Source organism: Marmota monax, unplaced genomic scaffold (assembly GCF_021218885.2).
Source record: "Marmota monax isolate L192 unplaced genomic scaffold, Marmota_monax_Labrador192_F-V1.1 WCK01_AAM20220418_F8-fsc00006, whole genome shotgun sequence".
NCBI lineage: Eukaryota > Metazoa > Chordata > Mammalia > Rodentia > Sciuridae > Marmota > Marmota monax.
In genome coordinates this window covers 13,338,611-13,482,789 of record NW_026693712.1, presented here as the reverse complement: position 1 = coordinate 13,482,789, position 144,179 = coordinate 13,338,611, and the positions used below count along the sequence as shown (strand labels likewise).

Sequence of the window (144,179 nt, the reverse complement as noted above, 5' to 3'; positions counted from 1 at the left end):
AGTTGGATATTAGTGTTATTGTAGCCTGCCCCTCCCCGGCCCCACCAACTTACAAATGAGCGAGTTAAACAGGAGGTGAAGAGCCGCTGATTTCTCCATTTGCCTAGTGAATACGAGCCTGAGGGTCAAACAGGCTTAGTCCACTGGCTGTGATTTCTCTGCCCCATGAAGTACGTCTGTTCTGCTATTCTCAACATTAATAAACCTGAGAAACCTTTGCACGTGGTCCAATTTCCATTTCAGTTCATGCAACACAGGACTATTCTAAGGAAAGACTAATTTCAGAGCCATATGATTTTGCCTTAAGATTTCTAAATTCAAGGAGAAAAATGTCAGAAGCTGTCGTTTACACTCGGCCAGACTCCCCAGCACTCCAGCAACCCACTCACCCACCATCACCAGCACAGGAGCTCACAAATTTCTTTTTCTGAAAAAAAAAAAAAAAGAAAAAGAAAACATTGCCCTCAGTTCTTTGGACTCATGGAGATTCCCAGGAACACACTCTGGTGTTCAGTGAAATCTCATTGCCCCTTCTCCCGGTTTCCTGGATCACTGGGTGGCCCACTTCCTGGGGATGCAAACTGGGCTCAGGAAGCTGGATGTAAGTTCTGGCAGCCCCTAAAGCCTCCCAAGCAGAAAGCCATTTTTCTTAGAGCAGGCCTCCACATGGAGAGACACACCCAAGTTCCTACATGGGGATATTTAACTCCTACTTAACAGTGAAAATAGATAGAAAAAAAAAAAAGTTGGAACAGAGTCATATGACCCCTGCAAGTCCTAGCAGCCATTCATTTATCAGAACCAAGAACATCACCAGAATTGTTTTCCTATCATCAGCATCCTCAGCTTTCCCTCTCCTCCGGATAGCAATCTGCAACGAGTCAGGCAAACAGACCTAGATTCAAATCCCAAGTCCTCCACATTCACGGCATGACCTTGGGAAACTGAAGTGATGTGCCCGAGTCTCAGTTTATCAATTACACACACTCAAAAACTGTTTACTTTCCTAAATTTCCACCTTTCTTCACTTTTAATTCCAACATCATGGATCAATATTCTGCTGTTTTTCACCAACAGGGCAGTAGTAATTTTTTTTAAATGTTAAATGTATTTGTAGTTTTAACTGCCTGAAACTCTCCAAAGAACCCTCCTATGGTGCCCCCAGAATCTCTCCATCATCCAGCAATGAAAGCCTTAATAACTGGCATGTGTAGAACCTCTAGAACCCACAGCTGGCATCCTTTCTCATTAGTAAATGCTCAAGACAACCAAAGAATCATGAATTCTCCCCAGGGCTCCCAAGGGCTAGCTATGCTTCATCCATACATTCCTCCTGGCCCTGGGATCCCTCGGCAGACACTGCCAGGATACCCTGACTCTTACACGTGGGAGCAGCCAATCCCCTGTCACTGCCAGATGCCAGTATCTGTCAGACCTGACACAGTATGTCCTAATCTGACAGAAGGAGCGGGGGATGACTTTGACAGCTAATCAAGCCCTCCAGGCCCACCTGGACCTCCAACGCTATGACGGCCCACCTCAGGCCAGCATTCCTTAGAGTCATCCCTGTGTGGCCACTTGTGGAAATTAGAGCCACCATAAGCCAGGTCCTGAGAGAACCAGAGAGAGATGGAGACAGCAGATGTCTCCAAGAGGAGATAGTAGGAGTCATTGCAGGCTCGGAGCAGCACTTTGAGGCTTCAACTCCATGACTGGCACTTCCAAGTACTTCTTTGGAGTCCTATAATTACCATGATTTTCTCTATTTTGCAAATAAAGAAACTGAGGAACAAAAAATATCTTTAATATCCAAGTGACAGAATGCAGACCCAATCCCGGCACTTTGGCAACAGGAGGATGTATATTGAGCCTTCACTCTGCACCACCTCTCATTTGGCCTCAGGTATACCCTTAACTTAATTAAAAATGACATTCCGGTAAATGATTTTCATGGCTTAGTTGATAAGAGAGAATTTGACTATATAAAAGTTTCAGGCAACATTATAAAACCTAGGAAAGAATTTTAATGTAATTGCTTAGTTCAGCAGAAGCTGAGAGAGGGCTCAGGACCATGAATAATATTACTGATTTAAAAAGAAAATCTCTACTTTTTAAAGATTGCAGGTCTCCTAATGACTGTCAACTGAACCAAGAGATTGGCAGAAGAGTTTGATGCAATCCCTAGATCAAGAAGTCACTTAGGTGACAGCCATGCCATCAAAAACGCTCATGATGACAATTCCTTAAAATCAACAAATGATCTGTAAATCATTATAATTTTAATGAACTTTGTGCCCTACAACTTAGATCACTTGGTAAGCACTTTATAAGTTTAGATTAGAGAATAAAAAGGAATGCATGATTAATTTTTTATTTATAACTTGATTCACATATTAACTTATATTCTTATAATGCTTATTAAGTCTTTTTAACACCATCCCTGCATACACTTATAAAAAGGATGTCTACATAAGTGTGTGTGAGAGTAAGCCTGTGGGTTTATGATGCTCTGTGCATAGTACTCCAGCACCTCTAATTTGCACAAAAGAGCCCTCCAAGCCTGGCAATCACGTGAACACTCCTCATCTCATCTGCGACCGAGGGTGGAGCTGTGCGCAGAGAATAAAGATGCTCAGATAAACATAAAGGAACTACAGTAGATGTATTGAGATGTATTTTTCTTTCTTTTATAGCCTCCTTAGGGGAATCAACAATTCCCTACTTCATGTGGTCATGGCAGAATATCAGGACACTTTCAGCGACACAAATTAAGAAAGAAAAGAAGAGAAAAATTCTAACAGTTAAAAATCTCAGGCTGGAGATATAGCTCAGTTGGTAGCTTGCCTCACATGCATAAGGTCCTGGGTTCAACCCCCAGCACTGAAAAAAAAAAGGAAAAAAAAGTTCATGCTTTATGCCATATAACTTGCTATCCAAAAAAATAATTTTAAAAAAACTCACATAATAAGAAACTGGAGGTAAAGCAATTCAAGGTTTCTTAAAGAGCTAAGACGCCTTTCCCTGAGGCACTCTCACTCCCAGCGGATTCTCAGCTCACCTCTGTTGGCCACATATACCCTGTGGATCTACATAAGCACATAGGAAAAGGAATTATCCTGAAAAACACACTCGTGGAGACACTGCCTACCTTCCAGAGCAACTCTGAAGGAACTTCATGAGCTAAAGTCAGAGAAGGTATCACCTGGGCTAGGGTCCCACGTCCACTCAAAAAGTCCTAAAGGTAAACCATAAGGAAGGAAGGAAGTCGTTTAACAGATGGATACATAATTATTTACCTTGCTATCAAAAGACAGCAACTATTGTCAAATAAAGCCCTCACTCACCTCTCAACCCTGACAAAAATGCAAGTCATCATACGAACTTAAAGCTGCTTCAAGGGGCTGGGGTTGTGGCTCATCGGTAAAGCGCTTGTCTAGCATGTGCGAGGCACCGGGTTCGATCCTCAGCATCACATATAAATAAGTAAATAAAGTAAATAAAATAAAGATCCATGAACAACTAATAAAAATATTTTTTTTAAAAAAAAGCTGCTTCAAACTGGAAGCTAAATTCACCATCCCCTGCAGGTCAATCCAGCACCCATTGGCCACCAGGGGACAAGGGGCGTAAGCCTTTGGCAAAAGCTGGTCAAATGTCCAAGCGAACATAATCTATTCAGAGTAATGCTACATGTGCAGTGGGAATTTACGTGCGAATTGTTTAAAACTCAGATCAGATGGCGTAAGCAATTGATTTAGAGGTGCAGTGAGCTCTAATGATGCTTGTTGAGCAGCATTCAGACACCAGGGATCCTGGGTGTCTCATCTTCTTTCTGTTTCTTGGCCCTACCTGCCATGGGGCCAGCTTCCTCATCACACTCCCCTCTGGTGGATATACCCCAAACTCTCCCTCGAGGTGGACTCTTGCAACAATAAAATATCTGCTTCCACTTAGAGTCTCAAATTATTATCCTAAATGATCTAGATACAAGAAAATGTCAACCCTGGGCTTGGGATCTCTTCCATTGTTGTTCATCTGACTAAACCCAGCAAACCTCCAGTTTCCAGAACTATTTGAAAGCTACATTTCACAAAATCACATGGCTGATTTTATGCACTCAACGTAAGAGAAATAGATTCATAAACTCATGGTATATTTTATTCAGCAACTATCCAAGAATCAGAATCCTGCTACCTGGGGCATCCTCCTCTGCTGGCTCAGGAGTGGGTTTTGTGGCTACAATTTCCCCCTCCCCCCATGAAACATCATGTCAAAGCTGGATTCATGCTTACTGAGCTGTAACCATGGCTAATCGAGCTTGGAGATTTAGCTGCTGGCATTAGACACAAGATGTGAGACAAAAGCCTGGCTAACTGATGAGATGCCAGCCCAGATTGGCATGCAGATCATTTTCATTCAATTTCCCTCCACTGGTGGATCAAAGCACTCTGAGCCTAACAGTCAACCAAAATCTACATCTGTCCATCCGTCTCCCAGCTGTGGCCTGGAATCAAAGTCAGAGTACAGAGGGAATTTTCAACTTCCAATGATCTATCAAACAACGGGATGAGAAATGAGCAGAACAGGATCTGCAACCCAAATATGATGTTACTGTTGTAGCACACGAGGACCATGGCAACCAATGAGCAGCAGTCTGGTGTGCTGGTGTGCTCAAAATGCGTGTGGAATTTAAAGTCCATACATTTGTATTTGACAAATTCCTACTCGGACAACTCATTTGGAGTCTTAAGACTCAATCTTCTCTGTAAAATGGGAAAGATGTAATGAAGTAGACACCTTTTGAAGTACCTGCCCAACCCACAATTACTCTAGTTAACTGTCTCCCAATGTATAGAGGAGCCTCTTGGTACATAATTTCCTAGCAACCATTTTCCTTTTTCTTAATTGGTTCTTTTCAGTTATACATTAGGATTATTTGATTAACATTAGGACTGGTTTTGGCATAATTATAAAAATCACAGAATATAACTTGTTCTAATTAAGTCACCAGTACTTCCCTTTTTTCCTCCCCTCCTCCTTCCCCCTGTCCCCTCCCCTCTACACTACTGATCTTCCTGATACTTACATATAGTTCTTTTTGTTTAACCAGTGTCTTGTGTATATACGTAAAGATGAGATTCACTGTGGTATATTCATATATGCACACAGGAAAATTAAGTCAGATTTATTCTGCTGTTCTTCCCTTATTCTGAACCCTCCTCTCACCTCTCAATCCACTTCCTCTACTCCACTGATCTTCTACTTTGATAGAATTTCTTCCTCCCTCACCCTTCCCCGCTTACTTTGGACTAGCTTACACATATCAGAGAAAACAATTAACTTTTGACTTTCTGAGCCTGGCTTATTTCACTTAGCATAGTAGTTTCTAGTTCCATACATTTACCAGAAAACACCATAATTTCATTCTCCTTTATGGCTGAGTAATATTCCATTGTGTATATGTACCATATTTTCTTTATCCATTCATCTGTTGAAGGGAACCAAGGTTGGTTCCATAGCTAGGCTATTATGAATCGAGGTGCTATAAATATTGATGTGGCTGCATCACCATAGTTTGCTGCTTTTGGACCTTTTGGATATATATCAAGGAGTGGAATAGCTGGATGATATGGTGGTTTCATTCCTAATTTTTTGAGGAATCTCCAGAGTGACTGCATTAACTTGCATCCCTACCAATAATGTATGAGTGTTCCCTTTTCTCCTCATCCTCAGCAACACTTATTATTATAATACTTGAGTTCTTGATAATTGCCATTCTGACTAGAGTGAGATGAAATCTCAGTGTAGTTTTGATTTGCCTTTCCCTAATTGCTAGAGATGTTGAACATCTTTTCGTATATTTGTTGGCCATTGGAATTTCTTCTTTTGAGAAATTTCTGTTTAGTTCTTTTGCCCACTTATTAATTGGGCTATTGGGTATGTGTGTGTGTGTGTGTGTGTGCACGTGTGCTGTTTTTCTAGTTCCTTGTATACTCTGGATTCTAATGTCCTGAGGAGCAGATGGCAAAGATCTTCTCCCATTCCATAAGCTCTCTCTTCAAACTCTTAATTCTCCTTTGCTGTACAGAAACTTTTAAATTTGTTGTTATCACCTCTGGATTTTTGTTTTATTTCTTGCTCTTTGGGAGTCTTGTTAAGGAAGTAGGTTCCTGTGCCAACATGTTGGAGTGCTGGACTTACATTTTCTTCTGGCAGTTACAGAGTTTCTGGTCTAATTCCTAGGTCTTTGATTCATTTTGAGTTGACTTCTGTGCAGGGTAAGTAAGAGATGGGGACTGACTTTCGTTCTTCCACAAATGGATATCCAGTTTTCCTAGTACCATTTTTTTTAAAGGCTTCCCTTTCTCCAACATGTTTTTGGCACCTTTGTCTAGTAAAAGATGACTGTATGCATGTTGGTTTGTCCCTGTGTCTTCTATTCTATTCCACTGGTCTTCATGCTGGTTTAGTTAGTATGGCTCTGCAGTGTAATTTGAGGTCCAGTGTTGTGATATCTCCAGCATCACTCTTTTTGCTCAGGATTACTTTAGATATTCTGGGTCTTTTATGCTTTCAAATCAATTTTAGAACTGCTTTTTCTAGTTATGTGAAGAATATCACTGATATTTTGATGAAGATTACATTGAATCTGTATAGTGCTTTTGGTAGTATGGCCATTTTGACAACATTAATTCTGCCTGTCCAAGAACATGAGAGGTCTTTCCATTTTCTAAGATCTTTCTATGATAGCTACAGTTGATTAAACTGAAAGTAAAATCTGACTAAAGCTAGGTCACCTACATTTCTCTCCCTGATAATAACTAGAACTGGGCCTGAAAGGGAAAAATCAATCACCTTCCAAGTGAGGGCACCGGTACAAACAGGACTCGAGCTATTAGCAGACAGATTCACTTGTACTCGTGGGTAGAGGAAGACAATCTCTGCAAAAAAAAAAAAAAAGAACTAAAATGTAGATATATGAAAGAGCTGAGAGGAGGCCCAGAGAGTCTCAACTGCTTTCTAGGCCTGTTCACAAACCCAGCCGAGCCCTACCCAAGGATCCCACATCAAATCCCATATCCTCAAAGTCAACATTTCTTCATACTCTTTCTTTGTTTAAGTCATTTAAGCTGATTTCTGTTACTTGCAAGCAAAGAGCTTTTATGAACACATGATGTCTAACTCATTGGATGACCATGAGAATTAAAAGAGATGACAATGCTTTGTAATGGGAAGCACTATAAAAACTACAGGTGACAGTAGATCCATACAAACATGCTATTTTTTAAATAAAAGACTACAATTATTTTGGAGAAAAATATTTCTTGATGTGGAAAAATTTTTATCATTAAGCAGATGAGCAGATTATCAAAAAGAAATTATCTATACCAAGAATCATCAAACGTTTTCAATAGAGGGCCAGATCGGAAATATTTTAGAGTTTGCATGTCATGTGAGCTTAGTCATAACCACTTAATTGTGTTTTATTGAGGAAGCAGCCACAGATAATATGCAAACAAACAGACCTGCTCATGGACACTGAACTGTGAATTTCATATAAATTTTACATGCCCTAAAATATTTTTATTTTATTTTTTTTCAACTATTAAAAAATGGCTAAAGTATAAAATCCATTCTTGGCCACACACACATTCAGCTTTGAAATTCTCACTTCAAGATGTTAAAATGATTTATCTTAAGGTGGTGAATTTCAGGAATACTACTTTCCTCTTTTTGTTCACCTGCATTTTCTATTTTTCTAGCATAGACATATTTAACTTGTGAATTATTTTCAGCCTAATGGAAAAAAATAAAAAAGCAGAGTCATGAAATGTAGTTCAAAGGCAAAGAAGGAGGCTGGAAAATGGCAGAGGAGGAGGCACAAGGATCCTGGAACTCCCACAAGCGAGGCTAGATCAAAGGCTCTCTGGAAACTGTGGCTGGCCACTGAAACAAGGCAGGGAGCCCTGTGCATACTGAGCTGCTGCACCAACACAGAATGACCTTACGACAGAAGGTACCTCCAGCTATCTGGGCCTCCAGTTCCAGAAGCTGTAATAACAACGCCTTGGCCTAGAATCATAGTATCCTGTAGAAGGAATGAAACAAAAATATGAGCATAAACACTTCTTTTTTGAACCCAGTTGATCAGCACGCAGCCCAACTCTCACCATGGCCTGAATGCTTCTATGCAGCAGCTCCGCTGGGTCCTCAGCCAGCTTCCGCCAATACGAACTTCACAAATTCGGTGCCGTTCATCATCGGTGTCACCTCCTATGTGCCACACAGCATACAAGGTGCCTTCCAAAAAGATGGTCACGTCCCCAATGTCAGCATTGCTATAAAACCTAAGATAAGGATGGCAATGATAATAATGGTACTGAGCTTGTGGTACCCACTATCTCATTTTAAGTGTCCACTTTACCTGGGAAACATAAGTAAACCTACCTGAGAAACTGAGGCTTAGAAAGGCAAAATGTCTCTCCCAAGCTCACCCAGCTGGCAACTGGCAAAGCCAAGACTCCATGATGTAGAACTCTGAAGTGACCTAAGATCTGTGTCCTGGAGCTTGCTTACAAGCTAACAGTGCGAGCCTGTTAGAAATGCTGTCCCAGGCCCCATTCACAGTCCCGCTCATTGGAATCTATATTTTGACACAATTCCCAGGTGACTCGTGTGCCCTTCAGCTTCAAAAGGAAGGAAAATAGGATTTAGTAAGTACCTAAGATCCAGGCACTGTGCCACCTCAACATGATTATGCTCCGTTTCATCACCATGATCATTCTGATTTCATGCCCATCCAATGAACCTAGGAGGAACATGAGGCTCAGAGAAGTTAAACAGAGTGCTCAATGTTCACAGCAGGTGAGTGGCAGGATGGCATTGACCCCAGGGATGGGGTCAGCCCTCTGCCCATCTTGCTTTCACATCCTGGCCTTGTCACCAACTTGGAAAAGCACTCAGCTGATGTTGGAAAGAGGGCAATTTCTATATTACTGCAGTCCTCTCTTCAGTTTCAGTTCCCTATGGTCAACTCTGGTCTGAAAATGCTGAATAGCAAATTCCTGAAATAAACAGTCCATAAATAACTTGTTTTAGTATATTGTTATACTTGTTCTATTTTATTATTAGCTATTGTTGTTATTCTCTTTGCCTCATTTATAAATTAAACCTTATCATAGGTGTGCATGTATGTTCCTGGGAAAACATGGTACATCAAGGGTTTGGTTCTAACCATGACTTTAGGCATCTACTGAGGTCTAGGAATGCATGCTCCATGGTGAGGGTGGACTACCATGTAAACTTTAACTTACAATAAGTGACGTTAGGGGCCACAGGAATAAGATCTTTAATTGTGTCCACGAGGGATAAGACTTTTTCTAATCCTGTTGAGTATATTTATTTTCCTTATGAGGTTTATTTACAAGGTGGTAGAATGGCAGCCCTTGGAATTGGCAAGTTCCTCTTCTTTAATAAAAGTGAAAACAGAAATTAGTTATGGGGCAACTACTAAACCAGCTATAGGGAACTGAAATTCTCCAAATGAACATTGAAAAGGTTGGATGTTTTTAAAACAAAAACAGATGAAAAAATTACTCATATCAGGAAAGGAAAAAAAAAACTTAGCCAGTTTGGAGGTTCCTAGGATGGTTTCCATCGAGTGTTGTTTCTAGTTCAATTTATAAGGAATATCCAAACCTTCAATAGAGGATGCAAAGAGTATCCCTAGGCTATCAGGAGACAGGTGACCCTCACCTCCACCCTACAATACTGCCCCTTCCTTCTGGCTGTATTCTTTACACCTCAAAAGGCACCTGGCATATAGTAAATGCTGGATACACACCTATTGAATAAGTGACCAAATGGTATCGTGCAGTGATTATTAAGTGTATCATACACCATTTGAAGAAATTTGAGGTGTTCTATAGGAGCATTTTGAAACCAATCTTGGGGTGACAGGGTGAGGTAAACAGGCTTGAACTTCCCCCTCTGCACCTGCTTCCATTCAAGTAGAACATGCTTATTTTATGTTGAGTTCTCAGTAATATTTGACTTAAAGAAAAAGTCCCAATGCTGGGGTTGTAGCTCAGTGGTAGAGTGCTTGCCTTGCAAGCATGAGGCACTGGGTTTGATCCTTGGCACCACATAAAAATAAATAAAATAAAGATATTGTGACAATCTATAATATCTTTATTTTATTTATTTTTAATATTTTTAAAAGAAAAAGTCTCATCACTAAAAAGAAAAAAAAATTGAAAACCACCGGTATAAGTAAAAAGATAATTGAGAACAAAAAAGACAAAAATTCTATTATTAGCTGAGTAACCTTGAGCAAGTTGCTTAACTTCTCTCGAACCCAGTCTTACCATTGATAAAAATTTTGTCAAGTTAGATTATTTCTAAGGTCGCTTCCAGCTCTCATGTAATTTTATTTCATCATTTTAATTACCACTCAATTTTATTTATTTATTTTTCCTTTGTATCTTTTCTGATTTATTCTAATTTCTTTACAATGAGCATGTTTTTTTTTTTTTTGGTAGGAAGAAAAGATTTATTTTCAAAGACATATAAATTAAATTAAACAACAATAACAAAAAAGATTCCCTCCCAAGTATTCCCTGCATTTGCATTGCTTTTAACAAAAGCTAGAAGAGATGTTGTTCCACATTCTCGCCTAGGGAGAACAGAATTTAAAGTCATGCTGCAGGGAGAGTTGGAGCCTTCAAAAGCAAGTGATGCTTAATCTGTTCTATTTCTGAAGCACAAAATAAAACCAAACAAAAAAAGAAAAATAAGCCACCGCTTCCCCAGTGCCAAGTTTCCTCATGCATAAACAGAGATCCATCCAGAAAAGCAGCATTCTCAGTCGGGTGGGACAAATCCTCGTGTTCTTTTGTGGAAAATTCCCCCGGCAAGCTGGCCTCAAGCGCTCTGTCGACAGCTGCCTCTGGGTAGGGCCAGAAAACTGCACAAAGGTTGTGAGATGCCCTGAGCTCTGCGAGAAAGCTGCTGCTCCCAACTCCCATGGAGTATAAGTGCGGCTGGTGTCCAGAAGCGGACACCCTCTGGGATCACCGTGAGCAAAACCAGTACCCCTGGGACAAGGTCTGATCCAGACTGCCAGTCTCCACCCTGTGTCTTTTTCTGGTCCGCCAATCAACTCCTGCCCCTATCCCACCCACTGTGAGTCTTACCAATGCTCAGTTCCTTTTTTCCATGGACTTATGATTAATCCTCTCTTCTTTTTCTTCAATACCTCTTTCAGGAAGAGACCTAATTGTTTTAAAGTGTAAATAATTAGATGGCTTCCTGTGATCTCTCTCCCAGGTGGTTACATTTTAGTAGAACCCAAGGGATAATTGTCTACAAAGGGAGCACCGGGTGCAAGGAGAGCTTCAGCCCATCTGAAACCAGGCATAACTGCCTCCGTCCACCAGCGCAAAGCTGGACTTAGTTGATGGCACTGTTTGGTTCAGAGAGGTGGAATGAACACTATGATGGGAATAAGAACAAAAGTTCTAGTTCTGGATCCACATGTTTGAGGATAACAGAAATAAGTATGTATTCATTTGGACCAGAACAAATTTAAATATTTTCATAGTACTAAGATGGAAATGTTAGGATATCAAAAGACAGGAAAAACAATCACCAAGCAGGGGATCTTCACAGTCCCTATTTACTTTCAATTGTGGTGCTCAAAAAGTACATGGATAACACAACACCCCATGTTTAGCCCCCTGATCCAGATGGTCTGGGCTCAGAGATAGCTTGGAGGCCAGAGTAGATGAGACTGGGGAGGAGGGATTTGTGTGTGATCTCACAGTGAAGGCTCTCGAAGGTCAATTTCAGTTTCTTTCCAGTAATAAAGAGCAAGCCTCCAACCCACTTAATTTCTGTCCCTGGAGCAGAAAGAATGACCTAATATTGAAACCCATTTAGAGCTTTCTTTTGCCTTATTTGGGAAGGAAAAGGACAATTTTCACACGGATCTTCTTAGGGATCTACATTTATTACAAGGGCAATGGAAGAATTCTAATGCAAAGGAACTTTTCCAAGTAATTGGTAGATGCTGCTAATTTATCTCCACCAAGTGTTCCAACATGTGCTAAGACTTTTTGTCTGCCTTGTTTAAGGCACAATATTTTAGTTAACTTTTATATACATAGATAGATAGACAGATAGATAGACATACATACATATGTGATACATTTTAAGATATTTATTATCTTTAGTGACATCTCTTTCTGTAAGAAACAGAGGGAAATCGTCTTGCACGGCTGTTGCATGGATCCTGGGCCTCTCTGGAGGACATTCCCAAGTACTGTTGAAATCAAACTGCCATTAATTCAAATTTTCATTAGAAGAGTAAATTAATTTCTCTGAGTCTCAGATTTCTCATTTAAAAAGAAAAATAAAATGGAATTAAATGATTTTAAAGGATTCATCTAGTTCTAAAATTCTAAGACTGACTGCACGATTCTAGTTCATTTATTCTATCAGTTAGTCTTTGGTATAGCTTCATGGGAATGGATCCCCTCCCCCCCCAAACTACAGGTAACACAAACGAAAATTTACTGTTCCCTCCCATGAAAGACATCAGGACGAAAGTAACCCAGACCTGACATAAACAATCAGATTTCAGAATCCTTTCATCTTCCCAGTGAGTGGCATCCTCTCTTAAGGACACAGCATAGTCCGTAATGGCTGCTAAGGCTTATGCCATTTCATCTTCATACAACATTGCAGGAAGGGATAAAAAAGAAGATCCTTTATAGAAATGTTTCCATAAGCTGTCATAAGACATCTCTGCTCATCTCACTGGCCAGAACTGAAGACATGTTGCTAAGCCTATCCATAAGGGAAGTTGGAAAAGAGACTGAATTCTGGTGATCATGAGTCAGGTAAACATTCAGGTTCCTACTGGTGAGGAAGAAGATGGCATTAGAATAGACAATTAGTCATCTCTGCCACGTATACATCAAACCACATACTACAATTTCACTTACCTTTTTCTTACACCCACTTACCCTCAGCGCAAACCATTTAAATCTCCTGAATGAAAGCATTCAAGAGAATCTGTCTACAAGCCTCTACTTATTTTTAGCTGTAATTTTCTAGCTACTGGGGCACAATTTAACACAACTGAAATTCATGCTTAGATTAAAATATAGACAATTTTACTTTCACATGGAGAGTAAAATGTCATGGGAAAGTGTTTTCCCCATCCTGACAACAAGAGCAGACCTACAAAATCACCACATTTTTTAAATTTGTTAATAATCTAGAGTTGCAAAGAAATCTAAAAACACTAAAGTAAAAAAAAAAAAAAATGGTAAGCTCCTTCCAGGAAAGAAGATACCCATGGCTGTTTCCATCCTTGACAGAGCATTAGGATAGGAAGGAGGCTGCTAGTCAGCCCTGTCAAATTGTGAAAGGCCAAGCATGAGCCATCATGACTGCTTAGAATGCCCTAAGATCCCCAGGCACAAATCTGCAGCCACCTGCCACTTTCTCCAGCAGATCTTCACTAGCTGCCTACATGGAAATGTGGAGACATGGCAGAGAGTTGAGAGACCCTCCTGAAGGTACAGATGTTCAGTGTCTGCTGAAGGCTGAGGGCAGAGCAGGACTAAGAAATCCCCTCCAGTGCACCCCAGTCCCTTGGCAGGCTCCACTCATGGCTGGCCAGAGAGCAGGAGGAGCACTGAGAGGAACCCCTCACAACCACTTTGGGCTTCAGTGAACACACTGCCCTGGGCAGAGGCAGGGCAGAGTGAGGGTCGCAGGGCCAGCGGCAGAACAGAAGTGTAACAAGAAGTCTCCAAGTCCCCAACAAGATGGCACCAAGCTGCAAAGCAAAGTGATCTTTCCAAGGATCAGAAAACAGGAAACTGGACTATAAAACACAAACACATCTCCAGAATCTCCCTGGTGTTCAAATCCCAAAACTCACTGAAGGCAAGACCATGATACTGCCCCACAAACCATTTGAATTCAGTAATGAACTGAGTCTAACTAAAACAACAGCAAAGCCCTAATGCAATGAGCTAACAGTGGTGGGCAGGAGCCCTCCCTGCCCACCTGGCTTGCAAGAGGGTGATTGTCATATTTTCAACAATTTAGCACATCTGTTGCAATGCACAGTCACTATTAAATATTAACTTATATAAATGAATTACATTTAAAAGGTAATAAATGCTTTGAACTCCTAAGGATATTAAAAGTTATTATTATATACACTTAAAGTTATTCACATCTATTGCATCTGTATGTTAGAAATATTATATCATGCTATACTGCTGTGCTTTTCCAACTCTGTTCAGTGATCTGTATCAACAGTTCAAAGTTGGCATTAGTAGAAATCAGCAAGTCTATAAAATGGGACTTCTTTTCTTTATATAAACCTGGGTGTTAAACATTTACCAGCACCTCACTGACAGATTATAGTGACTTCCCCCCCCCAGCAATTTTAGCAGCCCACTACTAAATGAAGAAATACTTTTGCAGATAAAATTCATTTAATTCAGCTGATACTGTTCTTTTACATATCATATATAACATACATTTTTTTAGTACAAGATATGTGAATAAACAAGAAAATGAAGCCCATAGTCAAGAAAAAAAAAAAAAAAAACAGTCACTAGGCCAGGCATGGTGGTACACACCAATAATCCCAGCAACTAGAGAGGCTGAAGCAGGTTTGAGGCCAGACAGGGCAATTTAACAAGATCTGTCTCAAAATGAAATTTTAAAAAGGGCTGGGGATGTTGCTTAGTAGTAAAGGCCCCTTAGGTGCAATCCCCAGTACCATTTAAAAATGAAAGAAAATAGTCAATAGAAGGAGATCTAGATATGGCCCATATGTTAAAAGTAAGACAGTAAATTTAAGAGTAAAGGTAAATGGCTATAGTGCTAAAGGTCAACAAGAGTTGTTTATTTCAGCAGATATGAAAGCTATTATTATTATGTATATGAAAATGTTAACAATTACCATAAATATGAAAAGTGAAGGAAAAAAATCAGAGATAAATTTATTTGATAGGCTTATCATAAGACTGAAAACAGTAGAAGAAATAAACAATGACTAAGGATAGATCACTAGAAATTATCTAAATTGAAATACATAGAGGAAAAAGAATTAGTTATGGTACAAATATAGATAATTGGAGTCCCAGACACACAGAAGAGAGACTGCGCTAAAGGGAATATGTGAATTAATAGTGCCTAAGAATCTCCCAAGGGTTGATAACACACCTTCAACCACATATCCAAAAGTTTAGATAATCCTAAACAAGATAAATACAACAAAAACACACCTAGACACACTGTGATTAAACTACCAAAAACTAAAGATACAGAGAAAAATCTTAAAAGCAACTGAAAGCAGCGGTTACATGCAAGAGAACAACCATAAGAATGATATCAGACTGCTGATAAGAAAAAATATAAACCAGAAAACAATAGAATTACATCATTAGAGTGTTGCAAAAAGCCTGGCGTGCATAGTGGTACATGCCTGTCATCCTAGAAGCTCAGGAGGCTAAGGCAGGAGGATTGCAAGTTCAAAGGCAGCCTGAGCAACTTAGCAAGGCCCTAAGCAAGTGAGTGAGATGCTGTCTCTAAATAACAAATAAAGGTCTGGTGATGTTGCTCAGTGGTTAAGCACCCCTGGGTTCATTCCCCAGTACAAAAGAAAAAGAAAGCCAGGTATGGTGGCTCACACCTGTAATGCCAGCTACTGGAGAGGCTGAGACAGGAAAAGCAAAAGTTTGAAACCAGCCTGGGCAACTTAGCAAATGACCCTGCCTCAAAATAAAATTTTAAAAGCTGGAGATGTAGCTCAATGGTAGAGTGCTTGCCTAGCATGCATGAGGCCCTGAGTTCAATCCCTAGTCCCAATTCTGAAAAAAAAAAAAAATACAAAATAAATTTAAAAAAAAAATACTAAAGTGCTTAAAGGGAATATGGAAGCAGAAACTTCTCACCTAGAATTCTATCTGCAATGAAAACATTCTTGAAATAAGCACATTTTCACATAGACAAAAACTGAATTTAAGTAGTCCATAGCAGAAACATACTACAAGAAATTCTTTAGGCTGATGGGAAATGATACTTTGAAGAAAGAAATAAAGTATAATAGAATGGTTACCAGTCTGCTCCTGAGCTTCCACAGTAGTCTCCTAAAAAGTAACTCACCAGAGGAACTCTTGTTTAATGGGTGTTTTAGCCATGACATTAATCACCTTTAGCCTCCATCCACCCTGTTCAGATTAGAACTAAATGATGATGATGGGTTGGTATGAAACTTGGTGACCTGGGATTTAACCAGCATGAATACTCAAGGAACCAAGGCAAGAGCTAAGAAAAGAGCTCCATGGGACCCCATGGGAATAAACTTGCATTCGTACCCTGGGATAGAAGAACCTTTCTGAAGTCTCAACTCTCTGGGTCCAGGGACCCTTTTTCCTGCTGCTGTGGTTTGCCCCCTTTGGAAACTCATGTTGGAATCTAAACTCCACTGTGAAAATTAAGAGGTTGGAAATTTACTCCAACTATGATATTCAGAGATGGGGCTTTTGGGAGGTGATTAGGATTTTAAAAGGTTACTGGCATGGAGCCCCTATGATTGAATAATGGTGGCTTCATGAAAAGAGGGCGGAGACCAGAAGCACACGGGCTCTCTGTCTCTTACCACGAGATGGCCTGTGCTGCCACAAGAAGGCCGTCACCAATTACAGACCCTAAACCTTCAACTACAACAATGAGCCAAAACAAACCTCTTTTCTCTATAAGTTACCTGGTCTGTGGTATTGTGTTACTGGTAACAGAAAACAGACAACTAAAAACAACAGCTTGGGAAACACCAACTGCCGAGGCTTCAAAAACAAAACACTAGAAGCTAGAATCTCCTTCCAAAAATGCTACCTTTCCAGGAAGTGGTATTTATTGAATATCTATTACATGCTAAATAATCTCATATGTTTTATCTTATTCGAATTTTACAACAAAGCTAAGATTGAAGCCCTCTTTTACCTGTCTCCAAAATCTGTGTCTTCATGTTCACAAATCTCCACAAACCTTTCTAGTGCCAAATCCAAAATTTATCTCTCTACTTTACTAGACCTTTCAATGCATTTGACACAGTACATTCACTCTATCATTCTTGAAACACTTTCTTCTCGTTATTTCTGTGCCACGATTCTCTCCTGTTTTTCCTCCCACCTCCTCAGCTGCTCCCCTCAGTTTATTTTCCTGGTTTCTTTTCTTCTTCCCAACCTCTCGGTGTTAGAACTTATTCCTGGGTCTCTCCCAGTTTTATCTCCACACTTTCTCCAGGTATGCCCACCCAATACCATGGCTTTAAATACCACATTGGAAACAACAAGTTCAATAGCTGCCCTGGAAATATGCACTCGTGCAAATATATGTCATTCATATTTAGATACCTAAAGGGAAGCTTTAATAAGATCAAAACAGAACCTTTTTTATTGCCCAGAAATTCTTCAGAATAAATAGTATCACCACTTTCCCAATTACTCAGGCCAAAGCTCTAGAAGTTATCTTGAATTGCTTTATTTCCTGTGTGCCCCACAATCAATTCAAAAACAAATTCAGCTAACTTATCTTTGAAAGAATCCCAACAACGATTTTTCTTTTTCTCTACTTCCACTCTCCTAATCTGAGCCACTGTCATCTCTTGCCCAGACCAATGTATACCTTCTAATTGATCTCCCTGATTCCAGTCTTCCTAAAATGTATTTTTCCACATACAGCCACTGCACACATATGTATGTATGTATCTTTCTCTTTTCTCACAGTGGGAAAGCTGCCATTTATCCCTCAATTTTTTCATTCTATTTTTTCTTGCAGGATTTGTAGTTGTTTTTTTTTTTTTCAGTGTAGTGAGGTGCAGTTTCTTTAATGAGTATCTACTCATCGCTATACTGATGGAAGAGGAATCTCTCAAGTCCAACCCTTATAATCTAACTTGACCCACAAAATAAGGACTCAAAGAGTCCACATCTATACAAAGATATTAAAAGCATAAAATGGAAATTTTAAATTAAAACATTAAATCAATGAAATTCTTCTCACATTATGCCCCCAAACACCTACAAAGCCAAGAAATTATAGCACAATATTCCAAACCAAATCCAGTATTTTCAAATAAGGATATAGGAATATGAAAAATGCCTTAGATCAGAAAATCAAAATCTAAGGAACATAAATGGTCATAAAATAGGAAGAAAAAGTAAGAGCTGATTTCAAAAAAATTAAATTGAAGAAAAAGAAACCATCTCAGAAATGAAAATTTAAATTATGAAGTTGATATATATATATTCAAATAGCTATGTAATAAGAGGAAATGAAGAAAAGCAGAAAAATAGCCAAGATAAAAAAATAATAATATAAAAAGGGTAAAAAGAAAGATTATAGGAAAGATAAGCAAACAAGATCCACTTGTACATAATAAGACTTCAGAAAAGAAAACCAGAACAATGTAATACAATTAGGGTTTTAAAATACAATCCACGAAAATGTTCAGGAAACTATAGAAAAATCTAAATCCACATACTAAATGGTCCCACCAAGTACATGGGAAAATTCACCCAGAATGATCAAGCCTGAGATATATTCTAGCAAAACTACTAGACTTTAAACAAAGAAAACCTCAGGTCTCCAGGAAGTCAAAAAGGACCAAAAATCTTACAATGGCAAGGAAATTTATTTGGCATCAGACTTCTAAAGGACAACCTACAAATCAAAACCAGAAACAAGCAGCATTTGCAAGGAACTCAAAGAGAAAAAAAATGTGAATCAAGGATTTTTAGATTCAGCTAAGCTGTTCTTCAGAATCAAGGCCACACACAATAAATCCCAGTGTTATATATAATTATAATTCACCAATAAAAATTGAATTTTTAAAAAAATATTAAACCTATAAACAAAAAATAAAATAACCACCACTTTTACACATGCAAGAACTTGGAGAATCTTATATTTGTGAGTTCTTTTTGAGAATTTACTAAAGGAAGAGTGTTATTATAAGCCAGGAAACTTAGGAAAAAGGTAATGGTGAAGATTTAATACATTTGATTTTAGATTTAAGACTAAAACAGAAGTAAAGAGAAGACTAGCACAATAATATAAAATGCCATATGCCCTAATAAAATAAAAATAATGTGAATAAAAGCTGTAAAATAAGGGAAAGGGAAAATGGAAAGGAGAATAAATTTATTGATTGCTGTGTAGAAGCAGTTCTCAAACTCTTTGGCCTCTGAAATCTTTAACATTTCTAAAATTGTTGAGGACCTCAGAAAGTTTCTGTTTACACGAGTCATAGCTATCTGTGTTTGTCATATTAGAAATTGAGTTTTCAAAATATTATTTTAAAATAGAAATCATAAACCTATTACATATTAACATAAAAGTTTTATCAAAAATACAGCATGAAGAATCATTTTACATTTCTACAAATAAGTTCTGGCTTAGCAGAGGACCGGGATTTTCCTGGCTGTGTCACCCATTTCACTAGCCAGCACAGAGATGACGTCATTGCACACCACATAGTTCTGGAGAACTTTTATGTGCACAGAGAGAAGATGAGAAGGAGAAGTGATATGCTGACTTAGTATTATTATGAAGAGTTTTGCCCCCATGCACCTGCTGAAAGGGTTTCAAAGACCCCTACTGGAACATGTTTTGAGAACATCTATTACAGAAATGGAAAGGAGGATCCAAAGGATATATAAGAAACTGAGAAACCATATGATGAATGTTAAGGAAGAAACCAGTGATAAGGGCACTTTCTAAAAGCCTAAGTATAAACTTATTCTTAAATATGCAATTCTAATACCAAAAGAAAATTTAAAATTCAAACAGCAAAGCAAACAGAAAATAGGGCAACAGAAAATGGAAAATGATGCAGTAATTACAACTCAAATAACAGTCTACACAAACAAAACAACTATATTAATAATTGTAAATTAACTTAACTCATTTTTTAAAAAAAATAACCAAACTGATTCATGAGAAAATGTCAAATCCAGGAGTCACTTCTAGGAATAAGCCAGGCACAGAATGATATATCACATGATTTCACCCACCTGGGGAAGCTTAAAGTGCTGTCATCCTATAAGGGAGTAGCATAGTGATTTCTAAATGGTGGGAAGGGGAGGGGAGAGAGAAACAACAGATAAGATACAGCCAGAGAGGAGAATAAGCGCTAGGGTTCCATGGCACAGTGAGGTGACTACAGTTTACAATAACTTATGATACATTTATGACAGGAAGAGGAGAGTTCAAAAGCTCTTAACACAAAGAAATGATGTATGTTTAAGGAGATGTGAATGTTAATTACATAGCTTGATCCTACATTTTGTATACAGGTATCACCTATCACATTGTATCTCATAAATGTATACAATAATTATGTTTCAAAACAGAAAATTAGTATTAAGGGGCTGGTGACATGGCTCAGCGGTAGAGTGCTTGCCTAGTATGCACAGGCTCTAGGCTCAATTCATAGCACACACACATTAATTAAGTTAAATTTAAATTTTACAAAAGAGTCACACCAAAAATAGATAATTAAAAAATATACCAAAGGGGATGAGCACAGATATAAGAGGAAAAATGGAATCAATAAGAAAGGTTTGCCATCCTGATGCCAGATGAAGCAGATTATAAGAAGAGAAATTTTAACATGACTAAAGATTTTTTTCTTAAACATTTTTCTTTTAAAGAGAGAGAGAGAGAATTTTTCAATATTTATTTTTTAGTTTTCGGCAAACACAATATCTTTGTTTGTATGTGGTGCTGAGGATCAAACCCGGGCCGCACGCATGCCAGGCGAGCACGCTACCTCTTGAGCCACATCCCCAGCCCTAAAGATTATTTTTAATGCTAAAAGCTGAAATTCAAAATAGAGACATAATATTTAGGAATATCTATGTACCAAATGACATAACAACCATTTTATGAAACAGAAACCACAGGAGAAGCAAATGGAAATATACAGAAACACAATAATAATGGCCATCAGCGTGCTACTTTTAGTAGAATACAGATCAAGTGGATAATAATAATAATAGTACTAATAGGGCTATACAAGATGTAAACAACATTCTTAATACCCTAGTTCTTATGAAAACAAATCAAACATTAAACCCTGATGATAGAAAATTATTTTCTTCTCAAGCATACAAGGAACATTTATAAAATTTATCAAATATTAGGTAATAAATAAAGTATCAATAAGTCACAGTGAGAAGAACTATTACAAACAACACTCTTTGATTATAGTATAATGAAAATGGAATTGATAATAAATTTAAAATAAACATTCTTTGACCTGAAAATTAATTTTTTTCTCCTGAATCTTGAATGAAAGAAAAAAATACAACCCAAAATTTCATAATTTCTAAAATATAGTGATAATGAAACACAACATATCACATTCTATGGAATACATTTAAACAGTCTTCAGAAGAAAATAATTGACTTATACACTTATTTCAATAAAAATGAAATAATAAAAGTAAAATTAATCAAATTACAAAATAAAAATACTTTTTAAAAAGAATAAAGTTAGTCAAACAACATCACAAAGAATAAAGCAATAAATACAAGTGAAAATCATGAGAGAGAAAAGAAATAACAGGAAATCTAATTGATAAAGCAAAACCCTGATTCTTCCAAAGATATTAAGTAGGCAAATCACTAACTTGTATAATTAATAAGGAGTAGTGAACAAATATATAAAATAAGAAATGATAAAGAGGAAACAACCACTGACACACAAGAAAACTTTAAAATCATAAGCTTGCATACCTTTGTGCAAATAAATTTAAAAACCATCAAATGAATAATATTTGTAAAAAATAAAAATTACCAAAGTAGGCTGAAGTAGAGTTAGAAAGTTAAAATTGACCAATTTTAATAGAAAAATTTTTTATAAAAATATATTAAAGCTTTACCTCACAGAAAGCACCAAACCTAGAAGGTTTCAGCACCAGGAAACGTCAGCACAACCAAACTGTGCACCAGATAGCTCTAGTAATACAAAAATTGTTCCAAAGCATAGAAAATGAACTTTTTCTTTCTTTCTTTCTTTCTTTCTTCTCTTTTTTTTTTTTTTTTTTTTTTGGCAATGGGGTGTTAAGTCCATTAAATTTCAGTGTTAAGTCACCCAGATGTGCTTTACCACTGAGCTACATCCCCAGCCCTTTTTTAGTTCCTATTTTGAGACAGAGTCTCACTAAGTTGCTTAGGTCCTCACTAAGTTGCTGAGGCTGGCTTTGAACTTGCCATCCCCCTGCCTCAATCTCCCAAATTGCTAGGATTACAGGTATGAGTCAACACACTCAGCAAAAATGAAGATCAACTTGTGAAGAAGTTCAATACTAATACCTAAATTTGATAGTCTGAATTTTGGATAATAATTAAATTTAAAAAATTTTAGTTACAAGTCTAACATAGTTTATGAAAATGAATGCAAAATTATTATATTTTCAAAAAGAATTCATCACCACACTGTGAAAGTAATACCAAATGACCACAGAGGTTTGTTCCAAGGATGCAAGGTACACTCAGTTTAGTCAATCCATGAGTATAAAACACATATGGGCTGGGATGGTGGCCCAGTGGTAGAGTGCTCGCCTAGCATGCATGAGGCACTGGGTTCGATCCTTGGCGCCACATAAAAACAAACTAATGTATCCACCTAAAACTAACGATAAATAAATATTTTTAAAAAAAACACACATACACACAGTGTTATCCTAAAGCCATGATCTTACTTAATGTAAAAATACTACTGATATTTTCAAGACTTGCACATCTAAAATGGTCCCAATGATCTCCACTTCCATGTATTCACTCTTTTGTGCAGATCCCCACATTGAATAGTCCTGACCTATGTACCCAATAGAATATTGAAGAAATGCTGCTATGTGACATCCAGTGTTAAGTCACGAAAACAATTGTATCTTCTATCTTCCTCTCTCTTGGATCATTTGCCTAGGAAAAACCACCTACCACTCTCTGAGGAGATTCAAGCAATCTTTGGAGAGGACCTCATGGAAGGTCCTCCTGCCACAGGCCAGCACTAACTTGCAGGTATGTGAATGATTCATCTTGGAAACACCAACCAAGCCCCAGTTGTCAGAAACCACAGCCACCATCATTACAAGAGACCCCACTCTCCAAAACAGAACCTACCCAGCTAGGCTTCTCCTGAATTCCTCGCTTACAGAAAGTGTGTGAGATGATAAATGTTTATTGGTCAGGGGTACAGCTCAGTGTTAGAGTACATGCCTAGCATTCATAGCCCTGAGTTTAATCCCCAAAAATCATAACAACAACAAAAGTTCATTGTTTTAAACCACTAGGTTTAGAGTAATTGGTTATACAGCAATAAAAATATGTATGATAATATCTTAACCAGTACTGAAAGACACAGCTATCCTTGTTCTTGTACAAGACAATACAAAAATCACAAAAGGATTGATTCTCCCTACATATAAATTTAAGGCAACAATAATAAAAACAAGGTTTTTAAGAAGTTGGATATGCTGCAACAAAAGTTCATATTGAAAAATAAATATGCACCAATAGTAGGAAAGCATTTTTTTAAAAGGAGAGAGAAAATTAACTATATAAAAATGTTAAAATTTTATGGAAAAATATTACAAAACAAAATAAAAAACTGGGTAAAAATATTTATAAAATGTCTCACAGACAGTAAGCTATTATTCTTAATATATTTGAAAACTTTTAAAATAAAGGGAGTAAATGACCAAAACTTTAGTAGAAAAATGAGTCAATGGCACAAGTAAATAATTCATAAAAACACAAACAATAGTCAAATGAAACTATTTCAATGTTACTCATAATAAGAGAAATGCAAATAAAATCATATGGATATATCACTTCTCTTCTATCAAACTGGCAAAAAAAATTTAAAAATTGGCAAGGCTGTGAGGCATTCTCATTCATTGTTAATGGGAGTATACATGATACAGCTCTTATGTTGGAGAAATTTGGCAATTTAACAAAATACACACACACACACACACACACACACACACATATATATATATACATATATTTCTTTTTGACAAAACAATCTCATTTCTAGAAATTTATGTTCAGATGCACATAACAATAAGAACATTTCATTTGGTTATCCATTGCAACATTATTTATAAATGCAAAATATTAGAAATAACCCAGTATATACACATGGGTATTGGTAGAATAAATTATGATATATCCAAGCAGTGGAGTACTATACATTTGTGATAAAGAATAAGGGAGATTTCTGTTAGCTAATATGAACCAAATTTGATATATATTAATAATGACATATTCAACATGCAAATGTATTTATACTTTGTTATGGTGTGGATATAAGGTGTTCCCCAAAAGCTCCTGTGTTAATGCAGAAATATTCAGAGGTGAAATGACTGGATTATGAGACCTGTAAACTAATCTGTCCATCTTGGATTGAATGGAATAACTGGGTGGTAACTAGGTAGGTGAGGTGGAGCTGAAGGACATGGGCCACTGGGGACATGCCCTGGAACAAGTCTTCCCTGAAGACTTTTCACCTTTTCTTTGCTTCCTGGTCACCATGTCCTTAGCTGATTCTTTCTACCACACTCTTCTACCATGATGCTCTGCCTTACCTCAGGTCTAGAGGTCACAGAGACACTAAGCTGACTAACACAATTTCTAAAGTGTCTCTGTGAAGGTGGTTAATTACAAAGGGAAAATGGTCATTCAGGGAGATTCACCTTAACCACGTAGTCAAAGTTAACATTTTCAGCAACAGTATAAATTGATACCACATGCCCCTGCCATGATAAACTGAGGACACAACATCACCTGTATATTACTATGTCTGCAAAAATATTCATAATCATAAAAAAATCAGACAAACACAAACTTATCAACAATAGGCAAAATAAGATGTTAGGAGCGTGAAAGATAAATAATCCTAAGCAACAGAGAAAAAGGAAACTGAAAAGACTTAATACATACAGTCCTGGATTGAAAGATAAAACAGCTGTAAAACTCTGTATCAAAACAACTGGCAAATTTTAAATATAAACAGGGAGTCAGATAATAACATTGAATCAACATTAGATTTCCTAATTCCATACCTATATTCTGGTTATAACTTGTTCTTAGGGAACACACTGAAATGACAACAAATGCCTGTAACTCATTTGCAAACCTTCAAAATATTTTAAATGTTTGTGTGTATGTGTGTGTGCATGTGTATGTGTGTTTAGAAAGAGAGAGAGAGAGAGATAAGTTAATGAAGCAAAATGTTAAATGAACAAATTTTGGATATATTGATGAATGACATATTCAACATGCAAATATACTTATACTTCCGTTATGGTTTGGAACTCTCACAATATATGAGAGTTCGTATGTACTATTTTTGCAATTTTTCTGCAAGTTTGAAATTCAAAACAAATCATTTTCAAAATGTAAATTTCTGTTCAACAAATAATGTAGACAAAGTTCACCAGTGATTGAAAGCATGAGAGAAATTTGAAATGCCTAAAATGCACAACTCCTTTTTACTGAATGTGAAGGTAATTCTTGCGAAACAACAAAAGAACAACAGCAATTCCAACAGGAAGAAAGACAAGGGTTATGAACAGACAATTTACAAAGGAGGTAACCCCAAAACTCTCAAACATATAATAAAATACTCAGAATCATGGGTAATTTGAGAAATGAAAATTTAAAAAATAATGAGCTATTACTGTATAACCCCTATTAAAAGTACAAACAGGATTCTGAATAATTTCTAGAGTTGGTAGAAATGTTGAAGTGTAGGAACCTTATGCATTCCTAACAGGTGCATATGGGGATATAGACTGCACTGCTGCCACTATGGCTACAGCCTCTGATTCCGCTGCTGCCAGCCTGAAGTCGCCTGGAGGTCTTCTTTCTGAGTGCTGCTGCCACAGAAGAAACGGCTGCCCTGGATGCAGCTGAAGCTGACACTGATGCTGACCCCAGAGATAGCCAGGTGACGCTGCCCCCACAGCTGCAGTTGCAGCTGCCCCTGCAGTCACCACTACTGCTGACCCGCTCGCTGCCTGCCACCAACAACCACTGTCACTACTGCTGCTACCACAGCCTAGAGGACTGCTTCAGGGGAGACTCCAAGTTTGCTTGCACGTGGCTGCACCCATTTTGGAACACCAGCCAGGGCTTGGGGACCAGGTGCCAGCAGGTTTACCACCACAAAAGCCTCTGTCTGGGGACTCCAGCTGGGACCTGCAGGACCAGTGTGGGGGTGACTGCGGGTTTGGAGGAGTCTGGGGTGTTCCTATTGAGAATGTTTGTGGCCCTTGTCTTGCTGCTGAATCTCCGGGTTGCTCCTTTGCATGAGTGTATCCTGGCAGTCTCTCTGCGAGTAGGAGTAGCATTGAGATCTTGGGACTGCAGGGTGACCAAGCCTGAGGTATCTGAAGCTCAGATTGGTGAGATAGAGATTGAGTTTGTGAGAGCTAATCTAGGTTTGATGATCCCGAGAGATGTCAGAGACAGGGCTGAAAAACTATTGAACACTGACAGAGACAGTTCCACTTTCCAGCAAGATTTATTTTATTTTTTGATTCACTAATCTCTACCATATTTGGAACAGGATGTTTTTTATTCATCAGTGTGTGGAGGACAATGATATATGAATGATGTTTTGCATTTTTGTTGTATTCTTATGTGTTTAATTTTTTTCTCTTTGTTCATATTCTTCCTCTCTCTTATCTATTTTCTTGGATTTTCTTTCCAACTGCTCTTCAAACAATAACCAACAGCCAATCTCTGTTGGCTCCTCTTCCACTCTTCCTGTGAATTTTTACTCCTAGCTTCTCTCTTCCTTCCTAGCAAATATTTCATATTACACTACCTTTGTTCTTTTATCCACCATTTGAAATTATAAATCATTTTAGCAAATATTCTGTTTCTACTATAGATAGTTATTGAACTCATCATTTTGATTTAATGTGAGAGATCAATAGACACCTTAGTGGGAGCTATTAGGTTTAAGGCTACATATTGTGTACACAAGGTTGTGGGACGCTGTCGTGCTGTGTGACCAGCATTTTCCTTCCCTGACTGATTGAGGCTGTCTTGGTCACTTCCAAGTGATCTGGCTACATCAAAGTGGCCCTAGATGGCTGCCCCAATCTTGGAAGTTGCAAAATGTGTCTTCATGCATAGGTGTGCCTTCCTGCATCCCCATGGGTCAAGCTACATGCTTCGCTCACCTGTTCCTTTGTGATATTACCTCTTGCCCTGTTTGGGATAGAATGCTCCATGGAAATAACCTTTCTGTGTCCCCTTCTCTTGCTCTGCCTTTGGCCTTCCTAGATATCAGTCAACCTGCTGACAGCAGACAACATGATCTCAGTCCCTTGAAACCTGACCCCTTGCCTCATTTGAATGGCTTCTCCTCAATAAAAGGGGTCAGCATGTGCTCGCTTCCCTCTCTTTTCTGCAGACCTTAAGGTCAGAGGAGCCATCACAAGACCCCTAAAAAAAAGGTATGTCTGTCTCTTGTGTGGTTATTTTGTGCAGCCCAGTTCCCCCGGAGTGGCCCTGAGTGTTTTTGTTGCCAGGAATGTGACACTAGATGCTGTTGATATTGGTCTTACCAGTAAAGGTGAAGTGCTAGGAATTTAGAGGACACTATAGGGCTACAGGGTAAAATTTATCCTGCCTTAGATCCATACATTTAGATGGAAAAACACACTAACAACATGAAAAAAACAAGGGAATAAAGCACCCCAAACAAACCAAGATGCTTCAACAACAGAAGCCACTGATAATTCAGTAGAAGAAAGGCCCAAGAAAGAGTTCAGATTGTACATAGTGAAACTGATATGTGAAGTCAAGGATAGTATAAGGAGTAAAATCAAAGAAAAAATACAGGAAGTGAAAGACAACATTAATAAAGAGAGATTGTGGGGGGGGGGGAGCAGAAATCCTCAAAATGAAGGAATCAGTAAACGAAATTATAAATTCAATAGAAAGCATTATCAACCGACTAGACCACTTGGAAGACAGAACCTCAGACAATGAAGACAAAATATATAATCTTGAAAGTAGAGTTGTGCATGTGGAGAAAGTGGTAAGAAACCATGAACAGAACATCCAAGAATTATGGGATAACATGAAAAGACCAAATTTAAGAATTATTGGAATAGATGAAGGAGTAGAATGCACAATTTTTTCAATGATATAATAGCAGAAAATTTCCTAAACCTTCAGAATGGAATGGAAAATCAAATACAAGAGGCTTACAGGAACCCAAAAGTACAAAATCACAGCAGACCAACACCATTATAATGAGGCCATTATAATGGGAATGACTAACACACAGAATAAAGATAAAAATTTAAAGGCTGTGAGAGAAAAAAAAATCAAATTACATATAGGGGGAAAACAATTCAGATCTCAACTGATTTCTCAATCCAGACCCTCAGAGCTAGGATGTCCTATAATAATATATTTCAAGCTCTGAAAGAAAATGGATGGCAAGCAAAATTTTTATCCAGCAAAATTAAGTTTCAGATTTGAAGATGAAATTAAAACATTCCATGATAAGCAAAATTTTTTAAAATTTGCAACTAGAAAGCCTACACTACAGAGCATTCTCAACAAAATATTCCAAGAGAATGAAGCGGGGGAAAAAAAAATGAAAACCAGCAAAGGGAGCATCTACCCTAAAGGGACATTCAACCAAATGAGAAACTAAGACAAATCAAAAACCAGAAATAAATCAAAATGATAGGGAATACAAATAATATCTCAATAATAACCTTGAATGTTAATGGCCTAAACTCATCAATCAAAAGATAGAGACTGGCAGATTGGATTAAAAAGCAAAACCCAACAATATGCTGTCTTCAAGAGACTCACTTCATGGGCAAAGATATCCCACAGGCTGAAGGTGAAAGGATGGGAAAAGACTTATCACTCATATGGATTGCATAAACAAGCAAAAAAATGGAGATCATACCCTGCATTCTATCAGACCACAATGGAATGAAATTAGGTATCAATGACAAAATAAAAAATAGAAGCTACTGTAACAAATGGAGACTAAGTAATAAACAACTGAATGATGAATCAGTAGTAGAAGAAATAAAGGATGGAATTTTTTTTTAAATTCTTAAATGTAAATGAAAACACTGATACAACATATCGAAATCTTTGGGACACTATGTAGTCATTACTAAGAGGAAAGTTCATTGCATGGAGTTCATTCCTTAAAAGAAGAAAAAGTCAACAAATAAATGACCTAACATTACATCTCAAAGTGCTAGAAAAAGAACAAATCAACAATAAATGTAGTGGAAGACAGGATATAATTAAAATCAGAGATAAAATCAATGAAATTGAAACAAAAGAGACAATTTTAAAAATTTGACAAAATGAAAAAGTTGGTTCTTTGAAAAGATAAATAAAATTGATAAGCCCTTAGCCACGCTAATGAAGAGATGGAAAGAGAAAACTCAAATTACTAAAATTCATGGTGAAAAAGGAAATATCACAACAGACACTACAGAAATACAGAAGATAATTTTAAACTATTTTGAATAGCTGTACTCCAATAAAATAGAAAATATCAAAGACATCAACAAATTTCTAGAGTCATATGATTTACCCAAACTGAACCAGGATAATATACACAGGTTAAACAGATCAATTTCAAGCAATGAAATAGAAGACACCATCAAAAGCCTACCAACCAAGAAAAGCCCAGGACCAGAAGGATTCTCAGTTGAGTTTTACAAGACTTTCAAAATATTCCATGAAATAGAAAAGGAGGGAACCCTTCTAAACTAATTCTATGAGGCTAATATCACCCTGATACCAAAACCAGACAAAGACACATCGAGGAAAGAAAACTACAGACCAATATCCCTAATGAACATAGATGCTAAAATTCTAGCAAATCACATACAAAAACATATGAAAAAGATAGTGCACCAAAATCAAGTGGGGTTCATCCAAGGGATGCAGGGTTGATTCAACATATGGAAATCAATAAACATAATTCATCATATTAATACTTAAAAAACAAAAATCATATGATCATCTCAATACATGCAGAAAAAGCATTTAACAAAATACACACACATTCATGTTCAAAACACTAGAAGAACTAGAAATAGTAGGAATACACCTCAACATAAAAGCTATGTATGCTAAACCTAAGGCTAGCATCATTCTGAATGGAGGAAAATTGAAGCCATTCTCACTAAAAACTGGAACAAGACAAGGATGTTCTCTTTCACCACTTCTAGTCAACATCATTTTTGAAACTCTAACTAGAGCAATTAGACAAAAGAAAGAGATTAAAGGGATACAAATTCAAAAAGAAGAATTCAAAATATCACTTCTTGTTGATGACATGATTCTATATCTAGAAGATACAAAAATTCAACCAGAAAACTCCTAGAACTAAAAAATAAATTCAGGAAAGTAGCAGGATATAAAATCAACACCCATAAATAAATGTGTTCCCATACATCAACGATAAATCCACTGAAATAGAAATTAGGAAAATTACTCCATTCACATAGCCTCAAATAAAATACTTGGGAATCAATCTAACAAAAGAGGTGAAAAACCTCTACAATGAAAACTACAGAACACTAAAGAAAGAAATTGAAGAAAACCTCAAAAGATGGAAAGATTTCCCATGCTCTTGAATAGCCAGAATTAATACTGTCAAAATAACCATACTACGCATTATGCAAATTTAATGCAATTCCTATTAAAAATTCCAATAACATTCTTCATAGAAATATAAAAGACAGTCATGAAATTTATTTGGAAAAAATTAGAGACCCAGAACATCTAACGCAATCCTTAGCAAGAAAAGTGAAGCAGGAGGCATCACAATACAAGACCTTAAACTATACTACAGAGCTATAGTAACAAAAACGGCATGGTATTAGCACCAAAATAGACTTGTACACCAATGGTATATAATAGAGGACACAGAGACAAAGCCACATAGATACAGTTATCTCATACTATACAAGGGTGCCCAAAACATTTATTGGAAAAAAGATAGCCTATTCAACAAATGGTGCTGGCAAAGCTAGAAATCCATAAGTAGCAAAATGAAATTGAACCTCAATCTCTCACCCTGCACAAAAATCAACTCAAAATGAATCAAGGATTTAGGCACTAGACTGAGACCCTGTGCCTAATAGTACAAAAAAATAGGCCTAAATCGTCACCATGTCGGCCTAGGATCTGACTTCCTTAACAAGACTCCTAAAGCTCAAGAAGTAAAATCAAGAATCAATAAATGGGATGGATTCAAATTAGAAAGCTTCTTCTCAGCAAAGGAAACAATCAATAATATGAGGAGAAAGCCTACAGATTGGAAGAAAATCTTTACCGCATGCACCTTCAATGAAGCATTAGTCTCTAGGACATATAAAGAACTCAAAAAACTTAATACCAAAAAAAAAAAAAAAAAAACCCAATCGATAAATGGGCTAAGGAGCTGAACAGACACTTCACAGAAAAAGAAGTACAACTGATCAACAAATATATGAAGAAGCGTTCGACATCTCTACCAATTAGAGAAATGCAAATCAAAACTACTCTAAGATTTCATTTCACTCCTGTCAGAATGGCAATCATCACAAATACAGGCAACAATAAATGTTGGCAAGGATGTGGGGGGAAAGGTATACCCATGCATTGCTGGTGGGACTGCAAATTGGTGCAACCACTATGGAAAGCAGTATGGAGATTCCTCAGAAAACTGGGAATCAAACCACCATTTGACCCAGCTATCCCACTCCTTGGTTTATACCCAAAGGACTTAAAAAAATCAGAATCCTACAGTAATGCAGCCACATCAATGTTTATAGCAGCTGCTCAATTCACAATAGGTAACCTATGAAACCAACCTAGGTGTCCCTCAATAGATGAATGGATAAAGAAAATGTGGTATATATACTCAATGGAATATTACTCAATTTTAAAGAAGAATGAAATTATGGCATTTGCCAATAAATGGTTGGAGTTGGAGAATATCATGCTAAGTGAAATAAGCCAATCCCACAAAACCAAAGCCTAAATGGTTTCTCTAATATGCTGTTGCTAATTCACAATGAGGTGGAGCACTAGGGAAGAATAACATTACCTTGCATTAGGTAGAGGGAAGTGATGGGAGGGGAGGGAAGGGAATGTGGGGATAGGAAAGATAGTAGAATGAAATATACACTATTAATTTATGTAATGTATGTGACTACATGACCAGTATGAGTATGCAACATGTACACTCAGAAAAATGAGAAATTAGATCCCATCTATGTATGATATATCAAAGTATAAATGCCTACTGTCACATATTACTAATTAAAGCAAATAACAAAAAATGCTGACTATTGAAGAAAAACTGCACAGGACACTTTAAGTTTATTTAAATAAGAGAGATTGAACTTTACTGAATCAAAAGGCAGAAGGGTTTATAAATGGTGGGGTGAGTGTTAGAAGACATTAGTGGCAAGAAGGGACAATGTGGTTGTTTCCTAATTATCATTTCTGAAGTTAGGCTCTTATCCTACCACAGATACTGGGCAATATAACATATTACCTCCTCTGATAACTGCATTTCAAAAAGATCATTCATATATTTGTTGATCTATTGTGTATCTTCTTCTGAGAAGTGTCTGTTCAGCTCCTTTGATTGGGTTGTTTGTCTTTTTGACGTTAAGATTTTTAGTTCTTTATATATCCTGTAGATTAGCACTGTATGTGCTAATTAGCACTGATATGTATGTGGTAAAAATTTGTTCCCAAAATGTAGGCTTTCTTTTCACCTCATTAACTGTTTCTTTTGCTGAGAAGCTTTTTAGTTGGAATTCATCCCATTTTGTTCAACATCTTTATTAATTAGAGAAATGAAAATCAAAACTACTCTAAGATTTCATCTCAGGCCAGTCAGAATAGCAGTTATTAAGAATACAAACAGTGGGAGGGGCTGAGGCTGGGGCTCGGTGGTAGCGCATTTGCCTGTGTGAGGCACTGGGTTTGATTCTATGCACCGCATATAAATAAATAAAATAAAGGTCTATTAAGAACACAAACAACAGGGGCTGGGGTTATAGCTCAGTGGTAGATAGCTTGCTTTGTACATGTGAGGCACTGGGTTCAATCCTCAGTGCCATAAATAAATAAATAAATAGTGTCTATTTACAACCAAAAAATACTCAAAAAACCAAGAATACAAACAACAATAAATGTTGGCGTAAATGTGGGGAATAAGGTGTACTTGTACTTTGCTGGTGAGACTTCAAATTGGTACAACCACTCTGGAAAGCAGTATGTAGATTCCTTAGAAAACTTGGAATGGAACCACCATTTGACCCAACTATCCCACTCCTTGGTCTATACCCAAAGAACTTAAAATCAGCATACTATAGTGACACAGTCACATCAATATTTATAGCAGCTCAATTCACAATACCTAAACTATGGAACCAACCTAGATGTCCTTCAATAGATGAATGGATAAAGAAACTGTAGTATATATACACAATGGAATATTACTCAGCATTGAAAGAAATAAAATGATGGCATTTTCAGGTAAATGGATAGAGTTGGAGAATATCATGCTAAGTGAAGTAAGTCAATACAAAAAAAAAAAAGACTGAATGTTCTGATAAGTGGATGCTGATCCATAATGGCAGAGGGGCATGGAAAAAATGGAGGAACTTTGGGCAAAGGGGAGGAAGGAGAGGGGGCATGGGGGCAGGAAAGATGATGGAATGAGACATCATTATCCTAGGTACATGTAAACATATGGTGTGACACTACATCATGTACAACCAGAGAAATGAGAAGTTATGCTACAATTGTGCATAATGAATCAAAATGTATTCTGCTGTCATATATTTCTAATTAGAATAAGTAAATAAAATAATTTTTAAAAAAAGATCATTCAAATGTCCTAAAAGAAAGGAGCTTCTGGGTGGTAGAAGATTTACATCTCAAAGAAAATAATTTAACAATTAGAATTAGAGGGGATGAAAATGGAGCTCAGTAGTCAAAGACTTACCTAGCCTGCAAAAGGCCCTAAGCTCCATCACCAGCACCAAAATAAATAAATAACAATTAAAAACTTTAAATGGAAATAATTTACAATTTCATGTTTTTTAAGTGAATTATCTAAAAAGGAAAAAAAGGGGGAGATTAGGGATCTGAAGTCAAGCTGAAGGGAACATTAAATCAGTCTTGGTCAATACTAACTAGCAGTTCCACTCCTGGAGATGAATGCATGGATAGATGGATAGATGATAGAGACAGACAGATAGACAGGTAAATCTGTACAAGTAGGTCCACTGGAGTACTTCACTGAGTCCAAGGAGACTCCACTGAGAACCAGGAAGTTGGAGTCTACACTCTGGGAGGATGGATGGGCCAATCATGGTGGATAGACACCACAGCTTTAGTAGAAACTGTCCTCACTAGTCCCCTTCACCCAGTTTTGACTTCAGCTATAATTTTTTATACTTAGCTTTCCACTTCAAGTCCATGTCACATTATTACCTTCAGGGTGTCCAATTGGGGTCTGTGTCCTTGATGTCCTGAAGAAAGAATTGAGCAAGACACACTGAAGTAACAGGCAAAGTAGAGATTTATTGAAGGTGAGGGTGGAAGCAGCACTCTGGGACGTAGAGCAGAGAGGACAGAGCAAGAGAAAGAGGCTCAAGGCCCAGTGTCTAAAATTAGTCTTATATGCTGAGTTGTGAGGCCATCTCTTCCCTCTACAGACCTGATTGAAGACTTTACCCCATTTGTTCCCACTGGTTACCTTATAATACCTGATCAGAATAGTGTCCTATTTTCTTAGAAAATTCCATTAGAATACTGCCCACTTTACTCCCATTGGTTGAATGCTAAGCCTGTGGTGGGGGTTACCATGGTAATGGAACTTACCATAAACAGGGACATGATGACTCACCTCCCTGTCTTGTCCTTCAGAAGCATTTTTCTTATACCCTGCCTCTACCATCTTGGAATCCCCAAACTTTTACCTAACATTTCCCCCTGGAGACATTTGATCCCAAAATTATTTTTGAGTGATCAGAGAGCTGGAGAGCTCATCTTCTTATACCTGAAGGCTGACAGTGGACTGTTGACCCTTCCTATTTGGGATTCATGGAACTCTTGCACTAGCTGGTGAAGATCAAAGAGCATAGTGTTGGGGTCCATTTGTGGTATAGGTTTGTAGATCTGCCAGCGTGTAGGCTTGCTGTAGTAACAGCAGATCCTTGTTGGCTTAGTTTTTTATGGTTTTGTATCAGGTGAGGCATGGACAGTTAAGGGCATTAATCATCCAGGGAGTCCAGAGATCCACAGTGGCAACTGGTTGAGGTATACATAGGGCAGGGATCATGCTAGGATAATAACAAACAAGATAGCAAAGCATCATTGTCTGGCAAACAATTAGCACAAAAGCAATTAGTATTATTGGTCAGTTTATGAAAGCCATGAAGATAGCAACTCATTAAAGCTTAAAGTGGAGTCCACCAGGGCATTGGTTTGTGATGGAGGCCATTTAAGGCTTCACAAACATTAGCAGAGTTGTTAGAAACATATACACAACACTTAGTTTTTACAATGTCACAGGTGTCTCCTGGAGCTGCAGTGAAGGTACAGGGATAAATATCAGGGCCAAGAGATCAAAGCAGCAAAATACAAAAACACAGATCAAGCCTGCCTGTGTAGGACATTAAGAAGATATTTAGGAGAATCCAAGATGGCGGCCCAGAGGGAGGCAGCATTCTGTGTCGCTTTGTGACCTGGATCTCACCTAGTGGGAATACTACATCTCTGGACACCCAACTCCCAAAGTTCTAGCCAATGCAGGGCTCATGAGCACCTTAGCAGGATCACCTATCAGCACTGCTGCAGAAATCTCAGATGTTGCTCCACTCCCACACAGGTCACTCAGCTGCTACCTGAAAGGAAAGCAACCACAACACTAGGAGCGACCAAGAGATCTTTATTGTGGCGGTATCTGATTGACCGGAGAAAAAGAGGAGAGAGAAAGAGGGCCAGGAAGGAGAAGGTTTTTGTAGCCTTTTCTGTGCTGCTTAAATCTTAATAGGGTCTCTAGGTCTGCAAGCTGCCTTGCTGGCATCCAGTGATTGGGTCACACAGTAGTTGCTAAGGGTGTCATCTTCTGCCTTCAAGTGAATTGGGCATGGGCTAGGCACGGGTTTCAAATTGAAAAATAACAAGAGGAAGTAAAGGGGAAAAGAGGCCAAATAACCGTCCCAAAATGAAGGGCTAACGAAGGGTGGGGATGGGTACTCAGTTTACCCTGCGTTTATTCAGCCTGTCTTGCAGCTAACACTACCTACCCTCAGCACAATGTCATTACTTGCTCCCCCCACTCCATCGGATACACCAGCGCTGGAAGCAGAGTGCCTTCATCTTAGCTCACCTTCCTTGCCATATTTTGTGGGGGCAGCTCCCAGATTGGATCTTCATCCAACCAGGTATCTGGTTTCCAACACCGCTCTCTCTCCAGTGGCGGTAACTCAGCACAGTAGCCGCCCAAATTCGGTGGGACAGGTGCACAGTGTAATCAGGGCACTGCCCACAGGAGCCCCAAGAGAGAGGTTCCCTCAATTGGGATCTGCTAAGGGAGAGGGAAATGGGGCAAAAGTTTGGAAACTAACAGAAAAACCAGGAAATGGGAAATCTTCAGGCAATCAAGTCATATGAGTGAACCTAAAAAGAGACCCTTGAGGTGCAGTCTCCCTGCAGGGACTGGCGGGTGCCACTCCCCGCTTCCAGGCACCCTGCACCAGAACCAGCCTTCCCACCCTGGTTACCTTCACCATCCTGAGGGCAGAGATACCACCTAACAAGAGACAACCCCACCTATTGTATGAGAAGGAAAGCAGGAAAGATACAGATCTCTAAAACTAGCAACAACCCTGGTTTCTTCCTTCAAGAATTTTTTTTTTATTTTTTCTTCTCTCCCTCTATCCTCCCACCCTCACATCCCCAACAAATGTGAAAACAAGAACTTTGCGTGAATTAGGATTCTGAGGAGTGGGACATCTGAATAAAAATATAATATAGAAGTGTTATATATGCCCTTTTTTTCTTTTCTTTTTCTTTTCCCCTCCAATCTTTACTATTTTAACATTATTTATTTTTCTAAATACATATGTGTGTTTGTCTTAAGTACTCTACTATCTTCCCTGTACTTGTCTACCCAAAACTACTTCTCGTCTATTCTCTTGCTACTAACCCTTTTCATAAGATTTCTTTCACACTTCCAAAGATATATTAACTCTATATCCTCACATTGTACCTCCTCAGCATATCATCCTACACTTCACCTCCAGTTCATTGTCCACCATCAGAAACTGTTAAACCTTTTTACAAATCTATTGATTATATTATAGATAATAATCGAATTCAACATTTCTATATATTGTGAGTAAACTGTAAATGTCTTAATAGCAATAAATTGTTCATAGGTGGTTTAGGGTTGATATTGGGATCTGTTAACATTGTCCTTCCCCACAAAGGAGAGGTTTTGGAACCCAACAGGAGCACTACAAACCCTATAGGGTAAAAACCTTAACACCCCAGACCCAAGTGCTAAAAGGGAAGACACACAAGCAACATGAAAAGACAAGGGAAGAAAGTGCCCCCAAACAAATCAAGACACCACATTATTAGAATCCATGGCAACCACAGCAGAAGAATTACAGAGAAGGAGTTCAGGATGTACATGATTAAAATGTTCTGTGAAGTGAAGGAAAATATAATAGAGCAAATACAGGCAGCAAAAAAACATTTCTACAAGGAGCTACATAAACAAATACAAAAAGCAAAAGATCACTTCAACAGGGAGATAGAGGTTCTATAAAAAAAAAAACAGAAATCCTTGAAATGAAAGAAACAAATAAAAAAAATTAAAAGTTCAATTGAAAGCATCACCAACAAATAACCCAATCAATAAATGGGCCAAGGACCTGAACAGATACTTCTCAGAAGAGGATATACAATCAATCAACAAATATATGAAAAAGTTCATCATCTCTAGCAGTTAGAGAAATGCAAATCAAAACTACTCTAAGATTTCATCTCACTCCTGTCAGAATGGCAGCTATTATGAAGACAAATAATAAGTGTTGGCGAGGAAGTGGGGGAAAAGGTACACTCATACATTGCTAGTAGGACTGCAAATTAGTGCAGCCAATCTGGAAAGCAGTATGGAGATTCCTTGGAAAACTTTGAATGAAACCACCATTTGACCCAGTTATCCCTTTCCTCGGTTTATACACAAAGGACTTAAAAGCAGCATACTACAAGGACACAGCCATATCAATGTTTATAGCAGCACAATTCACAATAGCTAATCTATGGAACCAACCTAGATACTCTTCAGTAGATGAATGGATTAAAAAGTGTGGCATTTATACACAATGGAATATTACTCAGCAATAAAAGAGAATAAAATCATGGCATTTGCAGGTAGATGGAGTTGGAGAAGATAATGCTAAGTGAAGTAAGCCAATCCCAAAAAACCAAATGCCGAATGTTTTCTTTGATATAAGGAATCTGATTCATAGTGGGGTAGGGACAGGGAGCATGGGAGGAATAGATGAACTCTAGATAGGGGAGAGGGTTGGAAGAGGAAGGGAAAGGAAGGGAGAGAGCAAGGATTAGAAATGATAATGGGATGTAATGAACATCATTATCCAAAGTACATGTATGAAGATATAAATTGATGTGAATATACTTTATATACAACCATGGATATTAAAAATGTGCTCTATATGTGTAATATGAATTGTAATGCAAAAAAATCAATAAAAAATTTGGTAGCAAAAAAAAATTTTAAAAAGGAAGATATTTAGGTCTCAAATTGACTCAGAAAAAGCTTATGATGGACAGTCTTTTGTTATAGTTAACAGGTACTCTTGTCTGAGAACCCTTCCTTTATAGATTCCGGCTTTACTTACTTTTGGCAGGACTGAGCCTAGTATACATCTTAAATTACATTAAAAGAACCATTGTCTTTCGTTTTAAATGCCCATGTATGACTGTGCTTTGGTATACTCTCCTGCCAGGTGTTTAAGACCAAGTTGGTAAAAATTGACCTTATTCCTATCTACTGTTAAGAGTCAGTTGTGATTCCTCAGGTGTCACTCTGTGAAATCATGGAAAGACTCTTGGCTCCTTTAACTATGTCTCTAACTTTTACCCAAACTTTGAGAGATTGCTATGCTCACATACATTGTACACTGGCTCTTAAGGCTTCTGTCTGGAAGTGACTCTGTGTCCCTTCCAGGACCATTTCACTGACCAAAGTAATCCTCATAATCATGCCCAATTCCAAAGAAGGGAAGATAAGTGTAATTCTACCTTCTCCCCAAAAAGTAGAGAGCAGGGAATATTTAACAATCAGCACTAAAGACTAACTAGCACTCTGAAAATGCCAAACTGAGGAACACAGCCACATCAATATTTATAGCAGCACAATTCACAATAGCTAAACTGGGGAGCCAACCTAGATGCCCTTCAGTGGATGAATGGATTAAAAAATGTGACATATATACACAATGGAATTTTGCTCAGCATTCAAAGAGAATAAAATCATGGCATTTGCAGGTAAATGGATGGCGTTGGAGAAGATAATGCTAAGTGAAGTTAGCCAATCCCAAAAAAACAAATGCTGAAAGTTTTCTCTGATATAAGGAGGCTGACTCATAGTAGGGTAGGGAGGGGGAGCATGGGAGGATTAGATGAATTCTAGATAGGGCAGAAGGGTGGGAGGGAAAGGGAGGGGGCAGGGGATTAGTAAGGATGGTGGAATGTGATGGACATCATTATCCAAAGTACATGTATGAAGACTCAAATTGGGTGTCAACATACTCTATATATAAACAGAGAAATGAAAGATTGTGGTATATATGTGTAATAAGAATTATAATGCAAAAATTAAAAAGTACATGTATAAAGGCATGAATTGGTGTGAACATACTCTATATACAGATATGAGGAATTGTACTCTATATGTGTAATAAGATCTGTAATGCATTCTGCTGTCGTGTATTTAAAAAATAAATAAATAAATAAATAAAACTAAAAAAAAAGAAGGTCTGGGGATGTGGCTTAGTGGTTAAGCACTCGTGGGTTTGATCCCCAATACCAAAACAAATTTTTTAAAGTATAATTGCAATGGATAATTTAAAGGGAATTTAATAACTTCCACAAAGATGTATTTCTATACATATTCTGAAATACACCTAGGAAGTCAAAATGGAGCTTTTTCCCCTCAGGGACAGATGAGAAACAATAAATAGAGACCCATAGACATCTGACTTTGATGTGTCTATCATTACTCAACATTACCATGCAATTATATTTACAGTATAATAAAGGTATAGCCATGCGATGACTCCATTCAGCCACTTACTGGCTATGTGCTCCTGGACAAGTCTTTTCCCCTTGGTGAGTCTTTGATTTCTCATCTTTAAACCACCTGTTACATTTCACAAGGCTACTTTCAGAGATTAAATGAGATGGTGGCTATAAAGTGTTTAATAAGCTTACACATTATCCTGGGGAATTACCAAGTATGTGTGAAATAAGTGAAATGGATGATCAGCATGACCAATGGCATCATGAGACTAAAACAGTCTTACTCAGGCTCCCTCAGCAGTAAGAAGTTTAGCTCTTCAGAGAAATGCTGGGTTTTGTTTAAAACCTTGTTGATATCACAGGCCTGTTACCCAGGACCTCTCATCGCTGCTTCTGGGAAACACAAATTGAATATCATTTTAAAATAAAACAAGATGACAAGTTAAAGCCCAGACAGGTTCCTTTGCAATTACAACCTAACACTACAACTGGCTCTTACAAAATATTTTCATTAAATCCAACTGTTTGATTCCCCTTTGCAATACAGAGTATTTTATAGTTAGTTCCACACATTTGATATAAAAATAAAGTGCCAAAAGTCACAAGCACTTTGGCCCATATTTTCTTTTAAATTTATCCATATTCTTTAAGTTTAATTTGTCATCTTATTTTGTTTTTTCCTCACCGTCATCTTGACTCCCAGAGTGGAAATCACTAGTTCAAGAGCACAGCCCTATCAGATTCAGTTTAAATTCAGATGTTAATTACTTAAGATGATAAACAATTAGTGAGGATAAGTAGGCTCCCCAGACCAGCTCTTCAAGGAAGACCTTTTCTTTTGGATGGATGAACCTGTAAAGCAGAATGCACGCGCAGTGAAATGCAAAGAGGAGTGTTTTCATGTTATATCTCCCATATTCTTGAACAAAATATTGGTTAAAGAAACACTATAAGGAGGAGGGGAGGTAGCTGGCAGATGAGCAACCATGTGGAGAGGTAATTCATAAAAGATATGGAAATGATCAATAAATCCATCAACAGAAACAACTTTATAAGCTACATGAGAAAAAAGGACTTTGTTTTGTGAACCAACCGTTCTTATCCTATAGCCTCCCACAGAGCTTGGGACATAAAAGATACTCAACAGTTATGCATTTGATGAATGAATTTTCTTTGTATTCAAATAATACAAGTAGAGAAAGATATAATGGCACCCAGAGGCTTGGGAGGCTGAAGCAAGAGACTCACAAGTTCAAAGCCAGCCTCAGCAACTTAGTGAGGCTCTAAGCAACTTATTGAGATCTTGTCTCTAAATGAAACATGAAAAAGGGTTATGGATGTCACTCTGTGGTTGATTGCCCCTGGATTTAATCCCTGGTACAAAATAATAAAAAATAAATAAATGAATATATGTATGTATACACACACACATAATGGTAATTAGATGTCATTTTTAATCTTACAGATAACACATTTTCAATTCTGTTTTTCATGATAAAACCTAATGTTTATAGGGAATAGAAAATTTCAGGTATTTGGGGAATTATTTGGGTAAGTAGAGAGAGAGAAAAGAGAACAAAGAGAAAATGAGGGGGGTGGGATAAAGAGAGAGAAAGCCAAAAAAAAAAGGGGGGGAGGGAGAGTCTTTTATTTCATCAACTCCAATTCTTTCATTTTACACACAGTCTGTCACCCACTCAAGACAGGATCAGTGTCTGAGCAACATTACACAGGAGATGTGCAGGGCTCTACGGGGGGTGGAGAGGGGGGGACCTGCAGGGGACTCAGCCTGTTGTGCAGGCTCAGAGAGAGCTTCCAGAAGAAGCAAAGCTGAGGCTGGGAACTGAAGAAAAGTGGAGCTTACGTAAAGAAGGGGCCAGATACTTAGGACTTGAAACAGTCAGTGGCAGTACAACTAAAACCCATGAGCATTGTATGAAGAAGACTATGAAAAGTGAATAGCTAAAAGGAAACCGAGCTGGCTCTTTGAAAAGATCAATAAAATTGACAAATACCTCACAAGACTGACAAAAGGGAAAGAGAGAAGGAAGACACAAATTAGCAATATCAGGAATAAAATGGGATATCACTAAAGACCAGACAGACAGGAAACGAAAAATAAAGGAAAAACTATGAGCAAAAATTGACAATTTAGATGATAGGGACCAATTTATCTTAAAAAACACAAATTACCACAATTCACTCAATATGACAGAACTTTTTTTTTTTTTTTTTTTATTTTAATTTTTTATTGTGGGTTGTTCAAAACATTACAAATTTCTTGACATATCATATTCCACACTTTGATTCTAGTGGGTTATGAACTCCCACCTTCACCCCATACACAGATTGCAGATTCACATCAGTTACACATCCATTGATTTACAAATTGCCATACTAGTGTCTGTTGTGCTCCGCTGCCTTTCCCATCATCCACCCTCCCCCCTCCCCACCTCTCCCCTCCCCTCCCCTCCTCTCTCTCTACCCCCTCCACTGTATAACCCTGAGGGTCTCCTTCCATTACCGTGCAATTTACCTTCTCTCTCCCTTTCCCTCCCACCTCTCATCCCTGTTAAATGTTAATCTTCTTCTCCTGTTCTTCGTCCCTACTCTGTTCTTAGTTACTTTCCTTATATCAAAGAAGACATTTGGCATTTGTTTTTTAGGGATTGGCTAGCTTCACTTAGCATAATCTGCTCTAATGCCATCCATTTCCCTGTAAATTCTATGATTTTGTCATTTTTTAATGCAGAGTAATACTCCATTGTGTATAAATGCCACATTTTTTTTATCCATTCGTCTATTGAAGGGCATCTAGGTTGGTTCCACAGTCTTGCTATTGTGAACTGTGCTGCTATGAACATCGATGTAGCAGTGTCCCTGTAGCATGCTCTTTTTAGGTCTTTAGGGAATAGACCAAGAAGGGGAATAGCTGGGTCAAATGGTGGCTCCATTCCCAGCTTTCCAAGAAATCTCCATACTGCTTTCCAAATTGGCTGCACCAATCTGCAGTCCCACCAGCAATGTACAAGTGTACCCTTTTCCCCACATCCTCGCCAGCACTTGTTGTTGTTTGACTTCCTAATGGCTGCCAATCTTACTGGAGTGAGATGGTATCTTAGGGTGGTTTTGATTTGCATTTCTCTGACAGCTAGAGATGTTGAGCATTTTTTCATGTACTTGTTGATTGACTGTATGTCCTCCTCTGTGAAGTGTCTGTTCAGGTCCTTGGCCCATTTGTTGATTGGGTTGTTTGTTCTCTTATTGTCTAATTTTTTGAGTTCTTTGTATACTCTGGATATTAGGGCTCTATCTGAAGTGTGAGGAGTAAAGATTTGTTCCCAGGATGTAGGCTCCCTATTTACCTCTCTTATTGTTTCTTTTGCTGAGAAAAAACTTCTTAGTTTGAGTAAGTCCCATTTGTTGATTCTAGTTATTAACTTTTGTGCTATGGGTGTCCTATTGAGGAATTTGGAGCCCGACCCCACAGTACGTAGATCGTAGCCAACTTTTTCTTCTATCAGACGGCGCGTCTCTGATTTGATATCAAGTTCCTTGATCCATTTTGAATTCACTTTTGTGCATGGCGAGAGAAAGGGATTCAGTTTCATTTTGTTGCATATGGATTTCCAGTTTTCCCAGCACCATTTGTTGAAGATGCTATCCTTCCTCCATTGCATGCTTTTAGCCCCTTTATCAAATATAAGATAGTTGTAGTTTTGTGGATTGGTTTCTGTGTCCTCTATTCTGTACCATTGGTCCACACGCCTGTTTTGGTACCAGTACCATGCTGTTTTTGTTACTATTGCTCTGTAGTATAGTTTGAAGTCTGGTATCGCTATACCGCCTGATTCACACTTCTTGCTTAGCATTGTTTTTGCTATTCTGGGTCTTTTATTTTTCCATATGAATTTCATGATTGCTTTCTCTATTTCTACAAGAAATGCCATTGGGATTTTGATTGGCATTGCATTAAACCTATAGAGAACTTTTGGTAATATCGCCATTTTGATGATGTTAGTTCTGCCTATCCATGAACAGGGTATATTTTTCCATCTTCTAAGATCTTCTTCTATTTCTCTCTTTAGGGTTCTGTAGTTTTCATTGTATAAGTCTTTCACCTCTTTTGTTAGGTTGATTCCCAAGTATTTTATTTTTTTTGAAGATATTTTGAATGGAGTGGTTGTCCTCATTTCCATTTCAGAGGATTTGTCGCTGATATACAGGAATGCCTTTGATTTATGCGTGTTGATTTTAAATCCTGCCACTTTGCTGAATTCATTTATTAGCTCTAGTAGTTTCTTTGTAGAGCCTTTTGGGTCTGCTAGATATAGAATCATATCATCTGCAAATAGTGATAATTTAATTTCTTCTTTTCCTATTTTTATGCCTTTAATTTCTTTCGTCTGTCTAATTGCTCTGGCCAGTGTTTCGAGAACTATGTTGAAGAGAAGTGGAGAGAGAGGGCATCCCTGTCTTGTTCCAGATTTTAGAGGGAATGCCTTCAGTTTTTCTCCATTCAGAATAATGCTAGCCTGAGGCTTAGCATAGATTGCTTTTACAATATTGAGGTATGTTCCTGTTATCCCTAGTTTTTCTAGAGTTTTGAACATAAAGGGATGCTGTACTTTGTCAAATGCTTTTTCCGCATCTATTGAGATGATCATATGGTTCTTATTTTTAAGTCTATTGATGTGGTGAATAACATTTATTGATTTCCGTATATTGAACCAGCCTTGCATCCCAGGGATGAATCCTACTTGATCATGGTGTACAATTTTTTTTATATGTTTTTGTATCCGATTCGCCAGAATTTTATTGAGGATTTTTGCATCTAGGTTCATTAGAGATATTGGTCTGTAGTTTTCTTTCTTTGAAGTGTCTTTGTCTGGTTTAGGTATCAGGGTGATGTTGGCCTCATAGAATGAATTTGGAAGTTCTCCCTCCTTTTCTATTTCCTGAAGTAGCTTGAAAAGTATTGGTATTAGTTCTTCTTTAAAGGTTTTGTAAAATTCTGCTGTATACCCATCGGGACCTGGGCTTTTCTTAGTTGGTAGTCTTTTTATGGTTTCTTCTATCTCCTCAATTGATATTGGTCTGTTTAGGTTGTCTATATCCTCCTGACTCAATCTGGGCAGATCATATGACTTAAGAAATTTATCTATGCCTTCACTATCTTCTAATTTATTGGAGTATAAGGATTCAAAATAGTTTTTGATTATCTTCTGTATTTCTGAAGTGTCTGTTGTGATATTGCCTTTTTCATCCCGTATGCTAGTAATTTGAGTTCTCTCTCTTCTTCTCTTCACTAGCATGGCTAAGGGTCTGTCGATTTTGTTTATTTTTTCAAAGAACCAACTTTTAGTTTTGTCAATTTTTTCAATTGTTTCTTTTGTTTCGATTTCATTAATTTCAGCTCTGATTTTAATTATTTCTTGCCTTCTACTTCTTTTGCTGTTGTTTTGCTCTTCTTTTTCAAGGATTTTGAGATGAAGTATGAGATCATTTATTTGTTGGTTTTTTCTTTTTTTAAGGAATGAACTCCAAGCAATGAATTTTCCTCTTAGAACTGCTTTCAATGTGTCCCATAGATTCCGATATGTTGTGTCAGTGTTTTCATTAATCTCTAAGAATTTTTTAATTTCCTCCTTGATGTCTTCTATAACCCATTGATCATTCAGTAACCTATTGTTCATTCTCCAATTGATGTATGCTTTTTCCTTCCTTCTTTTATCATTGATTTTCAGTTTCATTCCATTATGATCAGATAAGATGCATGGTATTATCTCTACTCCTTTATATTGTCTAAGAGTTTCCCTGTGACATAATATATGATCTATTTTTGAGAAGGATCCATGTGCTGCTGAGAAAAAAGTGTAACTGCTTGATGTTGGGTGGTATACTCTATATATGTCAATTAGGTCTAGGTTATTAATAGTGTTATTGAGTTCTATAGTTTCCTTATTCAACTTTTGTTTGGAAGATCTGTCCAGTGGCGAGAGAGGTGTGTTGAAGTCTCCCATGATTATGGTGTGGTGGTCTATTAGACTCTTGAACTTGAGAAGAGTTTGTTTGACGAACATAGCTGCACCATTGTTTGGGGCATAAATATTTATGATTGTTATGTCTTGTTGGTGTATGGTTCCCTTAAGCAGTATGTAGTGTCCCTCTTTATCTCTTTTGATTAACTTTGGCTTGAAATCTATTTTATTTGATATGAGTATGGACACGCCTGCTTGTTTCCGAAGTCCATATGAGTGATATGATTTTTCCCAACCTTTCACCTTCAGCCTATGTATGTCTTTTCCTATCAAATGCGTCTCCTGTAGGCAGCATATTGTTGGGTCTTGTTTTGTGATCCATTCTACTAGCCTGTGTCTCTTAATTGGTGAGTTTAAGCCATTAACATTTAGGGTTATTATTGAGATATGGGTTGTTCTTGCAGCCATATTTGTTTATTTCTGTTACTAAACATTGTTTGTTTTCCTCTTTGATTGTTTCCCCCCCCCTTTACTGTCCTACCTCCCACTGTTGGTTTTCATTGTTATTTTCCATTTCCTCTTCCTGTAATACTTTGGCTAGGATGTTTTGAAGAGATGGTTTTCTAGCTGCGAATTCTTTAAACTTTTGTTTATCGTGGAAGGTTTTAATTTCATTCTCCATCCTGAAGCTTAATTTCGCTGGATACACAATTCTTGGTTGGAACCCATTATCTTTCAGTGTTTGAAATATGTTATTCCAGGATCTTCTAGCTTTCAGAGTCTGTGTTGAAAGATCAGCTGTTATCCTGATTGGCTTGCCCCTAAATGTAATCTGCTTCCTTTCTCTTGTAGCTTTTAAAATTCTCTCCTTATTCTGTATGTTGGGCATCTTCATTATAATGTGTCTAGGTGTAGATCTCTTATGATTTTGCACATTCGGCGTCCTGTAGGCTTCTAGGATTTGGGATTCTGTCTCATTCTTCAAGTCTGGGAAGTTTTCTTGTATTATTTCATTGAATAGACTGCTCATTCCTTTGGTTTGGAGCTCTGTACCTTCCTGTATCCCAATGACTCTTAAGTTTGGTCTCTTAATGTTATCCCATATTTCTTGGATGTTCTGCTCATGGTTTCTTAACAGTCTTGCTGAGCTGTCTATGTTCTTTTCCAGTTGAAATACTTTGTCTTCATTGTCTGATGTTCTGTCTTCTAAGTGTTCTACTCTGTTGGTAGTATTCTCCATTGAGTTTTTAAGTTGGTTTATTGCTTCCTGCATTTCTAGGATTTCTGATTGCTTGTTTTTTATAACCTCTATCTCCCTGTATAGTTGATCCTTTGCTTCCTGGATTTGTTTGCGTAATTCGTTGTCGAAGTGATCTTTCATTGTCTGATTTTGCTGTTTAATGTCTTCCTTGATACTCCAGATCATCTGAAGCATGTATATCCTGAATTCTTTATCTGACATTCCATCTGCTGCAGCTGTTACCTCTTCTAAAGTTGCGTTGACCTGCATTGCTTGTGGTCCTTTCTTTCCTTGTCTTTTCATACTGCTTGCGTATCTTTCCTGCAGGTGCGGGCTGCGGCTCTGCTCTCTCCTTATTCCAATTGGGGTGTCGTGGCTACCACGCCGGCAGGTCACTGGGCCTGTTCTGGGAGCTGGTGGCGGCTCTGTTCTGCCCCTACTCCAATTGGGGTGACGTGTCTGTCGTACCAGCAGGCCACTGGGCCTGTCCCGCTGGTCGGTCGCAGATCTGCCCACCTTTCGGGCACGGGTGGAGGCTCTGCTTTGCCCCTACTCCAATTGGGGTGTCGTGACTACCCCGCCTGCAGGATGCTGGGTCTGTTCCTGGCAAGGGAGGCGACTCTGCTCTGTCACTACTCCAATTAGGGTGGTGTTTGTACCCCGCCGGCAGGCTCCTGGGCCTGATCCGCCGGTCTGTTGTAGGTCTGCCTACCTTGAAGGCGCGGGCGGCGGATCTGCCCTGCCCCTCCTACCACGCATGCGGACCCCTGGGCCTGATCTGCAGGTTGATCACTGGTCTGCTCACCCTGCGGGCACGGGTGGCGGTTCCGCTCCACCCCCACTCCAATTGGGGTCACGTGACCACCACACCGGCAGGGCCTGATCCGGGCGTGGGATAAGGATCTGCTCTGCCCCTACTCGAGTTGGGGTGACGTGTGTACCACACTGGCAGGCCACTGGGCCTGACCCGCCAGGCTGTCACAGGTCTGTTTACCTTGCAAGCGCGAAGGGCGTCTCTGCCCTGCCCCTCCTACCACGCCCATGTACTACTGGGTCGTGGGTCTGCCCACCTGGCGGGTGTGGGTGGCGGCTCCGCTCCGCCCCCTCTCCAATTGGGGTCACGCGGTCACCACGCTGGCGAGCCGCTGGGCCTGCTCCGGGGGCTGGCGGCGGCCCGGCTCCTTCCCTCTGGCTCGAGGACAAATTGAGGAGACTCGGGTGACTGAGCCTCACCCCCCTTACCAGGAGACCAACTGCTTATGTCACCGCTGGTATTGATGAAGATCTCTCCTCCACCGCTTTCTGCTGACATCAGATCTCTGCCATGTTGGTATCCTATGCGAATGGCAGCATTTCGTTCCCCTTGCCGGGCAACCCAAGCAATGTGTGAGTCCTGACCTGCCCTCAGCAGGACCCGGACCGAGACACAGTTTCCGCGGGCTCCTAGCCCCGGTCCAGGGAAGTTCCGGGAGCCGGAACTCGGCCGCTCCGTGCTCGGTGTAAGCTCCTATAAGTGTAAGCTCCAAGAAGCAGCCCCCGCGGGCTCAGTTCCGGGAGCCGGAATTCGGCCGCTTAGTGCTTGGTGTATGCTCTGATAGTAGCAGGGTCCAAGAAGCAGCCTCCGCGGGCTCCGCAGCCCTGAGCCAAGGCGGTTCCGGGACGGTTCCGGGAGCCGGAACTCGGCCGCTCTGTGCTCGGTGTAAGCTCCTATAAGTGTAAGCTCCAAGAAGCAGTCCCCGCGGGCTCAGTTCCGGGAGCTGGAATTCGGCTTCTTGGTGCTTCGTGTTTGCTCTGATATTAGCAGGGTCCAAGAAGCAGCCTCCGCAGGCTCCGCAGCCCGGAGCCAGGGCGGTTCCGGGACGGTTCCGGGAGCCGGAACTCGGCCGCCCCGCGCTCCGTGTTCACTCCGATAAGATCAGATTTTAAGAAGCCCCCAGGCGCTGAACCCTAGCAATCTGTCTGCAAGCCGCAGGCGAATTGCAGCCTGAAATTACCTGTTCTATGGCTGAATGAGCTGCGGTCAGTCAAAAACAGGTGTGGTGACGTCAGTTTACCAACATGGTGGCTGCTGGCCTCCTCTGTGGTCTGACCGGTGTGGAGAACCGAGATGGACCGCTTCCTTCCCCCGTCTCGAACCCAGAATTCAGCCCTGAGTGCGGTGCTTGCGCGTCTGGCAGAAACTCATGACAGAACTTTTGAAGAGCCCTAAGAGTATTAGGGAAATTTAATTTTAAAAATTTAAAATGCCTCCAAAAAAGAAATTTCAAAGTCTAAATGTTTTCCCTGGAGAACCATCCTCAGTGTTTAAGGACTTTATACCAACTCTATATACAATAGCTTCTGGAGATGGCGGAGAGTTCACTATGTGCCAGACACGCATTGCTCCAGCTCTTTCTTCATGTCTTAACCCATTAAATCCTTTCAATAACTCAGTAAAGGCAGCACTGTTATTATTCCCTCTCATGGAGGAAATGAAACCCAGAGGGCAGCAGGAGCACAGCTGGTCTCTGCTCTGCCAGGACTTCATGTGGGTTCTAATCTTCATGTGGGTTCTGACTCTCACCTAGGAAACCTTTAGAGCTAGGTCCATGGTCGTTGCTCAATGGATAATTGAATCAAATCCGATTTTGAGATTTCTTGTCTGCTATAAAATTTACTTTCTTTTGGGGGGAATGGGGTGAACCAGGGATTGAACTCAGGGGCGCTCAACTACTGAGCCACATCCCCAGTCCTATTTTCTATTTTATTTAGAGACAGGGTCTCACTGAGTTGCTTAGTGCCTCGCTTTTGCTGAGGCTAACTTTGAACTCTGGATCGTCCTGCCCCCTCAGCCTCCCCAGTTGCTGGGATTACAGGTATGCGCCACATTTACTTTCAAACTTCACTTTGTGAAAGGAAATTTAGATCTGACTGGAACAAACTATCTGAACAAAGAAAGTAGGAACTACCATCCTTGCCATCTTTATTTGAAATGTATGCCATTTTAAAACAAAAAGCATGATTATTCCTGCTGGTAACTGCCATGTAATTTCCATCCCAATGACAGTTAAAATAGGTCTGAGAGAATAAACCAGAAAATGGCTTGTTATTGGGAAGGGTAAGCTTCAGTAAAGCTGAGCAAGCCTCACCTCTGTAATTACCAGAATCAAGAATCAAAACACTACTTCATTAATTTTTCCCTTGTGTTTGTCATTTTACCCCTTAACACTAATTATACTTCTTCCCATGATTTTAGCAAGTATCCTGAATTAAACACTGCAGACTGACGGGTTAGAGAAAATCGTGGCATACAGGTGTATCTGAATTGCCTCCCATTTGGAAGCAGCAGGGCACTATCAGTGTTATATGGACAAAAATATTTCCCTGAGAAGGAAAACAAAACTGCCAACACACACACACACACACACGGCACGCGCACAAGAAAAAATAACGTATAATTTAATGTTCAATAAATGTTCTTCATACTTACATATGTCCTTCTCCAAGGAGCTTCTACATCTAAAGACTCTATGTTAACTCAGTATTCAACATAATCTGTGCTGCATCTGCTGACAAGATTGGCCTGTGTTTACTAGATATTTGTCCATTAAGTTCATTAAGCATGTCCCCTAAGTTCAACCTACTATGACACTTGCTATGTGCTAGGAAGCATTACAAGCATTTCCAAATTTTCCCCATGTGTGGAAAATTTAAAACTTTTTTTTTAATCAAGAAAAAATCTCAGGGCTAGAGCTGTGGCTCCGTGGTAGAGCACTTACCAAGCATGTGTGAGGCCCTGGATTCAATCTTCAGCACCATATGAAAATAAATAAAAGTATTATGTCCACCTACCACTAAAAAATATTTTTTTAAAAAAAAAGAATATATTCCAACTTTACATTCTGCAAAGTTTTTTCCTTGTTTTTAATATAAAAAATGTTTTCCCCACAAAGCTTTGGGAAAAATAAATGCTCCAAGAAGCTTTTCACACCTTCACACAATTGACTATAGATCCCAGGGGAAAAAGTACCCTGCTCTGCAAATCACAGGCAATGCCTCTCAGGAAGAGGTTTCAGGGAAAAATAAAAGTCTATCTGACTCTTTGCTCTTCCCTAATTCATCTCTACAAAACTCTTCCCTTTAATAGACCCAAAAACATTGCCAGCGTTTATTTCCTCCAGGAAGAAATGGTTCTCATGGCACTTGACAGAACAATTAACACCTAAGGAAAAAAGTTAAATGCTGGCTTCTGACTTCACACATACAAAAAGACTACCTTCCCTGCTGGAATGGCTCCAATTGCAATCGGATGCATAGTGTTTAATCCAATTTCAACTGTAATTAAAAAATTGCAGCCATCTAGTGCCTCCCATGTGATTTTGAGTTGTCCAAAGGCTTTACGTCCACTCACCAGGAAACCAGCAAGAAAACTGCACTCAATTTTTTTCTGCTAAGTCTAATGATACATTTAGGAAAAAAGAAGACCAAGGAAGAAAGATAAAAATTGGGCACTCTAAACCTATATGCTCCAGTCTCAAACTATTTTTTAAAATATGTTTTTGGTTATAGTTGGGCACAATACCTTTATTTGTTTATTTTTATATGGTACTGAGGATTGAACCTAGTTCCTCGCATGTGCTAGGCGAGCGCTCTACAGGTGAGCCACAACCCCAGCCCCCAGTCTCAAACTATTTGAATGTCATTTGTAAAAGAAAACCTCAGCCAGGAAGTTTTCCTTCCAGCTGCCCTAATTTAATCAGTGACACGTACAGCTGTGATAGGTTTTTCTTATTCTTTTCTCCTCTGCCCCCATATCGTATTTTCATTGCAGAAACTATACTCTGGAATCACCCATTCATTACATTCTTTTTCTCTCTGTTTCATTGTATGGGCTTTTAATCTTGGTAGGAAAATAGCAATTCAGAAGCATTTGTTGGGAAGTAAAGGAGACTTAGTTCAATTTGTAACTTTGCAAATGACCCTAAATGGTGAGTGTAATAATTTCATATTTTATATTTCTAACTACTTTTTTTTTTGTAAGGCTCCTATCCTAGTGACAAGGAGGGTTTGGTTTTTTGCCTGATTGACAAGATCAACTAATGACCATGTTCTTAAACAAACACAAATGACAGAGGGGACTTCAGTCCAGAAAATGATTTCCCTAAACCTCTAAAGTGGCAATGTGGCAGTTTCAAAGATGGAGCAATCTATGAATTTTTGAATTTAGGGAGACACCTAAATTCCAAATGGGAAAACAAAAACAGTCGAAGAGTTAGCATATTCTCCTTTGCCATCAGATCTAAAAGTTCATCCTGGCACTGACACGAAGGAGGGATGATTCCATCAGCCGCCTAACAGATGGCAGGCACGAAATCGCTCTAACCTTCTCTGAGAATGCTGCAGAATAGCTCTGTGGAGTTTAATTTAACAGGATGGTGGCTGCTATTTTCTCTCTGCTGCCTCTTACACAGCACGCCTGTCCATAGCTCAAAGAACTACATCTTAAGGTCCAGCCATACAGTTACTCAGGTTAACCCTTTGAGATTATCACAGATCTGGAGTTTTATGAGACCCTTTATCTACATGGGATACCCTTCCAACAAATTTTGCAACTCAAATTTCTAATCCTAATGACGGATTGCCCATGGTGGAGTATTTTTAGAATCTTTTTTCTTCCATTAGTGGAGCTTATTTTTCTGATGAGTAGAGGCAGAACACAATAAAGGAGAAATCTCCTATCTCCAACTGCTTCTCCTGGCTAGTTTCTTAGGGGTTACCACTGATGGAAGAAACTTACCTCTGAAGTTGATGGGAATTACTCTTCATGCTTTAAGAAGCATCAAGGAAGCTTTTTGCAATGCTGATTAAAAAGGGCTGGAAGCCACACCAGTAAACCAGAAGGAATCTCTGAAGGTGGCACCCAGGCATTAGTATTTTTTTAAAACCTTCTCAGAGGGTTCCTGAAGGACAGCTACGGTTTGTAAGGAATACTGCATTTTAGATTTCTATTTGGTAAGTTTCCCTGTTAACTTCTATTCCGGATCCTCAACATGCTGGGTCTGCCTGTCTTTCTTAGGATTCCCTCTCTCCATCTGCCTCATTCTCTCCAAAGTTTGTGTTAAGGCTCTGGATTGTAGGATTAGCTTGCAATAGTTAGCATGCCATCCTGCCTCCCTCAGAGACACCAGTGAAGTACTGTGCTGATTCTACAGCCCTGAATTCAGGCATGTCCTTAGACCAGGCGGTAATATAAGGGTCTGAAAGTAAAGGAGGTTGTGCCTGGTGTCTTGTACCCTGTAGTCACTGCACACTCTGAAGTTCCTTCCTGACTTGGCTGGTCTGATCTCATGTGGGCCTGCTCCACCCATCTATGGGGCTGGGCCTAGAAAAAAAAAAAAAAAAAAAACTGACAACTTCCAAAATGTTGTGGCATACCCCACACTAACTCAGACGTTCTATCTACAAGTGTGCACCTGCTGTTGATTTGGGGAACGAGGAGGTATCACAGATTCAACTCAGGGGCACTCGACCACTGAGCCACATCCCCAGCCCTATTTAAAGACAGGATCTCACTGAGTTGCTTAGCACCTCACTTTTGCTAAGGCTGGCTTTGAACTCAGGTCCTCCTGCCTCAGCCTCCCACGCCGCTGGAATTACAGGCGTGCACCACCGTGCCCGGCCAATTCACATTTTCATGTGCATCTCTCCACTGTGCATCCTATACTGACTTTCTCTCCTACATCCTTTAAGTAAATCGTGACCATTTGCTTTACTCCCCACAAGGGTGGCTGTATCTGGTCTGACCAGCCATCAGCAATGAAGCGCAAGCTTTCTAGTTATCCACTGGATAAAGTCAAAAGAGAAGACAAACCCTGTCTTTCTGTTGTGTACAGCTGGTTCTCAATAGATACTGATCAAACAAGGACTGTACTCCTAAAAGTAAGGTCATCACCACACCCTAACTAGAGGAAAGGAAGAGCATTAATAGGGCTTGGATGAGGCATTTTAGTAACAAGGCACAAAAACCCAACCAAATAACCCAAGTCTAAAGGGGTCAAATAAAAGGACAAAAGTGTATCTCACAAAAACCAAGTACAAAAAGTATAGCTGAGCCACAAGGGTCAACGAGAAGCTACTCTGTCCCTTCCTCTCTAGGACCACTTAGCTTTGTGCTGCTGCTCATTCCCAATGTGCTTCCTCTCTTCTCCCTCCGTGGACCCAGGTCCTTAGTTTCATTAGCACATGACCCTCCCAGATCACCAAACAATGGTGGCCTCTGCTTATTTCTGGGACTACTGACTCACCTTCAGGTAACTAACACCATGCAGTAGCTACATCACCCTCATCAGGGCAGCTGGACAGGGATCCTTACTAGAAAGAATCAACACAGGGGCTGGGGATGTGGCTCAAGCGGTAGCACGCTCGCCTGGCATGCGTGTGGCCCGGGTTCGATCCTCCGCACCACATACAAACAAAGATGTTGTGTCCGCCGAAAACTAAAAAAATAAATATATATAAAAAAAAGAATCAACACAAACTACGCTAAAAGACGTGATGCCCCCAAGAAATTAGAATTCACACATAAATATTGGTTGTAACACCTTTATTTCAGAAAGACTGCAGGACAGAATTTCTTAAGCACGCAACTGATTTATAGATCTAAATCACAGTAATACTGAATATAAAATATTTTATCCTATATAAAAACCGGGCCTGAGAAATTTTCATTTGAATTTTAATCCACTACATTTCACATGATAGGACGATATATAGAAAAAATTAACACAATTGAGAAAAGCAATGGTTCATCCATCAGGAGAAATGATTTCTACCAACGTCTTGCTTATCTTGAGGTCGCAGATCTGACAACCGCAGTTGAAGATCAGAAAATAAGTTGGAAGGAGGGAGCCGAGCCACGAATAATGTCACAAGTCAATGTAGCAAAGTTCACCCATTTTAACGTTCAAAAAGCCTCATTCAGCTGCTGTTCACGTCATGAGGTAGAGGATGCAGTTACATGATTTCCCAACCCCATAGCAAATAGTGGAAGCTTCCAGAGGCAGACACCAAAATAGCAGAGAGAAATGACAGCTAACAGTGAGGGGAAAGAAAAACTCTTAAAACCACCATGGAACTCAAAGAGCAAATACATCTGGGGCTATTCAGTGTAGGACTCTAATAAACCTAGACAGAGCATGTCATAATTAAAAACACAAATGAGGACCTGAAAACATTTCATTCTCTTCAATGCTTCTGTTTTTCAAAGCAGGGAACGTATACTAGATTAAGAAACAATTCCATGGAAATGGTCGAAACAGCAAAAAAAAGAGTCCAACTTAAAAAAATAACCTTGAGTTGTCTATACTGTGTGCCCTACGAAATCTAATAAATGGGATTGTTAATACATAAACGCTGCTTATAAAAAACACAGAGTAGAGCTGGGGGTGCAACTCAGTGGTAGAGAATGTGCTTAGCATGCACAGGGCCCTGAGTTCCATCCCCAGTACCACAAAAAAGAAAAAAAAAAAAAAAGCCACAAAGCAATTCATATAAAAATAATGCAGCACCTTTTTCATTTATATATAATTTAAATCCTAACAGCCTTCCTGGGAAAAGTACCTCAATCACTGTAGGGATAGCTTGAGTCAGCCTCTTTCTGCACAGGAACTTCATACTGAGTTCTGAGTGATCAACTACATTGATCAGGGGGCCAAACTGACTGTAAAACTGTCGTAAATGAAGGAGTCATTGAGGCCAAAAATACCTCTCCCAAATGAGTGCTTCTCAAAATGTGGTCTGTGGAACAGCACAACCAAATCTCCTGGAGAACTTGTGTCAAAATGCAGATCCTGAGTTCCAATTGAAAGTGCATGAGTCAGAATCTCTGGAGGAAGGACCAGCGGGCCTGCAGGTCAATACACCCCTCCAGGGGTGTCTGGTACATCCTCTCTTTGAAGGGCAGGCTCACTGGCCCCGTCAGGAGGAGACCAGCCAGGTCTGTGAATTTACCCTTCCCACTCTTGTTCCTAGTGTGTCCATCAAAGCAGCAATCCTAGCTTTGACATTTCTTACACTACATATCAGATGACAAAGTAAAAGATGGGATTCTATAATATGCATATAAGTTAAATGAATCTAAAAAACCTTAATTAATTCTGAAAACTCCGTAAGTTTTTGAAAACCATGTATATGAAGCTTGAAGTAAAAGATGCCTGTAGGGGAAAAATACTGAGTGAGGAAAAGTGTTTGATGCAGGTCCAGAGGATTACTGTGGAACGAGGAAGAAAAATGCATCCAAAAGCAATCTTGGAGGAAAGGCAGGATGCATTTTATGTCCAGAATACAAACATGCAAATCTATTAAAAATTGGCTGGGATGTGCAGGCCAATCCTTAACACCCTACAAACACAGGCTGAAAAGTACTGGCTGGCAAACCTATTTGGCTAGAAGAGACTTTAAGCAATTCTGAAATTTTTGCAACATGAAAATTAAGAGATCTCTTTTTATTTTTTTTCCTTTTCCTGGAAAATTGAAAATAAAATAGAAAAAACAGCCACACTGCTACACTATGCTGGTGCTGGACAGCAGCTGCTTACTCTCAACCAGACATGCGCTCCCTGGACCTCGACAGCAGCTACCTGCTTCACTCTTCAGACCAGCTGCCAGGTCGCTGCTCACATTGGCACTGGCCACCCCAGCTACAGGGAACCAAGGCACCAATTCAGCCTCTCTCTGCTACACTCTGCTTCTAGTAAAAGTCCCTGTTACAGAGATCCTTTCCTACCTCTGACACATTATGAAAGAAATCAGATAAATGTCTAAAATTAGATGCCCACTGGAATCACATGGGGAACTTCTGAAAACACTGATGCCTGGGTTCCACCTCCAGAGGTCCTGATTTCTTGATCTAGGTGCAGCCCAGGTCATCAGGACGGCATTGCCTTCCCCAAGTGACCCGAATGGACAGCCAAGGCTGAGAACTCTGGCCTGCAGAGGATGCACATTGTTCAGTAGGAAAGGTTAAGCTTATACCCAACATCAATCTCCAAATAAAAATTTTTGCCTTTCACCTTCAACAATTTATATCACCTCCTACTTTTGGAAAGGGGCTATTATTCCAAAACCCTACTAAATGGAAGAGAAGGTCAAAATGTGTTCTGGTTTCTACCATTCATTTTCCCTCCAACAGAACTGAATAAAACACTGAGGAGATGGAAGAGAAATTATCCCAGGAGACAAGACTCAAGCAGCACAAACAGCTCAAGTACAGGAGAGGAGGCTCACCGTGGCAGGCTTGTATGAGAAAGTAGAATTGCTCTGAAATTCATCAAGGCACTAAGTGGAAATCTTTCAAATATTAAAAAAAGAACAATCTCCCCAAGAATTTCCAGTAATGGCCCAATTTTTATCTTAAGATGAATTCCAAATCATTGCCTCTCTTCAAGCTCTCTGTTAGGTAGCATACTTTCATATTTCGGCTTCTCATCATGAGAAAGGCAAGCTACTGTCATCTAATTTTCAAACAAATACTCCCTGACATTACAGTTGAAAACTATATGTTCAAATGGTTTTACATAATAATGGCTTCTATTTACTGGGTTTCCGGGCATCAAGCCACATGATGAGCATTTTATATTCGTGATCTCAAAGCAGTTCAAAAACCTCAGAGTTCATCTCATCACCTCATTTTATAAATCGTGAAAAAATGAGCTTCAGGAAGATTTTTATGAATGTGATCAATGAACTAGTAGACGGGTTTGTGTTCAAATCCATGTCTATCTATCTGACTCCCAAATTTGTGTTCTTCAAATTAAACTATCTTGTTAGTCATCACAACCCAGAGGCAAAAGACCTGTGCCTGATTGTCCCCACTCTTCCAGTAAAAAAAAAGAAAAAAGCAGAGCTGAATGACTTGCTCCATATCACAGGATGAGTTACTGGGAGTCATGACCAGAACCTGCCTTCCACCATCCATTCCATGTTCTTCTAGAGCACCAAGCACAGTCAGTTCATGCTACATTATGAAAGCTATGCTAACAGTGCTTATGCATCAAAAGTCTTTGATTTCTGAAAATCTTAAACATTGGTATACATATGGCTTAGCTTCAGCACAGGTCTGGCACATGCCTGTTTCAAGCCCCCTAGAACAGGTAATCGAGTCAACGACTTTATATGTTCCAGAATCCACTCATGAATCCCATGAACAATCATGCTGTTAAAATATGGGTACAAGCACCACCGCCCCAGGCCTTTGACTGCCCTGGTGCCATCACAAACAAGTAGCAGGACATCCTGAGGAAGAGTGGATGTCATCTCACATGGATCTTTTTCTTTATTTATAAAATCATAAAGAGACTGTTCATAAAAATCCAGCTAGATGGTCTCATCTCCATGAGTCCCACTATTTGAAGCAGGCTCCAAGGGGAGGGTATCGTTTTATGTCCTGGCAAGGATGTCTCCTCTTCTTTATTCTGCCAATACTGTATCCTCAAACCTGTATTCCAGGAACTGTGCCTACGATGCGTTGTGGCCAAGAAGTTATTATTGGAAAGAAGCCCACTTGGACACGGCTCCCCTGCAAGAGAAAACAAACAGGCTTTATCACCTAATAAACATGTCTACTGATCGATACTTATTTGCCCTCTTTTCTGAAGCAACTCCTCAGAGTCACTTGAATTCATCATTACGGATAATTCTTGAAGAAATCGCATTCCTACCTCCTAATGATCTTCGAACAAAGCCAGCACCTCATTTTATTAAGTCCAACTAGCTAGAGGAGCTGGTTCAGAGAGGAGTTTAAGATATAGCTAAAATTGAGGTCTTAATCATCACGATGTAACAGAATGCTGCTGTGTTATCAAACCTCACAAGTCCAGTCTCCCAACTGCCAGTGGCAAGAACAAACAGATGTCAGGGCTATTTGTTTTATTCAAAAATGACAGGAAATCAAAAATCTATCAAATGATGTGTCAGCAGCAACGCCACAAGCATACTGGCGACTGAGATTTATATGCCTCCGTTTTGGCTCATGACAAAATCACCTTCTAAGTTTTCTAATTTTCAAACATACGTTTGGATATACAGGTCAGAGAATTTGAGGAAGTTATCTTTAATTGTGAGAACCATATAAAATGTAGTCACATTCTATGTGTATTTAAGTTATGCAAACGTGAAATACAGTGTGATATAAAATATTAAGTAATCTCTCCTTATGCACATTTTTACAAATCCAGCAAAATATCTTTTAAGAATTGAGAGCAGCAAAATTCCACAGTCTAGAATACTGTGTAAATTATAAACAGCACCTCTACTACCGTCACACCACAGTGCCACTTTATTTGCTAACAAAATGCCTGTATTTCTACTCCACTGGGTATGTGTGTTGAGAACTTTATGAGCAATTTTAATGACCACTGTGGCTGGTATTTTAAGTTCACTGTTATCATTTTAGTACTTTTTATGTATCCTGAAAATACCATCATCCAAATCACAAAAGTGATAATCCTAGACTCAATGCAGGGGAAATAAACTGCCAAACTATAAACTTTGGAACATAGGTAAGATATCATGAATACTGTTTGTTTGTTTGTTTATCTATCTATCTATCTATCTATCTATCTATCTATCTATCTATCTATCTATCTATAATGAGGATTGAACCCAGGGGTACTTAACCACTGAGCCACATCCCCAGCCTTTTTTTAACTTTTTAATTTGAGACAAGGTCTCGCTAAGTTGCTCAGAGTCTCACTAAGTTGCTGAGGCTGGCTTTGAATTTGCGAACCTCCTGCCTTAGCCTCCCAAGCTGCTCGGATTACAGGTGTGCCCCACTGTGTTTGGTTGATTTTGAGAGTCTTAATTCTTCAACGTGCCTGGCTAAATACTGAATTTTTTTTAAAAGAAAAAAGGTCAACACCAATAAAAAATACATAAATGAACTGAAATGAAAAGTAAAAAAGGTTGTGAATGTAGGTCAATGACAAGAGTGCTTATGTAGCATGCAAAGGGTCCTGGGTTTGATACCCAGCATCACACACACACACAAAAAGGCAATCACAACACTCCTTGACATTAATTTGGACTAATTTAGGATGCTAACTCAGGAAGCAATAATTCTTTCCTTAAAAGGCCAGATAAGAAATATGTTAGGCTTTGCAGACTATAAGGTCTCTACTATCACAAGTATTCAGCTCTGCTGTTTTAAGTCTGAACATAGTCAAGTACATAGCTGTGTCCCAATAAAACTTTATTTATAAAAGTAGACAGCAGACTTGATTTAGCTTATTGGACTATCATATTCTCATCCCTACTGTCTAAGTATGGTGTACCATTTCTTTTAACATAGCTTTACACTACTCAAAAACAAGTAATCCTTTGACACACCTAAAACCATCCCCACATTTTCCTTAGAGCTATTTTAAAGAAAATAAAAAGTTTCATTAAAACAGAAACATCTCAAAATTGAAAAGCTTTGTAAAAATAGTCAAGAAATTTGTGTGGGAGGGGATAAGTTGGTAACATCAAAGCCTCAAAATTTTCTGTACCATATTTGTGGCAATGCTTATATGACTCATTTTTCAAAACTCAACAAACTGTACTCTTAAAATTAGTTCATTTATGGTAGAGAGTGTGCCTCTCGTGCACAAGGCCCTGGGTTCAATCCCCAGCACCACATACACACAAACACACAAATTATATATATATTTAATTGTATATAAGTGATATCTCACTGAAGCTAATTTTGAGAAAAACTTAAAGCCTTAGCAACAGCCTTTAGTTTACAGTAATTGTAGATTTATTAGTGAGAGTTAATGGGTATGTGCTCACTTTACATTTTCTCCTCTGAGAAAAACTGGTTATGAACTTTGAGTTTGAACTATGTAAATCCTTCATGAATTCTATTATATTGACTGCGAAAAACGCAACTATCCTATACTAACCTCCTGGCTATATGCAGACTTAAACACCACCACTCCACTTGAAAGAGAGGAGAATGAATTGGTTTTCTTTCTTTTTTTTTTTTTTTTGCAAACAATGCAAAGCCCTGAATTCATGGCTTAGGCCTCAATCACAGTAAACACACACACACACACACACACACACACAAAAAAAAAAAAAAGATAATAGGTAATCAAAAGGAAATGCTACTAAATTATTTAATTTGCTCATCTTTACTAACAACACTTTAAATCCAAGCTGCTCCAAAGCACAAGATGACCTGAGTCTCAGCTCTTTTACCAATTGTGTCCACTTCAGCCTAGGGCTTGTCAACATTCAAATCACCAAAAAAAGGCAAGCAAGACTGAGATGCTAAAATCAGAGAAAAGGCATACAAAGAAAACCATTCTTCCAATTAATCTAAAGTTGACCAAATTCGGGCAACAATTTCAAAACCCCAGCTGTAAGCCCCCCTAGTGCCTAAGCACTGAATCTGTCTCCATCCAAAAATGGGAACTCATTTAAAGCAGTCACTCTCAAAATGTGGTCCTGGGTCCACCATCACCATCACCTGGAACGTGTTCTAGAAACACAAACGCTCAGGAGACCACCCAACTTACTGAATCACCATTCTGTGCTTAACAAGTCTTCCAGATGATTCTGATGTCTGCTAAAGTTTTAATGACACTAATTTGAAGTTTGAAAAACGATAGGTATATGTAATCGGAGGCCCCTCATGCCTTTATGGAACCAGAACCTGACTTTAGATCCCACCAGCCAGGGTAAAATGTGTGCCCAAATACAAGCAATGCTCAGTGAGCCTCGGGTGACGTGGCCACATTCTTCTCTACAATTTCTTAAGGAATGGGGAGTAAAACATTTAAGTTCTGACATTTTATGAGCACCTGCCGTGTGTGCTATGTAAAACGATCTTGTTTAGCCTTTCCAGTAATAATGAAATCTATTAATATGTGTCAAGTATGGAAGCTTAATCAGAATGGAGTCCAATCTGCAAAAAACAGAAACACTTTACAGTTTCCAACTGATGTTCATTCACAAGCCTGGCCAGCATGCTTTGAATACCAAGGCATTTGTATACAAGTGTTCCTTTTGCTTATTCTTTCATAAATTGCTCTCAGAGTTCATTGTGCATTACAATTAGAACACGAGGTCACTTATACAAAACCATATACTGTGTTTTTAAGCCAACATAAGGTAATTCTGAAATACCCAAAGCACTGTTTGCTTTACTCGGAGGTTTACCTTCTCTCTAATGTTAAAAATCTACCTTTAAATTCAGCAAGATGTTATTCATTTATTTTGGTTTTATTCTCTATTAAATAGCTTTGTCCCATCCTTTCCACTATGAAAAACTTTCTCCTTGATGTAGACAATAGAAATTACCAGGGGAGGGAAAGTGAATAGTTCTGTGATTCCCCAGTATCTGTTGTTAACCCTTCACCATTTGCCATACACAAGAGCTGTCTTGTTTGCTGCCTGTGACCATAGCATACATTACAAATCACTCAAGGTTCCCTTACCCATAGCCTTAGCACTATTTTCAAGCTTTAGAATCTTTCAGAATAGCATTTCAGGCAGACACCTTCAATCAGTGGGTTGAGTATCCTTTATATAATGCTTAGGACCAGAAGTATGTTGGATTGGGAACATACATATTTTCAGATTTGGGAATATTTGCATCTACGTAATGAAATATCCTGGAAATGGGACCCAAACATGAAATTCAGTTTTGTTTCATATACTCCTCATACTCATAGCCTAAGGGTAAGTTTAGGAAATATTTTTAGTACACCTGGACTGCCATCATCATGTAAGGTCAGGTATAAAATCTTCCGCTTGTGACATCATGTCAGCACTCAAAGTTTCAGACTTTGGAGAATTTCTTATTTTGGGTTTCCAGATTAGGAATGCTCAACCTGTATGACTAATAAGATAACATTTGTTTCACTGGCCAATCAACATTTTCCCTTCTTGTTATCCTTCCTGCTCCAATAACAGTTTTAAATCTGCTTTTGTTGTTCTCTGAACAATAATATTAAGCTTCAGTTAATCCTGAGCTGCAGTCTTTACAAATCTATGCCACCTTGAGGGTCTCAATCAGGGTAGATTATACTGAACAGTTTTAACAATTTGAATGCAGTTGTGACCCAGCACGTAGTACAAAACTGCTCTGAAAATCAAAGAACCAAGCAAATAAAGGTACTGAATAGATAACAAAACACCTGTGAAATAGCATTCTGCAGACATAGCTGGGAAATATACAGCATGAATAGCCCAGGGAGACTGATACATAATGCCAAGCTCATAATCATGAACACATGGCTTGAGTAAATGATTCTGATTTTGCTTTTGGTACTCACTGATGATTCCTTATTCAGCTAAGGGGGCACCACACTGTTCCTTTAGCAGCATCTCCATTATTCTAATTCCCTATAAAGAGAGAGAAAGAAAAAATCAAAATGCCATATTTCACAGACAAGCACTTTTACATTTATCACATCCTTGTCCCTTCAAGGAATCCAGATCACAGCTAGATATTCATTTCAATAAAGTAGGCTCAGAGTCATCTCATGCATTTTCATAATATTTTACTCACAAATTTCACCTACACTATATTTCCACATGTGCTCAGACCCTTTTAGGGAGACAGGCAAAGCAGAGTTTGGGATCTCCATGGTAAACACAAGGATAGCCCAAGAGAAGTTGGGCAACTTCTTGAAAGTGCCCAGCTACCGATCGGCATTGCCAGAGCTAGAATAGCAATGAGCTAATATTTGTTAACATTGACAAGTGTGCTCACTTCACTACCAAGACATCCTGTGTGCTACCAGTGCAGTGGGTGCGGGAGTGCCCAGTGAGTTACCCTCCAGGTCACAAGCACTCCTGTCCCCAATGACCAGGACTGTAAGCTGCTTGGGCACACAGCCACCCTCAACCAAAGGGAGCTGAGGCCATGCCTGCCTCCAGGCACAGCCACATCCAACAGCTGCTGGATATTAGGATAAAAATTCAGGACAATTTTGAAGGGCACCTCACCCTGTTGTTCTCCACAGCAGGAGCTGAGACCTTTGCTGCAACTTCACCCTGGTCAACGTCACCTTCTCCTAATCCTGCTTCCCTCATTCTATCATGGAGTTCCTCCTGTAAGTTATCTCCAATACACTCTGCATGCAAACCTCCATCTCTGAGCCTGTGTACCCAGAGCCCAACTGTAACCCCTTGTCTGATACACACAAAACCCTCAAGCAAGTAGTATTCTTATCCACAGTTTACTAATGAGGAAACAAACTCAAAAGGTTTTAAGCAATTTGCCCAAAGTCATACAGCTTTCAAGAGACAGGACAGGGAAGGCACATAGGCCCTCTGCTCCGGTTCTAGAGATACCTCTTAACCTTCCAGCACCACTCAATCCACAACTGTCCAGCCAACCTCCTACACCCCTGCCCTGTGCAGTAAAATTCTACCTTGGAGGAAAGTAGATAGATCTATCTTTTCTTCCTTCACGGACAAGTTCTTTGGCAGGCAAGATGGAATTATATGTAAATTTGAAGGAGGGTCTTAAGGGCCTCAAAGCTGAGTCTAGGGACTCACTATTCTCAGAGACAGAGGCTGGAAAAGCATTTGAAGAGAATAAAAATTATGAACCGAGGGGGGCTCAGTGGGGTGGGGCCCAGTGGGGCTGCGGCCTTGCAAAGGTTCCAGAGGCTCCAACATGCGTAGGGCGGCTGCAGTCTGGCTCAGGGTCTCTGTGCACGCGGGCTGCGCCTGCTAGTTCTATGCGGGTCTACATGCTCGTTGCAGCGTTTCCTGACTCAGGTGGATGGCTGCAGCGCGAGCCTGCGGCCTGATCCAGCCAGACCACGGCTTCAGCTCTGGACGAGCTGCAGAAAGATCTAGAAGAAGTAAAGGTGTTGCTGGAAAAGACCACTGGAAAAAGAGTACATGATGCTCTTACAGCAGGGGGAAAAAACAGATACAGAAATAAAGGACAAGATGCAACAGAAATTACAGAAGAAACCAGAACTTCTTGAGGAGGAAAAGCCAGCTGCTGTGGTTGCTCCCATTACAACAGGATATACCCTGAAAATCAGTAATTATGGATGGAATCAATCCGATAAATTCGTGAAAATCTACATCACTTTAACGGGAGTTCATCAAATTCCCGCTGAGAATGTGCAGGTTCATTTCACAGAGAGGGTCGTTTGATTTTTGGTAAAGACTCTAAATGGGAAGAGTTACTCCATGATTCTGAACAATCTCTTGAAACCCTTCTCTGAGGAAAGCAGTTCAAAAACAGTTAAGACTGACACAGTTCTCATCATACGTAGAAAGAAAGCAGAAAACACAACAGTGAGAGTACTTGACTCAGGTTGAAAAAAGAATGCAAAGAGAAAGAAAAGCCTTCATATGACACTGAAACAGATCCTAGTGAGGGATTAGTGAATGTTCTAAAGAAAATTTATGAAGATGGAGATGATGATATGAAGTGAACCATTAATAAAGCCTGGGTGGTATCAAGAGAAAAACAAGCCAAAGGAGATACAGTATTTTGAGACATTTAAGTCTTTCTGGGAACTGTGATGTGGAAACATGGATGTTTCCAATAAGGGGAATGTTGGAGAGCTGCACATGTAAATTTGACATATCTATGTACACAGTGAAGGCAGTAAATTCTCCATTTATTTACTGGAGGATTTATTTAAATAAAATGTGCTTATTAAATACTTACTCCAAAAAAAATTAGGAGTAGAATGTAAAATACAGTCCCCTGCTGGGCATGGTGGCACACACCTATAATCCCAGTGACTCAGGAGACTGAAGTAGGAGGATCACAAGTTTGAAGCCAGCCTCAGTAATTTAGTGAGAGCCTGTCTCAAAATAAAACTAAATTAAAATTAAATAAAAATAAAAAAAGGACTAGGGACATAGCTTGGTAGCAAAGTGTCCCTGGTTTCAATCCCCAGCACCAAAATAATAATAATAGTAATAATAATAATAATAATATACAGTTTCCAACCCCTCTCAGGAAGATTCTGCTGTAACAGGACTCAAGCAGGTCCCGGGTCCCTACACCCAGAATGAGCTCTCATATGATTCTCTTATGATCAAGCAGGGCTGGAAAACATTGAATGGCTTACAGAACAAAGGCAAGGACTTCCTACTCCTTCTGAGCCAAAGATGGAGATGGAGGTAATCAAAGGCATCACTAGAGAAAACAACAGAATATATTAACACCAAAGTAGAATTAATGAGTTCTGATCCAGAAGGTTCTTCAGATTCTGCCAGGGCCATCACCCCAAACACAGCCATCATCTTGGAAGAAAAATTGAGACATATCCAGTGCCATGGAGCATCAGCCAAAGCACAGCAGTAAACTACCCAAGATGCTGTCATCCGAGCCAGGAGACCTGAGTCCTAGTCACTGCTCCACCGGCCATTCTGCTGGGTACCTTAGGCTGCTCACTTTACTAAGGAGTGCCTCAGACCACAGAGGTCAGGGGTCTGCAAGGCAAATTGGATTAGTGTCTTCTACACCCTCTGCACACCAGAATTTCTACAGCAATCCACAAAAGCAAATAAACTTTCAAATAGACTCCCTACCAGTGACTCCATCAGAAATCCCAGGACTGAGGCCTGGAATCTGTGCATTTATAACATGCTCCATGTGATTCTGAAACACAAGTTCACATACTGGAATTTGTAAGTAGCAGCTTCATACTACCTCTGAGATCCCTTTCAAACTCTACCAGTCTGGGAACTGATGAAGTAGGGTCTCCTTAATCACTTCTGAAGATGCAATATGTACTGTACTCTTTGGAGTTATTCTCCTTTAAATAATTGGGAGAAAGAAGCAGAGGCAGGGGATGAAACAATCAGAGGAACAAAAATTAACTGAACTCTTTTTTTTTTAATGCAAATCTGTTTTTCTTTCTTTTCTCCATTATTATTATTTTCCATATTTTATTGGTGCATTATATTTGTACATAATAGTGGGATTTATTGTTACATATTTGTACATGCACAAAATATAACAATATAATCTGGCCAATATCATTCCCCACTATTTCCCCCTTCCCTCTCCTCCTCCCTCCCCATCCCTTTACTCTACCCATCTCCCTTTGATTTTCATGAGACACATCGTCCCCCACCTTTATTTTCCTTTTTCCTCTCTAGCTTCCACATGTGAGAAGAAAACATGCAACACTTGACCTAAGTTTGGCTTATTTTGCTTAACATAATGGTCGCTAGTTCCATCCATTTTCCTGCAAATAACATAATTTGATTTTTTTATGACAATAAAATTCCATCATGTAATATGCCACATTTTCTTTAGCCATTCATCGATTGATGGCCTTTTTTTTTTTTTAGTTTTTTATTGGTTCTTTTTAGTTATACATGAACATAGAATCCATTCTGACATAATATATATAAGTATGTCAAATTCTTAACGTAAGACTTGGATTGTACTCATTTCTGTCCTCATGTATTCAAAACCCAATCCAATTAATATATTTATTATGCACCTACTGTGTGCATTAGAGATTAAATGGCAAAAAACAAGACAGGCCCCACCATCATAGAGCTGTAACAGACCTGTGAATTCTAGGCAATTTTTATTTTTCTGTTCTTATTTTGTTTTGTTTTTGTTGTTGTTTTGTTTTGTTTTAACAAACCCCTGGACAGTAATTAAATGTCCTCATTCTACTTTTAGGAATACTAAAAACTCCCACTTAAATTCCTTTTCAAACTTCTTTTTTGCAGAGCAGGTGCATAAATCCAGCTAGTATGTCTTTAAAAGAAGAAAAGCACATTCCTTCCTTGAGAGGTGGGAGTCTGTGAACTCTCCCATCTGTCTAAATGAAGACCGCCACCACTTATTGAGCTGAGCACTAATTGACATCAGTGAGGACTCTGAGGTTTGCCCTGGGAATTGAAAGACGTTATTTATTGAATCAATTATGTTCACAATGTGACAGTTGATTTTTCTTTCTCTCTTTTCCTCTCTCTAATACCATGTTAGTCTTTTTAAGAACAGTTAGGAGGCAGAGAATGGGCTGGGGTGGGGAGGAGAAGCCTATAAAGTGAACCTTAAAAAATAAAAAAATAAAAACAGGGAAGCCAGCCATTATTTAGTAACTCTCTTTGGTAAGGAAGTACCAAATCAAAGCCCAATCAATAGAGTCCTTTCAAATACAGTTCGTTCCAACACTTAAATCTCAACCCCTAGGAGATCAGACTTAAAGGGGCTAAATTTATACCACTTATCACACAATGATGCCTGAAATGCAGAACAAACATTAAGTAAAAAACACCTTTATAGATACAGCTTAAAAGCTTTTTGGACTGACAAACCATAAACCAGCTTGATTTTATTATTTCTTTCCCCTTAGAGAATATTTTTTTCTCTATTGCGAGGCTATCCTTCTCCATTTGTCAATGTACAGATGAGGAAGTTGTCTCTGTCTCATTTCCCTAATACCACAGCTATGCTGCCCAAAGGAGTCACTGAGCCTTTCGGATTCAGAAAACTTCACAAATTCCCCATTCTGTTTCTGAGAAATAGCTGGCTATTACTCGGGAGGTGGGGAGGAGCTTAAGAGAAACAAGAATAAGATGGAACCACAGATGGCTAAATCCAGATGGCATGTTTATTTGATCAAACTGGGGCTTCCTGAAGAGGTTCTGATTTACCCAGGAAGCTCCAAGGAGACTCACATTAGACCTGACAAAAATCACAAACTTTTAAAGCAGTTCTCAAAAGGCACATCCATGCGGGGCTCTTAACAAAAGAAAGGCTCCCTTAATGATCACAGTGATACAAGACGGGTATCAAAGACCCCACTGGAAATGATGCTGCAGGTCACGGCTTTGGAGCAAGCACAATGAACTGAGCACCCACCCTGTGGCACAGGGATGCGCAGGGGACATAAAGCCTCGATTCAAGGGTTCACTGATCTCTGGAGCGGAAATAGAGGAATGAAAACTACCTGAAAGGCAACAGAGTCTCTGAGAAGTACTACAACTTAGAAAAAATGTGATAGAAGAAAGTAAGCAGACACTATTCTTGGAGGAAGGCAGGACTTGCAGAAGCCATGGAAAGAGGAGAGATGTAAGACACAAAGTGTGGTCTGGAGTGTGACATTCTGAGATGAAGGGGAAGACAAAGCAGAGGGAGACAAAGAAAAGGCATGAGGGCCGGCCACCAGGCTCCTACCTGTAATCCCAGAGACTTGGGAGGCTAAGGCAGGAAAATTGCAAGTTCGAGGCCAGCCTGGATAATTTAACAATACTAAATTATCTGAAAATAAAAGAACTCTGGGGGCAAAGCTCAGTGGTTGTGCATGCCCTGTTTCAATCCCAGGACTGGGGGAAAAAAAGAAGGAGGAGGAGGAAGAGAAAGAAAGAAAAGATATGAGGGTGGGAACTGCAGAGAGCACTCTCACAGTTAAGCCACATTGAAGGGTGAGTAATGGGACTGAATGTAGCAGGTGACAAGACTATTACACATCCCACCCTTCCAACCCTCGTAACACAGTTCCTTCCCACCTTAGCTCTACACTTCCCTGGAAAACACAATAGCACATAAAACCTCTGCATTTAACCACGAGTAGCACTGTAATTGTGCAATGACTCTGTTAGAGAGATTTAAGGTCACATCTAAACTAGCTATAAGATCTTGTGCAAGATCTTAAATTCTGTAATTTTCAACTGCCTCATCTTTATTGAATATAGACAGCAACACAGCTTGTCCTAAGAATCAGTTAAAATAATGCCTAATAATCCCTGTATTTAGTGCTATAATACTAGTTTCTGGTAAATACTTAGTCAATAATAGCTAAATCTCTTCAGTAATCATCTAATCCCACTAAAACATAAACCTCATGAAGCTGCAAGCTTTCTCTGTCTTGTTCAAGATGTACCCTGTAGAACAAGGCTGTGGGACAGAGAAGGCCTGCAGTAAATGTCTACTTAGAGAATGAATGAATCCATCATCCAGCCAATCAGTCTCCAGTTTACATGTTTACCATATTAGACGGAAAGGCATTCAGAGTCAGGGGACAGAATTCACGTCATTTGCATCTTATTATCTAGTGCAGAATTTGACACACCAGTAGGCACTCCATGTCAGTGCACTATAAACCTAACCGACTGCTTACTCCTGAGTGCCAGGCTGATGAGTCTGGAATTCCAGTGCCATCTGCCTAGTATTCAGTGCCCTTGAGGTGTGGCTGGAAGGGTAAGAATAAGGAGGACCTCCATGGGAGATCAAAGGTCAAAATAGGAAAGAACAAAGGATGAAAGAAAGAAGGAAGGAGGCAATGATGCAGAAAGAATGGCAGGACTCATGTGGGTCCTGAGGAACCTGCATTAGCAACAGGTGTTCAGAAAGTGGGATAACAAGGCTTCCAGCCCCTTCTCCAACCACAGCTCCTCCATTCTCCCCTCACCATCTACCAGCACCCAGGCCTGCTTCCTATTCAGGGAACATGCTCAGTTCCTTCTTTCTTATTCACTGCTCTGAGGAACAGCCCCAGATCTGAAGTGGCCAGTTAGTGGCCAGCTAGCTCCTTGCAGAACTCAGATCCCAACTACTCATCCCAGCACTTCCTCAGAAGTCACCTGCTCCCTTATTCCCCTGGCTCAAACTGCCCGGACGCAACCCAGATCACATCTGCCTGTCCTGCTCTCTTTACAGCATTCATACCTGTGAGAAAATCCTTTGCTTGTAAAATATTTCACACTGTCTTCCACCACACTAGAAGGTAAGCTCTGGGAGAAGGAGGAGAGATCTGGCCAGTGTTCACTGATGAATCCTTAGAGCCCCCACTGGAATGCACCACAGGTAGGCAGCATTTGAGAAGGAAGAAAGGAAGAGATGCCAGGAGCTAGGGACAGAGGGAGGGAAGAACATGCATCCAATTTTCTCATCAAAAGGTAAGAGAAACATGACTCAAAGCTCTCCAGGAAGAGGTCTTTCACCACAACAAAGCATCTTTTAATCTGAGGCTATCCCATCCTTTTAAATTCTTTTCTTTTAATGTTTTCTCATCTATAAAACTAAAATAACACTAAATAATAATAATACAGTTAAAATGTATTGTCACATGGCATGTGCCAAGCACTGGGTGGACTTCTATCCCTGCCTTAGCCTACTCGACCCTTTCATCTGCCTTAGGGGATTCCTTTCCTATCCCCCCATCCCCCGCCCCAGAGATCAAAGCTCAGAGAAGTTAAACAACTAAAAGTCCTGTCCAAAACTCACACAGTAACTACATGGCCTTGATTCCACTCAAAGCAACCAGGAAGGAGGACTCAGAATCCAGATCTGACAACATGAGAGGACTGGAAAGTTTAAGTGAGAATATGAATGTGCAAACACTGTTTATAACGCCAGGTTCACAGCAAGAGTCTTCTTCCTTCTCTAGTGCCAACACTCAAAAATCCTGGTTAAAGAAATCAGATATTTCAGTCCTGCTCCCAAACAAAACACCACGAATCTTAATATACGAATCAATATCTAATCACATCCACAAATTATGTTAAATACCATGCTTCTCAAATAAGAATAGCCTGACAGAATATACAGCTTCAGTACATTTTCCCATAGTAGTGAATGGGCTCTTGAGTAAGATTCATTTTTATTTTCATCAAGTAACCCCCAATCTTTAGGTGTAACTGCAGAACATTAAACTCATACAATCCTTCAGATATCTCTACTTCACATTATGAATCTTTTCTTTCTCTTTAAGAAGAATATTTTTCACAACTTGTAAAGAATATGTTCAAAGAAAAAAAAAAAGAACTAAAAGTTAGAAAGGACCTTGTATTATCTAGTCCAGATAGGAAACTCTCACCCAAGGAATGAAAGTACCCATCTGATTTAGAGAGGTACCCTGTGATCAAATATTAGAATGAAGGAACAAAGTCATTTCCACATTGCCAGTTTCCAAATCAACCCTGTCCAGATGTGAACATTGAAGGCACATGGTGTTCTCTAGTTCATACAGTTACTTCCCCCACCCTCTGATGTGACTCAGTCCACTTTCATTTTGAACTTTAAAACATGTAACCTGTGCATAGTTTGACCTTTCCTGACTCAGACTTCATATAAAATATGGCTTGTTCTCACCAGTAATTAAAGCCAATTTCTCACCCCAGGCCACACACCATCCATGACACTTCTGGCAACTGACCACCTTTATCTGCTTAGTAGCCCCCATTCAGGAGAAGTTTACTCTCCTCATTCAACCCATGTCAGTCCTACTTATAAGACACCTCTCCCTCGTGCACAAACAGAACCACCCTGGTGCCTGGCATCAGTGGGCCCCAATATCAACTCTTGGCTGTGACACACTAAAAAAAAAAAAAAAAAGAACAAGGTTCCTATCAATTCTCCTTTATCAACCATTTCTTCACTATTCATCAGAGTTAAACTCACACATAATTTCTCCTTTTTTCTTCCCTATTCTGAAAGATGAAATGGTGAGCAGCATGCTTATATGTTTTGCCAGTGAATTGTCTAACAGAATAAATAAATCCCATTGATGCCCAGATAATAAATAAATCTAACAGATGCCCAGATAATTCTCCTTTTATGTTTTATTTCTACCCTTCTCCTTCCCCCCAGGTTCATGTATTTCTATAAGTCAGTGATCTTTATATGCAGGACCAGACTCCTGTATCTTCCGATCAAATGTTCCCTTTGAACAAAACATAATTTTTGAAGCCATTCTTCAATCAAACATCTCACCAAATCTGAACAATACTGAGGTTAATGAAAATTTATTACGGGTTCTCGACATGCCAGGAATTTATGATCTCATTTAATCCTCTGAACTTTTACTCTCACCATTTCCAGGTAAGGAAACAGCCTCAGAAAGGAAAACAACTTGCTGAAGGTCACAAAGCCGTTACCAGGCGTCAGGCCTAAGATTTAAACTGGGTTTCTCCAGCTCCTTTCTGCAATGAGTATTTACCACACTTGAATTTATTTCTATGCCTGAAAAATGGGTGGGAAGAAGCAAAGAAACATACTTCCTTGCAGGATTACTTTTAAGGATTAAAGGAGACAACATATAAAGCCACTGCACACAACAGACTTGTATTAACCATGACCTTCCATTCTCCCTGTGACTTAAAAAGTGGCCACTGATTTCTTTATGGACTAGATCTGAGTAGGAGCCCCTCACAACTGGGCTTTCACTGCAAGGCACCCCCTGATTTAGTCGGTGGTCTGTGGCATACAGGAAATGTCAGCAAAGGCTTATTTGTATTTCACAAATATTTCACTTGCTCTTCACCTCACCTGTAAGAGACACTGATGCTTTTACAATGCTGAAATACCAGTGAGGTAAACCAGCTTTCCTAAGGACACAGTGGTCCTCTGCAACAGAAAGATAGAACTAGAATCCAGGTCATTGAAAGAAATGATCAGTTGGCAGGCTAAGGCGACCCTCGGCTGTGCTAAACACATTACACGCCAGGTCTTGTCTCACCCCCACGCCCAAACAATGAGTCAAGTCACCTGAGGAAAACGAAACTCACAAAGGTCAAGAAACCAATGGCCTAACTAGCAAGCAGAGAACACAGGCTTGCCCCCAGATTTCTGTCACTCTGAGCCCTCAGGACACGACCTCCTTTAAAAAGTGTGTTTATAGGGTTCTCTTCTCAAATTTCAAAAAAAGGGCATGTCACTTCGCACAGTCCTCCCTGCCATCTTGAAATTATTTCCATCTAAATCTAGGTGGTTTTATTAATTTACAGGAGGCAGGGTGAGAACAAACCATAAGTAGTTCTTGAAATCACCCTAGGAACAAGGACCCCCGCCACATCTCCACCTGTACCTTGTCTCCTGTTTCTACTAGGTGAAGCTCACTCCTGCACTCTGGAGAAGCCAAAGGACAAGCACAAAGCGTCCACAGAAGCTTTTCCGTTCCAATCCTGTACCTGCCAATTAGAACTTCTTGGTCCATGCCTAACCCCAACCAGGAAGTCCCTTGACTTCCCACTGATGCTAAACATGATTATCATTTCTTAGGGACAAAACTCACAGTTGGTGAGCCAAGTCTCAGGTTACAACTTGGAGCTAGAGTGCTGTCACTAACCACAGCACCACAAACACAAAGGCTGGCCTTTGTTCTGCATCCTTCACGTCATCTGTGGGGTGGCAGAACAGTAAGTTTGTGGCAAGTCCAAGAAGGAATGCTTTTTTAAAAATTTGAAGTATTTAACATTACAAATTAACTAGCATAATTAGAATAGAAACTACATATAGGGAAGCTACTAAGTAACTCAAAAAAACCATATAGAGATATGTAGGTAATAGAATAAACCCTGCTGCAATTTTTAAGTCAACTTCCTGCAAAGAAAAAAAAAAAGCCTTCTAGTGCTTATTGCAACTCCCAAACCCTATAATAGAAAGGAGAGACTGAAGAAATGGACATAATGACGGCATGGCTCATACTTTTTAGAAGTCACTTTACCAGGTCAATTACCAACTAAATAGGAAACATTATTGGTTAATCCCTAGGATCATATCACTTGTAATGTTCAGTCTCAGATACAGTCCTTCATGGATTAATAACTCCCACATGGATGAAGTTCTAAAGCCACCAGCTGTCTTTCGTGTTAACATAATGGATTCTTTCCTTCAGTCAAAAAAATCTAAGGCTTATAAAAATATATATTCCAACATGCTTCACTTGGTGAACTGGGTTTTTTTAAACCAAGCCCTGCAAGCAGTTCGAGCTTTTGTTTGGAAACGAATGCAAAATTCTCAGTAACTCTGATCAACACCTTGTTTGTAATTTGGTCAATTAGTCCAGGTTCTCTGGAAAATAATTTGTTAACTTGTTACACTGGCTGAAGTAAAGGGATGGGCAGTAGGAAAAGTAAAATGAGGGAGAATTTTCAGCATCTTAAAGCAATGCCACCTAATCTACCAGTGCCCAGACTAAGAGTCCAACTGCCAAGTTTGGATCTGGGTATTACCAACTCACCACCCTTGTGATCCTGGGCAAGTACTCAGGATGATGCCTGAGACGTATATAGTGCACCATAACTATTACCTGTGCTCAGTAAGCATCCTTACCTTCCCTAGTAGTACTATGATTGACAAGAAGTTCCTTTATTTTTAAGACTTATTAAAATAGAATGGAAACATAAGGAAGTCTTAACCACTTGTAGAAAATAATGTCGACTAAACAACTTAAAATAAAGGACTACATAGCTTAGCTATTATGAATTTTGCTGCTCTAAACATTGATATGCCTGCATCACTGTTGTATGCTGATTTTAAATCCTTTGGATATATACCCAGGAGTGGGATAACTGGGTCATATGGTGGTTCCATTCCTAGTTTTTTGAAGAATATTCATACTACTTTCCAGAGTGGTTACACCAATTTGCAGTCCCACCAGCAATGTAGGAGCGTACCTGTGCCCTTACATCCCAGCCAACATTTATTGTTACTTATATTCTTGACAACTGTCATTCTCACTGGAATAAGATGGAATTTCAGTGTAGTTTTAATTTGCATTTCTTTAATTGCTAGAGATCATGAACATTTTTCACATATTTATTGACCATTCGTATTTATTCATATTTATTGAGAAGTATTCATCAAGTTCCTTTGCCCATTTATTGATTAAGTTTGATTTTTGTTTTGTTTTATGTTAGATTTTTTTGAGTTCTTTGCATATCCCAGAAATTAACATCCTATGAGATGCAGGTAGCAAAGATTTTCTCCCATTCTATAGGCTCTCTCTTTACACTCTTGATTGTTTCCTCTACTGTGAAGAAGCTTTTTAGTTTGATGCCATCCCATTTATTGATTTTTTTATTTTACTTCTTGCACTTTATAGGAGTCATGTTGAGGAAGTCAGTTCCTGAACCAACATGTTTAAGTTTTGGCCCTACATTTTCTTCTAGCAAGTCTAAAGCCTAGGTCTATGATCCACTTTGAATTGAGTTTTGTGCAGGGTGAGAGACAAAGGTTAAATTTCATTCTACTACATATGTATTTCCAGTTTTTCCGGCACAATTTCTTGAAGAGACTTTTTTTTCCCTCCAGTGTATGTTTTTGGCGCCTTTGTCCAGTATGAGGTAACTGTATTTATGGGGTTTATCTCTGTGACTTGTATTCCATTGGTCTTCATGCCTATTTTGGTGTCAGTACCATGCTGTTTTTGTTACTATAGATCAGTAGCATAAGGTCTGGAATTGTGATGCCTCCTTGCATGACTTTTCTCACTAAGGATTGCTTTGGCTATTCTGAGCCTCTTATTTTTCCAAATGAATTTCATGACAGCTTTTTATATTTTTATGAAGAATGACATTCGAATTTTAATAAATCTGTCATTGCACTTTTGGTAGTATGGCCATTTTGAAAAAAAAATAAAGGGCTAATCATTTAGGGAAAAAATAATACAATAATATGTTCATTTTTTTCATTAATTCAATAAATATCTATTGAAACTGACAATGTGCTAGGTACTGAGGATAAAGTGGTGAGTCCCACATAGAATTTGCAGGGAAATGGATGGCATTAGAGCAGATTATGCTAAGTGAAGCTAGCCAATCCCTAAAAAACAAATGCCAAATGTCTTCTTTGATATAAGGAGAGTGACTAAGAACAGAGTAGGGACGAAGAGCATGAGAAGAAGATTAACATTAAACAAGGATGAGAGGTGGGAGGGAAAGGGAGAGAGAAGGGAAATTGCATGGAAATGGAAGGAGACCCTCAGGGTTATACAAAATTACATACAAGAGGAAGTGAGGGGAAAGGGAAAAAAATACAAGGGGGAGAAATGAATTACAGTAGAGGGGGTAGAGAGAGAAGAGGGGAGAGGAGGGGAGGGGAGGGGGGATAGTAGAGGATAGGAAAGGCAGCAGAATACAACAGACACTAGTATGGCAATATGTAAATCAATGGATGTGTAACTGATGTGATTCTGCAATCTGTATACGGGGTAAAAATGGGAGTTCATAACCCACTTGAATCAAAGTGTGAAATATGATATATCAAGAACTACGTAATGTTTTGAACAACCAACAATAAAAATTTAAAAAAAAGAAGTCACTCAGTAAGGGAGACCAAGAATAATAAAATGAATCATAAAAACAGTCATATTTGGATAAGGGTACTTTGGGAAATCTTTTCTAAGGTACTGGTACAAAATGTAAAGTTTCTACATCTAAAGATGTTTCACATTGTATCATTTATATAGGGTGTAGGCTGGAAATAACTTCAACACTCAATAAGAAAGAGGGTGAAATAAATTATTATATAGCTACTTAATGAAATATTAAGCAGTCATTAAAATGATGAGTTTGAAGTTTCTGTAGTTATCATGAAAGGCAATTGTGATATAATGGTATTTTAAAAAAATTAAGCAGGACCCCCAGCCACGGGTTCCTGTGTGGATCCCCATCTACCAACTTTGGCTCCCCTGGTTGCCTCCATTTTGGGACACTGCAACTGCTACCATAGTCCCCTACATGTGGTAACCTGCACCTAGAGACACTGAACAGGGTCTGGAGACAACCACCCACCATAGCAAAGCATGACACTGAGCTGCATCTCCAAACATGCCACCCAATGCTACCGCCAGGGCCACCCAAATGCCCCATCTTTAAAAGCAGCAACCTCCATCCTGGGACACCTCTTTGTCACCATCTTGGGTTATCCTTGCTACTGCCATCACCACTTAGGACAACTCCCATCTTGGGACAACGCTTGGGGCCTAGAAGCAATATCAAGGTACTTATAGTCCCCCAACCCACCACTTCCCTGCAGCCACTAACCCAGCACAGTGCTCACAGCTACGTGACCAGTCCTTGCTCACAAAGCCTGGCCCTGATCTGCCCGATACAAAACAGCACAGCCCTCAAGAACTCCACAGAAAGAGGTTCCTGATTAGGAAGTAGAAAGAGAGGAGGTGAGTGAGATACAGTTCAGAGACTAAATTGAAGACAAGGAACTGTGAGGTTTACAGGCGATATAAGGAGATAAGACCAGGCACCCGCAACACACAAGCGGGTCCCAAAGGAGATCCTTGGGGGACGGTCTTCCAACTGGGTCAGGCAAGGGCTATGCCCCACCTCAAGGTGTTCTGCCCCTAAGACCAACCCTCCCACCCTAATAACCTTTACCATCCTGAGGGTGAAAACAGCCAACAACAGAAAACGTCACCTAATGGATGGGAAGGGAAGCAGGAAGGATACTGAACTCCAACAGAAACAATCCCTTAATTTTCCTTCAAGATTACTTTTTCTTTTCTTTCCTTTTTTTTCTCCCTCTCTCTCTCTTTTTTTTCCTTTTCCCTCTCTCTCTTTCCCACCCTTAAATTCCCAACATTTGTGAAACCAAGTATTTTTCATGCATTAGGCTACTGCGGATTGGAATATATGAATAGTATATTACAGTTTGTATATTTTTTTATTTTTCCATTTTTCTTTTTTTTACTTTTTATGTTTGTCTTTTGTACTTTCTCTATTGTCTTCCCACTTACTTCTCTCGCCATTTCTTTCTTTTCTCCTGCCAGTAGCCAACTTCTTTTGATTCCTCTTTCATACTTCCTAAGATCTAATAACTCTATATCCTCACCTCCTACCTACTTAACATCTCATCCTACACCCCACTCTGTTCTCTCCTTCTCCACCATTAGAAACTGTAGACCTTTTTACAAACCTATATTGTATATATTGTAGATAGTAATTAAACTCATCATTTCTGTCTATTGTGACAGAACCATAAATGTCTTAATTTGGCTTAAGGCTAATTGAGATCTGTTAATGATCTCCCTCTGAACCCTGCAGAGACACTATAAGTCTACAGGGTAAAAACTGAAACACCTCAGATCTGCACTGCTACAAGGGAAGACGCACGAACAACGTGAAAAAACAAGGGAAGAAAATGCCCCAAACAAACCAAGACACTACATTATTAGAATCTATGGTCAGCATAGCAGAAAAAATGCCAGAAAAGGAGTTCAGGGTATATATAATTAAATGTTCTGCGAATTAAAGGATGATATAAGAGAGCAAACATGGACAGCAAAAGATCATTTCAATAAAGAAATATATAAGCAAATACAGTAAGCAAAAGATTACTTCAATAAGGAGATAGAGATTCTGTGGGGAAAAAAAACAGAAATCCTTGAAATGAAGGAAACAACAAGCCAAATTAAAAACTCAATAGAAAGCATCACCAACAGATTAGAGCACTTAGAAGACAGAACCTCAGACAATGAAGACAGAATATATACTCATGAAAATAAAGTTGACCACACAGTGAAGATGGTAAGAAACCATGAGCAGAATATCCAAGAATTACAAAATAACATCAAAAGAACAAATTTAAGAATTATTGGGATAAAGAAAAGCATAGAGTTCCAAACCAAAGGTACGAATAATCTGTTCAATGAAATAATATCAGAAAATTTTCCAAACCTGAAGAATGAATTGGAACCTCTAGATAGGGAATAGGGTGGTAGGGAAAGCGAGGGAGAAGGGGAATAGCATGGATGGTAAAAGGAGACCCTCATCATTATACAAAATACATGTATGAAAGTGTGAATTTGGTGTCAACATACCTTATATATAATCAGAGGTTGATAAATTATTGTATAATGGTGTACTAAGAATTGTAATGCAAAAATAAATAAATAAAAAGAAAAAAGAATGAATTGGAAAAAATCAAATACAAGAGGTTTATACATTTTTATACATTTATACAAAATGTACAAAATCACAACAGATCTACATGAAAGTACATTATAATGAAAAGGCCTCGCATACAGAATAAGGAGAGAATTTTAAAAGCCATGAGAGAAAGGAATCAGATTACACATATGGGAAAACCAATTAGGATCCCTTCAGATTTCTCAACCCAGACCCTCAAAGCTAAAAGATCCTGGAACAACATATACCAAGCTCTAAAAGAAAATGGATGCCAACCAAAAATCTTATATCCAGCAAAATTAAGCTTTAGATTTGAGTACAAAATAAAAACCTTCCATGATAAAAAAAAAAAAAACTTAAAAGAATTTACAACAAGAAAATCTGCACTACAGAATATCCTTGGAAAAATATTCTATGAGGAGGACAAATTAAAACCAGCAAAGGGAAGTATGGCACTAAAGAAAAAAACAATCAAAGGAGAAACCAAGTCAAGTTAAAAACTAAAAATGAACAAAAATGACCATAAATACAAACCACGTCTCAATAATAGCCCTGAATGTTAATGGCCTAAACTCATAAATCAAAAGACTTAGATGGGCAGATCAGATTGTTTTTTAAAAAAAGACCCAACAATATTCTATCTCCAAGAGACTCATCTCAAAGGAAAAGACATCTACAGACGGAAGGTAAAAGGTTGGGGAAAAAAATACCACTCACATGGACTGCATAAACAAGCAGAGGTTTTCATTCTCATATCAGATAAAGTAGACTTCAAACCAAAGTTAGTCAAAAGGGATAAAGGAAGTCATGTCATACTGCTCAAGGGAACCATACACCAAAAAGATATAACAATTATAAATATGTATGCCCCAAACAATGGAGTATCTACATTCATCAAACAAGTTCTTCTCATCCATATGCAACAAAATGAAATTAAACCCCTATCTCTCACCATGCACAAAATCTAACTCAAAACGGACCACGGACTTAGGAAAGACCCTGAGTCTAAAAGAAGAAAAAGTAGGCCCTAATCTCCATCATGTGGGATTAGGATCCTTAATAAGATTCCTGTGGCACAAGAATTAAAATCAAGAATCATAAATGGGATGGACTCAAACTAAAAAGTTTCTTCTCAGCAAAAGAAACAATCTGTGAGGTAAATAGAGAGCCTACAGAATGGGAGCAAATCTTTACTCTTCACACATCAGATAGAGCTCTAATCTCTAGGGTATATAAAGAATCCAAAAAACTAGACACAAAAAAACAAATAACCTAATCAATAAATGAGCCAAGGACTTGAACAGACATTTCTCAGAAGGTGATATACAATCAATCAACAAATATGTAAAAAATGTTCATCATCACTAGCAATTAGAGAAATGCAAATCAAAACCACTCTAAGATACCTCTCCAATCAGAATGGCAGCAATGAAGACAAACAACAATAAGTGTTGGCAAGGATGTGGGGGGAAAGGCACACTCAGACACTGCTGGTGGGACTGCAAATTGGTGCAGCCAATATGGAAAGCAGTATGGAGATTTCTTGGAAAATTGGGAATGGAACCACCATTTGACCCAGCTATCCCTCTCCTCAGTCTATACCCAAAGGATTTAAAAATAGCATATTACAGTGACGCAGCCACATCAATGTTCAGAGCAGCTCAATTCACAATAGCTAAATTGTGGAACCAACCTAGATCCCCTTCATCCATTCATCAATAGATGAATGGATAAAGAAGCTGTGAGATACACACACACACACACACACACATACACAATGGAATATTACTCAGCATTAAAAGAGAATAAAATCATAGATTTTGCAGGTAAATGGATGGAGCTGAAGAATATCATGCTAAATGAAATAAGCCAATCCCATAAAACCAAGGAAAATGTTCTCTCTGATAAGTGGATGCTGATCCATTAGGTGGGACAAGGGTGTAGCATGGGAGGAATGGAGGAACTTCGGATAGGGCAAATAGGTGGGAGGGTAAGGGAGGAGACATGGGGGTAGAAAAGATGGTGGAATGAGATGGACATCATTACCCTAGTTATATGTATGAAGATATGAATGGAGTGACTCTACTTTGCGGACAACCAGGGAAATGAAAAACAGTGCTCCATTTGTGCACTATATAACGAAATGCATTCTGCTGTCACCTACAACAAATTAGAACTTAATTAATTAATTAATTAAAAAAATATATATTTAAATTGAAAAAAAATTAAAAGACATGAAATCGTACAAACATTCTAGTGATTTTTAAAATCTATATATAAAAGACTAAAAGGAAATATGCCAATCTGGAGGGTTTTTTTAATTTATTGGTTTCTTTTAGTTATACATGACAGTACAATCCATTTTGATAATACACAAGAATGAAATATATCTTATTTTAATTAGAATACTATTTTTATGGATGTTCATGATGGTGAGATCCACTGGGTTGTCTTCATATATATATATATATATATATATATATGGAAAAGTTTTGTCAGATTCATTCCACTGTCTTTCCTTTTCCTATCACCCTCCCTTCCCTCCACTCCCGCTGTCTAATCCACTGCACTTCTATTCTTCCCTCTCCCTATTCCCTTGTTGTGGGTTAGCTTCCACATATCAGAGAAAGCATTCAACCTTTGGTTTTTGGGGACTGGCTTATTTCACTTGGCATGATAGTCTCCAGATCCATCCAATTTCTGGAAAATGTCACAAAGTCATTCTTTGTTCAAAGCAGTTCCATTCATAATAGCTAAGCTATGGAACCAACTTAGGTGCCCTTCAGCAAATGAATGGATAAAGAAACTGTGGGACATATACACACAATGGAATATTTCTCAGCTGATTTGGATTTTCATGGAAGATGACAATAATCATTTATGGAGTATTTATTGTGTGCCAAGGCATTTTTTTTAATGTGGTGCCAGGGATTGAACCCAGTGCCTCACACATGCTAGGCAAGCACTCTACCACTGAGCTACAACCCCAGCCCGTGCCAAGGCATTTTAAGCACTTCTTTACATAGATCCTTTAATTCATACTCCTAAGGTAGATGATACAGTTCACATTTCTCCCAGAGGCTGCATTTGTACAGACCTATGAGAGAAGGTACTGCAATTTAAATCCAGGTCAGGTTGACTCCAAACACAATCTCATCATAGCCACTGAATGTCTCTCTATGACGTCATAGTGGGAAAAGCACACTTGTGTTTTTAACTTCCTTGCATTTTGCTTTTTAAGTAATAATAACACAACAATAGTTGATAGTTTTGCAATGTGCCAAGCACCATCTTGGGCATTATACGTACGTGGCTCATTTATTCCTCAGAGTACTCTATGAGGTAGGCTCCATTACTGTCCTCATTTCATAGATGAATAAAATGCGCCATAGAAAATTAAATGGCTTATCCAAGGTCTCACAGCTGGTCGGGACAGGGTATTCTACAGGCGTCAAAGGGAGCTGAGGCAAAAGAACACAAGTGGCTCTACTAGAAATGCAATTTTAAAATGCATATGCAGGTAGTGTCTGAAAAAAAAAAAGCATTTTAAACAAGAACTGAAAGACTTAGAGTCTTTAGAGGAGGGTAATAACTTCTTTAAATCTGAACCATTTTGAACATATCAAGATTAGAGAATAATAGAAAAAACAGTAGGTTTTAACAAATGTTAATATTTTAAAAATAACAAAAGCTATACCTCACGAAAGGCCACTGATCAAGAAAGTATTTAATTATAGCCTTTAAATTCTACTAATACTGAGAATCAATATGAAAGGAGTTAATTAACTCTGCAAAAGCCATCATTTTTCTTCACTAAGGAAATTCAGAGAAAAATAGAAAAACAGATTAGTTAGAAGTAGCAAGGGAGATATCGAGCCAGGAAATGGGGGATCAAATCCCAGACCACTTATGGTATTCCAGAAAAATCTAGAAATGTCAAAGACATATCACTCCAACAAACCTGGGACCACTAGACGCAATTCTTTTCTCCCTAACAGGCATGTACTGCTGCCTCTGCCCTACCACCTTCCTGGGCTCTGCCCATGACCCAAGTCTCACAAAGGGTAGTCACAACCAAAGAGCTCCAGCAGCAAAAGATGAAATCCTACCACAGTGGGCAGTCAGCATAAGAAACCACCCTAGACAATTATCAAGAATACAAGCAACAGTAAATGTTGGTGGGGATGTGGGGAAAAGGCACACTCTTGGATTGCTAATGAGACTGCAAATTGGTGCAACCACTCCCACTCCGGAAAGCAGTATGGAGATTCCTCAGAAAACCTGGAATGGAACCACTATCCCACTCCTAGGCATAGACCCAAAGGACTTAAAATCAGCATACTACAGTAACACAGTCACATCTATGTTTATAGCAGCTCAATTCACAATAACAAAGCTATGGAACCAGCCTACATGCACTTCAACAGATAAATGGATAAAGTAAATGTGGTATATATATATATACACAATGTAATATTACTCAACCAAAAAAAAAGAAGAATGAAATTATACCATTTGCAAGTAAATGGATGGAACTGGAGAATATCATGCCAAATGAAATAAACCAATCCCAAAAAAACAAAGCCCAAATGTTCTCTCTGATATGTGGATGCTAACACACAATAAGCAGGTTGGGGGAGAATAGAAGTTCATTGGATTAGACAAAGGGGAATGAAGGGAAGGGAGGAGGGATGAGAATAAGAAAGACAACAGAATGACGAATACACAATCAGTGTAACTCCACATCATGTACAACCACAAGAATGGAATCCTAGTTAAAATAAGTTATACTCCATGTATATTTAATAGGTCACAATGCACTCTATTGTCATATATGGCTAAAAAGAACAAATTTTTTTAAAAAAAAGAAATCACCATAAATAAAGAGAGGCAAGGTGACCAAGAGGAACGGCTGGATGCCTCAGAAAACCCAAGGAGCTTTTAATTGGCATGCTGCATGGCTCAAGGACACACTGCAGTTTAACCACTGGGCATGCCATTAAGAAATGAAATTACCTTTCCAATTCAATGTAGCTCTACCCAGAGTTCTGTATTTACCCTGCGCAGAGATGACTGAATGACACTTTCCCAGTCTTTTTGATCAGACTAAGAGACTTAATTTAGCACAAAGAGCCTGGCTGAATGCAAGCCCAATCCTACAAGTAATATTTTTGATCCAAGACAGATTTGTATCTCAAATGCACTTAGACCACACAATGCTCAGACATAGCCCTATCTTTTTTTTTTTCTTTTCTTTTCTGTTTCAGAATTTCAATGCAGCCTGGCCAGAAGTGTTCCAGCTTTCAATTTGGTGCCGCCTCAGGTTTACACGAGGTAGGTGAAGATTTATGGTGGCCACAAATTCCTATTTTTTTCATTGTCTTTGTCTGTCTTTGAATTTAGCACAACAATGAGAGAACAGGCTCAGAAAACTAATATACAGGCTGGAAATGCATCCTGAACAGCAGAGAGAGAACACAGCTCCTAAACCTCCAGATACCTGGTTGGGTATGAGAGCAGAGGAGCACAGGACAGCAAGGGTCACAGTAAGTATACTGAAGACAAGATGTTCCTCGGTCCAAGTGTCTCCTTCAAGGTCAGAGTACACCTACTGCTGGTGGAGATGGGCCATGCATTGGTCAGTCTCCACACCTAAGCTCTCCGAGGGAAGGATTCTATCCTCCATGTTGGGCATGATAGAGAGTGGGCTCAGAGGTCAGACCACCCAGAGCCAAATTCCAGCTCTGCCACTGTTTTGCTGGCTGAAGACTTTGTGCAAGTAATTTAACATTTGCATTCCTCCATTTCCTATTCTGCAAATTGGAAAAGTGGAATTAAGAGCAGTCTCTCTTTCAGAGGGCTATTTGGAGGACTAATATTTATAAAACCATGCAGTGCCTGGCTCCCGGTGAACACTCAATAAATAACTATCATTATTCCATCAGGACATCCCCAAAGTTTCTAGAACAGTGTGTTTGTAGATGGCATGGATTAAAAATAAGCCAATATCTATTACTGGGCACCAATATCTCAAAGACCTACAAGTCTTTGTTATTGCAAAGTGACAGTCACATGAATAGAATTACAACATAAAACTGTAACATCTCTACCAAAAGCTTAGCACTCCTTTTGCTAATCAATATTTTATAAAAATATGATTCATATTATTTAATATTTTATTGCTTCTTCAACCCTTAACCATCTATCTGTTAGATGAATTAGCTCTGGTGCTTTGGATTTCTACTTAGCTTAAACTACTGAATTTTTATGCAGCTTAAAGAATAAGAGACCAGCGGCCTGCTGAGAGGAAGAGCCGCCCCCTCCCCCTGCGCCGGCAAGGTAGACAGAACTGTGACCACCCACAGAGCAGGCTCAGCGGCCTGCTGAGGGGCAGAGCCGCCCCCCACCCCCCACGCCTGCCAGGTAGGCAGAACTGTGACCACTGACAGAAAAGGCCCAGTGGCCCGCGGCGGGACAGAGCTTCCAATCACTCCTGCAAGGTAGGCGGGCCTGCGACCCACCAGCAGAAGAGGAGCAGCGGCCTGCTGAGAGGCAGAGCCCCCCCTCCCCCTGCGCCAGCAAGGTAGAGGGAACTGTGACCACCCACAGAGCAGGCCCAGTGGCCTGCTGAGGGGCAGAGCCGCCCCCCACCCCCCCGCGCCTGCCAGGTAGGTGGAACTGTGACCACGGACAGAAAAGGCCCAGTGGCCCGCGGCGGGACAGAGCTTCCAATCACTCCTGCAAGGTAGGAGGGCCTGCGACCCACTGGCAGAAGAGGAGCAGTGGCCTGCTGAGAGGCAGAGCTGCCCCCTCCCCCTGAGCCAGCAAGGTAGAGGGAACTGTGACCACCCACAGAGCAGGCCCAGCGGCCTGCTGAGGGGCAGAGCCGCCCCCCACCCCCCGCGCCTGCCAGGTAGGCGGAACTGTGACCACGGACAGAAAAGGCCCAGTGGCCCGCGGCGGGACAGAGCTTCCAATCACTCCTGCAAGGTAGGCGGGCCTGCGACCCACCGGCAGAAGAGGAGCAGCGGCCTGCTGAGAGGCAGTGTCGCCCCCTCCCCCTGTGCCGGCAAGGTAGACGGAACTGTGACCACCCACAGAACAGGCCCAGCGGCCTGCTGAGGGGCAGAGCCGCCCCCCACCCCCCACGCCTGCCAGGTAGGCGGAACTGTGACCACCGACAGAAAAGGCCCAGTGGCCCGTGGAAGGGCAGAGCTTCCAATCACTCCTGCAAGGTAGGCGGGCCTGCAAACCACCGGCAGAAGAGGAGCAGCGGCCTGCTGAGAGGCAGAGCCGCCCCCTCCCCCCGGCCTGCAAGGTAGACGGAACTGTGACCACCATCAGAACAGGCCAGACCTGCAACCAACAGACAGAACAGGCCCAGTGGCCTGAGGAAGGGTAGAGCCGCCCCTCCCCCCGCGCCTGCAAAGTAGGCGGACCTGCGACCCACTGGCAGAACAGCCCCAGAGGCCTGCAGAGGGGCAGTGCCGCTGCCTGCGCCTGCAAAGTAGGCAGAACTGCGACCACCGACAGAACAAGCCTAGCGGCCCGCAGAGGGACAGAGCCGCCGCCCGCGCCTGCAAGGTAGGCGGACCTGCTACCGACCGGCAGAGCAGACCCAGTGGCCTGCCGGCGTGGTAGGCACATTGCCCCAATTGGAGGAGGGGCAGAGCCGCCGCCCGTGCCTGCGAGGGAGACTTTGCAACTATACAAGACCAATATAAATATATAGGGGGAAAATTCAATAGCACAACAGTTTCACCAAGTAGAAAGTAACGCGAACAGTATGAAGAGACAAGGAAAGAAAGGACCACAAGCAATGCAGGTCAATTCAACGTTAGAAGAGGTAATAGCTGCAGCAGATGGAATGTCAGATAAAGAATTCAGGATATACATGCTTCAGATGATCTGGAGTCTCAAGGAAGACATCAGACAGCAAAATCAGACAATGAAAGATCACTTCAACAATGAATTACATAAACAAATCCAAGAAGCAAAAGATCAACTATACAGGGAGATAGAGGTTATAAAAAACAAACAAACAGAAATCCTAGAAATGCAGGAAGCAATAAACCAACTTAAAAACTCAATTGAGAATACTACCAGCAGAGTAGAACACTTAGAAGATAGAACATCAGACAATGAAGAAAGTATTTCAACTTGAAAAGAACATAGACAGCTCAGCAAGACTGTTAAGAAACCATGAGCAGAACATCCAAGAAATATGGGATAACATCAAGAGACCAAATTTAAGAGTCATTGGGATACAGGAAGGGACAGAGTTTCAAACCAAAGGAATGAGCAATCTATTCAATGAAATAATACGAGAAAACTTCCCAGACTTGAAGAGTGAGACAGAATCCCAAATCCTAGAAGCCTACAGGACGCCGAATGTGCAAAATCATAAGAGACCCACACCTAGACACATTATAATGAAGATGCCCAACATACAGAATAAGGAGAGAATTTTAAAAGCTACAAGAGAAAGGAAGCAGATCACATGTAGGGGTAAGCCAATCAGGATAACAGCTGATCTTTCAACACAGAGTCTGAAAGCTAGAAGATCCTGGAATAACATATTTCAAACACTGAAAGAAAATGGGTTCCAACCAAGAATTGTGTATCCAGCGAAATTAAGCTTCAGGATGGAAGATGAAATTAAAACCTTCCACGATAAACAAAAGTTAAAAGAATTCGCAGCTAGAAAACCATCTCTTCTAAACATCCTTGGCAAAACATTACAGGAAGAGGAAATGGAAAATAACAATGAAAACCAACAGTGGGAGGTAGGACAGTAAAGGGGGGGGGGATAATCAAAGAGGAAAACAAACCATGTTTAGTAACATAAATAAACAAATATGGCTGGAAGAACAACCCATATCTCAATAATAACCCTAAATGTTAATGGCTTAAACTCACCAATCAAGAGACACAGGCTAGTAGAATGGATCACAAAACAAGACCCAACAATATGCTGCCTACAGGAGACGCATTTGATAGGAAAAGACATACATAGGCTGAAGGTGAAAGGTTGGGAAAAATCATATCACTCATATGGACTTCAGAAACAAGCAGGACTGTCCATACTCATATCAAATAAAATAGATTTCAAGCCAAAGTTAATCAAAAGGGATAAAGAGGGACACTACATACTGCTTAAGGGAAACATACACCAACAAGACATAACAATCATAAATATATATGCCCCAAACAATGGTGCAGCTATGTTCATCAAACAAACTCTTCTCAAGTTCAAGAGTCTAATAGACCACCATACAATAATCATGGGAGACTTCAACACACCTCTCTCGCCACTGGACAGATCTTCCAAACAAAAGTTGAATAAGGAAACTATAGAACTCAATAACACAATTAATAACCTAGACTTAATTGACATATATAGAATATACCATCCAACATCAAGCAGTTACACCTTTTTCTCAGCAGCACATGGATCCTTCTCAAAAATAGATCACATATTATGTCACAGGGAAACTCTTAGACAATACAAAGGAGTAGAGATAATACCATGCATCCTATCTGATCATAATGGAATGGAACTGAAAATCAACGATAAAAGAAGGAAGGAAAAAGAATACATCACTTGGAGAATGAACAAGAGCTGAAATTAATGAAATCGAAACAAAAGAAACAATTGAAAAAATTGACAAAACTAAAAGTTGGTTCTTTGAAAAAATAAACAAAATCGACAGACCCTTAGCCATGCTAGCGAAGAGAAGAAGAGAGAGAACTCAAATTACTAGCATACGGGATGAAAAAGGCAATATCACAACAGACACCTCAGATATACAGAAGATAATCAAAAATTATTTTGAATCCTTATACTCCAATAAATTAGAAGATAGTGAAGGCATAGATAAATTTCTTAAGTCATATGATCTGCCCAGATTGAGTCAGGAGGATATAGACAACCTAAACAGACCAATATCAATTGAGGAAATAGAAGAAACCATCAAAAGACTACCAACTAAGAAAAGCCCAGGACCGGATGGGTATACAGCAGAGTTTTACAAAACCTTTAAAGAGGAACTAATACCAATACTTTTCAAGCTACTTCAGGAAATAGAAAAAGAGGGAGAACTTCCAAATTCATTCTACGAGGCCAACATCACCCTGATACCTAAACCAGACAAAGACACTTCAAAGAAAGAAAACTACAGACCAATATCTCTAATGAACCTAGATGCAAAAATCCTCAATAAAATTCTGGCCACTCGGATACAAAAACATATCAAAAAAATTGTGCACCATGATCAAGTAGGATTCATCCCTGGGATGCAAGGCTGGTTCAATATACGGAAATCAATAAATGTTATTCACCACATCAATAGACTTAAAAATAAGAACCACATGATCATCTCGATAGATGCGGAAACAGCATTCGACAAAGTACAGCATCCCTTTATGTTCAAAACTCTAGAAAAACTAGGGATAACAGGAACATACCTCAATATTGTAAAAGCAATCTATGCTAAGCCTCAGGCTAGCATCATTCTGAATGGAGAAAAACTGAAGGCATTCCCTCTAAAATCTGGAACAGGACAGGGATGCCCTCTCTCACCACTTCTGTTCAACATAGTTCTCGAAACACTGGCCAGAGCAATTAGACAGACGAAAGAAATTAAAGGCATCAAAATAGGAAAAGAAGAACTTAAATTATCACTATTTGCAGATGACATGATTCTATACCTAGCAGACCCAAAAGGCTCTACAAAGAAACTATTAGAGCTAATAAATGAATTCAGCAAAGTGGCAGGATATAAAATCAACATGCATAAATCAAAGGCATTCCTGTATATCAGCGACAAATCCTCTGAAATGGAAATGAGGACAACCACTCCATTCACAATATCTTCAAAAAAAATAAAATACTTGGGAATCAACCTAACAAAAGAGGTGAAAGACTTATACAATGAAAACTACAGAACCCTAAAGAGAGAAATAGAAGAAGATCTTAGAAGATGGAAAAATATACCCTGTTTATGGATAGGCAGAACTAACATCATCAAAATGGCGATATTACCAAAAGTTCTCTATAGGTTTAATGCAATGCCAATCAAAATCCCAACGGCATTTCTTGTAGAAATAGAGAAAGCAATCATGAAATTCATATGGAAAAATAAAACACCCAGAATAGCAAAAACAATGCTAAGCAGGAAGTGTGAATCAGGCGGTATAGCGATACCAGACTTCAAACTATACTACAGAGCAATAGTAACAAAAACAGCATGGTACTGGTACCACAACAGGCGGGTGGACCAATGGTACAGAATAGAGGACACAGAAACCAATCCACAAAACTACAACTACCTTATATTTGATAAAGGGGCTAAAAGCATGCAATGGAGGAAGGATAGCATCTTCAACAAATGGTGCTGGGAAAACTGGAAATCCATATGCAACAAAATGAAACTGAATCCCTTTCTCTCGCCATGCACAAAAGTGAATTCAAAATGGATCAAGGAGCTTGATATCAAATCAGAGACACGCCTTCTGATAGAAGAAAAAGTTGGCTACGATCTACATACTGTGGGGTCGGGCTCCAAATTCCTCAATAGGACACCCATAGTACAAAAGTTAATAAGTAGAATCAACAAATGGGACTTACTCAAACTAAAAAGTTTTTTCTCAGCAAAAGAAACAATAAGAGAGGTAAATAGAGAGCCTACATCCTGGGAACAAATCTTTACTCCTCACACTTCAGATAGAGCCCTAATATCCAGAGTATACAAAGAACTCAAAAAATTAGACAATAAGAGAACAAACAACCCAATCAACAAATGGGCCAAGGACCTGAACAGACACTTCTCAGAGGAGGACATACAATCAATCAACAAGTACATGAAAAAATGCTCACCATCTCTAGCAGTCAGAGAAATGCAAATCAAAACCACCCTAAGATACCATCTCACTCCAGTTAGATTGGCAGCCATCATGAAGTCAAACAACAACAAGTGCTGGCGAGGATGTGGGGAAAAGGGTACACTTGTACATTGCTGGTGGGACTGCAAATTGGTGCAGCCAATTTGGAAAGCAGTATGGAGATTTCTTGGAAAGCTGGGAATGGAGCCACCATTTGACCCAGCTATTCCCCTTCTAGGTCTATTCCCTAAAGACCTAAAAAGAGCATGCTACAGGGACACTGCTACATCGATGTTCATAGCAGCACAATTCACAATAGCAAGACTGTGGAACCAACCTAGATGCCCTTCAATAGATGAATGGATAAAAAAAATGTGGCATTTATACACAATGGAGTATTACTCTGCATTAAAAAATGACAAAATCATAGAATTTACAGGGAAATGGATAGCATTAGAGCAGATTATGCTAAGTGAAGCTAGCCAATCCCTAAAAAACAAATGCCAAATGTCTTCTTTGATATAAGGAGAGTAACTAAGAACAGAGTAGGGTCGAAGAGCATGAGAAGAAGATTAACATTAAACAGGGATGAGAGGTGGGAGGGAAAGGGAGAGAGAAGGGAAATTGCATGGAAATGGAAGGAGACCCTCAGAGTTATACAAAAGTACATACAAGAGGAAGTGAGGGGAAAGGGAAAAATAATACAAGGGGGACAAATGAATGCCAGTAGAGGGGGCAGAGAGAGAAAAGGGGAGGGGAGGGGAGGGGAGGGGGGATAGTAGAGGTTAGGAAAGGCAGCAGAACACAACAGACACTAGTATGGCAATATGTAAATCAATGGATGTGTAACTGATGTAATTCTGCAATCTGTATATGGGGTAAAAATGGGAGCTCATAACCCACTTGAATCAAAGTGTGAAATATGATATATCAAGAACTATGTAATGTTTTGAACAGCCAACAATAAAAAAAATTAAAAAAAAAAAAGAATAAGAGACCAAAAAAAAAAAAAAAAAAAAAAAATCTTGGTATATAGAGATTAGGGGAAGGGGGGGGTAAGGATAAAAGAAATCATACAACTTCAGAATCAAAAATGACTTATCTAATCCAATCTGACTTTGGGGAAATGGCAGTGATGCCCTTAGCACAACTAGAATGAGCAACCTGGCCATTAGAGAGTGGCCAAGACAGGGCAGGAGCCCAGGTGCCCGATTCCCGGCTGGGTTGTCGCACTCCCCACCACACTAGGGTGAGACACGCTTCCTCCCATCCCCACACAAATAATCACACCAATGGGCTTGGAGCTCAGGAAACCACCTTCTGTCATTTCAGGCAAGAGCTTCACTTCCCAGACTTTGACTAGTTTCACAGAAGACACGTCCCAGCATTTCAGCCGGCTGATTTAAGGGATTCCCGAAAGCTTTACCACTGAGCAAAGTCTATTACAACCCGGATGAATTCAAATGAGCCATCCAGGGATTTCGGATTCCTAGGCCTCACAGTCAAGGTAAAAGCATTGATTTAAACTCGGTGGAAGGAACAACAACAAAAAAAAAAAACGTTATCACTTACAGAATACTCATTTTCTCCAAGATGCTTTCCCTGCAAAAGCTATGTTTCAAGGGACTAAAACTCCAGAGGCAACAGTATGAGCAGAGCGGATGGGGAGGGGGGATACATAAGAAAATAGCAGCTACTATGATTTAACTGATCCAGAAATAAGTTGTTAGAAATAAGATTTCTCAGTAATATTCTCATGGCATCTAATGAATAAATATCAACTAAATCAATCTATTTGAGCACTCAAGAGTGGGATTAAAAAGTATTATCAGCAGAGGTAAATTTAGAGCTGGGAAATAAACCCTCTGGAAACGAGACAGAGAACATATTTCATCAGTTCTCTCAAGTGGCTTGAGTAATGTAAAGAATCTTAAAGAATGCACACGAACAAGCAGGAAATGGAAGTCACCAACAAGTGGGCAGCCACGGTCACACTGCGGTCCTCATGTCACACACGCGAATGACAGTCTTATTTTCTCTTTTCCCAGATCTTGGAATTACGGAGTTTTGAAACATCCACTCTTCTTTAGGGTTTTGACTACTCGTGCATGCGGCACTTCAACGTACCATTTAGGAACTGAGTGAGCGTCCCCGAGCAGCCAGGCCCAGGTCACACAACAGAAAAAGGTGGGAGTGGAACTGAGGTCCAACCACAAGTGAATGGCAGAATCATCCACTTTCAGTCATCTCCAGAGTGGATACTCAGAAGACAGGAGCTAACAGTTTTGCTGCTTCTTCATAATTCTATGAGGCGAAAATAAGGAACCCTACTTTCCTATTGACATATGCAAGTTCTAGGAGGTTAAGTCATTCATTCATGTCATATAGCAAGAAAATGATGGCCCACAGTGCCAACCAGGTGTAGACTACACTGGTAGACTTCTTTTGGAAGGAAATTTGGCAAAATGCATTAAAAGCCTTAATCCAAGAAGCAATGAGAAATGTATGCAAGTACATCAAAGGCCTTCAAATAGGATCTCACCCAATATTATTTATAATAGTGAAAACAGAAAACAAAACTAAGAGTTATTATGCCCATGGAATACTACACAGCTATGAAAAGTCAGGTTTTCAAGGAATGACACCAAAAATGTAATCTTACTTAATATTTTTAAAACCCCATGATATAGAGCCATGGTTTACAGAGAGAAAAGTTGAGGATATGAGAGGTGAAGTGTGACATTGGGATAGTGAGAAAAACCAGGTATGAAGAAGACCAGGTATGAAGAAGCCCTTCTCTAAAGCTCTACATTCTATCTCTATCTTAAGCACTAGGGCGTAGCTCAGTGGTAGAGCACTCGACCAGCAAGTATGAGGCCCTGGATTCAACCCAGTACCACAAAAACAAAACAACAATCTCTATGTTAAACACAAGACCAAAACCTGTTTCACACTGAATCATCTTTTGCAAGGCACAATATACTTTGCTTTTAGTTTAGGAATTGATATTTGGTGTGTGGTTGTTGGGATATCTATAATTTGCTTTAAAATATTTCAGCACATACCAAATAGCTCTATGGGGTATGTATGTTAGTTCAAGAAATATAATACACCAGGTGCAGTCCAGGTGGGCTTCCCACTCCAGGAGTTGCCTTGATGTTCTTATCAATGACCTCATTCACCAGATATTTCAGTTATATTTATCCTTGAAAGACATTAGAGCCTGTGATAATTAACAGAAGGAATGCTAAAAATTGTAAATTTTCACTGGTGAAATTAGCTTATTAACCAGCATATGGATATTAAAAATGGATTCTCATTGGTGCTGGAGTTGTGGCTCAGCGGTAGATCACTTGCCCAGCATGTGCGAGGTGCTGGGTTTGATCCTCAGCATCATATAAAAATAAATTAAATAAAGGTATTGCAGCCAATTACAACTAAAAAAGAATTATATTTAAAAAATGGATTCTCATTAATACAATGAATGAGACTTAAGACATGAGGATAATCTCAAAATTCTAGAAATGTGCCCATCCTTGCATGATCAAGGTGTCTCTACCAAGCAAGCCCTTCGCCCTCCAACTGGAGGGAAAGCACCCCAAGTTCAGGCCTGAACAGTCCCCTGGCCAGCCTGGTTCAGCAGATGCTGCCTGGCTGACACTATCTGTAACCCAGCTGTATCCTGGCTTTGGAATACTGTCTGCTTCACCTTTAGTGAACTATTCATGCAATTCATGGTGAGAGAACCCAAGAGGATGGAGACTTAATTCAATTTATAGAACAAGTCAATGAGTTTATGCATACTTGTAAATGAATTATTAATACATGCCTGGTTGTATTGCATAAATGTTTCATAAACTGGTAGCGAGGTCTGGGGTATATAGTTGGCCATCACCAACCTCTAATTATCCCACTTCTCAGAATTCAATAGTTGTGCATACACCTTGGGATACACATTGGCTCAGCTCAGCTTCCAACATGGTTCCCAGTACCCACTCCTCCTGGTATTTATGTCCTCCTGTACTCTTCCCTTTAGGGGGGGCTGCATTTGTGACTTTCTTCTAATGAACAGAATACAGAAAAATTAAAGAGCTATCTCTTCCATAATTATGTTACCTTGCCAGCACTCTTTTGCCCTCTCACTGACTCCCTTCCAAGATGTGTGATGCTCTACAGGCCAGCTGAATCCTACCAGCAGCCAGATGAGTCTGAAATTGAATTTTTCCCATCGAGCCTTCGGATAAGTTTGCAGCCTCATCCATGACCTTGATTGTGAGAGCCTGAAATAGACACAACTATGCTGTGCCCAGACTCCTGACTCCCAGAAGCAGAGAGATAATAAATGGGTGTTGTTCTAAGCTTCAAGGTTGGGGTTAATGTATTATATCAAATTAAATAACTAATACAGTTAGTTTGCAAAAATCATACAAGTAAGTAGTAACCAGGTTTTTTAAAAATCTCGTTTGGACTACATATATAGTATTCCACATTTTTATTCAATTCCAGGGAATTATATTCTACTATAAAAATAGATTTTTGTCAAGCCCAAGGAAGTAGCAGATATGCTTGGGCTCTAGCTGTACCATGTCTAGGTCAACCCTTCTTCAAAGTACTGTTCAATTTTTTTGACTTGCCCAAATTGTTTCAGTAATAAATATTTCATATGCTGTTGAATTTAATCTCTCTCAGCTCTCTGATAAACACAACAAGAATAATGATGGAACTAATAATGGGGCCTTGCTAGGAAACTGGCTGAAATAACAAATTATTTTATCACACATTGAAACGTACTTCACAAACTTAAAAAAAAAGGCACGTTTCTGTGATTGTGTAATGAGAGCTCTGATTTCCACCGCATTTGTAGTAGTCCCTAGGCATGGAAACAAACAAGGCTAAAAAAAGAATACTTGCATGACAAGACTGTTATCACCCATATTACTCCTGATCCTCCTCTGAAACAGAAAATGTGAAATTTATAACTAGCCATGTGGGAATTCACCAAAATGTTCTTTAGATTTTTATTTGGAATTTTATTTGTGTTTGGAGGGGAGATCTGGTGATTATTTTGCTTTAACTTGGAGGGGTGGTGGCAAAATCCCAAAAGATAGCTCTGTTCTTTGGTATAAAGCATGCTTTTGGAACAGGAGCAAAATCACAAAGAAGCAAAAATTCATTCTTATGAGAAAAACATTATTTTGTGCATAAATCAAAGATATAATACAGTAAGTAAATATATAATCAGTATGCCTATGGTACTAAAATTTCATAATGAAAGGAGCGATTAGAAGGAAAAATATATTAAAAGGCTTTTTTAAAGAGTGATAATGGAAAAAAAAAAAAGGGTTGGGAAATCATGGCTGTCCAGAGAGCATTGGTGAACTCTCTCTGTCTTCTTTTTGGATGCCCGAGGCCTGAGGTTGTGAATTGGCCTAGATTCCTTCAAGCTCTGCTTCACCACAGTTCACACAGAAAAGCTCTGCCAATTCTCCTCCACAGCAAAAATAAATGTGAAGCCTTTTATGTATCCCAGACTTCTACCAATTCCTATTTTCCTTCAGATTTTTGTTTCCTTTATCCGTTTTTCTAACGTACTATTTACCTCCAAGCATGCCAAAATATGTACTCAGCATCCAACATGATACTTGTCCTTGGTAAGTTTTCAGCAGTACAAACCCTCCTTCTGTTGGCTACCATGGGTCAGAACTGTCCGGCATAACATGAAATCAAAGCTGAGAAACAGATACTATAGCAGAGTTGAGGGATGGATGAATGCCTCTTAAACTGAGGAACCCATTGCATGGCTCACATACTTCTGCTCAAGGCTAAGAGGTTAGTATGTTAATACCCACTCTTTTGTATAGACTTGAGAAAGATACACAGTAAAGGTACAATCCATTGCTGATATGCATACCAATAGTTATATCAAAAAAAAAAAAGGCGATCCACTCTCACCACTTCCATCCAACATAATTCTGGAAGGATTAGTTAGGGAAATTAAACAATAAAAAGAAATCAAAGGCCTTCAAATAGGATGAGAGAGGGAAACTGTCTGTTTGCTGATGATATGATCTTATATACAAAAATTCTTAAAGACTCTACAAAAAACTGTTAACACTAATAAACAAATTCAATAAAGTTTCAGAGTATAAAAAAAATACAAATATCAGTAGTATTACTATACACTAATAACCAACTGCCCAAAACTGAAATCTGTAAAAATCATTTACAATAGCAACAAAAAAAAGAAAAAGCTACTTAGGAATAAATTTAACCAAGAAAGCCATAGAACCCTTCATTTAAGATTATAAAAAACTGACAAAAAGAAATTAAAAGTGTAAATAAATGGAAATACAAACCATGTTCAGAGATTGGAAGAAATAATATTATTGAAATGTGTATACTACCCAAAGCTGTCCACAGATTCAGTGTCATCCCTGTCAAAATACTAATGCCATTTTTCACAAAAGTAGAAAAAAACAAACCCTAAATTTTATGGGGAACAACAAAAGACCTTGAATAGTCAAAGCAACATGAACAACAACAAAAAAAAAAATCTGGAGGCACCACAACATTTGATTCATTTGAAATATATATATATATATATATATATATTCATTTGAAATATATATATATATATATATATATATATATATATATGGCATGATAATGGCATAAAAACAAGCACATGAACAAATGGAAGAAAATAGAGATCAGAAATAAACCCATTAATAGCAGTACTAAGAACACTCATCAGGAAAAGAACATTCTCTACAATATACAGTGTTAAGGTGTTGGGACAACTGGATAGCTACATACTTAAGAACGAAATTGTACCCTTATCTCACTCTGTATTAAAAAAATCATATCAAAATTTATTAAAGATTTAAACATATTACCTGAAACTGTAAATCTACTAGAAGAAAATAAGCATATTCAGAGGTAAAAGATTAGATTATGAGAGCTGTGACCCGATCAGCCCATCCTAGTTTGAATGGACTAACTAGGTAGTAGCTGTAGGCAGGTAGGACATGGCTAAAGGAGGTAGATCACTCTGGGCATGCTCTAGAAGGACGCATCTTCCCTGAGACCCCTTCCCTTTCCTCTGCTTCCCAGACACCATGAGCTGAGTAATTTTCCTCCACCACACCCTTCAGGTATGATGTTCTACCTCCCCTTGGGACCAAAGCAGTAGACGTGGCCCACCACAGTCAAAATCTCTGAAACCATGAGCCAAAATAAATTTTCCCTCTTCTAAGTTGTTCTTATCAGGTCACCGCAACAAAAACCTAACTAACACAGAGTATTATATACAATAGCCAAAATGCAGAGGCAACCTAAGCATCCATCAATGGATATAACGAGACAAACAAAACATGGTATATATGTAAACTCACTGCCACTTAACTATACACTTAGAAATGATTAAATGGGAAAAAAATGGCAACACACACACAAAAGAAATGATTAAATGGTAAATTTTATATCATACTTATATTAACAACAATAAAAAACAAATTTTTAGTATCCTTTTTTTAATGTAAAGATATTTTCAAAGCAAATAGCACAACAAATCTGTGGTACACGGGAAAGCAAAAAAATAAATAAATAAATAGTCGGGTGTGGTGGCGCACACCTATAATCCCAGCGGCTCGGCTCAGGAGGCTGAGACAGGAGGATCGTGAGTTCAAAACCAGCCGCAGCAAAAGCAAGGTACTCAGCAACTCAGTGAGACCCTGTCTCTAAATAAAATACAAAATAGGGCTGGGGATGTGGCTCAGTGGTTGAATGCCCCTGGGTTCAAGCCCCAGTACAAAAAAAGAAAAAAAGAAAGGATATACTGTTACATAAAAATGATAGAAATGACACAAAGCACCCCTCAACCCCCATGGCACTCTGGAATTTAGGACAGCTACAGTGTGGACAATGAGGCTCAGATCTCTGAACAGAAGGGAAGATATTCACTGACTACTCAAAGGCCCTTTCTAGTAGCATGGGCCCCACTCCTCTGGCCTGTTCTGAGTTCTTCCTTGTTACGGAGTTCCTTATTACACACTGTGTCACCTCACTCTGGGTACATCAATCACACACACCTTGCCCCACATAGTTTAAGTGCAGAGAAGATGGAGGGGACAGCATGGTCTAGCGATCAAGAGCACACTCTGGAGTCAGACAGACTTTGGCTCAAAGTCCAGGTTCACCAGTTTCTAGTTCTAAAAACTTGAGAAAACTGCTTTGCCACTTGGGACCTCAGTTTTCCTATACATAAAATGAGAATAACATTTTTATCTCATTGAGCTGTTCAGAAAAGGCTAAGTATGCTAAGCACAATGATGACATCTAATAAGCCTTCATAAAAACTAGCTGTCACTTTAATATTGTCCTCAGCACTGATCATAATTCTGAACACTGAACACCACACAGGGCTCAGTAACTTCTCAGCATCAGTAGATGTTGTTTCATTACCTGTCACTCTTTCCACCCTGAGCTAGATGGCCCAGAATCAAAGCTGCAGACAGCAGTCTCTATCTTGTGAATTATATCTTATTCCTACGTGTGTCTCCAGTACTCCATCCAATGCCTGTCACACAACTGACACCCAAAAGGTGCCTTCCAGATTTAAATGTAGTTGTATCCACCATACACATTTGCCCAAGTTTAAAAAGGAATTATGACAAAGAAGAATGTGATTATGGCTTTTTTAATTCTTAATAAAAAGAACACATTTTGTACAAAAAAAAAAAGTCAGCATGTATCAGAAAGGCCCCCAAATCACAAGCTGTCTCAGTAGTGAAGAGAAAGAAAAAATCAACTGCACAAGTACCCAAAGGCACAGAAACACAGTGACCTCAGCGTGGGGAGCCACATCAGGAGCCAGAGTCTAATTTACAAACACAGAGATCTAAAGTTTATGAGTATCTAGTTTTGTTTTTATTGGGAAAAAAAAAACAGATATCAGATCCCACCTTTACCACTACTGAACAGCCTCAGGGATAGAGCCTAAAAGTGAAAATAAAATGCTCTCGCAGGGACTTCTGCAGAACCCATTTATGCAGGCTCAGCCATGAAGGTTTATCAGGAAGTCAGGATGACACTGGAAAACATCGCCACTTGGATAAAAGGCAAAAGACACTTAAGCATGAATGGCTCCTAAAACTGCAAAGCTAATTAAACTTGGCCTCTTCGGAAAGAAAAAGTAAAGTCAGAAAGGGTAAAACTAGAAGAAAAAAAATGTATTCTTACTTCTAAGCATAATTAAAAAGTACAAATAAAGAGGAATCAGTTGGGTTCATCACTTTTAAAAATTAAATACCTTGATTTTTTTCCAGTATTAACTGAATATTAATTCAGCAGAAACTGCATCAGCAACTGACATCACTATGCATTCTATTTCCTTTCTATTTATTTTCACATAAATACACTGAACACTGTCCAAGGTACTACAGGTTGGGGAGGAATCAGTATTAAGATTAAATAAAACCATAAGAAGAACCGTGCGGAGGTTCCTCAAAAAGTTAAAAAACATCCAGTAATCTCACTATAGGTATATATCCAAAAGGACTAAAAGGAGGATCTCAGATATTGGTACACCCATGCTCACAGCAGCACTTTTCACAATATTCAGCTGGCAAAAGCAATCAATATGTCCATCGATGGATGAATGGATAAACTCAATATGGTGTGTGTGTTCATGTGTATAAATAGACACACATATATACATATATATAGTCAGGTAGATATAAATATAGATATATGACTATTGCATAGTCCAAAAAGAGAAGGAAATCTCACATCCTACAATAAAAATAAACCTGAGGATAGTAAATGAAGTAAGTCAAATACTATATGATTCCACTTATATGAGGTATCTAAAGCAGTCAAAATCATAGAAACAGAAAGCAAAATAATAATTAACTGGGGCTTGGTTGGAAGGGAACTGTTAATGGGTTTACAGCTTCAGGTTTCCAAGATTTAAATATTATGGAGATCTGTTACACAACAATGTGAACATACACACTTAAAAATGGATAAGATGGTAAAACTTGTTATGTGTTCTTTACTACAATTAATAATCTAAATTTACTAAGATTCAATTTAAAAAAAAAAAGAAAGAAAGAAACAAAACCCCCTCTCTACCATCAAGGAACAAAGACACTCCTGTGATAACATGCCAAAAAACTTTGGGAATATCTGCCCTTCCCACCAGCCCTTTCTCTGAGAAACAATCCCCAACCCTGATCCACAATGTCAGAGTAGAGGATGACACGTATTTACATAACCTGACCCTCATTCTTTTGGTGGCTCTGGACCTATAACAAGGCCAGCAAGGATCTCTTCTACAAAATTTAGAAAGAAAAGACATCAGCAGACGGTGCTTGGCAGCTCTCAGACCCCAGTGCAGATCTTTCTGAAGCCTACCAGCCCCACCACCCACCACCTTTGTACCCTCACAATGAGCTAGCCTAAAGTGACTTCTGTTACTTCAACAAAAGAATCCTAAGAAACAAAAGGGAATGAGACCACAACTCAAATTCACCTGGTGCACAGTAGCATTTGCGAAGTTCATGCTGTTCAGAAGTAAGGACTCTGTTTCATTCATCTGAGAAATGCACAGTAGTAGCAAGAGGCAAGTTTTGTTGACAAAAGACAGGAATTTCAGTCCAGATCCTATGCTGTACTGGTTCTGTGGCATTGAGTGAATCCATTTAGCCTACACTGAGCATGGTGCCAATCACAAAACAGGCACTCAACATATATTTTACTAGAATGAAGGTGGGCAAGCAGTTACCCAAATATTGGATATGTTTATCTCTTTAAGTCATTTGTCATTTGTAAAATAAGAATCAAAATGTTCACTTTTTGCACATCACAGGATCAAAATGTACACAATCTCTGTATGACTAAAAGTCATTAATAGGTTCAGATTGATTGGCAGATCAAATACAGACCCACTTGGATTAATTGAACAATGTTCACTTATTTAAAGCAAGGGTTGGCAAACCACAGCCCCAAAGCCAAATCCAGCCCAACACTTGTTTCTACATGGCTCACAGGACAAGAATGGTTTTTACAAATTAACAACTACAGCCAATTTGATGACAGGGAACGCTATCATCAAACGCTAATTTTGAACACTAATTCAGCTAAATGTTATCCCACCCCCAAAAAAAGAATTAAATTCTTCTAATAAACCTGTATTACAAAAAAAATGTATTTAATTATTATTATGTTGTTGTTATAACACAAGATTTAAAGGATGCATAAGAAGCCCATTTAGTCAGGGACATGATAATAAAATTATTTTTCTCATCACCCCCATCATACTTAGAATGCAATTTTTTAGAACATGGGGAGTTTTACAAATGCATACATTGTGACACAGCAGAAAACCTAGCAATAATGTCTTAGTGATTAAAGGTGAAATCAGACCTTCTAGAAATTAAGTACTCCTTTCAAGCCCAGGATTAAGTCATCTAGACAAGTCAGGATATGTGTCAGAAACCACCTCAACTGAGCCAAGAACACACCAACCTCAACATGATGACTATGGTGTATGGGACAGTGCCAACTACTGATTCATCACACTTATCAACACCGCCCCCCCCCCCCAATAATGGCTTCTGGTCTAGGTTCCTTCTTGGAAAAAAAAAATGAAAAGCAAGAGTCCATTAACCAGTAATTACAATATTTCCTTAGACCATCCACTAACTTTATCCCATACAACAAGAAAATGAGGTAACATGCATTATATTCTGAGCAAATTCTGGAAATAATGGGAATAATTACCATCACAATGAATAACAACAATAATAAAACACTTCTGAGTACTTGCTCTATAATCAACACTGCAATAACCATATGAGGACACATGAAAAATGTACTTTCTTCTAAAGAAATTTTTCAAACAGTGCTCCAAGGGCAAGAAAATGGAATACATAAAAGTCAGATGTACTGCCATGTCAGACAGATTAAAAACAGAAAGAGTCCACTTTAAACAGGGCAGACGGGACCTTAGAACCACAAAGGGGTTTCTAAATCACCTTCATGGAAGCCTAAGCTCCCTCAAATCAGAGCCTGAACTCTATAAGAATGGACACTTGGGAGTTCCAGGTCTATTTTCCTCATCCATAATATAAGGACAGTAATAACCACTTTAAAGATTTATATGGATTAAGTGAGATAAGAAATAAAAATTCATCCAATAATCAGTAGTACATAGTAAGCACTTAATAAATATTAATTATTATTATGCAGTTATTATATATTTGTTATATTTCATGTACTATAAATATGTTTATTCATTATGATATTGTTCTTAATTAGACTAAAGTATTCTCTATATTAGCACAAGAAGACTTCAGCATATTTTTAATTTAATAGTGGTACTTTAGTTTTATTTTGATTTAGATTTATTTTAATTAATTAATTGAGATTATTGAGAGAAATTATTTCAGGATACATTTGTTTATTAACTGTATTTTTTCTAATTATGTCTGTTCATGACAATTTTTCTTGTTAAATCATTTTCAATGCCATATTGGAATCCCTGTGGTTTTTTAAAATAATGTTGGTTCAAAGTGGAAACAAGCTTACCTTCTGTGCCCCCTGTCTTAAGAATGTGCCAGCAAAAGTTTCCAAAATACAGTTGAGAAATCCAGCCCCTGTGATTGAAATCCTGCCTCTCTGAATGAATTCTGTCCTGCAAAAAATACAACTTTGATGTCATTCTACATTTGGATATGTAAATTATAGATATTTTCAGCAGTGTAATTACCACTTACAATCAACACAAAATAATATCCATAATAATTGAATAATTGCCTGTTGCAACAAATGATTTTGCTTAAAGTTGACTAATATAAACAACACCATTCTAATTTTAAAAATATTAACTTAATGCTGCAAAATATCCATTTAATGCCTTTTGAAAATTGAGTCTAAGATAATCATCAGCTGTATGACCTTAGATAAATTATATAGATTCTCTGCCACTCAGTTTTCTTACGTGTAAAAATGGGAGAAATCATACTATCTTCCTTTTAAACTATTATAACAACTGAGTTATTACATATAATAGGAATATGAAAAATGACTGACACACAATCAGCATTTACTAAATGTTAACCACTATTACTAAAGAGAGACAGACACTAGATTACAAAGTCAGAAGTCTGGAATGACTTCTTTAATCCTTGACTGGAAAGGTGGGGGAGAGAACAGATGTGCTTCCATCTCTACAAATGCTAATTATCAAAGCTCTACAATATTAATTATCTCCATCTCACAAAACAGATTTGGATTCCCTTTAAGACTGATATAAGTAAGATGGCTGAATAGGAAGCCCCAAGCCCTCATACCACCATGAAGACTTTGATTTAACAACAACATATAAACCAAATTCACTGTAAGAACTCCAGAAACCAATTAAGAGTTGGCAGCACCCCAAGTGAGTGAAAAGCCAAGAAAAGCCACATCAAAGCATATAAGAAATTTTTTTGCATTTACTCATGACTGTACCCTCACACCTAGCACAGAATAGCACAATCAGGAGTAAACTTCCAACCCCTCATTTCTCCCTCAGGAGGGAAAAAGAAGAGTTACTTTCTGTCTTTACAGGGTGCTTCCTAAAGGCATGACTAAGTAACTGAATGGAACAACAGTCTACTTTGGATGCCTGGTGGCCACAGCAAACAAAAGCAAACGTGGCAACTCGTTTCAGCACTAGAGACTCTGAAGTACCACAGACAGACACCAAAAGGAACAAGGGATTATGGCCTCTGGATAATATCAGAGGTCTCTTTTTAAGTGAGGAAATACACACAAAAGCCAGGAAGACATATTCTCAGAGAATGCTTGGAAGATTCTTAAAATCTCTAACTTGGCTGATTGTACAGTCTTCTACTGTACAAAGTGAATCCGTAAAGACTGGAAGAGATGAGATGCCCAAATATCAACAAAATTAAAAAAGAACACAATGAAACGAGGAAACATGGTCCAGTATAAGAACCAAATAAATCTCTAGCAGCTGACCCTGAAGAAATACAGATCCAGAAATTACATGAAAAAGAATTTGAAATTATTATCTTAAAATGCTCAGTGTGCTAAAAGAGAACACAGAGAGACAAATAAATGAAATCAGAAAACTGATACATTAACAAAATTACAATATCAACAAAGAGAAACTCAGAAATTCAGGAGTTGAAGAATATAACAACTAAATTGAAAAATTCATTTGAGGGATTCAATAGCAACTTGATCAAGAATCAGCAAACTTGAAGATAGGTCATTCGAAATTATTGAGTCACAGAAGCAAAAGGAAAACAGAATTAAGAAAACTGAGGACAGCCTAATAGACATATGAAATATCATCAAGTGGATCAACTTACATTATGGGAGTCTCAAACACAGACATGAATGAGAAAAAGGCAAAGAAGCTATATGAAGAAATAATGGCCAAGACTTCCCAGATTAGAAAAAGGAAATGGTCATACAAATTCAAAAAGGTTAATAAGTTCCAATTAGCTTATATCCAAAGAGATGCACACCAAGACATAGTATAATCAAACTGTCAAAGGTCACAAAGAAAAAAATATCAAAAACAGCAAGAAAAAAAATCAGCTCATACAGGGAGCTTCCATAGGGTTTTTTTAAAAAATATATTTTAGTTGTAGATGGACACATTTGTATGTGGTATTTGTATGTGGTGCTGAGGATGGAAACCAATGTTCCTACATGTGCTAGGTGAGCACTCCTCCACTGAGCCACAACCCCAGCCCCTATTCATAGGGTTTTCAATGAGTTTTTCTCTTCTTTACAAGCCAGAAGAGAAAAAGATAATACAGTCAGAATGCTGAAAGAGAAAACCACAAACCAAGAATTCAGCAAAACTACCCTTCAAAAATGAAAGAGAAATTAAGACTTTCCCAAATACACAAAAGCCCCATGTATTCATCACCACTAGAGATTTGGATTACACTTACTTTCACCTCATTCATTCATTTGTTCAACACATTGACTGTGTGGCTTCTATATGCTAAGCTTTATACTAAGTTCTAGAGGCCATAGTGAAGGAAATGGCAGCTGTTCTCCAGGATCTCACTGTTTAGCAGAAAATATGAAAAGATGTTGTGGGCAAGGGTCAGCAAACAAGCAAAGCATTCCATCAGAGGAAAACCACAAGGACCGAGGCAAGGGGGCGTGAAGTTTCAAGAACCACAGATGTTTGAGGACTTCATAAATCCTTCCCATAATCTTCCCATAAAGGACTAGAGCAAAAGGTAAATATGGGAAATGTTAACAGATGAAGCTGAAAGGATGAGTGGAAATCATATTGAAATGGTGTTTGGCTGAGGAGTTATCCTGAAGGTAACAGGGACTTCTCTTCTTTGTTCACCAAGTAATAGACACAGATGAACAGTTACATGTGCACCAATGACTAAAAAGCTAGTTGTCACTCCTTAATACTTTCAATCTCCTATTCCCCATCTTCAACACAGTGCTTATACTCGAGTTCAATGAACATTTGTTAAATTCATTGATTTAATTAATATCTTTTTAATCAAAAATACTCAACAAAGAAAGTATTCTCCCTACCTTCTTACATCCCTATAAAAAATGAGAGCCAGGTCTCCAGTAGGTGGGTCTACATATTTCTACTCATTTAGGGATGCATGTTTACATAAGCACAGGTTCTGATACACCAAAAAAAAAAAAAAAAATACATATGAGAAGATAATGAATCCAACAAGTTGTGAATTTAGCAAAAGAGCTATTATAACCCCTTAAACCAGACCTTCTAATATCAATAGTCTATATACTGAAATCGTACAAATACAAAAAGTCTTTGAATTTCTCTCTCACTTCATCCTTCCCTCCCCATTTACTATTACATGCACACAAGTACACACACACACACACAGAGTTATCCCATCCAATCTGACATAAATGCCTTCACTCTAAGCAGCTTCTTAGATTTAAACTTATTTAAAATGATTTGCTCATGTATAACTATATCCTTGTGACACTAATCTTCCCCCTCTTTATTCTGGATTAGTCAGAGTAGAATTTTACAGTGATTCTAATATTTAAAAATGAAAAGTTGAGCAGACTCACTCTCTCGGGAAAGATGAACTCTTCAGTCCTCAAGACAAGCGTAGGTGAGGGATTAATAAAAAGTCTCTCTTACATCATATTCTAACCAATATTTCTTCCTGCCACTTTTGGGAGAAGTAAGTCCTTAGAAAAGCACTCTCAGGGTTTGTCCACATATCAGAGAATAACAGGGCAGTAAAGCGGGGTCATACCCTTGCCATCAATGAGAAGAGAGTTTATCCTATTACATTTTAAGACTGTCAAAGAAGAAAATGTTGCTTTCTCCCTCAATAACTCATTGACAAAGCACATTGGACATTTTCTTCTTACTACATAGAGCTAACCCAAATCTCTCTCAGTAGCATTAGCCTCCATGAAAGTTTCTATGCAAAACACAGCAGTTTACATGACATACAGTTTAATTTTATCTCTGTAAAAGAAAGAGAGAGAGAAATGAATGATGGAGGGATGCAGGGATAGATAGATGAATGGATAGAGCTGAAATTCCAGTGAACAGAACCTGTAGGCATTAGAAAGATAGGTGCAATTTATTTATAGGTGTTCAGTTTCTTTCAGTTGTTTACAAGTTTTCTATAATAAATATGTATTACTCTGGCAATTAAAAAATAAACAGTTAAGGTCTTGCACATCATTTTTATAAATAAAACATTGCTTCTTAAAAGGGTCTGTGCTACCAAGCACCATTTTCAGCAAAACTACACACTAAGTTTCAGCTTGCCTTTCATTTAAAAATCTCCTTAAATCACCTCTTGGCTTTCATGTCCCCACACTATGTAATCTCAGCTCTTTGTGCCTTTTGTCCTAAGACTGTTCTTCCCACCCACACTTGAAGTATATCGTACTTCACTCAAGAGACATGAGGATAAGTCGGGTTTCCCTGCGCCTCTCTTTCATCTCTGTTAATCCTGAAGGGAGAATGGCACTGCATTTATGCTGTTACATACACAGGGAGACTCCTCTTCATAGTTACTGTCTTCGTCAGCTTTTTTCACTGCTGTGACTAGAGGACCCAATCAGAACCATTGCAGAGGGGAAAAAGTTTGAGGGTTCACGGTTTCAGAGGGCTTGGTCCCCAGAAGGCCAGCTCTATTCCTCGGGGCTCGAGGTGAGGCTGAACATCATGGCAGGAGAGTATAGCAAAGGGAAGCAGCTCATACGGTGATCAGAAAAGGAAAGACTTCACTCTCCATATACAAATATAAACCCCATAGCCATGCCCTCCAGGAGCCTTGTCCTCCAGCCACACCCCACCAAGCCTCCAGTTACCGCTCATCAGGGATTGATTCACTGATTAGGTTAAGCCTATAACCCAATCATTTCTCCTCCAAACCTTCTTGCATTGTCTCACACATGAGCTTTTGGGGGACACGTCATATCTGAACCATAATACTAACTGTGTATATTAGGTACTAGATAAAGTGTTATCTTCAGAGATTGTTATGCTATGAAAATCATTTTCTCTCTTTATACATTAAAAAAAAAACCTTTGGGAAAGAGAAGTTAAATAACTCATCTAGAATCATATAGCTTCATGATGTGCAGATTCATTATTGATCACCTCAAAACCTGACTGCTCCTCTGATCTCTGCTAATGACACATCCATCCTCCTGGACTATGAGATTAGAAACCTCAATATGTCTTATGGTTCTCTCTATATATAATCAATCCAAATATCCAATCAGTCACCAGATTGTGTTTATGTTACTCCTAATGACCCTCACTAATCCATGCACTCTTCCCCTTACTGCAGCTCCTTCCTGGTCTAGCACAGCACATTCTTCTCTAGAAAGAACCACAGCAACTGCCTCCGACTGGGATCCTTTTCTCCAGCATGGAGACCCTATGCTCTACACTGCCCAAAGTCAGCTTTCTAAGCACATAGTGGTCATGTCACTGCCGGTTCGCTAAGCAGACACAGCAAACAGCCTGCACACTCAGACTTAGTTCATGGAACTTATCCAGATTGTTGCATGTAGCTATTGTTTGTTCATTTTCATTGTTGCATAGTATTCAATTGTCTGAAAACACTCCAAATTATTTAATGACTAATGAAAATGTCATTTAGATGAACCCATTTAGAGCTATTATCAACAGTGCTGTTATGAAAATACAGTGTATCTAGGTATAAATACCCAAATGACTGTAGAGTATCCAGCAAATATCTGGGCCATAGGATATGCACAATTTCAACTTTTCAACAGCCAAATGTTTTTCAAAATTGCTGTATCTAATTTTTTCTTCATTACGTCCTCAATCTAATTGCAATGACTAGCATAGGGTAGAAAATCAATGCCCATAGGAAGGAAAGGCTGGAGATGAGGAGGCAGGGTAGGGAAGAGGAAGAGAAGAAGCAAAAGAAGAGAAGACATTCATGGGACATCTCAATGCTTCTGTCAGGAAGTAAACCAAATGTCTCAGAAGTTCCACCTCCTAGATCAGCAGGGGGCAGCCTGCACCAGACTGAGGGATAAGCCACCCACAGCATGTGAGGCTTGCTCACTCCCACAAGCAGGGCCTGTATGAGAGTTGCACCTAGTGCTTTACCCACTCAAAACATATAACTCAACACAGAACACACTGGAATCGTGACAGAGAAAGCACCACTCCAATCTGGAAACAGCTTTGTGAAAATGGATGGCAATTTATACAATCAGTGTCCACTGAGGTCATTTAAATATTTTTTTTCCTTCTGAATTTGATAAAATAAAAAAGTTCAGGGGAAATATGGATCAGGAATCAATCCCTAGAGCATGCAGCTACCAGCTCTGAATGCTCAAAATGGCAGTTTCTGAAAAAGCAACAACTCTTAATGAGATCCTGTCTCTGAATTATTGACCAGGTAGATATGGCAAATCTCGCCTAATTGTTTTCATGATGGGAATTTAATTAAAGTGTCTTTGAGGGGAGGGAATATGTTCCACAGATATTCTTGCTGTGATGACATCTCAGCTCTAATCATGGTGTTCAGGGCCTTCTCCTGTAACCACAGTGACAGGGTGCCCCCAAAGGAAACGCAGTGTCTTCAGGTCACTTCAGGCCTGCTCACTCCCTCTGTACAGTTCCCTGGGGCTGACACTGCAGTGGAGCCTGCCTGGCTCCTATCTGCACCCCCCACGCTGTCAGGCTAAACCCAGTTCTAAAGCTGCTTCCTCAGAGAACCAATGACATTTACAGAGCGCTAGAGAAATGCTGTGCAATTTTTAGTCCTGACATATAAGTTAATACTATATTTACAAATAAAATATAAATAAATATTCCCTGTATAATACATGCTCTGTATGCACATATGTGTATGGAGATAGATAATAGATGATAACAGATTCATAGATAGATAGATATAGTAGAATGAACTACAGAACAATGATTAAGGGTGTGGTTTCTGGAATTAGACCACTTGGATTCACATCTTATATTTCTTACCCACACAGGTAAGTTCCTGAAGCTCTGTGAAGCTTGCTCTCCTTTTTAAAATGGGTTAATACATATTTCATAATTTGTCCCAAGGTTGAAAAAGGTAATCAGTGTAAAGCACTCAAGGTATATGTGTAAGCACTCAACAAATGTTAGTAAACAATACTAACACTACTAATCTTGGTAATAATCTTATTCTATCATCATCCCCATTATTGTTCCCATTTATAGTAAGAGAAACACAGAGGCTGAGAAGTTAAATGCCTACAGTTCAAATCCAGTTCCAGAGAACTCCAATCTGCTTATACTTCAGTAACTTTTCAGTGGCCCTCAATCACCATGAACCACTTATCAACAAAGGCAATGACAGGCCCTGCAATTCTGGGAACCCTCCCATTGTCCCAGCCTCCTCCCCAACCCCAATGCCACCATATCATGCTCAAACACTGAGAGACTGTGAGACCACACACCTGCCCCAGCTCTAACCTGCTCTCCTGGAGTCTGTTCCCACTGAGCTGGTTTTTTTTTTTTTCCAGTGCCAAGGACAGAACCCAGGGCCTTACACATGCTAGGCAAGTGATCTACCACTGAGCCACATCCCCAGCCTTGAGTTGATCTTTTAACCCATGGAGGATTCATGGGTATCCATCTAATTGTTAAAAGTGAACATTTGGTTTATTCCTTAGTGTTACCATAACACTAAGGAACCTCAGAAGCCCAGCAATTTAGGACAGGTATATATTTTAGGTTGTCTTGTTCCATCTCTTAAAATGTCGTATTTAAGAATTGATAATAATAACCATTAACACTTTTTAATAGCCTATCATTGTAAAGCACTGTATTAAGTATTTTATAAATATGCATTTCAGTTAATTCTCACAATTTTGTGAGATAGATAATATTAAGCTCATTTTGCAAGTGAAAAAAACAGAGGTTCAAGGAAGCAAACTTGATTAAGGTCACACAAAAGTAAATGGCAAGGCCACTACTTGAATCCCCAGTTAACCAGAACCCATGTCCTTTCCCATAATTCTAGTACCTATAAAAATGTCTATTCAAAGAAAATTTACTGGCATCCTTAGCTGATGGGCAAAGATTCAAAACATACAACGGTTTGTGAACTGGCCCAACTGGAAGCTTATCCCTAGATATCAGGCTGTGAAGGCATCCCACTCAGGGTAGTATTTGTGAGAAGGTGGTCACAAAGGGCTCAGCATTTAGAATGGCCATACACTTGGTTGAATACTCTGATGTCACTGTCTTGAAATGTAGGGGCTCTGCATTGTCATCTTGCACTGCGCCCCACAATTACATATCATGCTCTTGATACTATTTCAAGTACAGATCTATACAACATTGAGAAGGGCCATGCCCCTGGGGAGTTTTCTGGGATGCTTAGGAGCATGTGCTTCAGTTTGGCAACATCTAATGAAAGTCTCAAAATCCTTGAACCCTTAGGATCTACTTCTAATAATACCATATTTCACCACATAATCATTACCACCACATTAACATGTATTCCTGAGTATTCCAAGTATTCTAATCTTCACCAAGGATAGTTTACTAATACATAATTTTTAAGTAATATCAGTACAATAAAAATAACTTTGCATAATGGTCTCACCCCACTCTTTTGCAAAAGAAAAAAAAATTGGCAAAAAAAAAAAACCTGCCATGATTATGTGGTAAAATATGGTATGTACTTAAGGAACTGAACAGACACTTCTCAGAAGATATACAATCAATCAACAAATATATGAAAAAAATTAGTCAATATCTCTAGCAGTTAGAGAAATGCAAATCAAAACTACTCTAAGATTTCATCTCACTCCAGTCACAATGGCAGCTATCAAGAATACAAGCAACAATAATTGTTGGCGAGGATGCAGGGAAAAAGGTATTCATACATTGCTGGTGGGATTGCAAATTGGTGCAACTAATCTGGAAAGCAGTATGGAGATTCCTTAGAAAACTTGGAATGGAACCACCATTTGACCCAGCTATCCCACTCCTTGGTCTATACTCAAAGGACTTAAAAACAGCATACTATAGTAACACAGCCACATCAATGTTTATAGCAGCTCAATTCACAACAGCTAAACTGTAGAAGCAACCTAGATGCCCTTCAACAGAGATGAATGGATAAAGAAGCTGATATATATATATTACTCAGCATTAAAAGAGAATAAAATTATGGCATTTGCAGGTAAATGGATGGAGTTGGAGAATATAATGCTAAACGAAGTATGCCAATCCCCAAAAAAACCAAAAGCCAAATGTTCTCTCTGATAAGTGGATGTTGATCCATAAGGGGGGAGAATGGGAGGAATGGAGGAACTTTGGATAGGGCAAAAGGGTGGGAGGGGAAGGGAGAGGGCTTGGATGTAGGTAAAATGGTGGAATGAGATGAACATTAATACCCTAGGTACATGTATAATTGCACAAATGGTGCGACTCTACATCATGTACAACCAGAGAAATGAAAATTTGTGCTCCATTGTGTACAATGAAATGATATGCATTCTGCTGTCATGTATAACTAATTAGAAAAAAATTTTTTAAATATTAATATAAAATATATATATGGTATGTCCTAAGAAAATAATCTTAGATGATGGCTTACATCAATCTATAAAGAGATTCATCACATCATTTTATATAGGAGCAAATGCTCAATAACTAGAATACTTAATAATTTTATACAATGAATATATCTGATAAATAAATAAACTACAGACACGGAGGAATATGCCTGTAATCCCAGGAATTTGGGAGACTAAAGCAGTAAGATTGCAAGTTTGAGACCAGCCTCAGCAACTTAGTGAGACCCTGTCTCAAAATTAAAAATAGAGCTGGGAAGTAGCTCAGTAGTTAAGCACTCCGGGGTTCAATCCCTGGTGCCAAAAAAAATAAAAATAAATAAATAAATAAAAATTACAAAGTGCTGGGACTGTAGCTCAGTGGTACAGTACCCCTGAGTTCAATCCCCAGTACCACAAAAATATAAATAAATAAAGTTAGTCCCAAAAGTAGTGTGAAGTTAATGTAAAAGCTGGAATACTGTGTACAGTACAACTCCACGTTTGTATGTTTGGATGATTTTTCCGCAGAATGAGTAAATAATCTGCAGCAACTACAGACCACTCACACAAAGGAACGCCACGCAGCAACAGAAAAGGAGCAAATTACTGACACACCCAAGGTGCTGCTCCCAGACACAACACTAAGTGAACAAAACAGGCTGAACAAAATGTAGGATTCTACTGGAAATGAAGAGCAACAACAAGCAGAGCTAACCTATAAGGATGGAGGTCAAAATATCTGTTTCCTCTGGGGTAACTGGCTAGGAAGGAAACAGAGCCAAAGAGGGCATGAGCATGTCCTGGTTTTTTCTTACAAGTATTTTGTAACTATTCTGCAATGAACATGCAATCAAAACCTGTGAAAAATATGAAAAGTTATTTAAAATATTTAATGGAGAATTTTTGGAGTAGCATCCATCCCAACTAGACCTAAGTGAGGCTGGAAGGTTTTCCCTCTCTTCACACAAGAGGCTGCTGAATCCCTCCAGAGCTAAAGGGAAAATCAAACTGAACTATCAACAAAACTCCTCTTGATGCCACACCCTCTCGAAGTCAGGCATGCATGAACTGGAGAAGCCTCCACCTGAGCTCAGAAGACACGTCAAAATATACTCACAAGTGCAAACCTGGAATGTGAACTTGGCTTGTCAGTTTTCTTCTCCATCTCTTTACTTAACTACCAGTATCAGTTCTGATGGCAGTCATGCTCCCAGGTGGCATGCACAGACTGACAGAGGAGGTGGAGCCATCTCCAGATTTCTCTCTATTGTCTCAAAATGTTTAGGTTGACCAAGTATTACAGGTGGCACACACCTGTAATCCCAGCAACTTGGAAGGCTGCAGGGAGGAGGACTGCAAGTTCAAAGCTGGCCTCTGCAAATTAGTGAGGCCCTAAGCAATTTAGTGAGACTCTGTCTCAAAAAATGCAAAGAGCTAGGGATGTGGCTCAGTGAGTAAGCACCCCTGGGTTCAATCCCCGGTACCAAAACAAAACAACAACAACAATAAAGAAAAAAAATTAGCTAGCATGTCTGCTCTGTAAGAGCAAAGAATGTCACACAATTTTGACATTACTCAGACCCCCTTAAGTCTCCCTCCCTCATCTCTTACTTCCATTGATCGTTCCTCTAATATACATTCAACAAGGCCCTCACCTGAATTTTGCTAAACTTTTCAGCATAGCATTCCTGCTGAGAAGTGTTTGCTGTTTGCTGGAGAGCCAGATTATCAACGGGTCATGCTTTATAAGATTAACAAGAACTTTGCAAAAAAATGGAGTTCTCGAAGGCATGCCAGTTGAGGTTTGCTTATCACTAGGACCTCAGGATACTGACTAGTTATCACAAGTTTCCAAATCTAGCTAGAGCTTCACCTGGAGCCAGCCCTGATTACAAAACTAGAAGCACCATGATGCATCTACATTTGAATCTGCCCGAACCTTGGACTAATAGAACTCCAAACCAAAAGTCAAAGGAAAATGAAAAAAAATCAATAGTCATCCACTATGATATTTCAAAAGCTCTTCCTCATAAATGCTATAGAATGCTTTCTTGGCAAAACAACATTGTTTTCAGCTCAGTCACCACTTCCCTTTTCAAATTAAAAAAAAAAAAAAGGCTTACTCCACTTTCCAAAGGTAGTGCCTTTAAAAAGCCATCTCATTTTGAAAACAACATTTATTCACCATTAGTTCCAATAACAACTTACATTTATTTCGTGTTTTATGCTCTCCAAGCATAGAGCATTTGGTTTATTATCTTATTAAATCTTCACATCGCTCTGGAAGGGAGCTGAAGCCAACTCTTCCCAGGCCCAAAGAGCCCAGAGATGACCAAGGAGAAATTAGGATTGCAAAAGGGATGCCAGCTTATCACTATAGGTCTGCTTATCACTAGGACCACGGGATACTGACTAGTTAGCAGATGTTTCCAAATCTCACTACGCAGCAGGTTCACTGGGAGCAGCTCTTTGGCCCCTGCCCCCATGTTACTGCCTCAGGGCTACTTCTGCATGGCATAGCCCACCAAATTGTATCAGGGCTTCCCAATTTGCACTTACCCTTGGTCCAGTCCCATCCCTTTTCCCTTCCCTCCTTTCATTCCCATTTCAGCCCAGAAGGAGTGCCATCTGAATCCCCATGAGCTTTCCTCATTCATTTGACAAAGGGCTGTGAACCAAAGGCTGGGCCTGGGAAGAGTTGGCTTCAGCTCCAGCAGAGAACTGTGACCTCAGGGCACAACCACCAGATGCTAAGTACAGGATAGAAAACCAAAGAAGGCCCTGATTATGGGAACACAAACATCAAAAGGCAAATGGGCATCTTTTGGAGGACAGACTTGTGGAGCCAAAAATAAGGCTCCAGCCCAGATGTCAATGTGCACACAGGGCTTGCTGCTTTGCTAGTCACAGTTGTGGTGTGTTCAACTAACTGTTCCGTCACCCACTGGTGTACTGAAAATCAAGGTCAATGTGAGCATAGGGAGGCATGTTTGGGGACAAATAACAGTGGCATTTATTCGGGCTGTTAGATAACTATACCCTCAAACTCTTTAGCGCCAGTATCGTGGCTTACAAATATACCCAAGTAAAGTCAGCAGAACCAGAGAATTTTAATACTTCAGCAAAAGCAAGTTGGAGGTCAATCAGAAAGGTCAACACCTAGAGAAATAAAGAAGAAAAAGACTCAAGACAGGAAAAAAGATAGATACACAAAGAAAAATGCCCCCAAATTTGCCCTTGAAACATGTGAATTATACAATCTGCAATTTATAAGAAAATGACTTGAGACTTGTGATGTTTTAATCCAGCAATTCACAATTAAAAAATTCAAAAGAGTTACAAACCTATATATTACAATGAAAAATATTCATTTGAGTAACTTCCCTAATAATGAAAACTTATTGAACTAAAAACAGCTGTTCATCCGATTAGCTTAATCTGTTTGTAAAATGTGATATGGGGTTTTATGTTTATTTTACTATATTCCAGGAGGAATTTCATTGGTAAATTTGTAAATGTGGAACCAACATATCAGAGGGATCTACTCAATGTTATTAACACACACTCTTCTTTCAAGAAGACCACCAAAGAAAAAGCAGATGTCCTCAGACATGGACAGGTGAAGACGTGGCCATAGGGAAGCTACACTGAGTGTGGAAAGATGATCTTATTACACAAAAGCAAAAAGACACACGAAAACAACAGCTTTGCAACATCATGAACAGAGAGGAAGACTCCACTCATGGTGATACTAGAAGAGACAAGAAAAGCCTCTATGTGGTTAAAAAAAAACATACAGCTACGGTGAGAGGGCAAAGACCAGGAAAACACCTTTACACAAAGATGATTAACTTTTAGAATTACATTACTTGGGCAAAATGTCAATTACCAAAATCAAATCAAAAGCACAATAATAATATTCCACATAGTATAATAAAAAAAAAATCTATTACCAGGAAGAGAAGAATAAGAACCCAAACAGACAAATACATGTTAAAGAACAGATGCAAAGAGAAGATATTATGAAATTAAAAAGCCTATCTCAAGCCTGGCTTGGTGGCACATGCCTGTAATCTCAGAGCTTCAGGAAGCTGAGGCAGGAGGATCATGAGTTCAAAGCCAGTCTCAGCAACTTAGTGAGACCCTGTCTTTAATAAAATAAATAAATGAAAATAAATTTTAAAATGGGCTGGAATGTGGCTCTGTGGCTGAATCCTGGTAGGTACAAACTCTGGTACTGGGAAAAAATAAAAATAAAAAAGCTTATCTCAAAAGTTTCAGTGGGAAGAAACTATAACTTTCTCCTAAAAAAAAAAAAAAAAAAATACATTCTATTCTCCATTTTCCGAGGTAAAAGCCTGGATCTTACTCTACCTAACAAATAAAGCACATTCTCAGAAAAGTTGACTTTAAATTTTATTCTTAGACTTCAGATTAAGATTCACTTTTCTATTTTCTGATTTGGTCCCAGTGTCCTAAGGCAAAGCAGAGTTTCAGCCTGGAGACCCTCAAGTCATTCATCAAAGCAACCTGTGTGGCAACCCAGAAGCTGCAACCACCAGTCACTGTAGGAACCAAAAAAAGAACCAGAAATACAAAGGACTTCTGCCAAATGCTTGCATTAGCCCCTGAATACTATTCTCTCCAGGGCTTAAATTCCACCTCTCCAGGGCTTAAATAGAAGGTTCCTACTCCCATGAGTCTTGAATTGGAAGTTCACAATACCTGTGGAGACACAGTGTATTGAGGAAATGCAAAATTCTCAATATAAAGTATGTTCTGGTGGTATAATGATAAATAATTATAAGCACCGCTTCTAGTTAACAAATGAATACTGGGGATTAGAATCACAGTCACAGGAATTTTTAAGATTCTGATGTTAACGACAGCAAAAGTAATAATATCAGACATTGACATTTACTGTCTCCCAAGGGCTGGTTGGTGCTACTGCAAGCTCACAACCATACTCTGAGGTAGGGATATTATGCCCATCATACAGCTGAGGAAACTGAGGCATGAAGGAGCAAAGTAAACTATGCAAGGCCTTGCAATATTTTCAGAGGTGGGATTCTAACTCAAGGACCTAGTCAGTTACTGGGACACATGAGACCTTGCACAGGCCTAGGTGAGCCAGGCTGACTGTGTGAATAAAGCAGATCAGTAAACACTGTAATCAATGAGCCAGACATAGGAAAAACAAGGGACCGTGAAAACTGCCTACTTCTTTCTGGCTCTCCAATTTGAGTAGCCTGATCACTGATACAGAGATGTCCCTGTCATTTGTAGTAATGAGTTTCTGTTACTTCCAAAGCAAAACAAAGACAATGGGTACCACTGAAGAGAAAAGAGGGATAGAAAGAAAGGCATGCAGTGCTCCTTCTTCTACACTCCAGTTACTCTTCCACTAAGTCCATGTCCTGCAGAGGGCACTGACCTCACCCCAGCCCTGAGGGCAGATCCTGACTGGCCAGGGCCTCTTTGGCCACAGCAATCCTCTGATCACTTGTATTGGTGGTGGGGGCGGGGGATCTAAATGGACTTAGTTGGTCTTGAGGGAAAGGTCTTTTCCCATGTGTTAGGAGACAGGTTCTCTCCCTCTCACAGTTCTATTCCTCTAATGTGGGCAAAGAAGCAAAGAAGCATGCTGACAGCAGCTTCAACAGGAATCCAAATTGGGGGGGGGGGGGGAGCATGTATCATTTTTTCCAAAATTAGAATGACTATTTTAAATTTTTAAGCATACACACACAGAGGAGTAGTATAAGGAAAGGTAGAGCCAAAAGAATAAAAGTATGCAAATACAGCCCACTTAGTTCTGAGCTAAAACGGTTCCTGGCTGAGAGGAAAGGCATGATAGTTGTCAACAGCAGATTCTGAAGCCAAAGAGCCCAGGTTTGATTCTGACACTTACTAGCCATCTTACCCTGAATAAGGTACTAACTTCTCTAAGCCTGAGTGTATAAAATAGGGACAATAAGAGTTCAAACCTGGGAGTCATTATGAATTTTAAATGAATTGATATATTTAAACCTACTGTATACAAACATACACACACCTCTTAGAACAGTACCAGGCATATAGTAAAACATAAGTAATGGAGGGCTGCTACTGTCTTGAGTCATGGCTTCTGTTATTTGCAGCAAAAGGCAACCTACTTCGTCCAGGAAAAGTGATAGAGTAAGTACCAGAGGAGCTCTCTGAGGCACAGTGACAACCTGGGCTCTGGAAGAGTTAGACAAATAAAAAATAGCACATCACTCTACCTTCCAAAAAAGATGGAAATTCCATTCCATAAAAACTACAGTGGGAAAAATTTCAAATAAAGTTAGCAGAGGAAGAAAGCACATTAAAAATATCCAATTGTGCCAGGCTTGGTGGCATACATGGGTAATCCTAGAGGCTGAAGCAGGAGGATCTCAAGTTCAAGGCCAGCCTGGGCAACTTAATGAGACCTGTCTCAAAATAAAATTTTAGGAAAAAAAAAGGGGGGGCGGGGGCTGGGAAGTATCTCAGTGGTAGAGTACTTGTCTAGAAATGCACGAGACCCTGCATCAATCCCCAGGTCCACAAAAAAGTAAGAGTGGGAGCACTATCTAGTTGTCTGAGAAAACAGATGGGAAAATGACCAATGTAGCTCTTGTCAGAAAACAAATGTCACAACTGTGGAGACTTCAGTGGGAAGCCAAAATAAGATCTCTGTGAAGAGACAAAGAGCAAGCCTAGTCAGATGTACAGGAAACCGATTTCAAGCCCATCTCTGAATTGAGCTAGTAGGCCATGAACAGGGACGGTAACATCTGGTTTCTTGCCACCCATCCACACCTGCTAACCAGCATACAGCTTGAAAGTCTAATTTTAGGTTCAGCAGCCATGACAAATTTGGGTATTTTTCTTCCCCCTTTGAAAAAACTGTCCATATTTCATTTTCAGTGTACATTGGCTGGTCATTACTCTCACGTCCTCTGGCAAAGGAGGGAAGCAAAAATAATAACATGTCTTTCTTCTTTGACTTCCTCCCCACTCCCAGACTACCCACTCATTTAGAATGCCCGCCTAAATGCCTCTAAATCCACATCAAAAGCTAAGAAAACATACTCTAGAGTCTGGTTCAGAGCTTTCTACACAGCTGCCCTTACTCAGAAGCCTTCATGTGGCCACTTGTTGATGAAGGACAAAACCCATTCTCCAGACCTGGGATCCAAAGAACTCTGTGGTCTCAGATAAACCCACCTTTTGTAAATTCCCATATTCCTTCCTCAACCCTTCACTTGAGGTGAACTCTGTACCTGGATTCACATCTTGCCTCAGGTTTACTAACTGTATCACCTTGACCAAGTTATTTAAACTAAGCCTCAAAAGCTACACATGAAGGATCTAGCTTAGACCTTGATGTCATACTAGGTGTGGATAAGTATGAGTCTTCTATGTGGATGGTATAAAATATAGTGTTTTGGAGTGGATCAGGTCATAATAGACGAAAGAAAAAAGGTGTTAATTGATCAAAACTTTTTATAGGTCAGACCATAAGTACCAAAATAAAAAATGCACATAACCTTGACCTGGAAACTCCATTTTGCTCAATCTACCTTAAAAGGTGATTAAGTGTAAAAACTACAGACTCTGGAGATTTTCATTACAGCACTGTTTGTGATATCTAAAAAAATTCATTTACAAAAAGCTTAAGTGTCAATTAGGAATGGACCAAGAAAATTATATAAACAGATAACTAACTCTAGGTAAAGAGTATTGTTTTTTTCTTTTTGTTCCCAGAATTGGTCAATATTTTCTATCATTTTTTCCAAAATTAGAATGACTATTTTAAATATTTAATCATACACACACAAAGAACCTGGCACAGTGGTACATGCCTGTGATCCTAGTTACTGGGAAGGTTTAGAAAGGAAACAAGTTCAAGGCCAGCCTGGGCAACTTAGTGAAACTCTGTCTCAAATAAAATTAAACGTAAGTGTGCACACACAAAGATATACACACACACACACACACACACACACACACAGAGAGAGGAAAAAGTTCCTAAAAGATGCTTTTAATGGATTCTCAGGAATAATTACCATTTTACTCTAGTGAATAAAGGTTCAGTTCAGCTTTTAAGACTAGCCAATAGCCCAAATGCCTGCAAAAATCAAGGCTAAAATAGAATGGATGAAATGGAAGACTTTTTTTGCATAAAATCAAACAACTCCATTCTTTTACAATTTCTACAAACTGAGAAAAGAGTTCTATTCTCTGTTACAGCCTTTACACTAAATCCCAACCATCTATGTCCTATGTGAGCTCTTGCCATGAGAGAAACTAAGAAATAAAAACCAGGGGTATTTCAGAGCAAATCCACCTGTGACGCTAATAAGACCTGACATTCTCATTCATCCAGTGGGCTGCTGGAATATCCTAGAATTATCATTCTATGTCTAAAAGCTATGGGAGCAGTAATGATTTGGAAAAGTGCTGGACTTGTAAGAATGGATTTTAGATTTGGGCATTTTAGTTATAAATTTGGGCTTGAGGGCTATACTCTTTCCATGAAAAGGTGCATAACAAAAAAAAAAAAATCAAACCATACAGAATAACAAAAACACAGTAAGTTATCTCCTGAAATCATAATTCACAGCAATAATTATTAAAATTTATTGCTTGTGACATTTTACTTTTGTTTTTAAACTGATTTCCAAGGAATTAATTATTTCTTACCATTTATATTGGCAAAAATTTAGGTGCTGGGTATTTTATAGCAAAATGAAAATTCTTATGTGCTGTTAATAAGTGCAAATTAGTGTCTTATTAACACACTGGAAGACAATGTGACACAATCTGTATGTTATGGACTATATGTCTATGTCACACACACACACACACACACACACCTGTCAAGAATTCTTTTTGGGAAACCTTAACCCACAATGTGATGGTATTAGGAGATAGATAGAGCTTTTGGGAGATAATTAAATCTATAAAAAGTGATAAGGAAGGAGTCCCAATCATGGGATTAGTGTCCTTATAAAAATAGAAAGAGCTTGTTTTCTCTACCATGTGTGGAAATGACAGATGACAGTTATCTGCAAACCAGGAAGGGCTCTTACCAGACACTAGATCTGTAGGTGCCTACATCTTAGACTTCCTAAGCTCCAGAACAGTGAGAAATTGGTGTGTGTTGTTCACATCACCCAGTCTACAGAATTCTTATCATAGAAACATAAACACTCACGTCCTGAGAATAAGCCCTATAAATTTTTCTCATATTAAGATATAATTTATAGACCATAAGATTCACAGTTTTTAGTTTTGTTTTGTTTTGTTTTTGGTTTTGTTTTGGGGATTGAACCCAGGGGTGCTCAACCTCTGAGCCACATCTCCAGCCCTTTTAATATTTTATTTAGAGATAGGGAGGGTCTCACTAAATTGCTTATGGCCTACCTAAGTTGCTGAGGCTGGCTTTGAATTCACAATCCTCCTGTCTCGGCCTCCCCAGACACTGGGATTACAGGCATGCACCACCACACCTGGCTAAGATACAGCTTTTTAAGGTGTACAATTTAGTGAAATTCAATATATTCACAAAGTTGGGAAGTCATCAACACTAATTCCAGAACATTTTTTGTATTCCCCTCAAAAAAAAAAAACTCCATACTCATTAGCAGTTATTCCCTGTTCTCCTCTCTCACTAGCCAGTGGCCATCACTAACCTACTTTCTAACTCTATGGATTTACCTTTTCTGGACATTTCAAATACATGGATGATCCACATGATATGTGGCCTTTTTAACTGGCTTCTTTCACTTAGCACAATATCCTTAAAGGTTTTCCACATTGTAACATAAATAAGCATTCCTTTTTATTCCATTATGAGTATATTATGTTTAGTTAATTATCCATCAGCTGCTAGACATTTGGCCTGTTTCCATATTCTGGATAATGAATAATGCTGCTATGAATGTTTGTACAAGTTTTTGTGTGGAGATTTGTTTTCATTTCTCAGAATATACATATAGGAGTAAAATTTCTGGGCCAAATGGTAACTCTATATTTAACTTTTTGAGACATTAAAACCCTGTTTTCCATAGTGGTTTCACAATTCTACATCCTGCCAGTAATGTATAAAAGTTTCAGTTTCCCCATATCCATCCCAATGCTTGTTATTGTTATTGGGGTTTTTTTGTTTTGTTTTGTTTTGTTTTTTTGTACTGGGGATTGAACTCAGGGGCACTCGACCACCGAGCCACATCCCCAGCCCTATTTTGTATTTTTTTTTAATTTTTTTTTTGTAGTTGTAGATGGACAGAATGCCTTTATTTTATTTGTTCATTTTTTTGTGGTGCTGAGGATCAAACCCAGTGCCTCATGCATGCTAGACAAGTGCTCTGCCACTGAGCTACAGCCTCAGCCCTATTTTATATTTTATTTAGAGACGAGGTCTCACTGAGTTGCTTAGCGCCTCACTTTTGCTGAGGCTGGCTTTGAACTTGCAATCCTCCTGCCTTCTGGGCCTCCTGAGCCACTGGGATTATAGGCATGCACCACCACACCCAGCTCTCCCAGCCCTTTTTGTTTTTCTGTTTTTGTTTTTGTTTTTTATTTTGAGACAGGGTCTTGCTGAGTTGTTTAGGGCTTTGATAAATTACTAAGGCTGGTTTTGAACTCACAATCCTCATGCCTCAACCTCTCAATTACAGTAGATTAATCCCTCAGTTGGGATTACAGCCCAACTATTATGTGTCTTTTTAATTATAGCTACTCTAGTAAATCTGAAATGTATCTCACTGTGGTTTATTATTTGCATTTCCCAAATAATCCCCACAAATTTTGTGGGGGTTATTGGCTATTATGTATCTTCTTTAAGAACTCTCTATACAAATATCTTGTCAATTTTTTAATTGGACTGTCCTTTTATTATAGAGTTGTAGTAGTCCTCTATATATTATGAATTCTAGACTCTTATCAGATATATGTTTTGCAATTTCTTCTCCCATGCTCCTGATTGTCTTTTTACTTTCTTGACAGTGTCCATTTGAAACTCAAAAGTTTTTATTTAATTTTGATAAAGTCAAATTTATGGTTTTTTTCTTTTGATGCTTAGTTTTCTATTGTCATATCTAAAAAATAAATTGCCTAATCTAAGATCACAAAAATTTATATTTGTTTTCTTCTAAGTATATTATAGCTTTAACTTTTTCATTATTTTCCTATTGTCATTTCTAAAAAAAATTGCCTAATATAAGATCACAAAAATTTATATCTGTTTTCTTCTATGTATATTATAGCTTTAGCATTTTTATTATTTAGGTTGTTTGATCCATTTTGAGTTAATTTTATATTTGGTGTGAGGTAGGAGTCCAACTTCATTCTTTCATATATAGATATTCAGTTGTACCAGAACCATATGTCAAAGAGAATATTCTTTCTCCTATTGAACTGTCTTGTAATATATAATTAATATATATCTTAAATGTGCAACAGCTTATTTGTAGGATTAGCAACACAACTATACATGTTTGTCAAAACTTACAGAACTCTAAACTATGAGTAAATTTTATTGTATGTAAATGATTTCTCAAAAAACCTGGCAACATTTAAAAATTCTACACAGAGCAATGCTCAAATATAGTATAAGGGATCACCTATAAGAGACATATGCTTCACAGATATTGTGTTCTTGTTTGTAAAAGAGAGAAACTAGACACCATCTTAATGTCTATCACAAAGGAAGTAAATAAATAAAATGTAGAGTAGTCATAGGCTTGAATCCTATGCAAAAGAATACGTCAGATATATACATACATATACGTCTCAAATGGATAAAGCTCAGAAACATTCCATTTAGCAAAAAAAAAGTTGTAAAATAATTTACACAGTATAAAATCATGTATGTAAAAGCAATATATAAAACCATATATTCAGCCTTTATGATTACATTATATAAGTGCCCTATACTTAAGTGCTAAAGGTCTAGAAGAATATTATACAAATTAAAATATTCTACTGCCTCTGGAGAGGTTGACAAGACACCAAAATTGAAAGAGATGGTCAGAGGAGTTGAGCTCCACCATTTTTCCTCCAAAGAAATATTTACTCATTTATTACTTATGTGATCAAGAAACTAATTATATGGCATTTATGGAGTTGTAAACAGAGGTCAAAAGTACAGAATCATAGCTTTTTAATACACATGCTCATTTGTGCACCCCTGCACCCAAAATACACACACAGACACACACACACACACACACACACACAGAGGTGACCTTACCAATTTGGATTCTCCACACTTTCCCGGAAGACAGACTCCTCCTTCATGGATGCATACTGTGTCCACGTAAGGCAGTGACTCTGAATAGCCATGTTTCTTCCCTGAGGGTTGAGCCACGATTCCTCTTCTAACTGGATACTAGGGACCTTTAAAATGCTCACCTGCCAACAGAGGAAGGATGCCTTTCTCAATTTAAGAAGTGCAAGTTATGCAGGGAATTGAGAGCTGCTTTCAGTCTTGGGGAATAAAGAGGACAAGATCCCCTGACATACAGACGATGGCCCACCGATGCTGAGCCCCTGGCAATCAAACACACTACAACCTTACCAAGAGCCAGCAAAGACGTGCAAATGGCCCAGGATTTATGTCAGCTATATGGTGCCTGGCCTAATTTCCCTAACTGCTAAACACTAAGCAAATTATCAGCCTCCTTCGTGTCTCCTCTAGGGCTGGTTATAGCCTTCTTAAATTGATGGATTCTAATCGGGCCCACTTACAGGCTCACATGCAGGGTGCTATCTGGTAAAATATTTTCTTCATTTTAAACTCTGTCCAATACCTAGAACTGTATGCTTTCCTAGGTGGAGAAGACATGGAAAACTACAAAGGCAGAATTGTACAAGTCAGAGGTATCCTTAAATTATTTAAGAATTGAGATACAAGACAAAGTTGAATGCCTTTCTAAATAATAGATTCAAAGTGAGTGTATAGGGCAAAGGCAGGGTATGCACTCTGTGGAAAAAGCCAGTAATAATTTGCTGCTACAGGGTAACACATTTTACCATCTGGAAAATAAAAGAAAGTTCATTTTCACTGACATATTAGCTTTCTTTCTACTAAGAATGTGACAGAGTCTTTTAATCCACGATAGGGAAGTGATGGAAGCTGCCGTTTTCCCTACGTATGGCGCAGCAATTTAATTTGCAAGCTAATCAGCAGGAGCCGAGTTGAGTTCTAAATCACACATAGAATCTCTTGCAGGTTGAAACAACCATCTGAGGCATTTTTAGACGTGTGTATCATAATGCTTTCCTCTTATTTCCTAATAATTGTAAAAAGACTCTTGTCACGAGTCTCTCTATGGTTCAAGCGAAGTGATTAAAATTTTCCACTCACCTTTTTCCAACAAAGAATCACCAGAGTGCTTAAAGGATTTCAAAGAGAGAAAACAATTTGCTATCATGAAGATTTCACGATCAACAAGATTATTGCACAGAAATACACAAAAAGATTTACATAGGGCACTAGGAACATTATACTCTCAGAAATTACTCGTCTCTGACAGTGAATTAGGAAACTGAAGCTTTTAACTTCTTTACTATCAGACTAAATATTTACAAACTTCCCCCTTCCAATCATGTTTACCTGAGTCATTTCTAGCCATATACAGACTGAAAACAATATCACTTCATGCAAAATGCCAAAAGTATCTTTAATACTCGTAGAACATCTCTATATCCATTAAGATTCCTTCACAGAAGAAGTAGAGACAGGGACAAAGAGTCTCCAGCAGCATCTGCCAAAAGCAGGGTGGATAAGAAAAAGCTTTCCTCCTCCAAGGAGCAATGAGGTGGGAGGAGTAGGACGGTCCAGGGCTCTGCCTCATATCTCCCTCCAAAACTGTTAAAAGCTACTCAGTGTTACATTTACTGTGACTAAATTTTGTAAAGAATTTACCTTTCTTAAAATTTCTGGAATCACATTCTGGCAGATTGCAATCCTCTTTCTATAGATGATTCCTGTTGATTCATCTAGAAAAGAAAATTTCACACTCAAAAAAAATTAAGTAAGAAAAGATATTCTTGACTTAAATCTTTTAAAGTCAACTTCAATTTTCTATATGTATAATTCCTAGAGAAAATGTTTAACTCAAAACTCAGTTTCCTTCACCACTCTTCTTCGCCAAGTCACAGGTATTCTTTATCTATGATCAAGCATTGAGGGTGAAACTTAGAACAACTCACAATGCACATGCTAAAGTCAAGGATAAAGAATCACAAACTATGTGCTACTCAGGATTATCAATGTCAATGCTCCAGTGACGACGGCCTGTGAGCCTCCTGCTCAATTCCAATAAAGAGAATGTTTTACATTAAGATGGAGAATCTAAGCTGTTCATGGTAGTGCACACCTGTAATAACAGCAACTTGGGAGGCTAAGGCATAAGGATTGCCAGGTCAAAGACAGCCTCAGCAACTTAGTGAGAGCCTATCTCAAAAAGGGCTGGGGATATAACTCAGTGGTTAAGAGCCCCTGGGTTCAATCCCTGGTACCAAAAAAAAAAAAGATGTAGAATCTGGTTCTGTCAGCATCTATACCACACTTTGAAGCACAGATTTCTAACCAGAGTTTAAGCCTACAGCTAACTAATTATATAAGCCATACTCTTTGCTCATAGAGGAATTGATGCCCTGGGAACAGAATGATTCTGTTTTGTAAAAAGTTTCCAGAATAGTGCCAGGTATATAAAAAACACAATAAATGAGAGTTAAGGAAAAGGGAGACAGAGGCAAAGAAAATGACAAACTTTGAAGTGCTGTTATTTGCTCTGAGAATTACTGGAACTCAACTACACTGCAGGTCACAGTGCTGACCCTGGCTGAAAACATCCTGACTGCCCAGAATTATTGTACAACCATCTGCCTGTTGGCACTCCCTCTGGCCATGTCATCCCCACTCTTAAAATGGATGAGCTACTCTCAGAGGCAAAGATGCCCTTGACAATGACAGACATTATCATGAATACTCCTAGAGCACTTTAGAATGTGCATGTTGTTTTCTCAGTGTTGATCTTCACAACAACCTAAAAACCAGATTATTTTACTACTTGGGAGCTCAGATGAACAAACTGAACCTGCCAAAAGTTAAGCTATGGAGGTAGTAACAAATCAGGACTGGGAGTCAGGTGTGTCTGATGCCAGATAAAAACTTAATCCTACATTGAGAAAACAATTTTTAAATATATTTATCTAACTATAGAAGTACAGAAAATACCCTTACAAACAAAAGATAGTTTTACATCTATCAAGCACAGAGGGGGCCTCAGAGCAGGAGCATCTCATGATTTCTAAGAAGGCTGCAGGGCATGTTAGACAGCAGTCTGGGTATCTCCAAACATTTGTGCATTGATGACGTATATTGTCATAGCTTCCTATGCTGTCCATTCCTCGAGTTCAAACAGCAGGGACAACCTTTCCACTGAGGATGGCAATGACAAAGAACAGGAGAGATGCCTAAGCTCTAGTGCAGGGGTCAGAAATTTTCTGAAAAGAGCCATAAATAATTTGGCATTAAGGTCTCTGCTGAAAATAACTCAGCTCTGCCATTACAGAAAGGAAGCACTCATAGGTAAATAAATTGGTGTGAATATATTTCAATAGAAATCCCCAAAACAGGCATCATGAGCCATCATCGGTCTAACCAACACTGAAACACACTGTCAAGTACATTTATGAGTCCATAATCTAACCATTCTCTGCTCACATCTCATAATATGCTGTTAATCACACCTGTTTTGCCATCTACAAAATAATACATAATCATAGGATAAAGATATAGCTATTAGATTTAGGGTAAATTATTTAACCTCTCTATATATCAATGTCTTCATTCATTAAATAATCAAAGTAAGAGTGCTTAGAACATTTTAAGTAACCCAAAATGTTACCTATTACAATGATGTAACTCACTTTTGTTTTGTTTTTGAACCAGTGATTGAACTCGAGGGCACTTAACCACTGAGCCACATCCCCAGCCCTTTTTTTTTTTGTATTTTATTTAGGGATAGAATCTTGCTGAGTCGTTAGCTCCTTGCTCAGTTGCTGAGGTTGGCTTTGAACTCATGATCCTCTTGCCTCAGCCTTCCAAGCCACTGTTATTACAGGCATGTGCCACCGCAGCCAGCTTGCAGTTCAGTCTTACCATTGAAAGTGACAAGAGAATTGCTTAAGACAAAACAGGATGCACACATATGCACACATACATCTTTACAAAAGTTGGCGTCACCTCACAATCATCACTGATGAGTGGGTACACTCAGAGGACTTACCTATTTTTTCCTCCACGATTTTTACAGAGATGACATTTTTATCCATGGGGTTTGGATACTAAATGAAAAAACATAAAGAAGAATTACAATTCATCTTTAACCAAAGTGAATTAGGTCATAGAAACCACAGCTATTTGCAGGATCCATAAATATTTGCCAAGCAACCTCTCAGTAAAGGCCAGTTTTAAATCAAGGATCTTAATTTCATTATTGGGCCTGGATAAGTGAGAAGCCTGGACTTGTATGAAATCCAGGGAAGATTTAGTTCTAACATAGCCCTGGGTATGTGTAGGGGGGTGAGGTTAGACTAATTAACAAATAATAATACTATCAATACTGAGCCAGACTAATGTAAATCAAGAGAGTTCTTTGTGCCAGGCACTGTCTAAATGCTTTAATTGCATGATCCCATGTAAATCCAACAACTGTTCTCTTAGGAATGGGTTATAAGTCGTTATCCCATTTTTCAGAAATGGATACTGAATAAAGATTGGATTGGTTAAAGTCACCCAGCTGGCCCCTGCTGGAGTGAGCAAATTAAGCCAGGCCTGTTTAATACGGAAAGAATTCCTTCACTATTGTCCTATAACCATTGCCTGGTAGCTGGATTAGCATCCCAGGATAATGATCATAGACATATACCATGCCAGGGAAATAGTAGGTGCTTTATAAATATTTAATTTGCTGATTGAATTATCTTGAAAGACAATTTGGATGTAATAAGGTTGATAATAGCTACCATTTTTGTCCTTGGCAATTTACATACCTTATCTCATTTAATTCTCCAAAACATTCCATGAAGTGAGTGTTATTTTTTTTCCATTTCATATGTGAGAAATAAGGATTGGTTTGTAAATTAAATTATTTGCTCAAAAGAATTCATGAGTAATATATTGAGATAATGTAATTTACCCCAGATACTCTCTGCCTGTCGCCAGTCCTCCTACCCTACCATGAAATTACCTCGCCAGTTACTTTAACCCAACCTTTTCCATTACTCAGATGTGGAAAGAGAGGTGGAGGGATCAGAAGTGACTCCCTCAAAGTCATAAATCAGGTGGCCCTGAGCCCCTGGGCCCAGGCCTCCCCAGGTTTCCTGCCTCTCATGTGATCAAATCTGAAAAGGAAATTAGCAGAAAGTCTTATTCAGGGCAACAGAAAATGCTGAGCAAGAGGTAAAGTAAGGGGTGAGAGCAGAGGGGCCATTCACTTGAAGAACTTAAGCTTTAAGTCCCCCAAATCCTGAAAAATGGAATAGGAAATTGTGCATGTGGGTCTTTCCAAGCAGAGCTGCAAGCACCGGTGTGTGTGTGTCTGTGTGTGTGTACCTGCACCTGCACACCTGTCTCTCTGTTTATAAGAGTCTGTCTGACCAGCTGATTTTCAGGAAGAAGGATTTGTCACTTTCACACATGCTTAAAGATATCTGTGGCCGCAGAAAGACACTAGATTAGAACATTGGTTCTATGAGGCAGCGATGTCATCTGTTTCAGTTATTCCCGTTTCTCCACTGACCAGCACACATGGGAAGCTCCCAATAACTATTTGCTGAGTGAGTGAGTGACCTCGGGAACTAGTCTGGGAAGCAGGTAGCTTCTCACTCTTCAGCTGTCTCAACACCACCAGACCTTCCACATTGCAATGTCACTCCCATCTCCATTCTGGCAATGGCAATCTTGGTTAACTGATGAAAAACATAGTTTGTTGGTTCGTTCGCTTGTTCTGTAGTACTGGGAGTCGAACCCAAGGCCTTCCATATGCTTTACCAATGAGCTACATTCCCAGACCAAAAAACATGGTTTTTATAAACTGCTTTAAAAACATTCATTTTATCCCTGGAAAGGAAGTGCTCAAAATTAAAACAACCGGTTTTCTGAAGTTTAGCCCTTTACAGACCCATGTCCAAAAGAGTTGGTTTAGATATTCAACTTCTCAGCACAAGAGTCCTTCATTTACACGAGAACCTTGAAGCAGGGGAGAATCCGAGACTCCCAAGGCCTGGGAAGCATGTGTGCATGTGTGAGAATTGTAACTTGCACACTAAAGTAACTAAGATTGTTTCCTGTACTACATTCTGGTTTGCTCACTGTATACCCACAAATAAATCCTCATTGAATATCATATTATAAATATGCTACATGTTGTTGACACTGAATTAAATCACAGAAGAAATTAGAAATATAGTCACCATGGAAGTGTAGTAATAAAAGTTTTCAAGTTCTGATACTTCACTGAGTTGTCAATAAAATTCCTAAAGACTGTAAACTCAAATACCTCATGATTTTACATAATCTTAGTATCTGCTTACTAATACACAGGTATTGGTTTCAATAATAGTGAAAACTCTCTAGTTTTTCTTCATTCAAGTTTTTTTTTTTTTTTTGAGAATATACCATGCCAGACACTGTTCCAGGCACTCAGGATATAGCATGTGGCTACAAAACTGTAGCCTCTTACAGGATTTATAGGTTAATTGGGAAAACAAATAATAAATAAATAGGTCAGTTCTGCTCAGAAGAAAATAAAGCAGACTGAAGGATACTAAGCAAATGAAAACCCATGGAACAGTGCATTGTAAAATACTTAAGGATCATTCATTAGACAATGTTTGTAAATAACAAAAGTAAAATGGAAATCTTATTAGCTGAACATAGCCACCACGAACTGTTCTCTGTAGGAAATAATCATTTGCAAGATTTAAGTCATTTTCCTACACAACTACTTTTGGCATTTTACAGGCATGAGCCTCAAATTTCTATACAAGATTGGTAAAAGAAATGAGGGGTTTATGTGCAATAGCTAAATACCATTACACCATGACATGAATGGCACATATTTTAACTTTTTTTTTTTTTAATTAAAGAAATATTGAACTGAGGCTCCTCCTACCTGGCATTACTAGAAAGGATCTAACGCCATCTTGTGGTAACTTGAATATTCATGTTTTAATTCATGAAAATTTATCTAAAGGCCAATAATAAGGATTTGAGAAAGGGAAGGTGCTCCAAGAGATTACTAGCAGGAACACCAACCTGGAAAGGCAGTAAACAGGTGGCCAGGTTTTTCTGAAAACCTTTTCAAGCCCAGTGTGATATGTAATTCATTGAGCCAGATCAGAATCTATTCAATCGAAGATTCACTGAGCATCTAACTTTGTCCATGCAGGGTGCTCTGCATTAGATAGAGGCTGCCATGTACATGATCTCATTTAGTCCCCTGCCCCCCAACACCAAAAAAAAAAAAAAAAAACTTTTAATAAGTATTAAGACATGGAGTCTTTTTGTTACAAACCTGATGGTGTGAAGCCCCCAGACAAGCAGGGTCTCACTGGGACTCTCCCTTTCCCATTCCACACTGGAGTCTCTCCTAAAAGCAAAGTGGTCTGTCTGACGACCTAGATTTCTGCCAAAAGCCCTTGTCTTCCTTGAACCTGGTTCAGCACATCACAATCTGCAGTGTGCATAAGAATTTCCCATAAAGCTACACACAATCACTAGGTATAAGATGTTTTATGGGTGATTTGAGGGATTTTTCAAGGTGCAATTGACTTTATTTTTATTTTACTTATAATTTTTACTTTCTTTCCAAAACGAATAAGATAACTCCTTTCCCTTTCCCAAGATATAATTCTATTCAAAAATCACCATACATAGTATATGTAACAGTCTAGCAAAAGCAAAATGTAGATTTTCCTTGGTGGCCATATACTCCTGCTTTTATTTATTTATTACCTATTAAAAGGTCAGAGGCCAAACACTAAATGATGCAGCGGGAGGAGTATACATTAAAACCAACACAATTGGGAAAAATAAGGACCAAAAAAAATGAGTTTGTCTAATTATAGAAATAATATTCAATACAACTGTGGATGAAGCTTTATGAAGAAACAGCATTTAATTTTCTTATTTTCTGAGGGTAAAATTCATAATTCAGAAAACCTACTCTCAAAAATTAGAAGTTATTAAAGTATCAACTTTCTAAAAAGCTCAGAAGTCAGTGCCTTCCTTTTGTAATATTGCCCCTCCACACACACACACACAAAAGTATCAATGACCTCAAAAGGAGTCATATGTACCAAATTTCAAATGGGAGAATACGGTAGCAGGTGAGCTAACAGATCTCTGATTAGTCCTGCAAAGGAGGCCATGAGGACCTAAAATAAGTCTGCATATTAGCATATACATATTTGCTTTATAAGGTTTAAGGGAATCTGCTACCCAGGCTGTTTCCAAACATGTATATGCAAAGGAATAAAACTGCTGAAAAGAGATTTGGTGTTTAGCCACAGAAAGAAACCACCATGAGCTGTGCCAAATCCCTTTTTTGTGAGCTCCATGAAATACTCTATCTTGGAAGAAAAGCAAACCTGATTTTACATGAAGATCAAATGAGTCATTGATTAATCAAAACTTAAATGATCAAGGACTAAACATTTAAGTCAATAGATATTTTGAGTAGCTGTTCATTGGTCTTTCATGCCAACATAATGATGAAGCAGAAAGAACAAAGGACAAGGAGCCCAGACATGTAGACCATGATGCCACCTCTGGTGAAGTGAGGGTGGTAAACTCCAGGTGCTCCTTGAAGGTCCTGCCCTGAACAAGCTACAGTTCTCAACGAAGGCCACCCAACATCACAGCAGCCTCTCTTTCAAAAATGTCCCAATAATCAGCAAATGGCATAGTGAAGTTTTTTGAAAGGACAGTTTATAACTGAAATATAGAGGAAAATTCTCTTATCTCAACTTTAAATGAATGCATAAACCAAAGGGTGCTTTACCATTGCATTATATCCCCAGATCCTATAATTTTTTTTTATTTTGAGACAAGGTCTCACTAAATTGCCAAGACTGGGCTTAAACACGATCTTCCTGCCTCTGCCCCTCAGAAGCTGGGATTATAGTCAGAGGACACCATGCCCAGCTAACCCCAAGTTTTTAAACTTATAATCAAAAGGCTAGGTATGTGGTTCAGTGGTAGAACACCTGTGTAGCATGTGCAAGACCCTGGGTTACATTCCCAGCAAAGCCAAAAAAGTAAAAATAAAAATTACAAAGTCACACAATAATTGACTGGCACTCTTCAAAAGCACCATGATCCAGAAAGACAAAGAAAAACTAAGGAACTGCCCACCACCAAGAACACTAAGACATTTCAATTAAATGCAATGCAGGATCCTGGACTAAATCCTAGACCAGAAAAAGGATATTACTGGACAACTGGCAAAATCTGAATAGGTCTCTAAATTAGTTACTAGCATTTAAGCAATGATAACATCCTGGTTTTAAAATTAGGAGCTGGGAATATAGCTCGGTGGTAGAACATATGCTTAGCATGCACAATACCCTGGGTTCAATCCCTAGCACCAAAACAATAAATAAAAAATAAAAATTTTGCTGTGGTTTGGGGAAGGTGAGAAAGGGAATAATTTGGTTTTGCAATGATTGTCAAATTATTTCTACTTAAGAGGTTTAAAAATAAAACTAAATTTTTTTAAATATTTATTTTTTAGCTTTAGGTGGACACAATATCTTTATTTTATTTTTATGTGGTGCTGAGGATCGAACCCAGTGCCCCACGCATGCCAGGCAAGCGCGCTACCACTTGAGCCATATCCCCAGCCCAAAACTAAAATTATTTAGACACACAATGTAGAAAAACAGAATGAGTTTTAGTATCCAAGAGACCGAGTTAGAAGTGCATTCGTGAGAGTCTTGGGCAAACCGTCTTTGATCTGCCTTAGTTTCTTCATCATAAAACAAAAATAAACACCTATCTCAAAGAGTTGTTACAGGAATTAAAGGAAAGAAGCTCTTATAAAGTCTTGACACCAGCACCAGGCTCATACTCAATAAACACAGCTGGCTGTGGAACTAAGGAATGAATCAAGACATTGGTTTTTGCCTCGAGAGATCTACTGCAGGGCAGCATTAGGTTTATTTCTAGCAACTATCCACAATCCGAAAACATTTAAATGATTGAAAAATCATTCGAACATAATGCTTTCAACTTCTCTAATACATGCTTTACCAATTCAGAATTTGTAGAAAATACTACAGCTCCTTGGTTCTTCCCTTTCACTCACATTGGGGAAAGCACTGTATTGGTGAAGAAAGGACTAGAGGGAACATTTACTCCTAAAGAAGGTAACAGACTGTTTCTAGATACTTTAAAAACTCTTATAGACTTAAATTCAAATATGAATCTTGCCCCTATACTACAGATCTGCAATATGGTCCCTGAGAAAGCATTTATCACAAAACTGAGTATATTCTTCTCCATCTCCCTTGACAATGAGCTCCTTGAGGACAAGACCATATTTTATTTATCTTCACATCTCCCAGGGTCAAAACAGTGCAGACTTAGAATGCCAAATAAAAAAACCTAATGAATGTATAACTATTAATACTTTGATAATTAAAAATCCCCTTTCATACACTAAGCCACAGTTTCTACTAGATAAGTTTCAAAGCACACTTAAAAATTACTTAAATGGCATTTTAAAAATAATTTACCATTCAGATGTGCATCTTTATTCATGCTTACTCCCCTTTGTTACTCCAAGTTAGTAAAGATTTGTACAGACTACTTCTCTCAGTTTTTCATTTTCAGCTTCATGGAAGGGGTTCAATAAATTATTATTATCCCCATCATTTATGAAGAACATTAAAAGCACTACTGTGGGGCTAGTAGTGCATGAGGCAGTGGGTTTATCCCCACCACACACACAAAAGTACCTACTGTGTGCCAACATTAAGTTAGTCATATTGTATGTAAGTATATGCATTGTCCAATTTAATTTCCCCAACAACTCCAGAAGATAGTTACTATTACTCCTATTTTGTTTTATTCTTGTTTGCAGTACTGTGGATTGAGCCCAGGGGTGCTTTAATCACTGAGCTACATCCCCAGCCCTTTTTATTTTGAGACAGGGGTCGCACAAAATTGAGGTTAGCCTCAAACTTGTGATCCTCCTGCCTCAGTTTCCCCAGTTGCTGGGATGAAAAGGGCACACAATTGCACCCACCCTATTACTTGTTTTGCAGGTGAGGAAACTGAGGCAGAGAAAAATGAATGGACCTGTGCACACTCACATGGCAGCTTTCCAACCTGTCAGACCCCTTGCTCCTCCCATCTGTGCCCTTCTCTTTCAAGTCAGGCTTTCTTTTCTAGCACTGAAAATAGGAAGTAGAAGTAAAGAAGGGCCATGACAGATGTGGGAAAAAAAAAGATAAATAGCCATTATGTTATGCTAAGCCTATGGTTTATCAGATCATTTATTTTGGAAATGTAGGCTCACCCTAAATATTTCTGGTGCTCTTGAGGGAGAGATTTTCCACACATGTAAGTGTCAGATTTGCAAGAGAGAAAAGATAAGATCAGAAATGGAAACATTATTAATTACCCAATCATCTTCCTACTCTAAATGGAAATAGCCAATCATAAATCCCTTTTATGAGCTTAAGGGGTAAACACTCATGCCATTTCATTCAGCACATAGGCTCCCAACTAGAATTAATAACATCCAAGGTCATGTATTGAAGCAGAGAGATTATTTTCATCTGTCTGTTTTACTACAGTATTCAAGGTAAAGACATGTTTCTGAGCCTTCTTTGGGTACCTGATATATATGCAAAGCAAATGACGAAAATCCCTGCCCAGGACAGCTTACACTCTTACAATGAGTCTTTTGCCTATAGCACACAGTCCACCTGAAAGGCTCTCTAATAAGAAAATCGTTGACCTGTCTGGCCTCCTGTAGGTATAAACAAGAAACAAGAAAATCCAGTCAATACAACGTCTCTCTAGGTCCTTTTTAATGACTTCAAATTCCAGGTAAATGAAATATAAGAAGTTCCCTTTCTTCCAGCTCAAAAAAGGCAAGCCCATTCAAAAGGCCTATCTGGGCTTCCAGAGCAGTCAGATCTTGCACACTGCTACATCCATCTATACAACGTGTTCTTTTTGTAGATGATTTTAAGTAAAAGGAAGGAAACTGCTGTGAGGGATGAGAGCTAGAAAGCTAAGAGTCATTCAAAGAAAGAAACCAAAACACACTGTCAAGAGCACTGACATCCCAGTTCATGGAAAGTACAGTTTAGCATCTGATGAATAAACCATTGTGGGTTTCGTAGCATTCCTCCACGAAGAGTTCATGGAGAAACACTATGTTCCATGAACAAAGAGTATTGCATTGTTTGTTTTCAAAATATCTCTTATCTTTGAGATCTTGCAGCTAAAATTCTGCCTGTGGTATTCAACAGGCAGGTGTAAGAAGAGCAAACATTCTTCAGGTCTTAAAATAGTACTGTATTATAACTTGGAAGGCAAGTCCTAACATACCAAAAGTCATAGATCAGTAGATTCTATTTAAACTAGAACTTCCTCAGTTCTAAAGTGGCTTCAAACATACCATTGTACAAAATCAGACTAAATGCTTCCCAGAGATCATCATATGACTGTCGCTTCCATCAAGTAGTTTCCTATGGGAGAAACACACACACACACACACACACATACGTGCTAAAAGAAAAAAGCATATTTTTCAAGAAAGACAATTCTTACTATTTGGGGCTTATAAAAAGCATATGTGGGGCCTCTCTCTCCCAGAGATGGCCTTTATTTGCCAGAGCTGACAAATAAACTTTCATGTGTTAAAAAAAAAAAAAGCATATATGTGACAAGCTGTTACACTTTTCAACCTCAAAACCATCCTGGGAGGTAGGTGAGGTAGAAGGCATTACCATTTTACAGATGAGAAAGCAGGGCTGTTTTACACAAGGTGTGTATGTTGTTTAATGAACAAGGTCTCCAGTCAAGCAGGCCACTGAGCACAGGCCACTAAGCACCTAGAGGAAGGAGGATGCTTTTCTAATTTGCATTAACAGCTCTATTTACTTTCCATTGACCCCTTATTCTAGAAGTTCATGGAGAAGACCCCTAAATGATGCCTTTCTTAATTTGTAGTATAGTGCCACTAATCTTTGAAAGCACTGTGAAAACTATTTCGCATAGCTACCCATCCCTCCAATGAACGAACAATGTCTACTGGCATCCAGTTCACGACTTCAAATAATATAAGGTGAACATTCTCAACACAAATTGATTTATTGACACCACAGAAAGTCACATAGCTCCTCCCAGGCAACCCCTGAAGGACTGTACCTTCCCAAATGTCCTCCATGGTTCTTATTCACCATGCAGCCACTTTGCTGAGCATTATATAAGCAGCATAGCAGAGTCTAACTGAATGTAATCACAGCAGCGACATCAGCTATACTATGTGACACATAAAAAACCCACAGAACCAAGAGGATTAAAAACCTATCATAGCCAAGCATAGTAGTGCACACCTGTAATCCCAGCAACTCGGGAGGTTGAGGCAGGAGGATCGCAAGTTCCAGGCCAATCTCAATAACTTAACAAGACCCTGTCTCAAAATAAAAGAGACTGGGGATGTAGCTCAGTGATAGAGTGCTTACCTCACATGCAAGGCTCTGGGTTCCATCCCTTACATCAAAAAGAAAAGAAAAAAAAAAGCCTATCATAGGTTTAAGTCACTAAATTTTGGAGTGATTTGTTACAGAGCAATGAATAACTAGAAGACTCCATGTTCTCATCCTAACACACATCAAAGCTGTACCTTTATGTAAGGGACAACAGGTCCACCCAGTTGAGCAGACTGCACAAAAGGAGACCAAGATCAGATGAAGAACACCACAAAGGTGATTGTGAAATATTTTATTAGGGCTGGGGATGTGGCTCAAGCGGTGGCGAGCTCGCCTGGAATGCATGCGGCCTGGGTTCGATCCTCAGCCCCACATACAAACAAAGATGTTGTGTCCGCCGAAAACTAAAAAAAAAATAAATAAATATTAAAAAACTCTCTCTCTCTCTTTAAAAAAAAAAAGAAAGAAAAGAAATATTTTATTACTTTAGTACTCTTCTGAGTGTCCAGAATGCACAAGGCAGCAGCGCCTGCCGGTTAGGGGCATGGGCTTTGGAGGCAGATGTGCTAGAAATCCTGGCCATCCTGCCTGCTGGCTGCAGGAACTTGAAAAAAATTGCTTAAACTTCTCTGAACCTCAGTTTCTCCATACTGTGAAATGGAAGTCAGCTATAACAACTTCCTGAGGCTGATGGGAGGAGTAAAGGTGATAATATATGGAAAGGGTACACACATGTGTATACACACACACACACACACACACACACACACACACACACAACTTGCCTAGAAAACTCCTATTTAGGCCTCAGCCATCATCTCACAAATGCCACCTCCCCACGGAAGCCTCCCTAAAGACCACCTTCTGGGACTTTAGCCGGCCTCCTGCCATACTCAGTCACAACACCATGTGTTTTCCTTGTGTCATCATCAACTGGAGTTATAGTTCACTTCATCATTTATTAATGGTGGTCTCATCCACTACAGATCATCAGCTTCATAAGAAGGTAGCCTGCCTGTTGTCCTCCTATGGTGTTCTAGGACCTGGCAGAGCAGGCACACAGCAGTATCTAAAATACCTGTTGAATGAAAGAAAAACATTTTCCTGAGTACTCTATGAATGAGAGTGTGGCACTGCAATATGCGCTTCTGCAGGAGTGAGTTCTGGCCAGAAAGAGCTTAGACTAATTGGAAAATAAGACATCACCAGGATCTGAGCCTGTAGATGGTCAGTACCTCTTGAGTCTTGAGGAGGCAGAGATAACTTCTCTGTGACAACAACCCAGAAGAGTTTTGCAAAGGAGTGGTGGTCTTCAGTTTGGATCTCAAAATGTTCCCCAGAGGCCCATTTGTTAAAGACTTGGTTCCCAGGGTAGCACTATTGGGAGATGGTGGAGCTTTGGAAGGTGGGGCCTTGTGGAAGTGCCTTAGGTCATTGGGGCTATGCCCTTGAAGGGGATTATGGGACATCAGCTCCCTCCTTAATCTCTTCTTTGCTCCCTGGCTCAGAACAGTTTTGCTCCACCATGTACTCCTGCCAGAATGTGCTGTCTTATCACAAGCCCAAGCAATAGTTCAATTAAATTGATCATGAACTGGAACCTCCAAAACCATGAGCTACAACAAACCTTTTCTCTTTACAAGTTATTTCTCTCAGGTATTTCATTATTTTGATGGAAATCTAGCTAACACAAGTGGCCTTAGAGAATTCATATTCTAAAGTGCTCCTCATCCTAACAAACAGGGGAGAGCTTTTTGGATACGCCTTTTTTAAGCCTAAATGCCTGGCCTAAGGCAAAGTCTACATAAGAATATAATTTATTCTTTCATTCATTTATCAGATTTCTACTGAACACCTACTAGGTGCTAGGCACTATACTGGAATCAATAAACAATACCAACATGCTGACATTCCCTCTAAAAAAGGCCTCAGAAGCAACACCATGCTAACCAGCATTCTAACCCTCAGTAACCTGGGTCCCCAACTATGTTACCTGTAATAGAGGCCAACCCCTATCACTTAAAGAAATGACCTTTATCTCTCCCAGCATTGCCCTGAGCTTTGCTTCTAGCTTGTACATGATTTCACTACCCAGGGCTACTGCCCAAGGCAAACAGCAATTTTTTAAAATCTTGCTTAAGATTATGAAAGCTGAAAGGGAACTTAAAAGATCATCTGGTACAAACACCCTCATCTTGTGGATACTAAGTCCTGGGGAGAAGACCCCTGGCCAAAGTCACCAGAGAACTAACTAAAGATAGAACCAGACTGTAGTCCACTCACTCCAAGGCTGGGATGCAAGAGGGCCTGAGATATTTTGATAAGGTTCTCAATTTCAAGAGTATAAACAACAGTAATATTTTGGCCAGGAGCAGTGGCGCAACGCCTGTAATCCCAGTGGCTCAGGAGGCTGAGGCAGGAGGATCACTAGTTCAAAGCTAACCTCAGCAGAAGTGAGGCACTAAGCAACTCAGTGAGACCCTGGCTCTAAATAAAATACAAAATAGGGCTGGAGATGTGGCTCACTGGTCGAGTGTCCCTGAATTCAATCCCCGGTACCCAACCCCTCCAAAAAAAAAAAAAAACAGTAATATTTTGGAGCCCTTTCTAATAATCAGTCGCTGTGATAATCATTTCACATTAAATATCTTGTCTGGATTCTCACAACCACTCTGTGAGTTAAAACCATTTTACATTTGCCCCATTTTACTGATTACAAAACTAAGGCTGGGAGAGGGTAAGGGATAAGCTCAAAGTCCCACAGCTGTTAAAAGAGAAAGTGTTGAGATAGTAGAATGAATACTAAGTAAATAAGGACATTGGCTTCAACAGCCTCCTTTAAGGGGTTAGCTTTTAAGGGGTTAGTGATGAACTAGAAAGATCCACAAGTCAGTCGATGAAGTGAAGCTCTGCCCAAGGCTGCTCCCTTCAGTTGGGCGGGGTGTGGACGTGATGCCCTGCACGGTGTCCCTGCTCTCATCCTAGCCCGGGAGTCTTCGAGGAAACCCGCCCCCCTCCCTCTCCCCGCACGTCCCCGAAGCAACACTCGCGGTGGAGGGAGAGGTGATTCGGTCGCGGATCGGATTCCCGCGGGGGCAGAGGACCCCTAAGCGAGCGCAGCAGGCAGCAGCGCACCAGAGCGCCAGCTGCAGGGACCGGGCGGGAGAACGCGAGCCCAGGCCGGGACAGAGGGGGCTGGTACCTTTCGGAGGAAGCTGGCGACCACCTGCTCGAAGGGGTACTTGTACACCTGGTGCACGTCCACCGTGATCCCCATCCCCGCCACGGACCACACCTCCGCCAGCGCACAGCAGCCAGAGCTCTGCCGAGGCCACAGGCACCCACGCCCGGGCGACCAGGGGCGTGGACTTTCCTCTGCCTTTTCAAACTTTGCAAACTTTATTGTCCATTCAGAGAAGCAGACAGTAGGTCACGCCCATGTCCCCTTCCGCCTGCGTCCTAAGTAGGTGGCAGGCGACGGTGGGGGGGCGCGCCCGGGAACCGAAAGCCACGGGAGCGCGCCCGGGCACCCAGGGCTGCATGATCTCAGCCCCTACGGCCCAGGGCAGTACCGGGCCCCTCCCGGGCCACGCGAGCCACCACACCACACCACACCCTGGAAGCCTTGGACTTTTATATATATATATATATATAAATATATATAAAATATATATTTTTATATTATCACCGCCTGGAGTCTCAGGACAAACCTAAACTGCTGTTGACAACACTTAAAAAATAAGAAGAAGAAATATATAAACTACCCTCCCTTAAACTTTAACGGTGATCATAAAACCTTCCTCGATGTTGCTGAGTCTGATGGGCCAAGACCAGCAATTGCATTGCTCGCACGACCTACCTGCCAGTTGCCTAAGGCTCGAGGTTTGGCTTCGTGTACCGTAAAATTGCCCAAATCTCCTAGGAGTGTTGAGGAAATAACCTGGCTTATGTAAGCAACACTGCTGGGAAGTTCCTTTGCTCACTAAAGGTGAAATACCCTGGAGCAAGGAATAAAGGCTTATAAAAAGAATTTCGAGAATTCTTTACTCCAAGGAACAAATGTTATTAGAATGAGCAAGTTGGTCCATTTATTCAGTAAGTTCTTCAACATATTTCTGAGCACC

At 39.1% G+C, this 144,179-nt stretch overlaps 1 protein-coding gene and 1 pseudogene across 2 annotated transcripts; one reads left to right on the top strand and one right to left on the bottom strand.

Moving 5' to 3' along the window:
• Window positions 1–55,255: 55,255 nt before the first annotated feature.
• On the bottom strand, window positions 55,256–143,943 carry Prelid2 (PRELI domain containing 2). Of its 2 annotated transcripts, none has more exons than XM_058584252.1 (7): window positions 143,915–143,943; window positions 130,608–130,665; window positions 128,237–128,310; window positions 126,560–126,720; window positions 104,785–104,890; window positions 63,987–64,056; window positions 55,256–59,242 (listed from the first exon to the last, which is right to left on the bottom strand). In XM_058584252.1, exons 2-6 carry the CDS (start codon window positions 130,651–130,653, stop codon window positions 63,997–63,999), a joined length of 447 nt encoding a protein of 148 aa, XP_058440235.1. In that variant the 5' UTR covers window positions 130,654–130,665; window positions 143,915–143,943; the 3' UTR covers window positions 55,256–59,242; window positions 63,987–63,996. The 2 variants fall into 2 exon arrangements, with proteins under 2 accessions (XP_058440235.1, XP_046316347.1); XM_046460391.2 differs by lacking the exon at window positions 143,915–143,943 and adding an exon at window positions 143,258–143,435.
• LOC124103656 (calcyclin-binding protein-like) lies at window positions 65,496–66,179 on the top strand (annotated as a pseudogene).
• Window positions 143,944–144,179: the final 236 nt, after the last annotated feature.

What these genes read in the sequence shown, in the direction of transcription:
- Prelid2 (XM_046460391.2), bottom strand. Translation starts at nt 143,332, where the DNA reads ATGGGGATCACGGTGGACGTGCACCAGGTGTACAAGTACCCCTTCGAG. An exon ending in AGTGTGGAGAATCCAAATTG is followed by an intron (nt 104,891 to 126,559) that starts GTAAGGTCACCT and finishes TATTTTTTGCAG; the next exon opens with GACAGAATTCATTCAGAGAG. An exon ending in TAAGACAGGGGGCACAGAAG is followed by an intron (nt 64,057 to 104,784) that starts GTAAGCTTGTTT and finishes CTCTCTTTATAG; the next exon opens with GGAATTAGAATAATGGAGAT.